General features: G+C 44.3%; 1 protein-coding gene across 1 annotated transcript; it reads left to right on the forward strand.

Moving 5' to 3' along the window:
* Window positions 1–6949: 6949 nt before the first annotated feature.
* On the forward strand, window positions 6950–77928 carry SYNDIG1 (synapse differentiation inducing 1). The gene is made up of 3 exons (XM_026081603.1): window positions 6950–7464; window positions 23165–23302; window positions 77503–77928. Exons 1-3 carry the CDS (start codon window positions 6985–6987, stop codon window positions 77659–77661), a joined length of 777 nt encoding a protein of 258 aa, XP_025937388.1. The 5' UTR covers window positions 6950–6984; the 3' UTR covers window positions 77662–77928.
* Window positions 77929–144179: the final 66251 nt, after the last annotated feature.

The raw sequence follows: 144179 nt of genomic DNA on the forward strand, positions 1-144179 counted from the left end.
CCTTGGCCACTTCACTGCACTGTGAGTCTGTCCTCCCTTTAGACTATAATCTCTTTTCAGGGCAGGACAAGCCCATATCTCACACTGGATTTGATGCTTATTGGTAACGCTAAAATACCATGGAGGTCTTTTTAGTTCCACCCTTTGCAATTAAACATTTAACTACCACTAATGCATGCATTCCTGACTTTCCCAGTGTGAATTAGTTGCACTGCCTTATGAAACTCCCTGTAGTTTACTTAATAGGTCAAAAGGAATTTCAGCTGCTGAAATAGCAGCGTTCCCTTAAAACAGAACCTATTTTAATGAGCACAGCTAAATCAAAGGAGAAAAATACAAGTGGGAAAGGTTTCTTCCTTCCTTTCCTTAAATATTTTACTTTCTAATGAGCTCTCCAGATCCATACATTGCCTGTGATTTCTCTCAAGCAAAAGGTCTGTCTGTGATGATGCAATTTCTAGATGTTTGAAAGACCTTAAACCACATTGAAGCCTATTGTGTTATCCATTAAAAAAACCCTCACACCTGAGAGATTGCAGCAGGAAACCTGCAGCCTCCAAAGCTCAGTCTAGAGCTCTCACACTGTGTTTTTTATCAGGCTGCAGCCATCATCATTTGGCTTGCCCACTTTTTAAGAAAGCTTTCTCCTTTCTGCTTTCTGTGTTCTGGCATTGAACCCAGCAGCAGTTTGCTGAATCTGGTGCTCATGAGGCCTCATTGGTTTCTGCTGGTGGAGCAGCCCTGCAAAGGGTAGTGCTTGTCCCTTCCTGCCTTGCTGGTGTTAGGTTTGGAGTCACTGTGGGGTTGGCAGGAGGGTGGGGGGGCAGTGAATGTCTTGTTGCGAGCATGGGAGGCAGCGGAGAGTCTGCTAGGAATAGAGAGGTTTGGATCGTAGGATAATTCAAACTGAAGGGACCTTAGGAGGTCTCTAGCGCAACCTCCTGCTCAAAGCAGAGTCATCTATGGGGTCCCACCAGGTTTCTCAGAGCTTTATCCAGCTGGATCTTGAAAAACTCAAAGATGGAGACTGCACAGCTTCCTTGGGTAACCTCTCCTAGTGCTGAACTGTCCTCATGGGGAAGAAGTTTCTCCCTGTATCCAGGATAGATCTCCACATAGAGGAATACCAGCTCTTTGAGCCTTTTCTCCCAGCTGACACTCTGCATGATTTGCAGGGAATGGCAAGGGATACAGCCCTAAGTCTTGGAAGCACATGGGGGCTCTGCCTTTGGCCTCACCATGGCTTGCCTTCCTCTCCAAGCTTCCCTACAAATAAACCGTGTCTTTGGACCAGTGATGTCTGATGTGGCCAGGTGAGAGCCTTGAGGTTGTAACTCTGCCTGAATTAATGTTTTTCTGATTTGTTATAGGGAAAGGTATTTCAGAGGCAACTGAACTGCTCATTCACACAGACCTTTTGGTCCCTGACATGGGCACCCCGAAGGCTGAAACACCCTGGGGCTGTGCTAGAGCTGTGGGAAGGGGAGAGCCCCATGGAGGCAGGAGGACAACAGCATCCTGCCTGGTTGCAGAAGAGCAAAGGAGTTGCAAAATGATGGGCAGTAGCAGAGCTGGCTTCTGCTCCTTGTCTCCCAGAGCCTGGGGCACAGCATTTAGCTCTTCTCTCCTTGCCCTCTCTACAGCTTGCATGTCTCTCTCTCACACCCTTTGCTTAATTAATTTGTCAGCTGCTGTCACTGTAGCAGGAGTCTGCAGAACACCCAGCAGAGCACAACCCTGATTTCAGCTACCATATCTGAGCTTTGCTGTAACACAAACGATAGCTTAATAAACCTCAGCAGTGCAGACTAGATATCTTGGCACTGGTTGCAGCTTTTTATTAAAAAAGAGAGAGAATAAGAGAGAGAGAGAAAAGAAAGAAATTGGGGGATAATGAATATTCTAATAATGAATAACTCCACTTTTAATGACGGAGACCTGGGTCTTATCCCCAAAGAAAAATATAGGTCGAACTGCATCTAGTATTTGTCAATAGTTTGAACTTAGGCTTCCCTTCTTGTTCCAGCCTCAAGTCTGAAAGAGCAGAATTATTTCAGGTTACCCTGTGTACCAGTGAGCAATTTGTTGGGAGAAATTCAAGCTGCATCAAGACAAATAAAACCTGAATCAAACCAGTTAAATTAGCTCCCCATCTTGGAACAGACTGAACAGTTCTCTTATTTAAAGGGCTGAACCTCTGATGAGTTTAATTTTCCTGTCAGCATCATTTTGAAACCTTATGAGTCCTAGGGAATGAGAGTGACTCTCTTTTTGCTTTGAATGCCGGCTTCCTGCTGGGAAGGCATCCTGTGATTGCCTCAGGTTGTCTATCAAAGGTTATCTGCTCAGTCCTGTGGCCACCCAGGATCTTCCAGGCTGCTTTTTGGCCTCGAAATTGGGGCAATATTCATTTTAGAACCTGCCTGTGAGTCTCAAACATGTGACCCTGACCTGGTTCATGTCAGGGAAAGCCCTTAAGGACAGGAGGATAGTGACTGGATCAACCTCCACCTCCAAGGAGTCCTTCCAGGCAGGATTCAGGCTCTGAGGCATAGTATAAAATTTTGCAGCTTTTTGCCCCCTAAGCATCACACACCACCACATGTCTGTGTCCATTGTTCCTCCAGCTGAACCTGAGGGGATTCATTTCACCTGCTTTATTCATCTGAAAGTTAATATCAAGCTGAGCTGGTCACCTCTGTAGTTTACAGGGACAATGTTACTCTGCAAGGAGACTGAGCCCAGCCATCCTACACACCTGGTTTAACTACAGTTACTTACTTCTAAGAAACATCCTCAGGTGTCTGTGGTCTTATTGATGAAGAATCTCTGGGTACCTCAAAGATTTCTGTTTCTCCAGACAGCAATTGACCTTGTTTCAGCTATGCATCAAAATGCACTGGCAATCAAGGTGCTATTGATTTAAGCCTAATGGCCAAGCCGCTTGGGAATTTCACCTGGAAAAGAAAAATCAATGCTACTTTGTTGTTATTATTATTATTATTATTTTCTGCTGTTAAGTTATTATAATGAAAAGGCATCAGAGTCTCACCAGCTCCTTACCATTAAGCAACACACTTGTGGGGCTGAGAACACTGGATCAGGCTGCGGTGAGGTAGCCAGCCAGCCAGCTACAGATTGAAATGACACTAGGGTTAAACAAATTTCCTCGATTGCATGCTGCCACTCGCTTCTTTCTCTGCTGACCTTCCCCAAGGCATGTGAGCTGCACTGCTACACAGGACTCTGGAGAGGATGTCTTGAACAATACATTAGCCCTATTACTGAAGGAGCTCTGTTTGGGAAGATGTTACCTGTCTTGTCCTTACCTCATTTTGGATGTTTTTTTTCCTCTCTCCCCCATCCTGAGGGGACAGTGTCACTCAGAATCTGCTAAAAGGCCCTGGTTTACAAGATTGTTTTAAATGTACAGCAGGTAGGCACTAGCCAGATAGATGCTTAGATCTATGGCAGGGCTAAGCAAACACCTCAGGCTCTGTCCTCTCTAGGAAATAAATCAAACAAGGGTCCATCCCATTGCCCACAGGCTGAATAGTAAAATATGGACCATGTCCATGCAGCTAAACTCTCTTACCCACCAAAACAAGGTGGCTTTGCCCATCGTGCCTCTCAGGAACATTCATGGCACTTATTTACTCCAAACTATGCCTAGATATTGCTGGGAGAGAGCACAGATTGAAGCCAGATTGTGGAGTGTTTTAACACCTTAGCGGTGTGGGTGATAAGAGAGGATGCTTGAGCCTGCAACCTAGTTGTCCTTAATTCCTTGGGATGGTAGAGATATCAGTCCTAGAGTCCCAAAGCCATCATGAGCAGTCTAGGTTCAGGATTTTGCAGGATCTTATCTGTCAGTGCTTCAAAGACTTTGGAGCCAAATCACCTTTTCAAATGTCATTGAATCTCAGGCTTCCTTTCAATCAGTCTTTTGCAGAAGGGTGTTGGCTCCTGTGTCACTTAGGCTGGTGAACATCTGGGAGCAAGCGATTGCTTGATGCAGTCCTCCTAACCACACCGACATCTCAGTGACTTTCTAAAGTCCTAGGTCACTTAGACATACTAACGCATTTTTCCCTCTGACTTCTGCTTACTTTCCCCCTCTTGTTCCTGAGGAGTGTGAGAAGGACTGAAGGACAGCTTTTATTTCCCATAATTTTGAATTGTCCCGTTGCAAGACAACTTTAAAGGGGACCAGGAGATTGGAGTTACCTTTTCTCATAATCCAGCCCTTACAAAATCAATCAAGATGGCCACCCAAAACTACGTGAAGAACAAGTACGAGCCTACATACTCTGAGGAGGTAGTTTGGGTGTCACCATGTCTGTAGAGCCTCATTTGCACCCATTCAAACTGAGCATTTTCCATGAAGGCAGCACAGCTGTCAATGAAATGCCTGGGGTGAGACCTGCAGTTTCAGAGGCAAACGTTATCTGAATGATAGCAATAGGAGAGTATAGAGACAATGTGAAGAGAATCTGACAGCGCAGCTTGAAGGCATGAGATAAAACTGCCTTAAAATTGCATTTTCCTGAGTGCCATTCAAACCAGACAATATTTCATTGTCAGGATGATATGACCACATTGAGGTGGAAGGCCTGACCCATGCTTTGCTGGAGCCATTGATGCAATGACTGAATCTTGACATCTTCAGTTGTTTTTTCTGGGAAGGGACTTGTTTGGTTTGCACATCTCCTTCCAATTCCTACCGCATCTGCAGCAGTCCCATAGGGTATTTCTACTGAGCACCTCAGTTTGCTTGGACAAATGCCAGGGCCAAGAATGCTTTTGAGGCACCTTACAGTTTTGGGTGATGTCTCTCTGACTTCAGAGGGGTCAACAGATTGTCTTACATGCCAGGGGGACTTGTGCCCTTGCACATTTTTCAAGCCAGCTTGGGGGGAACTGAGCAAAGTCTGGAGACAGCTTACTCTGGTTGCTGGGTCCACATTAGTTTTCCTCAGCTTCTGCCTTTCTCATCTTGGTGGTGTACTTTTATTGTTTCTTTCAGAGGGGAGGGAGGAAGGACATGGTTCTCTGTTTATTTAGCACAGGCATAGTTGCATACGTAAATGAGTTTTCATTGGAAAGATAAGGCATCTGCTCTCAGTCTTTTACCTACTGCAAAGGGATTTAAAGCATCAGGACTAATCCTTTAGTGAAACTGAGTCCAGGCTTTCTAGTGAATCTGCAGATTAGTTTAATTTTGTCAGCAGGTTCCCCAGGTTGGAGGCTGAGACCAGTGTAGTGTAAATTCCCTGGGATCCCACCATGGTGATTTTTACTTGTGCAGCTTTCCTGCCAGTTCACTTAGGACATGCTCTGAACTATTTCCCAACAGCATAAAATGAATTTTCTTCATGTTAAAGCAAGTGCTGTGAATACAAACATTGGAACATACTTAGATAAGCTTTCTTGTACAGTAGACAAGCTTCTTACTTCATTCCCAGTGTAAGGACAGAAGGCCAGATCTTAGCAATGGTTTAAATATCTCCTGCAGGACAAAAGGAAAAAACGCAGATGTTTAAAGTCTAGAATTATTTAGAGGAAATGAAGTTAGGCTTTTGCCAGCCATTGCAGAGGATCTCTGATATAAAGGGGAATTAGAGAGCAAGCACCAAGTCAAAATTATAAACGTACATACATATATGTATATCAAAATATATATGTGTATATATTATATACATATGTGTTTACATACACATACATAAAATTATACAAATATGTACATAATTCTGGTTTTCCTCCAGGCAGTACTTTGGGGAGATTTAATCTCATGCTAAGGATTTGACCTTAGAGGATCAAATATGAAATTCTTTGAAGCCAGGAGCATTTCTGTGATTTGGATTAGGCATAGAAACAAAATCCTGAGCTCACTGTTGATATGACAGATACATTCATACTTCAAAAAGCAGTTTCCTTTGGCTTCACAAGAGCAAAACTGTTGTCCTGGTGAGAAGTTATTTTGGCCAGAAATAAGTACTTTTAGCCTACTGAACTATGCCTTTGATTTCTCATGCCTCAGTGCAACTCACACAAAACAGAGCCTGGTGGGACAGAAAACAGCTGTTGTTCCTATGCACAAGGATAGGAAGAGGTCCCAGGGCTCAAGCAAGACCTGTTCATGCATTCATTTCTTCCAGGTGGATCTATCTGGGGGTGATCACGCCAACAAGCCCCATCACAGCCCTTTAATCTGTTGCCGTACGGCAGCCTCAGAGGCTTCGGTGGAAGTAGCACACCCAGAACAACACTGGGGATTTGAAGCCACATTCAGAAGAGTTTTAATTCCTCTGGGTCAGATCTGATCTTGCCCTCAGGCAGTGTTTTTTCAGTCAATTTAGAGAGCTGGTTCCTTGTTTTTCCTTTGGCTGGGTTTTCAAAGGGTAGTGAAGTACTTGCCAAGGGTGAACGTTAGACACAGAAACTGATGGGTAAAGACATCAGCTGCCTGGCCTTTGTAATTGCAGCTCTCAGAGACCTGAAAATGGTCCTTTTATCGTTTTATCTTTTTTTTTTTTTAACTTCTCTCTTTAGATTGTTTAGAAGAAGGGGAGATTGTCCCCAAAATGACAGTGTTGTATGTGTGGGAGGATGGAGGAGGCATCAGAACTGTTCTCTAACAGGGCCCCCCCATTAGCAATACATTTCAGGAAGTCCTCTGTCACCACACGTTGTAATTTGCTCCCGTCCAGCTCATGGGTGGTTTTTTTTTCATCTCTGTAAGTGGGGATATATTTGGAGAGTAGGGCTGTGCGTGTGTATACATGGGGATGTATTTCCTCATGAGATGATACCAAAGACAAGCTGATTTGGGTGCCCTGATATGTTATTCAGTACTCATGTTCTCACCTTGGTATGTATTTCCTTTCTTCTTCAGGAAAATGGGAGCCACTGCTCCAGTGTGACCTGTTTCTAAGGTACAACAAATAAAGACAGCCCGTCCCATTCCCTCAGACACTTCCCAGTATGGATGGTTTGATTGAACAGAACAGTGTGCTAATGCACAATAAGATAGCTGAAGCCGGGAAAAGGAACGGTTTAATTAATACGAGGAACTTAGTGGCAGAGAGTCGAGATGGTCTGGTCTCTGTGTACCCGACCCCCCAGTACCAAGGCCACCGAGTGGGGAGCCTTTCCTCGCAGAGCTGCCTGGAGAATGGCAGGAATGACCCTGTGCAACAGCTTCTGGATCCCAATATGCTGCAGCAGACCGTGGAGTCTCACTACCGGCCCAACATCATTCTCTACTCGGAGAACGTGCTGCGCTCCTGGGGGGAGAGCATCAGCTCCGAGTGCTGTGAAACCACCTTCATTGAAGACCGTTCCCCCACCAAAGACAGCTTGGAGTACCCAGACGGCAAATTCATTGACCTCTCAGCAGATGACATCAAGATTCACACCCTCTCCTACGATGTGGAGGAAGAAGAGGATTTCCAGGAGCTAGAGGTCAGATGTTATTTGGAATCTGTGGGGAAGGCTGGTGGGGAGGAAAAATCTGGGGTTAAATGTGCTGCTTCCAAACGCTGGTCTGCACGGGATCAGCTATATCACTCTCTCCTCTGGCCAAGACAGTGTATGAGCGCTGATCATTACTTGTTAGCAAAGTCCTGACTCTGCCAGTACTAAGGACAAAATTCCCACTGACCCTAATGGGGATGATCATTTCCCTCCTGCCTCTGAAAGGGCTGGTCACAATCAGAAAAAGACCCATGTGCTTAAATGTTTTCTAAGGTCAGGGCCAGGAGGCGCTGTCCACATACGTGGAGCTTGTCTTACACAGCAGGCCAACATCATCCGTTGCTTTCTCTTGAATTGGGTTGGGCATAAAGCTGGTTTTTCTGCTTACTGGCTCAACCATGACACATTTCTGTCTTTGAATGAATACACAACCAAAAGTCTTTGGGTTTCTTGATACAATGAATCCCTTCCCTCTGAAATCAAAAAATCAGTTCTTATGAAGTGAAACACTTCATTAGACCCAAAATGCAATGTTTCTTTTTAGGTTCCTATGCTTCATTGATTGTTCACACTAAAGTAAGACGCATTTTGTTTTCCAAATGGCACAGACTATGGAAATCAACTTCATTCTTTCTTAAATGATACATTCTTAACTTAAAAAAAGCTTTTTCTTTTTGGTTGAAACCAGCTGCCCAACTATTGTACAGATTTGTGTTTGGCATTGTATGTAGGGATGGAGGGTGTGCATAATACTGCTGATCCCAAAACTTTGTCCAGCACTAGTCACAGGCTCCTAACTTAGCAAAGACCCAATCACCTGTCTGAAGGGAAGGCATAGCTCCTATTTGAAGGTCCGAGATGAGATCAAGAGGCTATTTTCTTGTGTTTCGTTCCTGCAGGAGTTTTCTCCGATGAGACATAACAAGTTCCAAAGTTTCTATTTTCATCTCCTATTATACTGGTATCTCACCCTGTGATCAGCAGAAGGACAGCACAAAAGCCTGACTTTTCTTTTATTCTCTTTTCTCTTTGTATTGATAAGGTAGGGAGAGAGAAGTGTTTTTCCCGGTTTGTGCCAGTAATGCAGTACTCAATATTTTCACAGAGACAAAAAGTTTTTCTCTGAGGCCTGTGATGGTGTTGGCTCAAATCACACCCTTCTACAACATTTCAGAACTGGCTGTGAGAAGTCTCATTTTTTTAAGCAAAACAAAATGCCTAGATGCTGCCTTTTTACCCTAGCTTCTCTCACACAGTAGTTTTGATGAGAGTGACCACAGCGAGCATATAATTGCCTAATGGTGTTGTTGACACATCTGGCCTGACATTTTGGCAGCTAAAAAAATTCCTCCCTCTAGTCAATCCAAATCGAGCAAGACATTCTGTAGCTAACTGCCAGAGGATGAGCTAAAAAGGCCCGAAAAATAGGCGGGACAAGGGAAAAGAAAATTTCCTACAAAAAATTGTTTCCCTTTTCTCGGTGGGATTTTTCAAGTAGTCTTTACAATGTAGGGCCCTAAATCAGGGTACCTCTTTGAAAGGGTACCACAGGAGATTTGGGTCTGCTTTCTACAGAGAACACGTGCTCCTAGAAAACTACCTGTAAAACTGGAGGTGTGAGGAAATTGACTTCATCCTTCCCCTCTCCAGTTCTCGAGGAGAGAAGGGAGACAGTCTCTTTACCCATGTCTTTTCAAACAGCAAGGTGTCTTGCTGTGATGGTGCGTGCATCACTGTCCCGTCTTCTCCTTCTTCCTATCCTATATGTCCAACTATACCCTCCTAAGGTCACACATGTCCCTTCTTAAATGTGTGTACTGCATCTAGCAGCACAGATGCCCAACCTTACTTAAGTCAGCTGGGTGTTACTTTATTAATAAACAAAATATGATAGCTGTCCTGACCTACATGTACAAAGTGCTCAGAGGAGGCAGAAATGCACAAAGTATGCACCAACAAGTCTTCCTCTGTTCTGAACTGGTGTTTCTCCTCCACCAGGAGAATGGAAAAAGTAGGAGATGAGGCAAGATGTGGGGAAGGAACTGTCTGATCAGAAATGTGTGCAAAATCTCTGCTTCCAGCCTGGTATCAGGCTCTGTTGCTGTGGTACTCAGCGCAATGCAGTGTTGTGGTTTTTACACTCCTCCATGAACCAGACCTAAATGTCTAACCTGCAGAGCAGCTGCAATGAGCATAAGGGGTCTCAGCTCTGGGAATAACTGGTGGCCTCCCAAGAGGGCCCAAGTCTGCAGATGCAGTTGGTACTGCAGAAAGATGGGAAGGAGAGGAGAGAAACATTTAACTGCACAAGACCAGCAAAAGAGGTGACAGCATCTGGACAGATGCTGTATCTATGCGGCCAGATGCGTGAGGGCCTCCTGGGCTTGGCTAATGCAGAGGTTTGCTAGAGACATGGCTGAACGTGCTGAGACTCCAGGGATGGAAGAAATGAAGCCTTTGAGGACAGCGGTCACTGAGCAGGGGACTGAACCATGCTGGATTGTTAATTGCATAAAAATGCCTCTATGTGTCCAAATGAGAAAAACAGCATCTGAATCACACAGAATGAGGCTGGCTCATTACACTGCTTTTTTCACCAGTTATTGACAGGAGGCAAATGTTTCTTTACATTATTAATAGGCTCAAAATGAGGCTGAAGGGGTTAGTATCAAGGCTGGAAGCATTTTGAAGGAGAACAGCAAGAGAAGGTAATAGAAGGTTTTACATCCACACTGCAAGAGACTTGAAGAATTTGATCCTGCCATCCAGAATACACGGCACATTGCTGAGTATCTTGTTTTATTGCCTGCCACACCACAGCTCATAGAAGGATGGGAGCTGCATAGTATAACAGCAGATCAAGGCTCAATTCCTGTAAGGCTTTTCTGCCTTTACGCATCCACTTTGGCACTTCTTTCTGGGAGAAAATTCTAAAGAGAGCCCCCTTTTGGAAGGGTCTGAACAACAGTCTGTTGTGCCGGAAGGGGGCTAGGGTGCAGTACCTCATCCAGGTCTGCTGGCCTCATGTTTGAGAGAAGGCCAGCAATGAGTGACCAGCTGGAGAAGAGTAGCTCCCTCAGCCAGTGTGGCTCTTTGCCGTGTGAGCTTTTGCTGTGGGCAGTGGTAGCTCAAGGCCACTGTGAAACCAGAGGATTCAGATAACACTGGGAAGAGTTTGGAGTGCCTTGGAGTGCCCCGTGTTGGTCTGGGAGCTGTTTGCTGTGTGATGACACTGATTTAATGTTGGCTGGGAAAAGCAAGAAGTAAGAGGAGTATCTTTGCAAACCTTAGCAAAAGTGGGGAGCTTTGTGCAGAAAAACTACTGTCTCTCAAAAGCCCAGGGCCACCTCCTATTCTGTGTGCATCAAGGCAAGGCAAGTGGATTACCAACTCAGCCATCTCAATAAAATGCCCTGGGGTTGTGAGTTGTATCCATTCTTGCCTTTCCCATGTCTCCCTGGCACTGCCCTTGTTAGTGCCAACCACCTGCCCAGGGGTTTTCAGGACTGGATCTTTAATTTCTTAAGATGTGGAGAAAAATATAACTCATCCCTTTGTAAGACTTCCACCATGTAATACTTACTGGAACCCATGGCCACATGCAGGGAACAGCTTTTATGGACGCTGCTCGTCTGTGTGTTTCTGCCAAGGTTTTTTTTTTGAAGAGAGACGGGCTGTTGATAACCAGAAAATTTGTTGTTTTCCTGTAGAAAACTGCTGCAGAGAAAGTTTCTGGAAAACAGCAGCTATTCTGACTGACAGCGATTTGGTTTGGGTTTGAACAGCCCCCCAGCCAGGTTGCAGGGGTTGCTGCTCTGTTACCTCTCATCGCCTTCAGGATGGATCCACCCAGCTCAGCAATGCCTCCAGTGAGTCACCACAGCCTGCAAGGAAGCATCTTCTTCCCTTTCCAAGCCTGGGGACTCTGAAAAATCCTGGGAGATGTGGCAGAGGAGCAGGAGACATCCAAACTAGGTGTCCTTCCCATTGCTACAACAGTTTAGCCATGTTTAACTTCTTGGGTTTTTTTTTTATGAGCAGTGTTTCTCAGGTCCTGGCGTAATGTTATTCAGGTTGCCTAGGAAAAACATAATTGTCTGGAGGGAAAAACATTTCTGAAACAGCTCTCATTAGCATATACTGCCCCACTTTGCTCCAGCAATTATCAGGGATGAAAGCAGAAGGCTGCACATTCTGTCAAAGCTTTAAACTTATCCTTTCTGTGCCCATCCCTGAAATCAAATGATTCCCTATTTAGGTACTGCTGGAATGCTTATAAATATCTTATGAGTTCTTTATGCCACTACTAATGGACAGACAACTTGTCAAATGTGGTGGCAGTGAAATATTATGTGAGTTCCTAGCTGAAATACCATCTTGTTAGAGTTCATGTGTAAATGCACTGCCATCTTTTATCCAGAAACATCATTTGTCAGACTACACTCTGGCTAGTCTTCCTCCTAACCCCTAGAGAGCTGGCTTATTTAAAGAAACCCAAGCTACTGATGGCATGCAGGACTGCAACAAGGTGAATTATTCATATGTGTGGCATAAAATAATACATCAGGGTTCTCTCTTAAAAACCTCTTTCTTTTCTTGAGCAATGTCTGAAACAGCCTCTGCAAAATGAAATAAATAGAATGTTCTGGGGAGTAAAAGAAGAAAAGAAATGTAGCGCTTTCAAGCTAAACTTTCCTTCTTTTTTTCCCCTGCAAAGAGCTTCATGCTGCTGTGAAACTCATCCCTCCAACCTGAGCCTAAAAATATAAAGAGACAGAAGGTGGATCCTAAGCCTTGTTCTCTTCCATCTAACCTCTCCTCTCAGCATTCCCAAGGACCTCCTGGCTGTGTCTCTTCTGCAATGTGAAAAAAAGGCCCTGGAGGGGGTTTGTGCACATCGAGCCCCATGACAGGCATGTTTTATTTCAATGCTGCCAGCTGTTAGCCTCGCACAGACTTGCAATATCCTGCTTTGTGTTGAGAAGAGCAGAGCTGTTGTGTCCCAAGCCTCCCCCCAGGACCAGTCATCCAGAAAGACTTCTTGGTCATCCCCTGGGGCACTGAATGTGGTGAGGTTCCCCTTCTGCACAGCTCTGCAGCATGGACAAAGAGCAGGCTGGGGTGAACATGCTACATTACTGGAGGAGCCAATGGTCTGTGCAGTGCGTGCCCAGAACAAACCAGCGACAACTTTCCTCTGGAAGCAGTTACAGTGAAGTACCCACTGGTCTGAGGTAGGGATGTCACCTTTTTTCTCTGACACTGGAAAATGGACTTTAACCAATAAAGCATGGAACACTGTATAGATCTGCCTTTATGTTCCTGGAATGCTTATACAGAAATAAAATTCAGACATGGAGATCCCATTTTGGAAGGAACTTTCTTAACAACCACATCTGAGTGGAATTCTGGACAGCTGAAATTGCAATATTGCAAGTGCCTGCTGGAAGCAAGAGTCTGCAGTCTCTTGGATGTTTTATTTCCTGGAAAGTAATGTAAAACAGGAGTGCACAAAACACACAGGCTTGATCCAGCAAAAATGTACAAGGCATAGCATCACTCCCCAGCAATATATAATGGTTTCTAAGCCTGGCTTCAGTGCAGAACAACAAATTGTGCAGTATTTCATTCTTCTCAGTCCTCCTTCAGAATCCTTATATTCTTCTGAGTTGCAAGTTGGTTGTCATGGCTCCTTCTTGTCATTAGTTCTCTCAGGTGAGAAATGAAGTTTTCTTTTCTAGATGTTTGGCATTCCATCAATTTGTCCTTTATTTAGAGGTATTTTTTTCTTTTTTGATTCCAGAGGCAGCGTTGGGCTCCTCTTATGCCTCCGACTAGCTTTGCTTTAAAATGCAGTTTTGCAAGTTAATGATGAGTTGTAGACTTTTGCAGTCAAATTTATCTTAGAAGGTCGAAATTGATGAGGCTAGTAATTAAACCTTGGATGCAATGGTTCTGATCCCTTCATACAACTTTCAGCATCCCAAGCCAAGGTTGAGCGATCTCTTCTTTCCCAGTTGCTCTCCACAGTGACATGAAAGTACACGAACAGGATGGAGCCAAGGGCAAAGCTTTGCTGCAATGGTTCTTTCAGCAGCAGCTGCTCAGACATCTTGCTGTGGGGATCTGGTCACAACAGTGTTCCATGGGAGGTGTGGCTTGATGGAGGCATGTGGCTTATGGGAGGCCATGAAATTTGCACATGAAGAGGTGATCTACTAGTACCTGCAGGTTTCTGAACTGAATAATTTCTGCTTTTAAAGAGTTCAGTTCAGGACATAAACCCCCAAATGCCTTCCAGAGGAGGATAGGGTTTGATGGTCATTTTTGAGAATGGAGAAGAGGCAGCAGAGGGGACTGTAGCTAGGGCTAATTTTATTCAACAGTTTCATCAATAACCTGGTAAGGGAGTGGTCAGAAAAAATCTCCAGGTTTGTGGATTGTATTAAGTTCTTTTGGGTACTCAGATGCCATCACAGTGGAGAACAACTCTCAAAGGACCACACAAAACTGAGTAGGCAAAGTGGTGGCATTTGATTCCCAGTGTAAATAAATGGAAAGTAATACATTTATGGAAAAATAATCCATGTGGACATGATGCTGAGCTTGTAACTGGGAGCTACAACTCAGGAAAGAGACTGTAGAGAAATCATTGACAGTTCTGTGAAGTCTCAGAGAACAGTGTTCAGAGCTAGCTAACAATCCAGCAAAATGAGGAGTATCATAAAGAATAATACTAAGAACAAGACAGAGGGCAAGCATCATTTTGCCACTATATAAAAGCTTGGCGTACCCATATTCTGAGTGGTGTGTGCAATTGTGGTCCCCACTTCTTAAGGACATAGTGGAGTTATAAAAGGGCAACTAAAATGATCAAGGGGATGTAGCAGCCTGCTTACAAAAAGAGTGGTGAAAAAGGTTAGGACTCTCCATTTTGGAAGGCCAAGGGATGTATGAGCCAGTTTTACAAAATACAAAAGGTGAAGGTTAGAATGAATTCAGAGCTGTTGTTCACCAAACCTGTAATAATAGAACCAGGGAACATTCAAGGAAACTAGTAAGAGATTGTCTTAACACAAATAACAGAAAATCATTCTTTACACAGCAGGTAGTGAAATATGGTGAACTTGCTGCCACAGGAGGTAGTGGAGGATCAGCAGGTTCAAAGGGGATTAAATTCATGGACAAGGAGTCCACAAGCAGATATCAAAAGGAATTGGCAAGGCTGTTCTGGCTGTTCTTTCTAACATCTCTCACACAAGAGCTGTGGATGTTTGGGGAACACAGCAGATGTGCTGCAGACAAAGTGACCAGCTTCATGTGCACTTCTTACACACCATGTCCTGCTGCTGCTGTCAGAGGCAGAACACTGGGTTCGGTGGACCACTAGTCTGACCCCATCGGACATGCTTTATGTCCCTATATTCCTCCACAGGCACAATATTAATGCGTTGCAAGAGTGATTATGCTTCATTAGCATTTGATTTATTTTTCTCCCTTAAAGGAGAAGCCACTGGAGGCTAGAGATACTGAGCCATGCCAAGGGATATTAACCTTTATTATCCAGACCTTGGTGAAGGGAGCATGGCTGGGAAGTCACCTTCAGTAGTCTCCAAATGCCTTTCAATGAATCTTGTTAATTACAGCCAGGGCCCAGAACAATTCTCTTTCTCCATTGTGACTTCTCTGAGTTGTCACTCTGACATGACACAGTGAGTTCCCCAGGCTCCAGCATGTAAGTGGTAGGGACTGTGGATAAACTGTGTGGTGCCATTTGCAAAAGGTGGGGATGGGGGCACGCTGCTTTGAAGCCTGAAGGCACAAAGAAAGGCAAGTAAGCTGTAAAATGAAGAGAGAACAATCTTTCAGCTACGTTGAGAGACCTTCTGCTTTATTGTTGTTACTCAGAGCCCAAGTGGGCTTGAAGGGTCACCTCTCCTAGCTTGAGCTGTGTACTGTTACTCTTCTAGCTAAATTATCTCAGGGAAGAGGTGTATCTCCCTAGTCTTCCTCAACAGACAATGGTGAGACCATCTCCTCCAGAAGGTGGGGTGGAGAACACCTGCTGCGCTTCTGCTGTGAACAGCCCCTTGCATGAATTCGATGTCTGCTGACTGTGAAAATACTCCACTCCTTGACTGGGGGCCATAAAGTGAGGCCCCATGAGTACCCTGCTGACATGATGAATAACGATACCAAAGTACATTGCATTAGCAGCAGCTTCACCCTTCTTAACAGTTCACAGCATAAACTGCTGAGAGCCACTTCTTTGTTGCAGCTGCTGGCCCATCTGCCAAGGCATGAACATGCTGTGACACACATGTGCCTTCCCCATGAATTCAAGAGATTGTTGGGAGCCCCTGTCACTCACACAAAGATGAGGAGTATTTACTCTATGTTGGTGATTACTGCTCTCTGAGAGAAAGAGTGTGATTTAGGAGAACGTGGCAGCTCACCTGGTCTAGTATGGATTTGTTCATTGCTCTCTGCAGTAATCCCCTTCCAGAGGCAACATGCTGATTGCAGGTTACTGACAAGCCATGGATAGGCAGGCTGTGGGTGTCTAGAAAGCATCACAAGGGAGATGATCAAAATCCAAGGGGACAGGAAGAAGAATGGTCTTGGACAGCTGCACTGAAGTTGTGCCACTGATGTGTTTTGGTTTTGCAAGGTTAAAAATTAAAAGCCTTCCTACATGTAGATTGTTGTGTTACACAAAGCAAGGAAAGACCTGTGCAAGCACATCCTGAAAGGCTGGCTGTTTGATTGACAAGATGTTTTAGAATGGGAGCTGGCGAGCAAGACCCCCCCCCCCAAAAAAAAAAAAAAAAAAGCTTAAAACTTCAGAATAAAGAATCCATGATGGCAACAGGTTTTAGGAGCCATCACCACTTAAGTAAGTGTCATCCAGATGGTGCTCAGTAACATGTAAGTATATTGAGGCAGAGTAGTGATAAAATACAGCCCTTCTTGGGAGAGTTACCATCTAGCATGCTACTTTTGTCATTTGATCCATACAGGTGAACTCAGACTGCTTGCAGAAGAGCAAAGGAGTGAGGAGTGCTAGTTAGAATATGGCATCATGTTTAACCACATTACTGAAACAGGCATTATGAGGAGGGAAACAGAACATGTATTATCTTAGAGTTGCATCTTGTGTTGGTCCTTGTCAAAAAAACAGCACTGGACCACTTGTATTTGGAGCAGAACCCACAGGACCATCCCAGAAATTTGTTTTGTATGCAGTGCGTGTTGCTGAATTGGTTGCTCTGAAGGGAAGAAAAGAGTAATACCAAAAGGGTTGTTTCTTGAAAAATCCATCAGAATCCATCAGAATCCATCAGAAGTTCACAACATCCATCAGTAGTTCTCAACATATATTGCTATCTGACTTTGCAAGTGTGACTAGTTTTAATACTGGAAGGGATTATGCAATCATCAAGCCCAGCCTCCAGTACATGACAGGCAGTCCATGGAAGGCTATCTGGAGAGCCTTTGTTCACTCATAATGTCTTGGTTGAGGTAAAACACATACCTTTTAGGGATAGCTAACCTCAATTTAAAAAAGGGCTTTGGATAATAAGAAAATCCATTACAACTGCAGAAAAATATTCATCACCATCTCTATTAAAAATCTGCACCTTTGTGTCTGCTCTTCATCTATTCCACTTTCAGTCACTGGTGTTTCTTATGCTATTCTGCCAAACAAAAGAGTTGTCTCTGATGAGAAATTATCTACTCATGCAGGTACTAACAGACTGTGATAAAATCATGTCTTAAATTAAACTTACAAGGGAAGTTACCTTCTCTACTTCCTGTATAGGTTTTCTGTGGCATCATACATGTACCTGCTTTCTGATTCCTAATTTCTCCAACATATTTGGGATATGGTGGTACCAGAAGCAGACCCAGAAGGCCCTGGGTGATATGTAGGGGATTGTAGCACTATAGTTTTCCTTCCCCATCCACAGATCATGTTTGTTTCTTCTGTGATGCATCACAGTGGAAGCTGAGTTTCAGATTGCTCTTTACCTTGGACACCAGGTTAGCAATCCTTTTCAGAGTCGCCACCTTGTAAAACACAGTCCAAGATCCAATCTCTACATTCAACTCTTTGTACAGAGAGTCTTGCTCCGTGCTGGTTGATTCCTACTCCCAAGCCACAGTCTTTTCAGGACTGGAGCTCTACATGATGCACCACCTCTTCTTATATATCCTCTTCTTTCCCCACTCCCTTCTGTACTCATTTGTTCAGGTAGTATTACTATCAGTTGAAGCAGCTAATTCAATTTTAAAGACTGAAATTCATCAGTGTTTCAGCTTCTCTGTATCAGTCTCCAGGCTGGCCATCACTGGAAAACGTTTGTGATTACGTTCAAGGCTGGCTTCTTACACAGGCCGTTGAGGAAATGTCAGAAGCACCCCCCTTGCATACAGAGCTCAAGGTTTCCTACTGGATTGTCACCTAAATACCAGTTCTGCAAAATCCCATATATTCTGTTTCTAGGAAGTAGACTTCTTCCTTCTCCTAGCAAAGTCCATGTCTCCTCTTCATCCTCTGTCACCTTCTGTAGGAATCCGGTTCATGTTCTGCCCACATCACCTGTGCCTAATGCAGTTTAGGGCTGCAGAGATGTGCACTATTTAAAAACATGCATGCACACCACAACGGTGGAGAGCTTGCTGTGTGGAAGTCTCAATTGGTTCACTCATCAAGAGTCTTCCATCTGGAGGCATTGCCTAATCCACCGGAGAAAGATCCATCATCTCCATCCCAAATAACCAGGGGAAAGGGAGGGAGGAAGGAAAGGAAGGAAGGAAGGAAGGGAGGGAGGGAGGGTGGGAGGAAAAAAGCTGTTTTCCTTCTTTGTCATTGCTGTAATTAACATCCATCTGTGTAGGACACTGTGCTTTCAGCAGGATATTCATGATATGGGGAGACATCCTCTGGGGCATGACCTCCTGATTGGCAAGACAGGAGTTTGTCTTGCCTGTATTTCTGGTCACCTCTTCCTCATAACAACCATGGCACTTCTGCAGCTGAACTGAGACTGGAGACTGGTTTATCTTGTGCTGTCTTCTCAGCTGAGCTCCAAACATGTTGGAGAAGGACATGCACCAGTGGTCAGAGAGGATGAGGAGCGTTTGTGTTATTGTAACTGATCTTGCTATGAAGGATCCATGGGAAGTGGGAGATCTCCACTCTGTGTTCAGCAAATCCAAAGAACATTTTGTCATTTCTGCTACAGTGCTGTTTGTGCAGGTGTCTGTTCCCACTGCAGCACCTTGCATGGGCTGCAGAGAGAGCAACTCATTTGGCAATGGCTGTGGGACTTGCTGAGATTACATCTTTCATGTTGAAGCACACAGATGTGTCTCCCAGGCAGACCTTCACTTGAAGTGCCTTCTGTAAATATTCTGTGTGTTGTGGTTAAAAGTGATTGCATAATTGCAGTATAACTCTTTGGAACCAGATGTCACACCTGCAAAGAACTCGGTCCCTCAACATCCTGAAGAAACTGTCAGCTGCTGCTGCTATTCTTTGACTTCCTATGTCTCTTGTCTCATATTTGGTTACAGCTTCATTAGGATGTGTTTTGCCTACATTGGCCTTGCTTCCATCCTAAGATTTTCTAGCATCACAAAGACAATAATGTTTCCTGACTGATGGGATAAAAGAGCTCTGTTTAGACAGGATAAATTAGTCATGTCTTTACCACCTCAGTAAAAGGTCTGGACTAACTGGGAGTCGCTAGTAAAGTAACTATTAGGGATCTTTGCTCTATTCATGAATAGAAAGTCGCAGCCAAGAAAGGGATGCTCTTTGACAGGTCTTTTTTTTTTCCTGGATGCATGTATTTTGTTTTGATTGCCTATCTTTTAGCCATGGGATGCATTGGTGGTACATCTCTAGCAAGAAAACCATTATAGTTTGATATTTCAGATTGCTTAAACTCCTTTAACCCAACATAAAAAAAGAAAAAGTTGTCTGCATAATTTTTCTCACCACCTGAATCTTGAAAATTATTAGTCTTGATATTCTCTAGCTTATTCTGCAATGGTTAAAAGCTTTCAGTCAGATTAGTAAAATTGTGTTGTAATTATGAAAAGTTCCAGGTAAATTTATACGGAGGCTGTTAAACATCAAAGGAACACTGCTGTGAACAAGAATATTACCAATTATGCCAGATTAGTTGATTAAACCAAGGTGATTGTAACTGGTGACAATAATTCTGTCTCCTCAGCATGCCTAACATCCAATCCCCTGCTAGTGTCATGGTACAGCTCTTGCAGAACCAAGAGCAAGTGAAGACAGCCAACTAGCTAGCCAAATTGTCAAAAGTTTCCCTATATTACAAAGGTTTCTGGATAGGGAAGACCACTAGACAAGCTCAGGCTTGGGCATAGTGGGGGCCATGTTGTAAGGGAGATAACATTAGGGAGGAAGGTTGGACTGAAGGAATGAATGTTTAGCTGGAAGGAGTAAGAGGTACCTTTTGCTGTTTGATTTGCAATTTATGACTTTTTTTTTTTTGGTAGCTCTTCTGATTTCTTTCTGGGCTACAAAGCCCAGAGCTTTCTGACCAAAATTATTCTGTCACTCTTGGTGAATGACAGTCAGGTCATCCGATCCATTATGTACCTTTTCCTCCTGTTTCTATGAGGACTTCAACCATTGAAACTGGATTCACAGTGTGAGTCTACTATTAAATTAGTATATTACCATGGTGACTTAATCTTTCCTGATAAAAGTTTTTATGTTGGCATAATTAGGAAAACTTCTGCTATTATTCTCTTGCAATCTAATAACCACCTCTCAAGTCTACGTGGAAACTCTCAAAAATGTCATGATTCCACCACCTTGGGAGTGTTTAATCCCTTTAGAAAGCAGCATAACTGGTAATTTTCTGGTTCATCACTTGATCAAAGTTATCTAGAAAATCTTTGCTCCATTTTATCTTCATCTAAAAGAAAAGACAGTTTGAAATATCAGACAGGTAGTCTCCACAGATACAATATCAGCACACCACTCAGCCAAGAACTGGATAATCAAAAGCCTTTTCTATTGTCTCTTCCCTGTCATGAAATTCAGTGAAGGGCACTGTTTCAAGAGACAGTTTCAGAAATGCTGTGGGTTTCCCCCCCTCCTTCTCTCTTCTCTTACTCTCGAAAGGAAAGCTTATTAGTTTTAATGATGACTTAAACAGCCAGTTCTGAAAATTAAAGCAGAAAGGTAAGTCACCAAGCTCAAAAATTGTACAACAGCATCAGTAGGTGTCTCTTGAGCAGTAGGATTTTACTGAATTTATGCCAAGTGTAGCTTTGTCACTTCTACCAAGGCATCAAGACTTTAGGCACGGGCTGGGGTGCCCAGAGAGATGGGCAGAGGGGAACCTCAGGAAGTTCAAAAAAGGCAAGTGCAGGGTCCTGCACGCAGGGAGGAATAACCCCATGCACCAGTACAGGTTGGGAGTTGATCTGCTGGAAAGCAGCTCTGTGGAGAAGGACCTGGGACTCCTGGTGGACAACAAGTTGACTATGAGCCACCTTGTGGCTCATATGGCACCTATGCCCTTGGGGTCAAGAAGGCCAGTGGTATCCTGGGCTGCATTAGGCAGAGCATTGCCAGCAGGTGGAGGGGGGGTAATCCTTCACCTCTACTCAGCTCTGGTGAGGCTGCATCTGGAGTACTGTGTCCAGTTCTGGGCTCCCCAGGACAAGAGAGACATAGAACTACTGGAGAGAGTCCAGCAGAGGGCTACTAAGATGATTAGGGGACTGGAGCATCTCTCCTATGAGGAAAGACTGAGAGAGCTGGGACTCTTCAGCCTGGAGAAGAGAAGGCTGAGGGGGGATCTTATTGTTGTGTATAAATACCTGAAGGGAGGATGTAAAGAGGATGGGACCAGGCTGTTCTCAGTGGTGCCCAGTGACAGGACAAGAGGCAACGGGCACAAACTGAAACACAGGAAGCTCCGTCTGAACATGAGGAAAAACCTTCTTTACTGTGAGGGTGACAGAGCACTGGAACAGGTTGCCTAGAGAGGTTGTGGAGTCTCCTTCTCTGGAGATATTCAAAAGCCGTCTGGACAGGGTCCTGGGCAATGTACTCTAGGTGACTCTGCATGAGTGGGGGGGGGGGTTGGACTAGATGATCTCTAGTGGTCCCTTCCAACCTCAACCATTCTGTGATTCTGTGATTCTGTGAACCCATACCCAACAGGACAAGTTTCTACACATGACACAAAAATCTTCCTTTCAGTGAGATTCTGCATAGCATTTCTCCTACCCTCAGCAAAGGACTTGCAAGCCTGGATGTTTTATTCTAGAAAATTGTCAGCCACCTTGTCTAGGCTGGAAGTGTTACCAGGGTGATTTAAAAAGCTTTGCAGGATCCTGCTTGCACTGAGCTGTAACACCAAAGCCTGGAATAACCGTAGCTTCACTACCTGTTACCTCCCTGACTACAAAGAGAAAGCCACCAGAGAGTAGGCTGTCTTCCATCCCCTCTATACTGGAGAATTGTCACTCTCTCAGCAATGGGACAATGGTCCTTTATGGACCATTCCTGGTAATTACCACGAAACAAATTTTTGCCGAATCAAGGTTGCTGCAGCTTGAGTATAGGGCATCCAAGAATCCTGACTAGGCAGGCTATGCTCTCTACACACTATAAACATGGCAACATCCTATTAGCACTGGAGCAATTCATGTTTTTTTTTCCTCTTTAGGTCTTTGCTACCTTGATTCCTTATGCTTAGGCTTGTACTGCATTTGTCACCATGTCCCCAGTGGGTAATGTCTAGCTGACATCCTCCTAGCCACTGGAGTGGTGATCTACCAGAAGGCTAACCTTTGACTGGGAGATGCAGAGCACACAATGTTTACACCTCCTTCTGCATTAGATATGTGCCTTTATGTTTCAGAAGCTCCAGCCTGCCTGCATTCACCCCAGTTCTCACAGAGACTCATTTTCTCTCATTCATGAAGTATAAGGAACTATGAGGAAATATAAGGCCCTTTTCAGGTCCCTGCAGAGTTTTCCAAACACCATGCTGGGGGTGGCTCCCCAAGCACTCATGCTGACAGGGCAGCTATAGTCCCAACCTGCAGTTTCCAGAGATAACACTCTGCCTCTGAGCTGTGCTGTCACGTCACTCCTGTTTGATTTTGGTGCAGACATAGGGGTTTGGGTCTCTCAGCCAGCCCTGGGGGTGCTGTTAAAACAGGCAATTCATTCCCCAGTGCTCTTTTCTGCAGGTCAGGGAGGGGGATGTGCCATGGCCATAGTCCCAAATCTGAAGTCTTCCTGAAGGATGCCACTGGCTGGTGCAGACACTGCAGGAGAACAGGATAACTCCTGTGGTCCTGTCACTCTTCTGTGGGGCCACAGCAGAGCAGAATGGGTGTGCAACCCCTAACCAAAAAGGGTTCAAATGACCAGAGTTGGACCCATCTAAAGAGCCCTGCAAGGTAGAGACCCCATGGTGAGGCTATCATAAATAAGGCACCAGAAGCCTTCCACTGTGAGTACTGGAGGAAGACTGGAATCTTGGCGGAAGAAATGCCATGGAGTGACTGGGGAGAATTTTATGCACAGATGATCACAGCCTTGCCCCATGGCAGAGAAGTAATAATGATGTCATTAACCAGCACCTTTACATTTCTCTCTCCCTTGCTATTCCAGAGTGATTATTCAAGTGACACCGAGAGCGAAGACAATTTCCTGATGATGCCGCCAAGAGACCATCTCGGCCTCACTGTGTTCTCCATGCTCTGCTGCTTCTGGCCACTGGGAATTGCTGCCTTTTACCTGTCTCATGAGGTAACGCAAAAATGTCTCCTGCTAATTCAGAGCTTTACATCCAAGCAGTGGCTATGACTCCACAACAGCAAGGAAAGCTCACCAAGACCCAAACGAAGACCCAAACATGGGGGACACAGTCTCTCAGGGTGGTAGGAGGCAGCTAATCAGGGTGACCTGTGTGTGTTTCTGTCCCCCACTTGATATGTTTCCATGAAAGTGGTGCTTGTCTTGTGAGATATGTTACTGAGAGAGAAAGCTATAAAATATTTTAGGTTTTAATTGGCAATGGTCAGATTCCATGTCACCTAATACAATGTCCAGCCAGGGATTTTCTGTGAGCATGATTTTGTGGTGGAAAACACCTTACTATATTAAGTGCTCAGGCTTCCCATTGGGAAAAATTAATCTGTTAGTTCCCGAGCTGATGATCTGGAAAAGCAAACCAGTTAATAACCTTCCAGGAGCAGAAAAATTATTTCTGTTCTGCAGAAGTGGATTTGTTTTGCAGGAGAACCTTTCTCTGTGAAAAATTGCTCAGTTTGTTCTTCTTGTCCAATTTTAATACGGAAATATTTTTTACCAAAGAAGTGATAGTGCTTTGGTTTGTTTCCTTCCTAAGAAGAACTTGCTGGTTTCCAGCCTCTGCCTAACAACCACCTAATGCCTCATCATTTGTTTCGACAAGTATGTCTTCATAAGTGCCTTCAGAGTAATTATTGAGTTTCTTTCTCAGCATGGCAGATAATGTAACGTGACAGAAAAGGAGTCTCAACTGATAGTCTCATCAGTGACTGCAAGGAAATGTTCACTTATATTTCTATTTACTGATAGTGTCAGGGCTTATTGGAAACTACAGTCTGCACTCCACAGCACCAAAATCATTAACTTTCTAACCTGCCTTTCTAATCTGCCTGCTCTAAACATTTACCAGCATTGGGTATTTGTCAAACCAGACCAGGCACTTCAGATCAGAAGAACGCTAGACTTTGATATCAAAGAAAGAGGTACAGCACTACTATTTTTTACTTTAAATGAAGTGTCTTTCGTTGAACTTCCAAGCCTCTGAGACAATTAAAGTTTGTCCAGTGGAAAATAACAAATTTCCTTGTCTGAGTGCTATTTATTTCTCAAGTTTGGGTCAAGGGATTTGCCTGATAACTATGACAGTAACAAATAAAGAATCGAGTGGAAAACACATGCACTTTGCTATTCTGCAGTTTGGTCCTTCAGGCAGAGCTATTCATCAGCAGCTTTAATGGCCATGCCTTTTTGCACACGTGGGCTAGGCAGGATTTTTTTACTGATGCATCAGCCAAAGAGGAGTTCTGAGCCTGACACTATTAACACAATGCTTGTATTTGCTTTGTGTTGGGGAAAATAGTGCATTCATTGATTTCCTGCAGTAGTGTTCCTTCAGAAGGCCTGGAGATTGCTAGCTAGTTTTATCTAGATGGTAAAAACACAGCACAGTCCACTAAATGGAAAACAAACAACATAATAAAGTACTAAAAAGCATCATGGCTGAGAAGCAAAATGTGCTGAGACCCAGTATGTTGGCTAAGCTAAGGACAGGACATGCACAAAGCTGTGAACTGATCCCAGTGGCTGCATGAATCTGGAAGACCCTACTACCTCGGTAGCAGCATAACGAAGGTGGTAAAGGTCACATGAAGGCCAGGAAAGATCATCATATTGTGCTGAAGGTTTTAGGCATTGAAAAAAATGGAAATTTACAGGGTGGATTGGTTTAACATAATGATGGGGAACTGCTGAATGTGGCTGCTTAAAACTAGAAGCCATCAGCAAGAAAGGTCAGGCAGGTGCTTTGCTTCTATTCATTTGCAAGACAGTAAATAAATCTTTGTTAATTGACCCCTTGGATTCACCAAGGTAAGCTTTGGCTAGATCCAGTGAGGAAAAAGGACTGCGTTTTTGAAGAACCTTGATTTCTACTTCTGTTTTTGCGTTGGAAGTAGAAATCTCTTCCCTTCTCCCCACCAAAAAGATAGTCATCATCATCATCATCCCACCCCTACATGCTCTTTTCCTCCCGTCTCTTTGACATTCTCTTAGCTCTGTACCTGCAATGGGTCAGCAGGCTGAGAAGTCATTTCCCAAGTCCTGTACAGAAAGATGGTCAAATCCCTACTCAGCCTGGTCCAGCGCAGGCATATTAGTCTGTCTACTCCCCAAGTTCCCAGGCAGATATCTTTGCTGTGTGTCTTCTCCTCTGGCAGGTCCATCATGGCCTTGTGAAACCATGAGGCTTCACTGAAACCAGTACTTCTGCAAAGCCCCACATTCAACAAATTGGCATTTTCCAGTGGAAGATCATTTCAGCGGAAGAGGCTAGTCAGCTCAAATTAAGACCAAAACCTTGTATTGTTGAGAAATCCCTAAAGTAAAACAAAATCCTGTACCTAGCTAGGCTAATACTAACAGTCATATTGATTCATACTTTGGACCATAAACCTGACAGTCTACAGGGTTATGAAGAAACAGCCTCCAGGAAATATAATTGCATTATCAACCATTATGGAGGTCAGGTAGACCTGGAAGAGGACAGCTTGCCTTTGTAGTATTTGATATTGGCATCTCACAAATGGAGTGTCAGAACCACTAACTCACTGGTTCAATTCCTGGAATTTCCTATGTCTTGGCAATGACTGCTCTATAGCAAAATTTTAATGGACATTTCTAAAACCGTCAGGCATAATGATGGATTAAGACAGTTCTTTGCATTTAATTTCCTCTTTTAGAAAACAAGGTGAGAGACTTGATGAAACAAGGTAGCATTCAGAATGATCTTTTATATGTGAGGTAGTAAAATCTTATGTCCTATTAGCATGTCATTTCTATTTATATAGATCTTTTAACTTGAATTCCTGAATAATATTTGAGAACCCCTGTTAATACACAAGGGTAGTCTAACATTCCCTGTCCTTTGTCAAAAGCCAGAGCTATAACTAAAGACCAAAGCTTAGCACTTGCATTCAAACCTTTTTTGCTGTTGCTTGAGCTCTGTAAAGTTTTTAGTTTTCAAGAAGTCTCTTGGGTAGTTCTACAAAAAAGTCCAGTTTGGGAAAAATTACAACACATAGGAATTGCAAAGGTAACAGCACTGGCTGGATTCTTTTTGCCAGAACTTAGCATTTGTGGCAAACTCTTTTTAAAAACCCGGTCTTCTTTAGGAGTGCAATGCATTTACAAATCTAGGCCTGATTTGCAGAAGATATATTTGCAGTGCACATCAATCCAAAGGAACAGGTGTTCTCAGTTCAAACCTCGCAGCACCTGGCAATACATTTATGTTGCATATGTCTGTGTCATGGTGCAAAAGAACTGCACAAGGATTGATGTCATAAGGTTCCACAGATGCTCTTTATGAACTAAAAAATTAATTTTCCCTGTGCTCCAAAAAAGTAATGTGCTTCCTGCAGGGGCTATTTCTGCTCTGTGTGGGACTTAGTGTTTCCACCAAGGCTCTCACTGATGTGCTGCTGACTTAAGGCTTTGTGGTCCATCTGTATTGAACAATGCAGCTGTGCAGGGTCTGCCTGTGTGGAATAGACTTTACTTTGTATCTGCTCTCCTGTGGGATGGGGATGGTCCTCTGGAGCCCTCCACCTCTGCTGAGTCCTCACCACAGAGTCTGAGGTGCCAGCTGGGCCAAAACAGAAACAGCAGTATATAACACTTCATCTGTCCAGCTTCCATATAATCTCCCCAGAGATGTGTCAGACTAGCAGGAAGTCCTTCCTAACCTGCAGATAGTGTAACTTTTTTGTCGTCCCCTAAATCCTTCCTCCTTAACCTCACTGCCTGTGGCAATGTAAATTTTCACAGGCTGCTCCCTCTCTGACTTTTTTGCAAGCATCAGAAGCCGGATTTCCACTGGCCTTCTGAGACTGAGAAATGTTAAGACGGATTTAGTGGATTTTTCAAAAGGCATAGACATACACTTGAAAATCCCACTGGACACTTCTCTGCATGCTTAGGTGCTTAAATAGCTTTCAAAATCCAGTCCCGCTTTCCTCTCTGGCAGAATGTGAAATCTTTCAGGCAGCAGACTGCATCCAAATGCACGAGAGCAATCACTTCCCGTCTGCTGCACTTATTCCATGTGGTAATTACTTCCCTCACGCAGTGATTGAGGGGTGCACTGCTCTGTAATTATTTCCACCACCCATGCATTTCTCAAGTGGGCAAAGCTCCAAAAATCATTGCTTGGACTGTCTTTTAGGAAAAGTAAGGATTGTGCAATGGTGATAGGAGTTTCTCCTGCTTTCTTATGGATGCAGAACATATATCATCAGGCAAAACAGTAGCTTGTCTTTCCTCATGATAATTTCTGAACTTCTTCATTACTTTCTACCAAATTTCAGAGATAAAAGCTTTGAAAAAAACCTGTATTTTGACCTGTTTTGGCAATCACCAGGTAGAATAGAGAGATAATCTTTGTGTCCCCACTAGAAGGAGGAAGACAATATGACCTCAACCTTTATTAGAGACCAGAGATTACAAGCTCAGGACACATGAATGTATTTCACTTTCTTTGATTTTCTGCTTCAAATTTTGACATCTAACCACTACTGAAAACAACATGGAAATAACAGCCAAGTGTTATCTGTTGTTTATTCTTTAGAGATCTGACTTATGGACCCCATCTCAAGTGTGAAAACTGAGACAGGTCTATGGTGTGACTTGCCACACTCCACCAAACTAGCTGGTGGTGCTGGTAAGACCTGTGTGGGCTCTACTAGTCCATCCTGGCTTTTTATCCTCTCTGCTCCATGCTTCTGAGTCAGAAAACAGAGAATGGCCAAGAAGCCAACATCCATGGCTGTGAGACTATGTTTGTACACAGTATGGGTATATGGTGTGATGCTTCATCCCCTTGTATCCGAGATAGAAGGGCACATGCAAAGAGTAAAACTAACCTGAAGTATTTTGCTTTACTTCTTATATGTGAGGTAGCAGGCCAAGCTTTACTTGCAAGATGTGCTAGTTAGCACAGCTAAAGCAATGAGAATAGCTAGTGAGCATACACCAGGCTCTTACATTTTCAAAGGGGATTTTCGATTTTTCAGTGTTGTGTCATTTCCTGGACTAAGTAGTGACACTTTTACAAAGGAGCTGACTTTCAAAGAAAGTTGAGCTTTAAGCTCCTTAAACTTTATATGAGAAAGCCCTTTTCTGGTGTCTTGGACTAAGATATCAAATCTCACAATGCCTGATGTAAAGCTGGGCTGTTGCTCTCGGTCACACTGCTTGGATATAGGATGCCCTGTATGTTCTGGGGCTGACCAGCCTCTTCTTTGCCTTCAGTCACACAAACCATTGAGCTGTCTGCCCTGAAAATTCAAAAGTGAATCCCCATGTTGTTTGGTTGGCTCTGTGTGTGCATGTTTGGGCATGCATATGCATGCATCCTGGTAACAAAGAAACAGGTTCAGAAGTTTTGCAACTGTAAAAGGTTATGAGAAAACCTCTGGACAGCTAAGCCCTCTTTTGTTTTGGGAAGGAGTTGAAATCATCATGAGTCAAATTCCTGTGAGAGGAGCTTAGCAATTCTGTGTCAGAAACCTTCCCAGCAGAGCTCTGTGCTGGTCCCTTGCCATAGAGGCCAAGGGCCTTGGTATGCCTGCTGTGCTTGCATGAGAGTCCCTGGCCCTGGGAGGTTTGCTGCTTACAAGTTGTTTCCTAGTCACTAGAGAGATGACAGATACCATGTCTTGTGGGTTTCTCTGAGCCTGCTTTAATCATAATAGCTGATTAATATTGCTTCTATTTATTTAATATTTATTATTTATTGACATTCCAACTCCTAGTTCCTGAGACCCTTTCTTGAAATCCCTAAGAGTACCTCCTCAGCTGGTGTGAACTGCCCCCTCTCTGCTCACTTCTGCATGGTTATATGCATTTAACCAGGTTTGGGTCTGAGAGCAGGCTACAGCCATGACTCGTCCAACATAACACTCTTGGGACCTGGTCCTTGTGGACAGGCCTGTGAAAGCATGTGCCTAGCAGTCACAGAGATACCTGTGTAACTTGAATCCAGTGATGGGTTGTCTGGATGGACTGACAGCCCTGGATGGTTGTCTTCAATTCCCTAGAGGTAGCCTGCTCTCCCCACAGCAACTCCATTGTTTCCTACAGGGCTGCTGGCTCTACCTTTCTGGCCCCTTATTCAAAGGAGACCACTTGATTTACTGAAGGCCATTTGAGCCCTACATCAAGAACAGGATTATGCACGCCCCCTTCATTGTCTCTGCACTCATCTCAGTGCTGTTATTTTCACAACACCCTTCTGAGAAGCACTGGTTTTTCAAACCCTGTCTTACTGAGGAGGGGACTAAGTCCAGAGACTCACACAGAAGCGCAGGTCCCCCAACTGATGCTGGGTCAGTTCACACTTATATAACTTTATTTCCAGGTGCCCATGGCTCTCGGATCCTTGTATCACAGAGGGGTTAGAGATTTTCACTGAGACAAGCCATATGCTCTAGAACTTGCACTTTTCCTCAGTGATCATCTTAAGAAAGAGCTGAGCTATTTCAGCTGCATTCACAACACAAAAATAGTCATGGAGGACTAAAAGAGGTTCCTGGCATGTTAGATTTCAGCCCTGAAGTTTGATGGGGTTTGAAACAATTGAAAACAAGGTTTTATACATTGAAATGTGGGGTAAACATCACTTGCAAAGGTTCATGCAGCTCTGCTTACAAACTGTCTCTCTGTATGAGTGCATATATATGTCCTCCTGTTAAAACATTGCACTTGCAAGGATATGCACTTCAAGGTCTTCAAATCACAGCTACCACAAGACAGCCATCTTGTACTTGCATATGGCTCTTCAGACAGACCTACTTTGTGGTCTGACTTGCATCTACACTTGAGCCTAGTCCTGAGGAGCACAGTCTGCACTGGAGACCAGTTTTAGCTGACTGCTTTTGCCTGCAGTCTACCTTGTTGGCTCAGCAGTTCAGAGCAGGGACTACCTTTGTGTGATGCAGACATCCTGCCCTTGGTAGGTTTCTAGACCCTACTGTGATACTAGCCTGGAGGGCTACTAACCCAAGGAAGGAAACAATGTCATGCCCACTGGTCTCCCTGGCAGGGCAAGCCCATCTATGAGTGACAGGCACAAGACCATGCAGTTTGTCACCACATGTCATCAGATGCAGAGGTAGACTCCAGAAGATCCTGCTGTCTCCCTCACAGACAGCACCCTCTCTCAGCCTTTGTGGCCCTTCAAGAAGGCAGAAAGCTCTCTCTGGAAGCCAGCCTCGTTGGGAGCTGACACTGGAGAGCAAGGGCTGACAGCAAGGAAGTGGCATCATGGTGCTCCCATGTCGCTTCAGTATTAGCCATGGGGCCAGGTCACTCACTTGTGCAGCAGCAAGGTCCAGGCTCTTTCTCATGTGAAGATGTTTCAATCTCACAGTGTTTAGCAGAAGCAAGTATGGGGATCCCACAGGCTTTGAAAGACTAGGAAGGACAAAGGGCATCAAGGAGAAGGAAATTTGTCTCTGCTATGTTAGAGTGGGAAATTGAGAGTGGAGAGGTTGTGATTATCGGAGTTAATTTAGGAGCAGGGTATGGGATGAGATAGCCTGGGTAGGGCCAGCTTACCCTTACAGTTAGGTCTTGCCTGAAGGGAGTCTCTGTGCAGGCTCAGGGTGAAAGGCAGGTGCTCAGAGGATAATGCTCCAGATCTGTGCCTGCAGAGCCCATGCGGGGAGCAGAGGATGTGCATGGCCAGGACATGGACAAGGCTTCGTTCAAAGGGGCAGGTCTGCAGAAGGTCACTGCTGGCCATTTGTCCACACTCCTCCCTTTGCTCCCATAATGCAGATGACAGATTTGTTGGGCACAGGACAGTGGTGAATACTGAACAGTGCAGCCAGTGCCAACATTAAATAATGTGGCTGCTGTTTTCAGCAGGAATATGGACAGAAACTATCTGCTGAGAGTGCCAAGAACATATGTCATTGTGTGAAAGTGCTGGGTCTCTCATTCTTGGAAGAATGGCTCTGCAATGGATGTCCCTGGCCGTGGATTCAGGACATTTGGGTGACATTCCTTGGCTCTGCATAAAGGTTGTCACATGGTCCAGTACATTCAAGGTTTACAACTTCTGCTCCTTTCGGAGAAGGAAAAACTAGCCCAGAATGGAGTGGCAGAGTATGTCTCATGGTCCTTTGACTCTTAAGGGGGCTGCCAGAAGCAGTGCTGCTTCAGACTATTATAACCATGCAGAAGTGGGTATTACTAACTCTCAGCTCATCCAATTCTCTGCTTTCCAGGCCAGAGCTGGCTCCCAGACAGCACTCAGAGTGTGGGTAGACTTTGCTTCTGCTGACTCTTCCCTTTGGGGTAGATATGTCCTGAGAAGCAAGAGGTTTGTGCACACTAAAAATGGTGATTTACAGTGTGTTGCATGTCAGCATCTGCTGATTTCAGTGTGCTGTCAGTGATGTCTTTGGTCATGGGACTTTACAAGTATCTTGTATAATTTCCTCTTCATTCTCTTTGTCCCTTTAATCTTGCGGTCACATTTCCAAGTCATGAATCACAGCTACAAAAGGGGATTAGATTAATGAACAGCCTGATTGCTTTAGCCCTTAAGCTGATTTTAAATAATTGGAAAGGTAGTTCACAAGTAACATTCCCGGGAGGGTTCAATTCATTATGTAGGTGTTTAATTACAAGGAAGTTGTTGGGCCAGAAATGAGACCAACTTGAAGTGCTTAAGGAGTTGAGGGGTCTTTTTTATTAAAAAGAACATCCTGCACAATGGCAAACTTTGTACGTTGAATTGTTCTATATCAGACACTTATGCCTCACACATTATGCTGAGACAGCTGGAGCCACGGGATATATCAGTGCAGTCATGCTCCTACGGTGTAAAACATTACTCCCTCTTGGCATCCTCTTTTTATCCTGATAGTACTTTTTGTTGTTCATCTATTGGCTCATTATTTCACAGACAGTGAGGATTATTTCAGTGCAGAATAATGTAATTTCAAGAGGTTACTTGTGCTCTTACCGTTAAGTCTAGTGTGTCTGTACAATTCACATAATCATTCAGAGGCCTTTTTCCCCTTCTCTGGTGGAGGCATCTAAAGAGTAGAGTAATAAATCCTCCACAGTAATTGATTAGGGGATTCAGGCACCCTCACATTTAGGCACTTACCTCTCACTGAGTTTAAACAACCTTTTAGTCTTGGCCTGCATTTTTTTAATCTTAGGCAGTGAAGACACATTCTGTTAGCAGGGACATCCTGTTAACACAAGCTTTTGTTAGTAAGCCTCAGGTGTCCCAGGTAAATATTTTCTTTTCCCAACTTTAAAGGTAGAGTCTCCAGGTAGAATTATATTCCAGGAGAGGACACAGAGGGAGCATGCTCCCAGTCCAAGGAAAAGAACAGGGCACATGATTTCATACCCTCCAGGAGAGTAGGGTTGTGGAGTGGCAGTCACTGGTTTCCTCCTGGAAAACAAAGCACCTCTTTCCAGCCCTGCAAAGGTCTGAGATACCTAACCTTTAGATCCAGGCAGATTTATGGATGGGATAATCTATTCTGGACACCTCAGGAGTTTTTTTTAAAATGTCCTTGTTTAGCATTTGCCTCTTATTTTTTTGCAACTGCTGGTGCTGCTGGAGTCAAGAAGGCAGATTCCTAGCTGCTGTCAGTGGTCACAGATCAATAAGTTAATGGTGCTGTGACAGACAGCTCCCACATGGATTCAGCCCACTCTGTGCTTTGCCACCCTGCTTTTCTAAGTGGAGGGATATGCAAAATTATTGCCAGAAGGGCTCTCCAGTGTTTTTTGATAACTGGTCCCATCTCAGACACTTCATATGCCAAGGATTCATCACAAAGTGGTAAGACAGACAGTTTTCCTAAAGACTGACTTGAGATGCTCTGAAGAAGTCGCTCCTGGCTTCTCTACTTTCAGGAGCACAGCCTCCCATGCTTGGAGGCTAGGTACATAATGAGATGGCGTCTCAGCCCTAGCTGTGACCACTGTTTCAGTTCGAATCCTACCTACCTGTCATGCTTCTATGGAAAACATCATAATGTATTGATAAATTTTCAATGGACTTAGATTATACAGAAGAGCAATGGGTCCCAAAACAACTGAGGTATTGGGTTTGGACAGTTCTTTTCACCCCAGTAGGTTTCCCCACAAAAACAGGAGTGGGAAAAGAAGAGACCAGTTGCAAATCTGGAAAGGGAACATGCTGTCCCCCTCCCCCCCAATCTGCCCATCCCACTGTCTGTTCAGTTGTTTGGGGAGCCAAAAAATCCCAGCTTTGGCTGCTGCTTAAATGACTGTATCAGAAGGTAAGGCAATGTGAAGAATGTTCTCTCATCCAGGGTGATAGATGATGTTCCTTGAATTCTTCTGTGATAAAGAAATCAGAGTGTATTTCTGGAGTAGTTCTTTGGGTGCTGTGCATATAACAGAGCTTTCTTTCATCTTGCATAGTGACAGGTTCCTTTTCCAAAACAAAACCAAAAGAAAGGAGGCTTACACATTTGATGTTTAATATATGCAGCAGTAAAATTAATGGATGTTTTCAACAGCAAAGATTTTTGAAGTTAACCTTTTGGCAGCCTGCAGAATGCTCAGGTATTTTTTTCCCCTCTCACAGAAATCAGCACTGTGTACCAGAGACCCTGGGCTGTACTCTAATCTTGAATAAACAGCTTGCTATCTCTCAGCTGCTATTTTGGAGAGGGCTACTGCATTACTACTTTGTTGGATGCACAGCAAAGTGAATGGGTCAGTTGTGATTACAATCTATGTATCTGTTTCAAACGGGCTGCAGAAAAGCACTTCTGCTCGAATCTAGTAACCTGCTATTTCCAAAGATGCCTGGTAGACAATTCTAACTCCTCATTGGATTGTCTGACTTCTCATTAGCAGAAAAGAAATGAAATTTTTATATATTTTGAGATTAAATACAAGAAGGAGTCAAAAAGGAAGGGACTAAGATCTTCCTGCAGCTGTGCAATTTGCACCTAAAACTGCACTGCGTTTTAAAGAGCAGTGCCTCTTCAGCCTAAAATAAATACTGGATTACCTGCTGATTCAAAAAAGATGGGTCTAAGGACCTGCCGCAGGGCAGAATCTTAAAGAGGGGCAGGTGGCTGTAATATTAACTGCTACAGTATTTGAAAGAGGAGGAGATTCTTCAGGACTGCCACTTTTCTAGCCATTGTGCCTGAGCAGCATGCATCACCAGAGTGGTTATGCTCTGAGGTTTTACTGCAATGCAAATGCTTGTTATCGCTGTCCCCTCAGTGAGCCTATAGACATTTCCATTGCATGCAAGGGTTTCTTCAAGTGAAAACTGAGATGTAGAAGAAGAGTCATACCATGGACCCCTGAGAGGCAACATGATAGAAGACAGATTTCTGTTGCTAGTGGCACTGTCCAGAGGGACCTCTATAAAGTTAAACTCCGTTAGCCAAAAAGCTTGAGAGCCACAAGACCAACAGGAGATAAACCCATCCTATTAAAGTAGATGGAGAGATTGCATTTTGTTCCCATGATCCTGGACAAAATACTGAGTCAAGAACAGCTTCCCTGATGCTGCCACTAGAAATTCAGGCTGCCTAAAGTGTTCAGACAGACAAACACATTCCTCCTTCAATAACTCTGGACTTGGTCTGAAACAATCTTGGTCCTACCTCTTACCTGTCTCTGGAGTACCCTGTTTCCAGCCCTTGGTTCATTTGTGCCTAAGGTGGTTGAAATTTTTCACTGAGAAGTGAAAGATTAGTTCATTATTTAATGTTATTGCATTGTTCCCAAAGACTGTTTCTTAATCCAAACAGTGGTAGCATTTGTTGGATGCTTTGCCTCTGGGTGTATCCACAGAGGTAGGCAGGGCTTTAAAATGTGCCTATCAAGACACATAGTCTGAATGTACTATTGGTAATATAACTAATTCAATATTTTATATGTTCAGGGGAAAAAAATAACAACTTTTTCATACCATGGAAGTCTTTGTTCTCCCCCCTTCTCCCATACCAGTGTGGTATTAAAATATACTCATTGTGTGGAGTGATCAGCAATGAATTATGGATGACATTTCCACATCAGGTAATTTCTTGTATTATTTCCAAGAAGTATGAAAGAGTCAGGGTTGGTTGAGTGAATGCAAATTCATGTTCATTCTCAGAGGGGCTCAGCTTCCTCCAAAGAGGGTGGGAGAGGGTAGGCATGAAAGAGTAGGGTTCCTGGCATGGGGCAAGAGAGATGCATTTGGGAGTCCCTGCTCCACTGAGTCCCTTATCCTGCCTGCCTTGGATGTAGTGAATGCTTTGCCATCATGAAGTCCAAGAATAAGGATGCAATTCAAATCAGCTGTTACCCAGAATTGCTAGGCCCAAGTGCACTAGATCACCCATGGAGACTAAATGTTGGGGTGATACCATAGGCATACACAGGCATAGGCATATACCTTTAGTTCATCCCATGTCCTCTTTGAGTTCCTTCCCAACTTTAAAATGCTCCAAATGGCAATAGCACTTCTTTATTTGCTCATGAATGAAGGCACTTGAGAGTTACAGGATGGTCGCTGAGTACATGCAGTTCCCTCAGCAGATTTGCTCCTGTTATGTGGCTGCCTCCAAAGTGTTGTGTAGATGCAAAAAGGATTTAATGCCCAGGAGAGTCAGGCTGCAACAATCTCCCTGTCCAGTCACTAACTTCCTTTTCCCTGAGAAGAAGGGAGAGTTTCCATTAGTGCCCAGACCAGCATCAGGACTCCCGTGTGAGGTACATCACCATGAGGACCCTTTCCTTAAGGCTCCAGTCCCTAGCAAGAGGCATAGAAATGATTGGGGGTGATGGTGGGAGCAGGAAAGACCAAATCTTTTCTCCTTTCCAGGGCTCTTCAGGGAACCACCCCAGGCTGGGATCTGGATATTTCCTTGCTCACTGATCCATTGGGGGATCTCTGGTAGGAAGCACACCCACTCCCCACAGTGGGGACCAAAAGTTGGTGGAGAATTCCCTGTTCATAGTTCCAGGGCTTGTAACTGCTCCCATCATTTTCCTTCCCTATGGCAAGGGCATGCTGCAAAAGCTGAGAATGGTCCTTGGCTGATAATGGCAGACAGAGTAATTTCCAAATGCCCCTGGGTGTGATAACCCAGAAAATGGGATTTGGTCTCCAGAGTCACCTGGTACTTTGAACTAACTAAATACTAATCATCCCAGCCTGGGTTTTCTGCATTTCATTCAAGACACCACACTCAATAACTCTTCTGAACATGTCCTCATTCTTTGACCTTGTAGCCCATATGCCATTGTTCTAAGCAGGCTTCTACAGACTACAATTAATGAAGCAATTAATTAGGAGCTTGCACTTACACAGAAGCTCTTGTAAAGCAATAACTTAAGTGACCTTATGGGACCTTGCCACAGCACAGGTCAAAGTACTCTCCAAATTGTCTTTGCTAAAGTTTCAGTGCATCCACTTAGTCTCAGTCTGAGCCGCAGTTGTGGCTCACAACTGTCACAGTTTTGACAGGTTGGCTCAGCTTAAGCTGGACAGACTCTGAGCATCCCCTGCCCCTTTCCTAATACATCTTCAGGACATCTCACCTGCACTGGAATCCTTAGTTGAACTTGGTGAAGACGTTCTTACTGCATGACATGCAGTGGTTATTCCTAAATTGTGGCGGAAATAAATTTCTTGTTTGCCAGAGCTTTCAGTATTTCCATTAAGATGATGAATATTTAAATCATATAGGCATTGGCTCTTATTCTTACTATATCTCACTTTGTTCTGTCAACACTTTAGGAATTTTTCCCCTATCAACCTCTAAAAGTTTGTTTCAGGACTTCAGAAATTCTAATAGGTCAGTAAAAGTGATGCCGTATGACTCCCTCCCCCATTTCTAATAACTTCTGTGTTGTACAATAACAACCAAACCATAATACACACGCCATCTGTCTGCTAATTGGTAAGTGGAATACGTTAGAGGTTTCCAGCACATGTATGCACTCTGTCTGGAACAAGAATGAACAGCATTAGTTCCCCTTCATTTCTTTATTAATGACAAGAAATCCTGAAGTATTTCAGGGCATTGGATTCAGCCTGGGGAATAGATAATATTTTTTGCCTATTTTCTGTTCATGAATTGCAAGCAGAGGTTTATGTTCTCCACACATTTGTTAAAGTTATTCAGTAGAAATATTGAAAACAGAGAAGAATGAAGTGGCATCTAAGCAACAGTCAGGGTCAAGGAGGGACTTTTCACTGTGACATGGGATGAAACACAGGGTATCTCAGTTTGGGGTTCCTTTGTGAACATGAGACCCCACTCAACCATTGTTTCATCCATGCTACATATAGATGAGGCATCACAGTGGCTACTCTTCATTGAGGGAATGGGTGATCTCAGGAGCAGAAGGGCCCTCATCCCTCTGCTGATGGTTCAGCTCTCTGTGGGTGATGCCTCTCTCTAGGAGCTCTCACATCCGTAACAGCAGGACATATATGACACCCTGTGTTTGAGCAGATGACCACTGCCAATATTGAAGAGGAGTAAGTTGAGTAAAGCCAGCAAATTTTACTGGACGTTTCTTCCTTCATCAAGCAGTTTTGCCAATATGTTGAGAGTGTCACTGCTCTTCCTGGTAGCAAGAGCAAACTGTGTTAGGAGTACTGTAAAAACTACACTCACTCACTGTTGGAACAACCTGTACTCTCCTAGATTTATAGGGTGATTTGACCTTTAAAGTATTTCATAGTGGCACAGTGTTCAGTTACATTTCCTCTAATGGTCAGTGCATAAAGCAGCAGTAAGCATGTTTGAAGGCTGCATGTGCCTCTTAGATTTGGCATGGAGGTGATTTTATTCAAAAAGGGCTGAAACAGAGCCTTGCTTCCTGCTGATTTGCAGAGAGCACAAAAGGAGTAGCATCTACAGGGTGGCTGTTGGAAGGGAACCATGATTAAGAAGCTCTGGCCATTTGCAGAGCTTCTCTTTTCCTACTTTGCTAGCCTTGCTGTCAGTCTCTGAATGCTTTGGAGTTGCTCTCTCTGCCTCTTGGGCCCAGTGTTCCTTCAGTTGGAAATTTCCTATTTACCACGGCATTGGATAAATGAATGATCCAATTTTCAAAACCCATCAGGGATAAATTACAAGCAGAAGTTATACTGCTTTAATTAAAACAGCATAGTTCAGACAGGTCACCTCTTTAATGTAGGTTTGATATCAATGTGCTTTATACCAGAAAAGATCTCCCAAATATAAGAGAATGTATAGAAGGGAATAATCTGTCCTGCAGAAAACACAAATGTACTGGCACACTCTGTTGCAATTAGCTTGGAAGAGAAACATGTGCCCTGCTGGGTGCAGTTATACCACTACCAATTTGTAGGTCAAACTTACTTTCCTCTTGTGCTGTCCTGGATGTTGCTGGGGTGATGGGTGAGAATCATATAAATTTCAGTACTTGAAGAACCAAAATGGGGACACCAGAGTGTGACTGGGTTATGAAGGGAAATAAATCTGCCTTTCACGGTGTGTTGCAAACAGGACCTTGTTTTTCTCAGAAGAAATGAATAGACTGGCCCTGTGGAGCTGAGCTGCCCCATGAGTAGCAGTCACTGTAGGGCGTATTAACAAAGCGTGCTTTTGCAGTGCTGAGACCAAAGCTTGTCATTTTATGTCAGGGACCTTCCAGCTTTTCTTTAAACCCCAGAAGAGCACAGGAACACCAATCACATTAAAAGCCAGTGGGATTCAAGTTTCTAAGTTATTTATCAGCCCTGGAAAAGCAACCTTGTATTCATTAGCTGCTTCATAGACAAAAAGTGTCAAAGCCAAACCTGCTGAGAATGAGAGGTTTTGTTTCTCTGCTCCCTTGGCACAGCACAGAGGGACCTTAAGAAAAGAGAGAGGAAAGAATCAGTCAATGGTGTCATGTTGCATATGGATTCAGGAAGGTTTACCCATAGCAAAGGTATTCAAGGCTTCAAACTGTTTCCTTCGTGGGGAATAAGTATGTTTAAGTCATATATATGAGATTTCTTACAAAGGGATGAAGTGGCTATTTTCCTCCATGGAAAGTTTGCAGAATGTGGGAAATCACGTAGACTAAGTGATTTAGCCAGTTTCAAACATACTCCCTGGTTAATTGAGTTGTTGTGTCCAGCCAAATCATCTCAGGACACCTTTACTCTGTGTAACTAGAAACACTTTACTGACAAGGCCTGTGGTGTCATCTCCTCCTCGGCAATCAGGCCACTGGGAGAGGAAAGGTCTGAGTGGGGGCATCGGCAGGAGTACAGTGCTGGTTTTCTGAATGCAAGGCTGGCTCACTGATGCTGTGCCAGAGCATCTTTCCAAGGAGGGAGAACTTTCCTACTTACCCCTACAGCTCTCATGTAGGTTTGTCCATCAGAGGCATATCTGAGGTTTCTCACTCTAAATGCTTAAGATGACAGGGTTTGGCCCCAAGGGCCCCAAGGGTATGAATTCAAGATGTCTTTAGGAAAAAAGGGTCAAGCGGTGGGAATCTGAACTTCTCTCGAGCTTCCATACTGCTTTTCAAATAGCATATAAGTGAAGATTACGTTGACCTGCTGTTTGCCATATCATGTTTTGGGGCAAACAGCTGCTTCTGCTCATTTTGGGAAGTCCACCAGACCTGAACAGTCTCACAGTGAGCAATGTCACAGTGAAACCTGGAGCAGAGATTCCTTTTTTCCTGCATGCACTGTTTTGTTACAGAGTCCTACTATTATCACAAGAACTTTTTTTCCCCTCTGTAACAGCTCCCATGCTGATTTGAGGCTGTAATGTTTTTGTGACCACAAAGGAAACAGCATGTTTGAAAATGATTTGATAAGGCCAAAATAATTTACCTCCTACCAAGTGTGACATATTTTGGCAATCACTAATTAAGCTGAGAGATTGCTGTCATATCTCTGTGCAAAGGAAAATTGCAACCTCTGTGAAATCTCTTTGGCAGAACATGCATCATCTGCTATCTCCAGTATGAGCACAGGGTGGTGACAGTATTATTAGCATAAAATCACCCTTCCAGTATGTTCAGCTTTTCTTCAAATCTATCAGCCTGCTCCTCATCAACCTGCAGTCTTCACCATATGTGACTGCGTTTGTTAGCAAATCGCCATACCTAGCAACTGCTGCATTGAGGATCAAGGGTAAAATGTACAAATGCCACCATTTGTAAATCCTGGGAAACATGTTAGCTGTTTATTGTATGAGGTGCTCAAACTGGGGACATTTGTTGCAAGAGTCAGGAGGATGTGCACTTTCTCTGCCACCAGCAGGGACGCTTGTACCTCTGCGGGGTTGCTGGGAACAACCACTTTCGCATTGCGTCGCTACATGATTAATCAATAATTGGGAGATTGAAGGGAGAGGTGCTACTACAAGTGGTGATGGCCAGCTACCCTGTCTTGTACTTCTTTTGCTGAATAGCAATAAAAATGTTGTCTAGTTCAGGTCTTTCTCAGGCATTCCAGATCAGAGATACCAGAGCTTCCATTTTAGGGTGGCCAGATGGAGCAGGGAATTATACTAATATTTCAGTACCAAAAATAACCTCCAACCGTTGCCATTAGCATGGGTAAATCTCATGAAACTCCAGCAGAACAGATAGCACCCTTTTCCTGCATAAATTTCCATTCATCTTGTGAAAACCATTTCTCGGTGATCTATTTCCCTTGCTCAGAGGTGTCAGGGACAGCAAGATAAGGGCCACTCCCCAAGAGGAGGGGAGCTGGGAGCCAAAGGTAACAGCAGGGCAGGGCAATGTCCTCGCCATCACCAGAAGCAGCCCTTCAGCAATCGAGCAAAGACAGCAGAGCATGTCCAGTGATGGTAATCTGGACCAGCTGCAATCCAGAGATCACCAGACAAGTCTGGAGTGATGAGGCAGGTTCAAGGTAAAGTCAGCAAGGCAAGGTCAGGATCAGCAAATTTCAGGGCCAGGCACAGGCATATCTACAGTACAGCACAAGGAAAGATCAGGCAAGATCCTGAGCTAAAATGCAGTTCCTGAGCCAAGGGGTGGAGGCTCCACAGAAAGCTTCTCACAACTCTTTTAAACATGGCTCTTTCTCACAACTTAGCTGTTTTCCCAGCAATCGGATCCAAGCTGCACCATATCGGAGCTAGCCCTGACCACAAGTAGCCAGACCCTGAGGAGGGAGTGTTTCACACCAGGAAATGCTGCTTCATTATGATCCCAGTAAGCAGGACACTCAGGCTGTGTAAAGTATCCCTTAAAATGCCATTTATTGGAGCTAACACTGAGGATTAGCACAGATAATCTTACATCCCTTCAGAGGCTGGGAACCCCAAGCTGTGCAGCATTGAACAGGCAGATCCCATCTACAGAAAAGTCACCCCATTTTGGTCTTTTGAGCTCTCAGAGGATTTTCTTAATAGAAAATAATTCTATTCATCATGTCTACTGTCAAATGAAAAGGATGTTCCCATGAAAACTGTTGCTGCAATCAGAAGAGTTATTCAGGAGCAGGAGCAAAGGGCCATCCAGTCCTTGTAAACAAGAGACCTACTTGCTATATTGACTCTTTGGCATGTCCTCATACTTGATCCCGCTCACAGGGGTAAATTAAAATGATGCCTTGAAGAGTTTGGTGTCTGGTACCTGCTTTTTCACCCTCAACCTCTGCTTGTGAGCATCTGAAAACAGAATGCACTTTTAGCAGAAGTGAGAGAGTTTGTGTAGAAAATCTGAAGGAGGTGGGGCCAGACAGTGCAGCAACAAAATGACCAGGGACAGAGCTGGAAGTGTGCCTGAAGGGCATTGATGTGAGTGGTGTAAAGCAACAAGGACAAAGAGAGACTTGCCTAAAGAGAAAAAGTAAAATTTGGCCATGTGCGGGGAAAGGATTTCTGTCCATTTTGATGAAGGAGGAAAGGTAGGAAGGAGACAGTGTAGGAAAGAGAATAAACCCAGCTAAAGTATAACGTCTAGGTAAGACATCTCTAGGGTTGTTTTTACGGCCCTGCAGTAACAGAAAGAGATGCTTGGTTATACTTATATATAGTAACTCTTATTAGTTATTCTCTGCACCACATGCATAGCAGAACATTGGAGTCCCAGTCTTGGGGATCAAACAGAGAACAGAAATAAAAGCAGCAGCCTTGACACAATGTGGAAACTCTTTCCTCATTGCCAGCATTTCAACCACTGTAGAAGGGGCAAGTCAACTCATGACAACCTGGGCTATGACTCCTTTCTCCTAATATAGACTCTCGGCGGTCACTGAGCTGTCAGAAGTGAAGAGGTAGGCTTTCTAGAGGCAGTGAATTATACTACAATATCCCTGTACCTTCACAGCAAGCAATGAAATGGCAGTTCATAGCCAGTTCATAGCCCGTTACCATCTTCTGCTGCTGAGTCCTTGTCTTAAACCCTTTTTCATAACTGGGCAGTGCTGCAAGCAGCATCAAAGAGTGGGAGAGGCAAAAGGTGGGTAATGCTCTTCTTCCTTTGCTCTGCAAGTTGTGAGCCTACTTTTCCACAGCAAACACCTGGAGCAGGATTGAGGTTAGGAGGGTTATATTCAAAGAAAGGGGTCTTGTGTTGCAAGATTGGGAAAAGGAGAGGCGTCTGATGGGAGAAGAGTGAAGCCCATATCCATGGAAGGTTCATGAATGATAGGGGTCCTAGAACCATCTCAGGTCTCTTAGCGGGTGAATATCACTCATTTTGTGAAATTATGTGCCACTGAGAGTTTCACTGTGCAGTGAAGTCCATTAAGAAAAGTCCTGACTTCTCGCCTCATCATAAAATAGGCTAGAGAAAGCAGTACTCTGAAAGGCATAAAAATTAGCGTCAAGAGGATTTCACCAAGGCATTTTAGGCAACCCAGCAGTACAGGATGTTCAACTAAGCATCCAGAACAAAAAATGCTGCTAAAGGCTGCAGTTAAATATTTCAACTGCTGTTTAGATGTATGTGTGGCTGAGACATTGCTGATTCATTTGTGATGCCTGAAATTCCATTATTTGTTCAATGGCCAAGTTGTTCTGTTTCATGTATACAACAGAAAGCCACTTGCTTTTCTCTAGTGAATTTATTTAAGAGGGAGGGGAAACATTTTGGAAAAAACAAGTTAAAGATTTTTTGTTAATGATAAGTGGTTCAGCACAATTCAGTTTATTACTAATTCCAAAGAAAGTAAACAGAGCCATGATCTCATGTCTTTTTAGCTCCATTCAAACATTTCATCTCCTCTTCTTCTGACTGAAATGACTCATAAAATCATAGACATTAGGCATGGAAAAGACCTTTAAGTTCATCTCGTCCATCTGTCTGCCAGCGTTGGGTTGTTATTTAGAATGGTAAATAAGAAAACCATGTTAGAGACAGACACAATGTTCTCTGAAAGAATGAGGAGTACTAAGGTATTTGTTAGACATTTATGTCTGTCACCATGGGTCTGAGACCATGGACTGTGAAGTCAGTGAGAATCTCTGTGTGGCATCAAATCAGACTGAAACAGACCTGGCCTTTTTTGGGCTGAAAGAGTGTTTCTAAGAATAAAGAACTTGTTTCCAGCCCTACCCATTTTGCCTGTGCGTTTTCTTGTTTACATCTCTTCCCCCAACTGCTTTGTCATGTGCCTCTTTTGGTCACTTCCTTTCAGATTTAATGGTTTAGTTTTCAGTGCTGTTGGGTTTCCTGAGCCACTGGTTGAACTTACTGCGGAACAAAAGAGTCCTAGAGCTTCCCTAATTAAGGGCATCTGTGACTGGAAACCCTTCAGTCAAAAATACGGCTGCTGGAATGAAAGCTGATCTGCTGGAAATCCACAGTATGAAGGACACCCCTTGAAATAAAAGCTGGCAGAGGAGAAACATCTTGTTATTGCACCGAATCTGACATAACTGGACCTTGCTGCCCTTGCAACAAGTCTGATTGCAAAATTATTACCTTTCTCTGGGGAAGAGTATGTGCAATAGGGTTGTGGCATACCAGCTCATGTCTGGGGCTACTAAATTCAATATAAGCAAATGATATATTTACTCAGCACATATATTGCCCCAGTACCTCCCAGTTAGGAGCTGAAATCACACCCAAGCCAGTCACACTCCCTGCCTCTTCTGCCTTTCCTCCTTACTCACACATTACTGCTGTTCCACCATCTCTGCTATTGCTACTGATTACAAGCCTAGGTCCTCTGGCTGCTGTTCGGAGTGTGTTTTTGCAGGAGTGTTAGACTTGGCAATACAGCTTTGCATCAGCATGACCATTCCGACAGTAACCTTTTCAGCTTAGTAGTTTTCTGGCCCCATGTGATACCTAATGTCATGAGAATCCACTGAGGATCATTATCCGCAGGAGACCATGTGAAGGCCTAAGAGATCTCTGACAGCTATTCTGCTTCTGCATCTGGCATCTATTCTGCTTTCAGCACACTTGACAACTCCTCAGCTCTTAGGGTCACTTTTCCTATGGCTTCAGCAGCACTTGAACATGGGTGAAGCCTTCTTTCTGTAGCAAAGAGAGCCACAGCTAGTGAAACTGAGAGCTGCTCTCCCCCTGAGTGAGCCAGCAACTTGAAGAACTGAAAGGGCAAGCTATTAGGTCTGCAGCTGCAGCCACAGTCCTGCAGTTATCTAAATTTACTCATGTCTCTTATGGTTTGGCAGAGTGGCCTGGTGAGGCATGGTCCCCCACAGGGATGCACTGACTTTTCTGATTAGCTGTCTGTCACGGTGATCTTTGTGAGAGCTCGCCGCATTCGAGTCCCTGCAAGGAAGGATCATTAATATGCAGCCTGCCTTCCTGTGGTATAGCTGTATAGCTGTATACCTAGTGGCTAAGGACAACCAACTCAAAGCCCAGTCAGACTCCATTAACATGGCCCTCAGGAGGCAAATGCCTCTTAATGTGAAATTATGCGCTACTGAATGTTTCACCAGTGAGGACTCCTGATTGGTTCATAAACAAGTTTTCCTCTAGTGGAACTTCTTCAAACAGCATGTTTCACAGCAAGTAAACCCACTTTCTCAGAAGCAAGCATAAAAGAAAGTTGTCTTGAGCAGATTCCCCAGAGTGATGAAAGAAGCACAAAGATTCCCAAGGCCAGAAAATACCATCTACATCCTGGACTGTGAGCATTCCCATGCAATGGTATGTGTAGCAGAGTTTTGCCTCCAGCACACCTTCTTGGAAACTTCTGAAGGGACAATGGGCAAGAAATGGGCTGAAGGACAATTTAGGGTCCTCTTCCACCACTCAAGGCCGGATTACGGTAACCAGCCACCTCAGAGGAGAAACCAAAGCTGCAATGATGAACTTCAACAGCTGCTCCAACAGTCCCATGGTGGTTTTGACACAGCTGCACTGGGCAGTTTGGGTACAGGTTAGAAGCAGGGAGCTCATTTTTGGTGCAAAACCCCACCTAGGAAGAAGTGCAAGTCCTCTGGGACCATTAAACCTATTTTGTTACAGCTTGATTCTCCATGGAATATGAGTGCAGAGTATGTCTGCTTTATGGCTAACACTTGTCTTGACACTTCTTGTGTTCGTCTTCTAAAATTTATTGAGTAAGTCTCCTAAGGTTGGAAAGGGCTGTACCGAGAGATTCACCTGGTCCTTTCCACCAGCTATGCCCCATTCTCAGAAAATCCCTTTCACTAAATCCCTTTCAGTTTCCCCTGACTGCAAAGCCATTTCTGAGCAGAAACCATTGTATATATCCTGCTCCCTAGGGCTTAGCTCAGCCTCACTGCTCCAAGGTACCTCCAGCATGAGAAAGCAGAGGAAACTTTTGGGGATGATTTCACAGGGTCTTTGCTTAGAAAGCCCCAGTGGGCCAGCTTTCATGCCAGCATCTCTGTGACAAAATGAGCTGCTAGCCGTTTAGCAAGCAGTGGCTCTCCAGGGTGGCTGAGTTGGGGGGGGTGCAACCCAAGCAAAGCAAAAGTCCTTCCTATTATCTCTTCTAGCAAAACCATGCCAGCAAAGGCAATAATGTGCCCCCCCCCCCGGCTTTGATAATGCTGATGATGCTGGTGTTGGACCACCGTGAGAGAGAATTACATGGCCTTATATTTGTGATTTACATAGATTGCATTGTAGAGGTTTACAGTCTAATATATGCATTTGCTGCTCTGCTGGGAGCAGTAAAGAAGAAAATCATGTAATAAAGAGCCTTCTGGCCCTGACATAAAATTCAGCATAATATATATGATTATCTCTGCCTGTGCCAGCCCGCCCTTCTCGCTGTTGCCTGCATTTTCGGTGTGTGGCAGTGTTATAAGCTCCTGAACGCCTTATACTTTCTGCCAACTCCTCACTATTTTAGAGCAGAGCAGAGAAGAATTCTGGAGAAGAGATGAACAGGGAGAAATGCAGAAAGAATTTCCAAGTAAGTAAAAGGCAAATGTAAACAAGGCAGGAAAAAACTCTTTTCCACATCCACTGCAGGATGGTTAAAAAACCTTGGCCCTAGATTGCAGTGAGGTGGCTTTGGGTGAGACTTTAGGAAAAGCCTTCCAGAGGTAAAGAGGGTGAAATGTTGTATTACTTTACCAGGGTAGGAGATGGTGAACAGTTTAGATGAACAGTGAGAAATGGCTTTGTAGCATTCATATAGAAAGCTGCAAGGACCTTGAGATTTCTACAGCCTTACCATCTGTTTTGCTAACATTGTCTCTGATGCAAGTTTGATATACATTGAACTGATCTGTTATTGTGCCTCTGCTCTGTGCTCTGTAACTAATTTCAGTTTGGAAAAAAACATAACAATATGTAATTTCCCACAGTAGCAATCTGTCTTGATCTTGAATTAGTTCACTGACTACCTGATGCTGGTATGTTTGCAGCCTTTTCTGAGCTAGTCCAGTCACAAATCTTGGAGAGTGTTACTACTTGCTCTCCTGTCAGGGTTGCTAGACAGCTTTGTTAGAAAGCAGAATGCTAACACTCTTTCCACCTACACAGGCAGGTGAATGGGACTGAAAAGTAGTTCATTTCTTCAAGGACCAGGGTAGAGTTTGCAGTACACACCTGGTGCCTGCTGCTTTCCACCAGCAGGTTCTCCATCAACTTGAGCAAAAAATGATTTCGCAACTGGAGAGATTTTTCAAAACTTCAAAAACCTGCCTTAGGATGAAATTCCAGTTCTGAAATTTCAATGCTTTTGAGGAGATGAGAAAGAGATGGGTCTGATGGTTAAAAAAGTTGATTTTCAAGTCAGGAGACCTAGTCTTACCAGAAAATGATACTTGACAGTTCTCCCTTTGCCAAAAAAAAAAAAAAAAAGTGCATTAAAAACTTCTAAAGGCTTTCATTTTCACTGTATACTATGATACAAAACGTAAAAGGGTTGAACTGATAGAATATTTGGATTTTGCCTAATTTTCAACCTAAATATAGAGCTTTTTCCTAGCATTCTGCTTGGAGAATCATGAAACTTTACATGTTTGCCTCACTATAGCAGAGTCTGCCTTCGCACAGTCCCCTGGAAATGAAACTTCTGGCCTCTGCATTGCTTCCAGAAGCCCAGGTACATTCTGCTCGTAGCTGGAACTTCATAAGAAACAGTAGGAATAAACTATGCTGTAATACAGAGAGCTGGCAAAATTACTTTCCTTCACTCTTCAAAGACTGAGTTTTGTTTACAGAGGAGAGCATTTCTTAAAAAACTGGTGGCCCACAAAATAAGGAATGATACGAGGGAAAGTGGGAATGATTGCAACCTGATGAAAGTGTAAAGACTGCCATTATAATATGAGATGATTTCTGGTTATTTCCTGTATACACTATTTCTAAATAGTGGGATGAAACAGGCTGCTGGGCTGGTTTCTTCTGAATTGTTCTTGTTATCTGCAATTGGTTTTTGGTGCTGTCTACACAGCCAGATATTGTTTGATTTCCTTGCTTTCAGGTATAGTGCTAGTATTGCAGGATACTCTATGTTTCTTTTGTTCTTTCTGCTCTTTGTATACTTTGATCAGTGGAGGTAATCTCACCAAACTGATAAAACCGCTCAATCACATATGTAACTGGCTCAGGTTTGCTCGGTCTGGTATCACATAAGATTTGTATATAACATACTATGTTCATGTCCTTCCTAGATGGCAAGCTAACTGGTTTTGCAGGATTACTGAGTTCAAGGCTGTGATCTTTAGAAGTAACATTTACTTATTTGGTGTTTTATTGCATTAACCCCCTATACTCAGAAAATAAAAAGTTGTTTTTAACACAGCAGGAGCAAAACTGTTTGGTCGCATGGGTTTTCTTAATGCTGAGTAAATCCATACTAAATGACTAAGAATAATTATCAGTTCGTACCAGCAGGCTGTGTTGATATGTTTACTGTCATCAAAAAGGGTTTGACAGCTAGTCCAAAAGCAGAGTGTTTGGTTTTTTGTTTTTTCCCTCCCTGTGAGAAAGAGTTCAAGAACAAGAAAAAAATGCTTTGGTGAGAAGGCACTAGGCAAAGCAAAACAATTGAAAACCCAAGTTTGCAGCCAAAAGGGCTACATGTCTCCATACAGAAATACTATCCTGCATTATGGCACTGTTTCTGAGTGTTGATGACGCTCCCTGCAGGTGCATCCAGGGAGTTCCTGATCACAGTGCATCATGGTGGAGAGACAGTTTAGGTGGGAACACTGGCCCTTTGATAAGAGGGAGACATATGGCAGACAAACTGCAGCTCCCTTGGAGCACTGCAGTAGAGTATTGTAATTGGAGCACTTCCATTTCTCAGCACTTTTTTATACATCCCCAGCAAAATCTTCACAGAGAGAAATCATGTTCTGTCAAACTGCATAAACAAGCAAACAAACACAAAACCCATTGAGAGGAAATTTCCAGCCAGGTTCTGCTGTTTGCTTCTGTCAGTCTAGGCTTCTGCCTTGCAAGTTTGCTGGTGAAGAATGCGCTATGGAGAAATCTGCCTTCAGGTCCATGTTCTTGGGCTATTGGGGCTATATCTGTGCAGCTGACAACTATATCTTCCATTGTGACTTACCCACGCAAAACAGAAGCAGTTTTGCTGCATGCTCCACTAACAGTCACAGCTATTTTCGTCACCCTCTTTTGCAAGTTCTGCATACTGCACGCACACCTCCTTTGAAGTGCACATCCTCTTCAACCAGATCTTGCAAGCAAGCAGCTGCTTTCACAGCACCCTTATCTGAAACGTTAGTTAAAATTACAGAAGGCAGATATGTTTATTAATATTTAAGATCTGTCAGTAACTGTTAGCTAGGCTGATGATCTTCAGAGTCAAAAAGAAATGAAGGAAGGAACAAAATAAACAAAGGGATCAGAGATCCCTACATCGTTTCTGTTCCATAGCAACCTTCCAAGCAACCTTCTTTGAAGACTAGGAGACTATTTAGAGGAATTAGCATGTTATCCTTGCCCTGTCCTTTTATGCTTCCCAAGGCATCTGTTGTTGTCTACTGCTTGAAACAGGATATGGGACTAGGTGAGCCTTACCTCACTTGGTGTGTCTATTCTTTCATATTATGTAAGCTCTTAGTTTTTCCTGGTTTCAGATCTGTTGAGGGGAAAGCAGCACTGCTAACGGAGCAAGCAGCGATCTCCATATTTTTCATATCTTAAAAATCAAAGGGTGGTCTCTCCTCCAAACCTGGCAACATTAGAGAAGATATTTCCATGGATTCAAACCAACACATATGAAATAAGACCACTAAATTCAATCCTCACTTAGGTACTAAAGAAGCAGCCTGAACACAATTTGTGATTTGTTTCATTTGTGCTGTTTTTTTCAAACTTTAGGGCTCCCCTTTTCAATCTTTTTCCCACCAAGAGGTGTCTAAATAAGGACCTTTCGAAAGGGCAAAGTAGGATGCTTTCATTTTGTCAAATGACTCCAGGCTCTGAGACTAAGAAAAATACAACATACCCAGTCTCCTGGCAGAGTTAGCAGAACAAGCAGCCTTTTAGGCTTCTGACTCTGTCTTCCCACCATCTCTAAGGTCTTTCCCTGCCTCTTGTAACCTTTCAGATATTTGCCTGAGCAAAACAAACAAACAAACAAGCAAAAACTTGTACCAAGATGGAACCACAGAAACAAACTTGCCTGGAGGTGACCTGTCGTTAGACCATTTCCTGTCTGCCCTGCAGATGACACGTTTCTGTTATGCCACCAGGGAAGGTGGGGACCTCTGGCAAAGGTCTAAGGGCAGTTGCCTTCTGGAAGGGGCAGGCACCCTCTTGACCAGCTATGAAAACTGGGTGAGGGAATGGCAAAGGAGAGCCGGTGGCACAGCCTGGGCAAAGAGAGAGGTTTGCTCTGGCTAGTGCATCCATAAAGTCTGCCTGCCTATCTTAATTCCTTCTGCCCCAAACACTTTATAGGTTTTCTGTTATCCCACAAGGATTCATCTAATCACAGAATCACAGAATCACAGAATCGCTGAGGTTGGAAGGGACCTCTGGAGATCATCTAGTCCAACCTCCCTGCTCAAGCAGGGTCACCTAGAGCACATTGCACAGGATTGCGTCCAGGTGGGTTTTGAATATCTCCAGAGAAGGAGACTCCACTACCTTTCTGAGCAACCTGGTCCAGTGCTCAGTCACCCTCACAGTAAAGAAGTTTTTCCTCATGTTCAGATGGAATTGTCTGTGTTTCACTTTGTGCCTGTTGCCTCGCGTCCTGTCACTCAGCACCACTGAAAAGAGTCTGGTCCCATCCTCTTGACACCCTCCCTTCAGATACTTGTACACATTGATAAGATCTCCTCTCAGCCTTCTCTTCTCCAGGCTAAACAGGCCCAGCTCTCTCAGTCTTTCCTCATAAGAGAGATGCTCCAGTCCCCTAATCATCTTTGCAGCCCTTCGCTGGACTTGCTCCAGTAGTGCCACATCCCTCTTGTCCTGGGGAGCCCAGAACTGGATGCAGTACTCCAGATGTGGCCTCACCAGGGCTGAGTAGAGGGGGAGGATCACCTCCCTCCACCTGCTGGCAACACTCTTCCTCATGCACCCCAGCATACCATTGGCCTTCTTGGCCACAAGGACACATTGCTGCCTCATGCTTAACTTGGTGTCCACCAGCACTCCCAGGTCCTTCTCCGCAGAGCTGCTTTCCAGCAGGTCAACCCCCAACCTGTCCTGGTGCATGGGGTTATTCCTCCCCAGGTGCAGGACCCTGCACTTCCCTTTGTTGAACTTCAKGAGGTTCCTCTCYGCCCACCTCTCCAGCCTGTCCAGGTCTCTCTGAATGGCAGCACAGCCCTCTGGTGTATCGGCCACTCCTCCCAGTTTTGTGTCATCGGCAAACTTGCTGAGGGTGCACTCTGTCCCTTCATCCAGGTCCTTGATGAAGAAGCTGAACAAGACTGGACCCAGTACTGACCCCTGGGGGACACCGCTAGCTACAGGCCTCCAACTAGACTCCGCGCCGCTGATCACAGCTCTCTGAGCTCTGCCATTCAGCCAGTTCTCAATCCACCTCACTGTCCCCTCATCTAAACCATACTTCCTGAGCTTGTCTATGAGGATGTCATGGGAGACAGTGTCAAAAGCCTTGCTGAAGTCAAGGTAGACAACATCCACTGCTCTCCCCTCATCTACCTAATACTTTCCCTTAGCAGGAACCATGATAGAGATCTGTTCTGTATGTGTCTGCCAACGTCACTTAAACTCATAGGGGATCCTAGCTCTCTCTGAGTCTTGCTTTACCAAACCTGTTGAAAGACTTGAGGCACATCAGCCCTCTGCCTCCCTTCCCCACCTGCAGAAGCCTGTCCTGACCTCTGCACATGGGAAACCCTCCACATGCCTCTGTGGCAAGGGGAAGTAGCACTATACACCAAAGATTCTAGTACCGTTTAAGCTGATGCTCTACCACATTTGTGTCTTCTCCTGGCTGCAGTGGTGTCTCATCAGTAAGTGTCCTTGCTCTGAGAAGCCTCCAGCTTCAGCTGTTTATGTCCAAGAGCAGGCTAGCCCCAGCACAGGGCGGGTGCTAAGGGACCAAGGCTGTTCTTGGTTCTCCTGTGTGACCTTAGATTGCTTTCCACTCCCTCTGTGCACTGGACTCTAAGATTACTGATGTGAAGGCTAGATACTGTTGTTTGAGGGAAGTCCTATAACGAGGTATGTTAGTGCCCTCGCGGTTGTCTAATGGAAAATTGGGGGAAGAGTTGGTGCAGATACCAAGAGATGTCTCAGATCATGCTGCTAATGCTTCCTGGCAGAAGTGTGTTGCTAAGTTCCCCAAACAGCCCTGGGAGTGTGTCATTCTCTGTGTGGGCAGGTGTTAAAAAACTGTTTCGGAAAGTTTCAAAGGAAGCTTAACAACAGCAGGAAGAGCTGCAGTTCCATGCAAATAACCCAGGCCCATTTTCAAAACACGAATGCCACCCCCGCTCGGCATAGAGATCAGCTGACACTGGCAGGCAAGCTGTAATTTTTTCTCTAAAAACAAGAATGATCCTCACTCAAAACTTGATCCAAAGGGTTTTGAACTTTTTTCAGGGCTGACATCTGATTTACAGTCATTTTTTAAATATCAGATATTATACATATGTGTCCAAGTATGCATAGATTTGTGTGCATCCAAGATGTGCCCTTTATGCTTCAGTTAATGTAAATAAGGGTTGGAAGTACCCCATGCCCCAGCCTCAACAGTCAAGTACAGGAAAAGCAGAAGGGAATTTCCCACAGTTTAAACTGTGAAGTGGTTGCTGAACCTGGCATGCATGCCCTGTGTCTCCCAGACCACTCTGCCCACAACACTAGTCATGACCATTGTGTCTGGCATGGTGCTTTCCCAGAAAGTCTGAGGATGGGTGGTGGTCCATGGTCCAGTGAAGTGGAAACCAGTGCATTAAACCATACTGGCTACAGTATGCTAATAAATTAAGTATACCCAGGGCTGCTCTCTGGCCCTAAAGCCTGTGGACAGGAATGGCCTGAGTCCATAGTCTCTTTTCTTCCATCAGGGTCATTTCATCAAAGATGAATATTGAGAGTCTTCCTGCTCTGTTCTAACTCCTTCACCATGCCCAGGCAGCATCTGTCACACTGATGGCTGGCACAGCCAAAACCATGCCAAGGACTTTTCTGCCAATCTAACAGTGTCAACAGTCAAGTTCCAGTGCCAGGAACATTAGCAAGAACAATTTAAGGCAACAAATGTATATCACTGGGTTTCTGGCTGCTGTTGCCCTTATTTGATGGTGCCCTTGTCCCTTGCTGGTCAGTGGGCAGCTCTTAGAGCAGTTCATCATCACTGTGTGATACCTCAATTTATCTGTGTGCTCTTACCCAGGTGCCACTCTGCTTTTCTTTCCTCTATGCCTTCAGATGAATCAATGAAGCAGAAATGAGGCAAGCGGGGATAACACCCCTGCTGCTGGCTCTGGTGAGACAGACATAGCGGTGGCATAACCACCACTTGGGAAGGATGCTGTAGGGCAGGACAGAAGTCAGAGCTGACCAAGTGCTTAGTGCTTGTGTGGATCAAAGCACACTTGCCAGTCTACTAAACAATGTGGAGACCTTCCCAACAAGAATGTTGAATTTGCTGGTAGAAGATTTTTTAATATAGCATACAAATGGTGATAAATTTCAAATTCCAGAGAAGTAAGGGGGCACCAAAGAGAGCCACCTGCATTCATCTGCCTAGGTGCTTAATTGCAGGCAGGCTTTTTAATTTTTTCAGTCTCTTGTCGTTACAGAACTTCCCCAGTGCTATGTTCATAAACTGATCTCTCCCTCTCTCTCTCTCTCTCTCTCTCTCTCTCACACACACACACACACACTTTCTCTCTCCTTCACTAAAATCTTGACTGATATAAGCAATTAGACACCTCTGGCCTCTCTGCATTTGACACAGTTCAACTCCCAGATGAACAGCTACAACTAAAATGAAAATATCAATGCTATCCTAACCACCTGCATGTGAAAGTGAGGTGTAATTGACCTCCTGAATGATTCATATAAATACATGCCTGGTCTTCAGGGAACATCCTTGACTTCTTTTGCTCAGAAGCTCTGCTCCTTCTACAGACTCAGTTCCAGTCACCATTTGTCCCAGAAGAGTGGAATCAACAGCGCAAGCCCACCAATAAATTAGTGGGACGTCTGTCAGCAAGATTTCCAACCTTGCCTTTCCACCCTTTACTTACAAGAAGCATAGGTGATATCCGGGCTTGGTATATGGGGACAGATAAACCCAGATCCACTCAAGGACTGGCAATGCAGAGATCTCAGTTTGAGAGATGTTTCACACTGTCGCAAGGAGGCTGCTCTTCAGTCACCCACCTCACTAACTTAGATAGGCAGGTAGCCCTGTGCAGCAGAAAAAGTTTCACATGCCTGTAGGCAACAGGTTTTAAGCACCTTAGGGTTCAAGCCCATGATCCAATGCAATAACTACTATCCATCCACCATATTAACTGGCCCATCTAATTTAGAAGCAGAACTTCTGTGAATAGGAAAAGGCGCTGCTTTTCCACATCTGGATATCAGCCTTGATTTCTAGCCAATACATCTCTGAACTTCTTTGGAGGACCTTCACATAATTTGGGTTTGCAGGCCTCTGTTCCACATGAGCAGGCTTTGTTGCTGAAGCATGACTTTGTAGCCCTGCTCTCAGAAGCTGACTAAAAGCCTGACTTGTTGAAAGAGGAGGAGGGCATGAGTCTTCCAAAAACGTCACTTTATATTCTTCAGCAACCTTGTGGCACCTGGCATGCAAAATAAGTTATTACTGAGGTGATTTACCATTATTTTTAATAGCAGAAGCTTTGAAAGCTGGCAGATTGTGTACCTTTAGACCCTCGGGAACCTCTCCAACAGGTTGCTCACTTGCTTACCTGTGTTCCAGCAGCATGTAAAGAAAAGTACATCTCATGCTCTGGCCCTTTACAAGCTACAAGAGAGCTTCTCTGAAATTAATAAAGCAGTTAGAACAATTAAAAATTTTAGCAGCAGTTGTAATCTAAATAACTATATCCTTTTCAAGAAGGAAACCAACTGTACTCAAGTCATAGCAGCAATGCACCAATTATTATTAAAGCTACTGCCCAATATTTACAATGACTGGTTTTACACTGGCAATAAATCTGTTACTCACCTACTTGTTGAAAGACAAGCATTGCCTTTAGAGGGATCTACACTGTTCCTTCTTTCCATAGGTACATCATTCATTTCAATGTAAGGCAAGTGAGTATCAAAACTGTGATCCTTAATTAAGATACAGATCAAGGAATATTCCTAAATTTAATCTTGTGTGTAGCTGGCCTGAATTCAATACTCTATGACATGCAATTATTCCATCACTCAAAACCAAGCACTGATTAAAAATGTCTTCTACCCTCGAAAGCCACAAGTCTAAAAATGCATATTTGAAAAAATTGGAAAAAAAAGATAAAATAAATTCTTGAAATTACAGCCACTTGCCACAATTTGAATCATGAGCTCTCTTCTCTTCCTAAAAAATACTGCTTTTAGAACTGATGTTTTTATGCAGTGGTTAGTCTGTATACCACCCCCTATGACTGCACAGGGGTCTAGGGAAGCGGAATGTATCTGGCCTATAGCCACCTTCTCTTCACTGCACAGGTCCTTAACAGAACAAAGGCTCAAGTGTCTTTTCTCCATTTTTGTGTTTAAATTTCATCTATCTTCACATAGTTAATACACAAAGAATGGGTGTTCTCACTGTACCTTGGCCATCATTTTCTTGCCAGACATAAAAGGCACAGGTCAGCTAAGTGATGACCAAAAGTGTTTGACCTAGAAAAATCTTTACCATTTCCAGTCCAATGGAGGAGTTCATGAAAATGCGTCAGGCCCTGACTCCCTGACTCCCCCCACATCCCCTCAAACATCAAGGCATTGAATATGTCAGAATTTTAACTGGAAGTTGCAAAACAAAGCAAATTGCAGGAAAATGTTAGCAGAAGTAATGAAAAAAGTTGGACATGAGAACTGCTATCTCTAGATGAATATCCATATGACATGCAGGTATCAACATCCTTCCTGAATAGCCTTTCTAGCAAGACTTAGTTGTGACTAACCTTCACATTGCCCTTGCTACCTTGAAAGGAAAGCATGTAGAAAATAGCTTCAGTAGAAAGGGGAAAACTGGAAGAGTGAGCTCTATCTCTTCTGTAATTGAATTAGTCTGTTTGCTTCTGTGTTTGCTGAAGTAGGAAATCCAGTGTTAGAAAGGAGCAGCTGCACTGAAGAAGGAAGAAATTAGCATTAGAGATGAAGGCCAAAGTATTCTCATTGGCATATAATTGACATATAATTGACATTGACATATAATCCCAGACTGTAGGAAGTGATGCATGGAGGGTGAGTGCTTCAAGAGGATTATCATTTCCTGTGTATACTCAGCCAGCTCCTCTCTGCCCCCCAGCCAGATTAAACAGTAATGTTTCAGACTGAAGCTAGGAAAAGTCAGCAGAGTTGGCCCCAAAATGGGTGCAAAAGAAATCACATCTAAAGGGCCTCCCTAGGTAGTCAGTTCAAAGTCTCTCAAACCAGTGGGAAGTGTCCCATCTACTTCAGTTGGCTTCAGATCAGACCCCAGAAAAGTCAGAACTGAAAAGGATATCTGGGGGAGAGTTCCTGAGCTCAGGACCCTGCTTGGATGCAGTCAGTAGACGTCACAAGCCCTGTTGCTAATAAGTGTCAAAGAGCAACTTATTATTAGAGTTGCTAATAAGTGTCAAAGAGCAACCCACCCTCCAAGTGTCAAAGAGCAACCATCCTCATGAGAGTGGTGGTGTAAATTCACTGCCCTCCATTCAACTCACAGGGCCACAATATCATAGGGATGTCAGGTGATGCTACATCTAAGGTGGTGAGACAACGCCGTGGTGGATGTAAATCAGTCTTGTTCCACTCAGATAAGCACAGCTCCCTTGCTTTATCTTCTCAATATTGTTTTTGCAAGGTCAAAACCTTTAGGGTCCAGACAGAGAGGGAGAAACAGCAAAAACCTGTCTGAAAAAATATGCTCCTGAACTGGCATGCTAATGTTTCAGAAAATCAATGTTTTCCTCTGGAGATAATTTAGGGCTACCCAAAAGCACTGGGAATCTGAAAGCCAAGAATAAGGTAGCTTCAAATTGCTGAAGCCATCCTTTTCATTACTTGCTTACCTATGGGCAAGGACCAGAACCTTTGCTCTCTCCTGCATGAGGTTAAAGAGAGGGCAAGATGATTTTTAAATAGCAGTGAGATGACTCAGCCTATGTTCTCCAACAGCAGTGATGGCAACTGAAACACGCTCGAAGATTCCTGTCATGATCTGGTGCTTTGCTCCAAGCGACATCCTGTAAATAATAAAACCCCTCCTTCTCCCTGGAGAAGGGCACCTTTGAAACCGAACTCTTTCCATATTGGGGACACAGCTTCTTCTGTTTGTAGCCCTGACGTTTTTCTGACTGTGAAGCCATGCCACTGCCTCTATCTCAGCTGATTCACACTTCACACAGCAGATTCCTGTCCAGCCAAAAAGTGGTGGAAGCCAGAAGAGTGCCTACCTAGGCGTGCCAAAAAGTGGCTGCCCTTCCTTTGGTACTTGTGTGGGGTTCAAGGTGTACCGTTCATCGTGCATCACTCAGCGGACAACCTAGAATTGTCTTTTCACTGCCTGGCTGATCCACAAAACCATGCTCATGTGCTCTCTTGTTCCCCATGAAAATCCCACATGCCCAGTAGTGTGTCCATTTTTTCATTCAACAGATGTTATCTATGAACCTTAATCATGCATGCCCATTGCTACATCCCTGGCCTTCTCTGGGGCTGAATCTCCTGTCTGCATGCCCATAAGCTTGAGGAGAACTTCCTCTGGTCCCTTGTGCTCTGCTAAGATGAACCTCCAGATGCATCTTTCCCAGTAGGGGAACATGTTGCCCCCTGCCAGCCCTCTCAGAAGGAAAAGCAATAGAAATTATGTTAGCAACCTCACATGAATAGTTTGGCAGCTCCAGCAGCTAGCCTGAGTTAAAAGCAACACAGAACTTGAGTGAGGAGGTTTGCTGGATCTGAGATAGGACCCAGTGCTGGGAAAAAGGCAAAGTTCCCTTCCTTGTGAAGATGTGCCCCAAGCTCCTCCCACATTGTGCAGTGAAACCGCAATCAGAGAGATTCACTGAGGAGGGCAGCCCCTGCTTGACTTTGATTGTTAATTTCCTAGCAAATGGACTGGTGGCCCCGCATCATCTGCACATCCCTGTGTACCTGGGCCAAGTATAGGCAGAAGAAGGTCATCTGTTGGCAGTAAGGAGCTGACTTCACTGTTATTTCCCTGCTGGGCTTAGGACTCCCTTGTACTAGGCATCGGAGAGAGAGAGATACAGAATGACATTTTTTTCTGCATGTTGCTGTCACCAGCCTTTACAACATCCTCTGCCTTTACCAAGTTAGGTAACACTGAACTGCAAAAGGGAAATTCCAATCTGGGGTCCTGCCCAAAAGGGGAAACAGCACTGTGAAGAGGTAGGGGCTGCATCCAGCCCACTTTGGTGTCCAGCACAGACCAAGTCATCTCTAGTGATGTGTAAATCTTGGAGAGCAGTGAGCAATCTGTCCCGCTGTCCAAGGCTGCCAAAATCGTGGACAGCTGTGGCTGTTTCACACCACCTTCCAGAGCTGTCAGGAGGCATTTTGGCTTCAAAATCTCCCATTGCCTGGCACTCCGCTTCCTCCCCATCATCCTAGATGCCTCTGGATACTTAAAGTCCCTCCTTCTGCCAGGTACCAGCCTGGGGTTATATTTGATCCCACTCCCTGAAAGGACTGCTTCAAGTGGGTGCTTCTCGCAACTGCTTTTCACCCTCCAGAGTGTACACAGCAGAGCATGTCTAAATCTGTCTAAGCTGGAGGTCTGAACATGTCACAGGGACACTTGCTGGGGGAGTCAGGAACAAAGTCATGTAGTATCCACTCACACCAGAAGTGGTGGAGTTGTGCCCTGTTGCAATAATTTCCCAATCTCAAAATTTTGCATATGGTGCTGCTGTTTGGATGAGGAACCATCAGGTAATGCCACTGAGCAGGAATAGCTCTACCTACCATTATACGAAAAAGAAATATTTCCTGCATCAGCAGATGGCTTTTCTGTAGTGGGAGATAGAAAGGTAAGCAAAAGTGTAACATAAATTGCCTTATACTCAGTGCTTTTTTTCCTGTTAGCATCCTCGCTACTCTGAGAACCTCATCTCTGAATTGAAAGGGCAAAAAGGCTCTGATAGTACCCTGTAATAATATTTATCCTGCTCCAAAAGGGGTTAGATCCTGGTCTTATGCTGTTTTCTAATGGAGAAGAGTGTGGGCAATTAACTTAGCATCACTAGGATGCTCTTGGTATTGTCTGTACCTTTATTACTGCCATCAGCCCTTGTCCAGGACAAGGATCCCCATTGAGCTAGGTACTGTACAAATCAAAGTCAACACCTTGAAACTTCTAAGAAAAATGAGGGAGCCTGTCCCCAAGGGTTTACAGCTTAGGAAAATGAGGGAAATACAGAGAGGGAGCAGAAGGAGACAGCATGGGAGTATTGGTCACTGCAGCAGGCAGTTGTTTTAGACTTCTGGCTGCATAACTATTGTGAAGTCATTTAGCAGTGAGCAAATAATGAAAACAGTTGTTCATGAATATTTTATTGGAATGTTTTCACAAAGGATGTACTTGAATCATGAACCATGTTTTTTGCCCAGTGGGGTAAAGAGACAAAAGAAAGAAAGAAAGAGAGAGACAGCACTCTGAAATAATTTATTATCTAGTCCTTCTTCATCTGAATGACTTGCTGCTGAAATCTTCTAACAGATAAATGCAACAGGGATATCAGACCAGGAGAGGTTTTGTGCCTCGGTAGTACAGCCATCTTGTCATGGCTCCACCATTGCACCAGATGTTTCAGCATCCACCCAATTTATATCTCTGTATCCAGTCCTTCACCCTGCTCACTTGCTGCCACTTGTATATTGTCAGCAGCTCAGCTGATGGATGGTAACTCATGTCATAGAAGAGCGCGCTGACTCCTACTACGAAAAGTGACATCCTGTATTTAACAGGCATGAAGGGTTTTCTACTGGGTTTTGCTGAAAAAGCAAAGGCAGACTTATAGCTTTCCTCTGCCTGCCTGCACATTACAGAATAATCTCTTGGACATGAGCTGGCCAAGTTCAAGGTACTTACATGTGAAAGGAATTTTTCTCTGTAATGGCTGTCATGCTGCCAGAAACTGAGGGTAGCATACCCTGTTCCCAGCCCCTTACAGAGAAAGGACTGGAGAGCAAGCAGCAAAGTCCTTTCAAATCAAAGGGAATCTGCTCTGACTTCTGAGGCTTGTATTTCACAGAGCGAGTCCTTTGTTCAGCCAGGGCATCCTGCTGAGGCTTTTATCCCTCACCACTGAAAGACTGTGACATACGGGTCACGTCCTCCCGCAGTGAACATGTGCATCCCCTGCCTCTCCACAGCATCTCCGCTGAGCACAGGAAATGTAGACAGTGCCATGCATGCAAATACACTGCCCTCCCGCTGCCTGGGACCTGGCTTATGCAGCAACCATTGCTCAAGCTTGATCTGCCTGTTGCCAGACAAGCCAAATGGCTGGAGGGGGGAGTGTCTGATTTTCATTTTTCATTATTTTTGGCAGACACAGCAATGCCAGCTAAATTGCTGGTAGCAAGGTATTTGCTATATGTATGCACTAGACAGAAGCAGTGGGTCCGCTTCATGTTCATGTTTGTATGCTGTGCAATAATTTGGTATTAAAAAACTTTGCCAGGTTGCTGATGACCCCTCAGAGCCACTAAGAAACATCCTTATTAGTAATTTGCACTGCCCCAGTTAGACAATCCAAACTTATGTTTGTATGCTAATGGATCTCTGCTGAGGAAGAGCCTTATGCCTGCGGAGCAATTTGTTAAAGAGAGCTTTGGGATAGCCTCTTCGTTCCACCACTTATCAAAGCAGCAAATCTTCTGACTGGGGCCCCATGAATCAAAAACAAAATGGTTCCTGCACACCAGTGTAAGAATTGCTGCAGTTCTGCTCCTCTCAGCAAGCCAGAAGCTGCTGCCTCTTAGTATGGCACTAGGAGATTCAGGGAACAAACCTGCAGCTAAGGAGGCAATTTTATAAGGTAGTTATACCAGGTGTTAATAAGATGCTGGGGGAGAAGAGAGTACCAAACCTGGAGAATCCTTGGGAATAGACATCTCAAGCCAGTTTCCTTTCTCCCTTAGGGCAGGAAAAAAAGCTGACTCAGACATAATGAAGATGCTCTCACCTTTATGGAAGTGAAAACCAGCAGCACTGCGCTGTGCTGCAAGGCCCATAGGGGTCCAGCAGCTACTGTCAATCTTTTGCTTAAAGCACTGCAGGTGTGGGACCTTGCTGGTCTTCCTGGGATGCCAGCAACCAGGTGCTCATGAAACTGTGTTGAGAGAGCCTGTTATTAGTATTCAGGCAGGTGACTCACTCCTTAGCAGCAGCTTTTCTGGAAAACCTCCCTGATATCTCACTGAATTTCTGCCCTGCTCACCATGTGGCAAAAGGATGAGCCAGCTGTCTACAGCTTTCTTTGGCTGCTGTTGGGCTCCTTTTAGCTGCCCACCCCTGGGAAGATACAGCTGCTTCCTGGCCGCCTCTTAGACACCCACACCCCAGCTTTTCAGCCAGCTCTCTTTTTCCTGCTGAAACACATGGTATATGTAAAAATGCAATGTATCACATCCTCCACCCTTCAGACAGCTTGCACCCATTTAAAAGGGTGCAGATAACGCCCCCAAAAGGTGAAGGCAGGGCCACTGTTTGAAAAGAGGAAGCAAGAGGGAGGGAACCAGGAGCAAAAGGGCAATAAGAGGGGCAGAAATGAGCTACAGGAAATAAAAGGGGAAAAAGTCTACAGGGGAAGAGCAGGGGCTGAACTACAGCCATTTTGTAGACCACACACACGTAAGCCACTGCACCATGAAGCAGAGGATTGTCTGCCTGGGAACACAGTAGTTGTAGGAGAGAGGACTTGTGTTTGTAAGAGAGTAAGGGCTGGTATGACAATGCTCTGATATGTCATTGCTGGAGAACATGGAGTCTTTGTCTTGCAGACGCTCAGTCAGGAAAGACAGAGCAGTCGTGTCAGGGTGTTGACAGCTTAATACAAGGTTAAGCCTCCTATTTCCATGCTGACAGCACCGGTGACAAATACAAATGAATTGTTCCAGGTCACCTGATGAGCTTTCCCTGTATTAAAAAATGAGAACTTATTGAGTTGTCCTCTACTGAGTATGGAGTTGAGTCAAGAGATGAGCATGCCCTCCAGTTTCTTCAGCCTGTGGAGAGGTGTGTCTTGCCTGTATTAGGAGATACTGGTGGGTGTCTGGGTAGGGTGACTGTCTTACAGCACTTTTTTTTCTCTTTACTCATTCTTTCTCCATCACAGGATGTTTTGGGGGGCTAGGGAGAGCGCACGAGGGATGGAGAGTGTCTTCTCTGAGTTGCAGTGACCACATCACCTGATGCAGTTCTCAAGTCTCCACCACAATATGAGCTGCCTAGCCAGGAAAATTTTCCTTAGTATCCCCCTTCTAGGTGTTTTCCAAGGTGGTAGAAACAGCTTCAGGTTTGTACCTGGCAACAGGCACAAAATATCCTATAGGCCCTGACTATCCCTTCTCAAGAGCAGTCACTACCCCCCAGGAATTTGTTCATTTGAGGAATGGGCTATTCCAGCTGTAATGAGGGGAACAGCTTCCTCAGAAAGACCTACATTTCTGAAGAAGCAACGCGTGTTAAATACTGAAAGGCAGTTCAAGGTTAGATGCACAATGACTGATGCTAGAGCCAAATGAGAATTTGTCCACCAAAGTTTTGTTGATTTGTTAAGACTATATATATTTATATAGGTATGTATTTCAGAAAAGAGTTGATTTTGAGAAATTTCTTGTCTCAGAAGGTTTTCAAAAAACATTTTGAAAAGGTTGAAGCATCCCATGTCAATATTTTTCCAAACAAAACAAAACAAATACTATTTTTCATTTGGAAGCAAATTTTTTCATCCGAAAGGTTTCATTAATGTATATATATAGAAACAAAAAAAGCAAAGGAAAGCTCAAAAGCAAAGTGAAATATTTCAAAACTATCTCTGTAAAGTGTTTCAATTACCTTTCCTGATTTTTAAAAAATTCTGGTGGTGCATTAGTTCACCACATTTTTTGAGACTGTTTTCTGTCCTTGCTCAGAAGGAAATGTCACATTTCCTGCTCAGTCCCTTGCCTGTATCTCTGGTTAATCTTAATGCAGTTTGAGTTATTCTAATATCCCCAAAAAATTAAAAGATCGTCCCTTCCTTCTTTTCTTCACTTCTAAAGCTTTTAAAATCTTCCTTTTAAGTTTCTATCTTTTGGAATGTCACAGCTGTATCTTTTGGTCATCATGGGGTTTTGGTCAATATCTTTTTGCCATCTAATTGTAGAACATATTATAAAAACAGTGATAACAGGGAAAAAATGGAGGAGAGAAGGAAAGATTCATTAAATTTTGGTAGAAAAAAAAAAGTGTATCTATTAGAAGGGCAGAAACCCACTGCTTTACTCCCATACTTGGAACCAGCTCAAAAATTCCTGGTAGAAATGGGAACAGAAATCTGAACAGAAAACTTAAGGAAGCCAGTAGTTCACAGTGCCTTTTGCATACTTTAATCAAGAATAAACAAAATTTTGATCACTATGTGGTGACTTTAGCTCTGACCCTAAATAGGCTCCATTTTTATGTCAGCCAACTCAAAGACACAAAATCAATGGTCTTTTGTTAAAGAAATATATGAATACCACATTAGCATGATGGATTAACTCAGCATATCAACCTTTATTATAAACCCATAATGCTGAACACTCATAAGCGCAGATGCATGTTCTGGGTCAGACCAAGGATCCATCCTACCCAATATCCTGTCTCCAGTAGTTCCATAAGCAGACACATACGGAGGGTTTTAAGACCAGGGCAAACATATACTTCTATATTACTTTCATAATGTTGTTCTCCAATAATATCCACAGTAATTGAATTACTAAAAATTCAAGAATGAATTCAGAAATACAACTTCTTATAAAATTTTCTCTTTGAAAATGTCCCTTGGAGGAAAACACTTTGCTACTGAGATCAAAAGGAAAAATAAACACAGTTTCACAACATCTCTTGTATCAGAGTTAGTGGTATAAGGAGATGGCACTCCTTTACGCTCAATAAAATTAATATTTCAGTTCATTTTGTTCACTATTTTATGCAAAAGGTCATAATTTTTAATATCAAATGCAGCTCAAAATCCAATGATCTGATCTGGTCCCCTCTGTTTATTTATTAAGCAAACAGAAGGGGAGATATGCTGTCCTTGACTCCTTGTTTCCATATTGTTAAATGAAGCACTTTGCTGAATGACTAGGTTAAAGGTGACTGCAGAGCTCCCCCTGAGCACCCTGGTGTGCCTTGTTACTCAGTCTTCAAAGTCTCTGGCATAATGTGCTTTACATCCTATGAATGAGACCATTCTGCACCAGGCATTGTACAGATGTGAGTCAGGAAGCAGGGTTTAGTCTGAGGATCTCGTAATGAAGCTCTGTGAATAACCACTCCTTCCATTTCTGGAGAGTTTCAAAAGATTATTATGAAAAAAAAAAGAGTCTGGGGTTAATTTGAAGTGGTCTTCAACATTTTTGAGAATCGAGTATCAAGTCTTTGTAATTAAATTAAACGTTTTACTTGACCAAACCAAAATATTTTGTGCCGGGGCGGGGGAGAGATTCAATTAATTAAAAAAAAGGATAAACATTAGATTTTGAAATCAAATTTTGAAAACCAAAGCAAGACACTTAAAAACTACCAGAAATAACTCATTTTGTCTAGGGCTACTTATACCTCTGCTGCTGCTCGCAAGGGATCCCAGATCCTGGATCTTTGAGAGACCTGAAACAAGCACCCAGGTATAGTGACTTTCACAACACCCCGCAGGGTTCGCTGCTGCCTTTTGGGCCTGGAGCCACAGTCAGAAGACAGAAAAGTGCTGACAATTGCAGTAGAGAGTTGCCACCAGTGTCAGTGAGTGGTGGTCGGTAGAAAGAGAAGAGGTTAAAGTTTGGGTTCTTTTTTTTTCACCTACCACAGGCAGCTGGCTCTGTAGGCCTTGCTTGGCAAATCATACTTTTCCTCGGGAAAGCTAGCTATCAGCATTTCGCAGGAATTGAGTTTATGGCTCACTGCTGTTTAGCTATCTTACTGCTCTATTGTGTGTGAGGGCCTTCCCTGTGCAATCAATAGCAAACCAAGGCTGGGCATTTCCTTGCTGTTACAATACACACATTTCTCAATCCATACACTAGTCACATTTACAGGTTGTATTAATTTTGGGGGGGCCTTTGTAATTGTCTGTCTTCTTGTCCAACAGCTCTCACTGAAAAGCTTTGAACCAGTTGGCCCATTTTGCTTGTAAAGGAGTATAGCTCTCACAGATGGTCAAGTCCATCCAGTGTCCAGATAAATAGGGGAGAAAAATCCCAGTTAGCCCCCACCACCGAGGGGAAGGAAAACATTGCTCAGCCGATCTTCATGCTGGGCAGCTCTCCCCCGCGGATCAAACCACGTGGACACACAAGCTGATGGTCACTTCCAGCTCTCCAGATGAACTGGCACATCAAAACACATATGGGCAAGCATGGGGAGGGAAGGGACCAAGGATTATTGCCTTGGGTAGGGAGACCATAGAAAGAGGAAAAGCTCTAGCAGTGTGAACTGATTTACCTCTTAAAACAATGCATAAAGTGTGAACCCTTTTCAGTTTAGTTAGATCTCTTTCTGATTGATGTCAAAATAAAAGAAGTTTGGTGGCATCAGGATATATTTCAGGAGCCTGGGTTTGCTGCTGCCTCTGCCTCTACCACCGCAGGGTGACCCCACTCCCTATGTCAGTTTCCCTATTTTTAAATAAAGGTAGTGTGGCTGATTTGAATAAAAAATGGGCATTAGACTTCAATTTAAACCAAGCCAAAGGACCAGAGTGAAGAATGGAGGGGTTGGAGAGATATTAGTTAATGCCAGTGAGTGGTTCAGGCTCCATGCAGGAGTATGCTCTGTCTCTGCTCACCTGGAGCACTTCCCAGCATAAGCAAAGCCAGATTTCCAGGCCTCCTTGACATCAAGCCTCACTGTTTGCTAATTGAGAAGCAAGTCCTCAGCCACCACAGGTCACAGTAGTGCTATTGAGCTGACCTTGGTGGTCATTTGGTCCTAGGAATAAGGTAGTACTCTCCAATAAGAAGTATATAAAGAACACGTATTTCTCCAGTAGCATCTTGCAATCTCAGAAGTGCTGTAATTTTGAGCCTCTTCTGTAGCCACATCGAATCAACATGAATCCTTCCAGTGCCTCCAAAGGACTGTGAATCTGGCCTGTTGGCACTGAGTTTTCTTTCAGTTTGGCCTCATTCCTACCCACATGGAAATTAAAGGCAACCCCCCGATGCTTTATTCAGATTGGGCTCAAAGAGGGGTTTATACTCACTGAAGTTATTCTCCTTGCAAGAGTGCTGCAGGATTAGATTCTTAATTACTTGCTGTCTGTTTCCAGTTATAAAGCAAATTCACCAAGCTTCTTGATCAAGCTGCTTTGAGAAGAGATGATATATTAAAACACCTTTAGCCTATGACCCTGCTTGCCCCCAAGATTTGTTCTGTTGGAATGAAAGTACTGGAAATCCAAGAACTTTTTCCCAGCATGTGCTTGTCAGACACTTTCCTCATATCCCACTCAATACAACCCATGCAGCATGTCAGAACAGCAGGATTCTTGTTCCATGTTAACTAGCCATACGGTCCCCTGTGTCTGTCTGCTAAAGCCAGTTAAATTACTTACATTGTCTTTCTGGGAGAGGGGCAGAAAGGAGCATTAAGATTGAAAGAGAACAAAGAACTGGTGCAAGAATAAATACAGTTGTGGGGTATTATTCCCACCACTGTGTTTCTTTTGGGTTTCAAGAAAAGAGAAGGAAAGCAGTAGAAAAAAGGTCTTGTCACATGAAAAACATGGTCTTCATCTGTTCTGTGGTGATTTTCTGAATATGGCCAAAGTACTCCATAGCAAAGCTGAGTTCATTCAAGGTAAACTTGCTACTTTAAGGAAGAGGATTAAGCTGCCTCACATCCCCTGTCGAATGCTGTGAAGTACACAATGTCTGATATTGTCTTACCCCACTGGTTAACACATCAAACGACAAAATGTTTCTCAGATATAGCTAGAGTTGAGTCTCCTGTCTAGAAAGATAATCAGATAGCAAAGGCTGATCAGAGGAATTACAGAGTTTTCAGGATGGTCTGGTATCCCAAGAAACAGTCCTGGGGGGACACTTCCACACTGCCGATGTGGTACCCCCACCCCATGAGCTGGGAAACCAACCTAGGAGAAAAAATGTTCCAGGGAAACTAGGCTCTGCCGGCAATGGTCAGAAAGTCCTCAACACATGAAACAGGGAGTAGGTAAAGAACAGTATAATACAGATAACGCATAGAGAAATTATGGATGATTGTGATACAAAACTGAGAAAACTACTCATATCAACTAAAAGAGAAAGGGTGAACGTTAAAAGTTTTTAATCTTACCTCTAAAAATCTTTAACAGCCTGTTAGATAGGAAATTTTATAATTTACCTAAAAAGCAGAGATTTTGTTGTGCCCAAGGCAGAAGCCCCCATTGTCTCCCTGTCCTACCACCCCCTTTCTTATCTCTTCCCAGGGTGGAATGTGCGGGTCAGGGGTTAGGATCTTCCCTGGCTGTGCTGCGCAACATCTTCTATCCCTTCTTCCACTGTGTGGCCCGTGTTGGCTGGGAGAGAGACCAGGGCCATTGCAGTGAATGTAAAGTACTCACCAGCATGCGCTTCCACCTGTCACAAATCAGGAAGGGGGTCAGAAGCAGACAGAAGTGACCAGTGCAAAACCAAGACAGATCACACCAAATGGCACAGAGATCATTCCTCATAATGTCCCTCTCACTTGGTAGTATGGACATTTTGAATTGCAATGATCCCACGTAATGACCTCTTCATCTTCCCCAAGGGATGACGAATTGGGCTGAAATGAGGAGCCCTCAGCTGGGCCAAGGCAGCATAAGGAAGCTTCTGCTGCCACTTCTCAGAGCCAGCTTGGGGCTGGGGATTGCTGCCACCACTCAACACAAGAGGCATGCCCACACAGGCTGGCACAGGATCATGTGCAGAGAAGGTCCCAGTGATGAGGTCTGGGATCCACAGCTACCCAGGCTGGGACCACGCACTTCACCACGACACAAATGTTCAGTGGACTTGAAAGGTCATGGGACAACAGGGTTGGATGTGGGCAGAGGGAATCTAGCTGCAATTCTCTCTGCCAACCCTATAGGTGAATTTACAGGTACAAAGGCATAAGTGCAACTCTTCCCGGAATTAGGAATCCATCTTCAGCAGGTCCTTCAGCCTTGAAGTCTTGGTGACTGCCATTGCTGACCACACACCAGATGCAACATCAGGAGACTGACAGTCCTGAAATGCTGGCACATCTGTGGCATTGCCCAGTCAGTCCCAATCTGGAAGCTGTGGCAGAGGTAGGGTGACCAGGGGCAAAAAGTCTCATGATGTCTTCTGAACTGAGGCCAACCTGTTAACATTCACAAAACGGAACCTGAAATCTAGAAATAACTTCCAAATTTTCTTTCCTGTACAGTGCTCACATTTTAAACCCTGTTTCTTCAACCATGCATGCGCTTGTTCAAGTAAAGAACAAAACAACAGCCAGCTACAGAGAAAAGGTAAAAGAGTCCAAATTGGTAAAGGGACCAAACTGGTCATTAATAATTGTTCAGTAGACTTGGCACCTGAGTAGCTGCATTCAGCCTCTGGGCAGATTGTGTACATGTCTATGTGTCCAAGCACAAGCCTGTGAAAAGTAGGATCCACCACATGTCATTTCTCCCAGATTTTCTTCTCCTCTTTCATCACTAAACAGTGAATTCTACTTAGGGCTAGAGGCAAAGTGGAGGAGGGAAAACATCTTCACCATAAGCATCCAAGAATTTAAATTCTTTTATCTGACAAAAAAACAGAATTGTCCTCACATCACAGGCTGAGGTCTCATTCTCTCAAGTGCAATCAAATGAACTGCTGTTGCTGTGGAGCTTGTCTAAAAACATCTCTCTGCATTCTGCTCATTCAGGCATTTTACGCCTGCCGTTCTCATTATTATTCTCTTGTTTTTTCCAAGTGTCGAAATCTCACTCGGACATTTATAGTTTTATCTGCACTCGAATACACAATTGAACACCACAAGAAGCACCAGCCGGAGGCTGAGTCACGTCCTAGCCTACGTCATATTTTCAGATTCCAGCAGAAAACATTAATACCAAAATGATCTGACAGCTCAAACCCAGATGTTATGAAAGTTGGTCATGCAGAAGAAGCAGGCTCACACTGGTCTCCAGTAACACCCTCTTCTCTTGAGCCTTTCCTGGGCTTCCAGGAATAAATGTTGTTCCCAGTACACCCCCTCCCACCAACAGAGCCTCAGCTAATTTGTCAGTAGTACAAATCCCTTTACACAAGCCACTCATTTCGACCTGCCTCGTTGCTGTTCAGGAACTTGGTGATATTTTGCTGAAAGTTCCTACCTGTTGCAGGGCAAGGAAGGTGATACTTGCTCAAAGAGGAATATAACTTGAAGGTCTGGCTGGAGAAATGTTTGGTTAAATGCACATGGATTTGAAGTGCAAGAAAAGAGACCACTCCAAAACACAGGATGGTTACCAGCCTGCCCTCTTTCACTGCCTGCACACAGGTAGCTGCTCCGCCTTCACCATGATGAGCCTGCTCTTTCATTGCATTCCCTTGCTGTGCAGTCACAGTAAGGAAAGGCATGAGGCAGGTTAGAGGGGCTGTTAATGGGAAGGAGCAAATGCCCACTGAGATGCACTCACATTGCACACTGCTACGCTCTGGCCACTGAAGGCACAAATCTATATACTAGAATGAGGATTCACTGTAGAAAGAAATCTCCGAGGGGTAAGTTTTCCTGCCAGACTGTGTTTTGTCTCTCTGAGGTGCAGCAGAACACTTAGGACATCTGACAGAGCCTTGAACAAAGCAGCAGCAGCAGCTGCACATACTAGTTTATCCCTGTTCCAGGAGCCAAGGAAACTCTGGTGACATCCCTGTATCACCCTTTTGTCATCACCCCCCAAAGCACTCATGGTATCTCAGCATCACCCTGGAGGAAAATCTACTGTAACACAGACCTTAGCAACATGCTAAGCCATCTAACTGGATCTCAGGGCTCACCAGACAGTGATAGAGCAGGTTATGGTCAAGATCTTACGGTTTTTGTCTTCTAAATGCTCAGAACAGGATTGATCCCTCTCTAAAGGAAAGATACCAATTCCAAGTTAGTCTCTGCCTAGCAGCATTGGAGTGTGGATGGGAATTTCCTGAAGATGATCCCGCAATTGGTTTTGAACACTACATTCAGAAGGCCAGACTACACTAGACCAGGTGTCTTCTCTTGAGGAGGAAAAGAAAGTTAAGCATCAGCAGAGATTAAGTCCAGGACTGAGTCTAGGAGGTTTATGTATCTTGGTCTATTTAAGAGTGTCTGCATTTCAGGTGATACCTACTTCCCACCATTTCCACAGTAAATTCCAGACAGGGAATGGTCACATGAGAGTCATGTCCATCTCCTGGGCCAACTTCCCAGCAGAAATGGTGAAAACCTGCAAAAGAGCTCTTCAGTACCTGAAAGACAAGTCACAACAGGCTAAAGTTTTTATTATACTACAGACATAATGGAATTTGCAAATGCCCAATAGATAGAAGGACTATTTGCAATTTGTTTGGACCAATATTTCTGCCTGCAGAGCTGTCTAATGGGACTGGAATAGCCCTTCTTCAGATGCCACAGAGCTCTCCTCAGGGCTGAAAACACTTCTGCCACATCCCAGTCTGTTCCCCTGTGCCTGGTGTCGGCCAGCCCCATGACTTTCCCCGCTGACTGGCACCTCCCTTCTGTCTTTCAGGACCCAGAGGCAAATCCCGACTTCACCCTTCTCCCACCTGCATCTTTAGCAAAGGCTCTGGAGTCCTTTTCCTCAGTGAAAGTAAGCGGCTCAGGCCAGAAGGGGGAAGATCTCATTGCCCAGAAATTTGAGGCCAGCAGAAGCACAGGTTGGACAAATCAAAAGCAATGGCTGATTTCTTGCCTGGCAGAAAGACAGGAGAAAAGATGGGAGCAGAAGCAGTTTCTGCATGAGTTACACCTCATCCTGTGGCATTCATTGCCTGCCACTTGAAGAAGTAAGATTCGGGGTCGTAGCTGCATGGAGCCTGTGCATCCCTGTCCCCTGCTAGCCATTTTTTCCCATGGAGTGAAAATAAACTCTTCTGTCACCTGACCAAATGGAGCAGGATTTTGTCTTCCCACCACATGGGGCCATTCCTGCTCTCTAGTCTCAGGGAGATGAGGTAGGATTAGTAATTGTGACCAATGTGTTTCTTGTTTCCAGAGACAGCCTACCAGAAGGTATTTTGTGAGTATGATATATGAGTCACTGTGGGATGCAGCAGGGTTTTTTTAATCCTTGCAGCTATGGAGGTACAGTATTTATCTTTCCCTAGCCCATAAAATATGCAGCCCAGAGACGTGATGAATATGTTTTGCAGAAGCTCAAGTGGAAATTCCAGGGGAGTTCCTTGAAAGTGTTTCCAAACAAGAAGACATTCATTTTGTTAGTTAAACCAAGTAAGAAAGTCTTTTCAGGTCTCCTTCCGCTTCCCCCTGCTTCCCTGGCTTGACAGCAAATAGAACAGGCTTTCAACTTCCAAAGCCTCTAGAAGACAGGATTGATTGAAGGCTGGTCTTTGCTCTAGCCCCCGCTTTCAGTCTTGGAGTCCCTTCGTCACAGCCTGTGCCTGTAGTTAGCAAGTTGATGGCTGTATCTGGGCATCCAGGGAACATGGACCAAAGGACTACCAAGAGGCAGTGGTGGCTGAGGGAGACGAATCCTTTGCAGAAAAAGTGTCATCGATGACTGCACAGTTGTGGAACTTGCCGTGTGCTGACGTGATGAATTATTCCCCACTTGTAATTCATCCAATGTTTTGCACTTGTCACCTGCTCTGTTTATGAAGCCTGTTTGTCCTGCTGCCCAAAGATGGTATTAAATTGGTTCATCAATCATCTGGCTGCCAGCCACAATCTTGCCAAGGAAGGGAAGAAGTAAATGGATGGAAGTACCATAAAAAGCCACAGATATAATTCTGATTAGGTAGAGCACTTTTACTTCTGTGCCCACTTTTAAGCCCATCAGTATGGCTTCTTGGATTCCTTACTTTCTTAAATTAAAGCACTCAGCTTGGAGATGCCTTAGTGAAATCAAGGCCTTTATTAGTAGAACATTTGCATCTTTATTCTTGCACAAGTCCTTGCTGCACTACCCTCCAGAGTCAACTGTGCTAGGCCAGTTAATACCTGCAAAGGATTCAGCCCAGGAATTTTCACAGGTGGGGCTTTTCTTTTCAGGGGAAAGGAAAAACAAAAGCATATATTGGCTCGTTCACTTAGTGAGGCCAGAGCTGAGTTTGCAATGAGGAGTTCACGCAAATACACTTCCAGAGTGGGTATGAATGACTGGACAAACACTGCCTTTTACCATTGGTCAAATCGTCCCCAGGGGCTTAGCAAGGGCCCTATTGGTGCACTTTACCCAATCGCCACCTTTAATTAAGCAGGAACTCCTGGATAGATTTACAGACTCGTCATCTCAGACGAGGCTTCTGAATAGATCAAGGTGCCTTTGGCACTCAGGGATGTCCATCACAAGTGCTGTGAGTGTCCACGATGAGGCTGTTTAATGAAAGTGGAGACAGCATCAGGCTTTTTTTTCTGGGGTAATTTTTACCAGAAGTGTAAAGTTACAAGAAGTGGCATTGTGAAAAGAAAATCATGCATTTGATGCAAAAACATGTTTCAGAAGGGGAGGCTGAATTTGTTTTTGTGCATGAAGTCCCAATATTTTGGCTGGCAGCAAAAACCTACAAGTGTTTGCAGCAGATATCTCTCTCTGCACTTCCATCTTTTTTAGGTGTCAGAGACTTGAATGACTGCATCTTCCTGTCCTTCTATGGTGTTTGACTTTGGGCTTAAGTGGAAAATCCTTTTAAGTAGAGAAGCTTTAACTTTCAGCTACAAGTACCTGAGGTACAAACTCTATGAAGACAAGTGAACAGCCTGACCACTGTCTGCATGTAGGTGTCTTTGTTTCTTTTCAGGTTTAATGGGCATTGCTTTCACCTTCTCTACCATGCCAAAATCTGCTCCTTACAGAAAAAAGAAGTGGTAGTGGTTTTCACTCAGTTCTCTGACCTACACAAGACATTTTTTTTCCTCATTTCCTGCATGGAGTTTGCTAGAGCACAGGCATCCACAGTGTGGAAGTCCCCAAAACTCGGTGTCACTTCTCAGTGCCAGACATCAGAAGGGCTGGGACAGAAGCTGTTGGATGGATATCAAAATCAAGGGACTCTCTCAAAGTGCACAGAGATACTGAAGATCTCATCCCTGTTTTGTTAAAAAACTTGAGCTAACTGTTCACACTGAGACACAGAGAAGCCAGTTTCCCTCCACTGAAACCATCTGCTAAAAGTGTGTGGACAGGTGATATTGTCTGTCAAAGCATCTTCTAGGCAAAGACATGTACCTAGTCATCAGAAACTGAGGGGAAGGTATAAAGCAATTCATATCTATTTCCATTATGGCTTGAATAGGTCTTCTTGAATAGTTGCCAAATGCTAATCCATTATAACTGGCCACAGTTACATTTTGTGTTCTAACTATTTTCCAGATCTGTCTAGCTTAAACCTGCAGAAAAGGCCATAATTTGCATATGCTGTCATCTGAGAGTAATGGGATTGTTTTACTAATGAGGAAATAACAACAAAGAATTTTCTGAATCATAAGTGAACCCTTTCAGACTAGGGTTACACTGATGGAGGATGGTTTCTGTGTTGGTCATTTCTCCATCTCAGTGGAAGTCCTTTTGAATGGATTAAAGGAGGAATATCAAATTGTCTTTCCTATGTGCCCTCACTAATGGTCTCTGCCTCCTGAATTAGATCCTCTGGGAATTTGATTTTTCTAGATAATGAAGTGTGCATTAGGTCAAAAGAAAAAATCTTGGATTCAGTAATTTGTTGTAAAAGAGAAATTCTGTGAAAGGTCTGACCAAATTCAAATTGTATGATAATGACAGGAGCTGCAAAATTCAGCAACTCTATGGCAACACATGGTTAATACATGAAATCTGTCTTTCGCTGGGCTGAACATTTTAATGAGAAGCTGGATTTTCACCATAGCTACAATCTTTTCACAAAGGTCAGGACCATCCTCAAAGAGCTCATCAAGAAAAAAGCTGTTTTTGTGAGATTTCACATTTCAGGCTAGGCTGAAGATCCTATGAGAAAGAAGCCATTAGTGCTCAACAATCAGCCTTCTGAATCCCTTTGGGTTGCTCAACACATCATTTTGGATAGATCCAACCTGTTTTATTAAATCCAATCAAGACATACTGTCAAGTTTTCATATTATTTGACATTTTGGCTAATGGTTTGTTTTCCCTTTGAATTTAGGTCAGTTTTTAAGGGGAAAAAATGCTGGTTTGCGACTGTACAAAGCTTCATTTAAAAGAGGTCAGCTCAAAATGTTGCAGAATTTTCCATAATATAACCTGACATTTCAGAAATGACAAACTGAAATATTACAATATTTTCAAACTTTCCTTCCATTTTGGGAGTTGAAACTGTTTACCTCTCTTTATCCAAAGGCACAAATAGCTTCAGTCCTGTGAATTTACCCTTTGTCTAATAAATCCAACCTAACATCAGTGAATAGGAGCCTCTCTGTTTGAGCCTTTTATTAACACTCTGACGGATAGCAGATGCTTGCAGAAAATCTTTGAGGAAGGCTGAAAGACTAACTCTTTCTAAAGCTTTCTCTGCTTTCCTTGCCAAGACTTTTAACCCCCCCCCCCCAACAAATGAGTCCATAAGCCCAAAGCCCCTGGATTTTTTCCAGAAAGTGCTCTGCTTTTTGTTTGGTTGTTTGTTTGTTTGGAGGTCCTAGACAAGAAGCTCATGAAATCACTGGTCACCATTGATAAAAAGCCTAGCCTGACATCCTTTGCAAAGTAGGTAGGATGTCTTCCCCATCTAAACCAAGGGACATGACACTAAGTGTAAACCTGAGAGCTTTTTGTATGTTACTGTTTAGAAATGATCCTTTTCCTCCCTCCTGCAGCCTGGTCCCTCTCTCCTAACATGTCTTGTTTGACATTGTTTCTTCCTGAAACATTTATAAGGCATTATGCTTAAAAAATAAGGTTGATGAATGAGAAGAGACAGTTTTCCTAATAAAGTCATTGACAGAAAGGCCAGAAGCCTTTTTGTCAGCTCGGAAGCTTGTCATTTGGCTGCTGTAAATTGCTCTGAGTAGCAAGATAGTAAAAAAAAAGAGCAGAAACTGTCTAGAAACTTAGATGACAGAGAAGCAGAGAACTGTCCCAGCAAACTGAGCGTTTGCAGAGAAATGTAATTAAAGCATTAAGAATTCCTCATTCACAGTAATTAGGGAAGAAAGCCTGTTTTAGGCCTTATGGGGATCATATGCTTCTAAAAGCATATTTTGCAGGTGACATCTGCTACTGCCTCCTGCATGACCCTGCTCATATTACACTACTATAAAAATGACATCTTCCTTATTTCACATCGCAAGACTCGGACCCACTGAAAAGGCATTAGGTGGTCTTGTCAACAGGTAGATCAGTCCTGTCCAGTACTAGCCTTCCTTTGTCTGTTTTGAGCAGGAACTTTGTCTTGCGTCTTGGGCTTGAAGGCATCTGGAAAGGGATGTTAGAAGAACCATTATTTGAATACTTCTCAAATTCCAGATCCTGCAGCTTTCTGTAGTCACCATCCAGTTAATGTCAATGTTGCTGTGGGGTCATCACAAAAGACAGTCCCAATTTGGATGCAATTCTGCTTTCTGTGTTTATTATTGGCAGCTAAACTAACAAGCTGTAACTTGGTGAGGTATACTGTGCCCAAACCTAAATGCCTGGCATGTGACTTTGGGAACTCCAGCTGATTAGACTGAATTTGAGGCACCTGCTTGGGTACTCAAAGCTACATGCAAGATGTGACACAATTCCCAGAGCCTTGGATCAGTCTTGTAAGCTACTGAGTACCAGAGCAAGAGACACCAAATCCTCTTTGACACCATCAAAATAGAACCTCCTCCTCCAGCTGACATATCCAGCCAAATGCACCACCTCCCAGGGAGAAGACCATGGCTCCAAAACCAGCAGCCCCACTTCAGAGTAGCACTTAAGCATGCGCATCATCACTCTGGCAATCAAGGAGAGTGCCCTGCTCGTATGCGTAAGTGTTTCAGCTGAGTAAAGGCTGAAACAGCGTCTCCTAGCTCTGGCTTCCTAAGTGTTTGTGTCCTGTACTGAAGTTCAGATCTAAGGTGGATGCAAGGCAATTGGTGTTGTCTATCTATCTTCTCTGTGGTGGTTATCCTGGGCCAGTTGTTCCACTTGGGCAATATGTTCAGGAACAGCGCACTGCAAGGGAAAGTTCAGCCCCTCTTGCCCTTGTCCAGGTAAGAACAGATCCAACATTTCAGCTGACTTGGAGGAGTATTTGGGTCCCAGTGACATTTTAAAGGGCTTTTCCCTTGTTATCTTTTCCAGCCAGGCTGGAACATGGATTTCATCTCTCACAGAAGCAGGACTGTAGTTGTGTCTGAAGGGAACATGGCAGAGCTAGCAGAAGACTCACTTGTCTTATGACCCATCTGTCCACATTCTCAGGAATCATCACGAGGCATAGTATTAAATCCTAGGATATGTTTAAGTTTAAAGGCAATTTAAAGCCACTTGAGATGCTTGCCATTGGGTCTGTCATCATCCTAATGATGCATGCAACCAAATTCAACCAAAGAAGTTTTTGACCAAAAAGATGTCCAACTAGTTTGCTGTCATATCCCAGGGGCATGTTTCAGCCAAGAAATGTGTGTCTCATCTTCATTTCCAGATGAAACAAATAAATGTATTGCATTGTTGTTGTTGTGTGTCTTGCAGACAAACAAAGCAGTAGCCAAGGGGGACTTCCACCATGCAAGCTCCAGCTCCCGGCGAGCACTCTTCCTGGCTGTGCTATCCATCACAATCGGAACTGGCATCTACGTTGGGGTGGCCGTGGCTCTTATTGCCTATCTATCCAAAAACAACCATTTATGAGCCTCAGGAAAGGGGAGAACCAGCCACCTGGTGCCCACACTACAGAATTCCCCAGCAGATCAGACTGCATGGTTTTCCAAAACAATCAAGAGACAAACAAACACCTTCTGGGGGCAGGTACTGGATAAGATGGTCTCGTGCGTTATTGTAGGGTGGGAAGGTAGGCTGGGGTGAGGATAGTTCCACTGTTTCTAATGCACAAGTCTTGCTTCTCTTCATGAACACCCTACAAGAAGAAAGAAAGAGAAGGAAAAAAAAAGAAAGAAAGAAAGAGAAAGAAAAAGAAAGAGAGAGAGAAAGAGAGAAAGAAAGAGAGAGAGAAAGAAAGAGAAAGAAAGAAAGAAAAAGAGAGAAAGAGAGAAAGAAAGAAAAAAAGAAAGAAATTTGGGGGTGTGAGGTATGGGGTGTTTGGCTTTGCTTTCTTTGCAATATGGTGTTTACAAGAAGCTGGCATCCTAGCTGATCTGTGAATACCTTGTCAGTGACCTGAACTTTACAGCCAGCATGAGCTTGTGCTTAGTTTGCTTCTTAAGCACGGCACCGAGGTCTGGAAAAGCATGGACAGTGGCTGGTTCTCTGAAAGACCAATATAGCAACAGGAGAAAGCATATATTTTCTTTTTTTTTTTGAATGCAGGACTCATTTGCCTAAGGGTGAAGCAGAGGCCTCAGCGTAGAATGGTATTGCCTACTCTTCTTGTGTTGGTAGGTTTCCATGGAAGAAGAAAAGGAAATGAAAAATGTTTTTCTTTCCTTTTCTTGTTTTTGGATTAAGCTGTGACCCACAGGCCCACCCAGTGCAGAACAGCTGGGGTAACTGCTTAACTTGGCTCTGCAGTCTGAGTGTGAGGTCAAAGTAGCATGGGATCTGTCGTGAAATGAATTCCTCCATCCAGTCACACCATGATAATGGCACATCCTGTGGCACATTGCTCATTTAGGTTGCTCTACCTTACCATGGAGACCTGCGCAGAAGTATATTCAAGAAATCTAGGAGAAAAAAATGCAAACTGAAATACTAATCAACTTAAAATTTAAAATCATGGAAAAGCATGGGAATTAACCAGGGGAAGGAATGCCTCCTACATTTTGAAGTACTGCTCGGACATGGAGCAGTGAATGAGACCACTCAGATTACAAGCTCACAACTCATCCAGGGACTCTTAGCATAGCCATGGAGGGATAACATGTGACATTATCTTGCTGTGCTGCCCCATAATGGTATATTGTAAGGGAGCTGAACGCTGTTCTTATTTCATTGACTGCAATGACGTGTTTATTTTCTTCTTTACTCCTTCCCCACAGCCACCCCTTTTATTTTGCTCTCTTCCAGATCTACCATTTCATCCCACCAAGGGTTTATCAGAAGATAAATATGTATGTATATACATATAGAAAGAGGAAAAAAAACTGATCAAAACAATAAGGATTTTATTGTTCACTACCTTGTGTTTTATCAGTGTAATTTCTTTAGCCAAGAATGTCATCAAAGACCTTTTGTTCCAACTTTGTATTTTGTGTCTGTTTCGCTCTGGGACAAATTTTTCCTTCCGTTTTGGGGTTGGCATTGTTTTGATTTTCGTTTTGAATTTTTTTTAGGGGGGAGGAGGACTAACACATCCAAAACTATTTTTCTGCTAGTTATACAGTTTATTAAAACACATGGTATACAGCTGCTGATGCTCCGTGTGATACTTTATTTGGATGGGTGAGTGACATTAGACTGAAACTTGCCCCAGTATACTGATTGACCTAACTGGAAAAGAAGCATGGACCATCCCATATTGTATCTGGGCCCAAAAGCATTTGCAGGTGCTGGAGTTCTTCTTTTGTAGTAATTTCTTTGGCTTCAAACTAAGTCTGGAGACCAACAGTTTACTCCCTATTCATCTTTGTCAGTTCTCAGCCACTGCTAAAGCTTAGTGCCCAGTAAATGCATTTTTTTTTAGCCAGGTTGCCCCATTAAGGTAAGGTGGTTCTTCACTCTTTTTTCTTTAGCAACTGCCATGAAGGCCCTTTCCTTTGAAGCAAGGCAGCAGGCGAGTGTGTTCCCACCCAGTATTTGCCACAATATTCAGTATCTGGGTTTGGGTAGGTAGTGGACGAGGGCGTGATTTGCTGCCTTCTTATTCTTCCAGCAGGATGCGCAAGGTTGCCACTTAAGGTGCTTTGAGCCAGCTCTCCAAAGCAGTGTGTCATGGCTTCAAAAACCATGCTGGGACATGTGTTGCAGTCCTCACCTCATCCGCCCTTGTGTTCAGGCTGCCTGCAGACTCAGGTGGCTGTGACCACTTTGGTTCACATTTGTCCCATTGCAGACTGTTCTTTCCACTGAGGAGGAATGGGCACTTTCTTCCTCAGCTCTTTTTAAGGGTAGAGTGAAGGGCTGCTAGACTTGCACAGGTACAAGGCCATTTGGGCTAGGTCTGGGCCTACATGAAATGTCCATATCTTGTTTTGCCTGAGTTCATAATGGAATAAAGTCTGAGAGAAAAACCTTGGCTGAGACAAGAAAGCCCTTATCTAACAAGCAAATACAGAGACTGGAAATACTGTTTATTTATTTAATTTAAATGAACATATTTACAACTGGGCCTTTTCCTGTTTGTTTTTCATCTGAAATAAGCAGGAGGGCCAGGGGGAAGAACAGCAGTATGGAGCATACCATGCTTGGTATTCGAGCTAGCACTCCCAGAACTCATTATCTCCATGTGAAGGTCCTTCAGGCCACAGAGTGCAAGATGCACATTGAGATCTGCGAGTACACACATATGGCTCCTTGAAACCCAGTCATGTAGCAGACTTATCCCCTTGCCAACCAGAAGGGCCTTTTTTCTTTTTTACTTTCATCTCCCCCCCCCTTTTTTTTTTAACTTTTGTAATACACATGTGCCAAATGCCTCCAAATTGCCAGCAAGCTGGAAGTTGGGCAAGGTAACTTGGCTTTCATCAGGTGCTCCCATGCTCTGTCCTGGCACACAGATCAGCTGAAAGAATCACACAACCAAGAAAATGGATTGTTACGTGCTACCTGCCCTTCCCTGATGTCAGCATGTGTCCTGAGGAATTAGCTCTTTCTCTGAGAGCCTGAACGTTGGGACACATTACTGAAGAAGAAACTCAGATTTTTCTTTAAAAAGAAAGTAATTTTTCCTAACCCTGATACGAGTTTCACTTAGAACTTAAAAAATTAGAAAGCAAATACAGAGACTCCAGGATCATTACATATTGCTAAAAATAATAAGAATGTCATTATTTTTAAGTCAATCTTGCAGATGAAGGGTCTGCCTTTTAAGATTTTTGATGATGGCTGTGCAGGCTGAATGTTGACCTCACAGGAGAAAACCTGTTCTGGAGCCAGAAGAAACCTTCCCAGAGGGGGACCCTTAAAAATCTCATAGAGGCCTTCACACCTAGCCTTAAAAACAGCATCCCCAGTTGGGGAACGCGGGTTTTGACCTCTCCAGAAACCCCCAGGGGGCAGTGAACAAGGGCAGTACTGTAGGTAAGACCTGCTCAGCAGAAGCAGCCCTGAGAGCATTGCCTGGCTCAAAGGTGAGGATATGTCTCTGTGCTGAGCATGCTGGAGCAGCCCATGATGCAACATGGGGCTGGGACGCAGCATGGCAATCCAGGCTCCGCACAGGGAGGGCAAGCAGGGAAGCTAAAGGGGGGCTTGCATCCCAGGGAGGGTGAACTGAGCCTCGCTGCAGCCTGAAGATGGGGATCAAGCTCCTGTTGATAGCTTAAATGTGTTAGTTTTGGTTCACTTTGCTGAGTATCTGCAGCACAGGTGTTTACCCAAGGCTGCAGGCTGGCCAAATGGACCCACGCAGGGGCCTGTCTCCTGGCTCAGGTAAGTGATGTCAGCATGGCCTGCAGCAGCAACTCCAGCCCACAGAATGGATATAATCCTCTAAAGAAAAACCTGAAGAATGAAAACTATAAAGTGCCACTGACACAAATGCTTGTGTCAAGCAAGTCTGAGCTTCTGCTGAGAAAGGACCTCTGAAACTGCAGAGGGCAGGTTGGTTCCTCAATGACAGGAAAGCTTTGATAAAGGAAGGAGAAATCTGAGGGGAACTGCTGTGAAAGTAGTAGCTGACTCGGGGTTTCCTTGGCTCAGGCTTCAGTGTAGCCACACACTGTGATGTGGTTGAGACAGAGGAAAAGTTTGAGAAGAGCTCCCTGGAGTATTGGCAGCTGGTGGAAGAGCAAGAAGGACTGCACAAGGTGCTCTGGGGCTGCCTCATGGCTTATATCTACCTTGGAAGCAGGATTCTCTTCCTGCGAGGATATCTTCCTCTGTTCAGTCTCCAGTGGGCTGTGAAAAGCTGGTACAGCATTTAAGCTGCTGCTGTCCCCTTTCTGGACAGACACAACTCCACACTGCTTCTCAAAACACTGTCCAAGTCACCTCACCAAACCAGACTGAGCTGGCAGCTATAAACTACCACCCATCCAAGAAACTGAAGCAACCTGTTGCAGAAACAAATCTTAGGGTCTACCTTTGCTTGACTTATACACCTCAGACAACTTTCTTCTACATTGGTGGTTTATCCTGGGCCAGCAGCTCCAGGCAAGCATGCCTGCAGGGCCATCCCAGCTGAAAGGGGCATGATCCTCCTTGCACAGTTGGATGAGGAGACATGGTGACTGGGGTGCACTTAGAAAGTTATATGGCTTCGCAAGAGGTCAGTGCACTTTCACACACAAGGAACATCAAGCCCACGCATCAAGAACAACAGAAAACAGGTTTGCCTGCTTGCGCGGCCTCTCTGGGAGGAGAAAGAGGGGCTCACCTTGATTTTTGGTGTGCTATGAATATATATCACCATCTGCAGTGATGTTCCTGAAAGATGCCGGATGTGGAAACAATTTTTGCCAGGCCTCTACTGCCTACCAGTACCTCTTTCCCCCATCAGTTTGGGAGATGTATAAAGTCCTGCTGTCCTGACAAGCCCAGCTAGAAAGAGCTGAGAGGAGGATGATTTGCCAAATGCTCTGCTGGTTCAGATGTATTCGAAAATACGCCAACATGTTATCTTTCCACCTACAAGTTCTGTGTCAGACCAGGTACCAGCTGTCCTCCACAAGCCAGAATACTGCTGGCATAAACTTCCTATCGTGTGCTCAGGCTAATTTGACAGAAATCCTATTATATGTTTCTGCCTTACCAAGATGAAGTTGGTATTTCTAGGTGATACTGCAGTGTACAAACTTGTATGAACTGTGAAATCATAGTCAGAGAAATATCTTCATAAATTGCTGTTGCCATGATTCTCGCTGTTTAGAGCCATACCATTCAAGACTGGTTATGAAATGTTCTCAGCTCTACATATTTCAGCCCAAACAATTGTTGAACTACAAAAGCACCCTGTGCAAGTTCATTGTTAATTGTCAGCTGATTATTATTCTCTGTGTCTAATCCCTCCTTTGGGAAAGGAATGATTGTGAGAGCAGGGAGAAGAAGTAGGGATTATAAATCTGCTGTGAATGATGGATCGGAAGAAGTACTGACAGGGAGCTCCTCAGCAAAGATAGATTCTTGGAAGTTTACTTATCTATAGAAGGACACTGGGAAAATGACTACAGGTGTTTTTCTTTTTTAAAGCAGCTTTTTGAAACTGTGTTAACTTTCCTGTCATTCAGTTCAGCATGAACGTACCTGTTATTCAGAAGCCATTGGTCCCTTTATGTTCTCTCCAGGTTTAAAAGAGACTTCATTTCTAATAAGCTTCACTTTTGGGGTACCAGGATGCTCCATCCTCCTGCATTTTGGCCACATGTTCAGTTTGTGAAAAGGTTCTGCCATCCCAGAGAGGAAGGAGAGAAGCCCTTCTCACAAAGACTGCAGCTACCTTACTGCTTCCCTCCCTCTCTGAAGTGAAACCTTCAACTCATATTGGCTCAATCAGGAGGTGTCAAAGTGACACTGGTATCCTTAGCAGATGACAGGCTATAGTGACAGGTAAGATTTACTACTAGGAAAATATCAACCTGTAAAGTCCAGGGTCTGAAGGCTCCAACTTAATCCTGTAAGGTAGGGTGTCACTGTGGATTAGCCTCAAAAGATGCATGGAGAGCCCTGGAGAGACTCACAGAGAGGGAAGGGAAAAAAAAGAAAACTCTTTGTGAAAGTCTCAAAGCGCAAGGGAACAGAGAGACTGTCAGCAAATAATAGGCTAGGTCAGAGACTAATTACATATTACATCTGCCATCTGATGGGATTTCATAACCCCCTGATGCCTCCACTGATTCTCAGTGCCTTTATTTGGGAATATAGCTAGCCTTGAGCATTTTTTATTGCTCTGTCAGTCTAAGATTAATTTCTCCCATCACTCGTGCATGTGGACCGACATGTGGCCAGCTTGCAGGAGCTCCCCACTGAGGCACACAGAGGGCACGCAGAATGCTTGGAAGCATTGGTGTACACTGAAGCTGGGACAGATGGGGGCAGGCACCAGCCTGCCTGCCCATAGCAGAGACAACTACCTTTCCTGGGCATGTGGCCACACACCACTCTGGAAATGCCAACTAATGAGCTTCAAAGGAAAATTGCAGGCAGCCAACAACTCCTCTATAATCTCCCCTCACTTCTTCCTGCATCAGCACTTAGAGTGATGGCTGGCTGGAGGATGTTCCTAACCAGAGAGACCTGTGTGCTTGGTGGCTTTTTAATGCAGTAACTAATTTCAACCAAATTTGACAGAGGATGTAGACTAATACAGTGCAGTGCCTACAAGCTTCATAAAAATAAGCAGTGAGTTAGAAGAGAGACACCCAGTCACTGCCCACAAAGAGAGGGCACAGAGTGAGCCCAGTTTGTGTTACAGAGTCCATGCCCATGCTGCCAAAAGTCCCAACTGGTGGGAAAGTTTCAGAGTGCACAACCAGCCGTGATACACACACCGTCTGTAGGAAACCAGGCTTCTTTAGTCTCAGGATTTGTTACAGTTGCTTGTTAGCAGCACTAAGGGCTACTAAGATGATCAAGGGACTGGAGCATCTCTCATATAAGGAAAGGCTGACAGAGCTGGGACTGTTCAGCCTGGAAACGAGAAGACTAAAGGGGGATCCTATCAATGTGTATAAGTATCTGAAGTGATGGGCGAGGATGGGGCAAGATTATTTTCAGTGGTGCCCAGCGATAGGATGAGAGGCAACGGGTGCAAACTGAACACAGGAAGTTCCGTCTGAATCTAAGGAAAAGCTTTTTCACTGTGAGTGTGGCTGAGCACTGGAACAGGCTGTCCAGAGAGGTTGTGGAGTCTTCTTTCTGTGGGTATATTTAAAACCCACCTGGATGTGATCCTGTGCAACGTGCTCTAGGTGACCCTGCTTGAGCAGGGGGGTTGGACTAGATGATCTCCAGAGGTCCCTTCCAACCTCAACCATTCTGTGATTCTGTAATATTTGCACTAGGGTAGCACTTAGGAGACCTCACTATGTGCCTGGCTTCTTCAGGGCAAGATGCTGTCTGAACAGGTAGTCCTGAGCTCAGAGAGCTTCAAATCCAAGACAAGAGGCATCAGGCGAAGATGGAGAGGGGAACAAGAACAGTGTCAGTTCTCTTGACTAAACCAACCCAACATTGTGCACAGGCTATGCTTCCTACATTGGTTCAATTTTTTTTTTTTTTTTGAAGATATCTTTTAAAATTTTCATCCTGAGCTAAAACAAGGTTGGACAAATGAATGATTTTATTAAAAACAGGAACTTCTTTCCTTCTAGAACTAAATTCAAGCTGCTGTTCTGCCATTTTTCTCCCCATGAGGCCTACAGCCCTGTGCTTTCCTTACATGTCCATTAAAAAAATGCTCTTTGCCTGCTGTGTGGTTTTGCTAACAGCTGCTACCTTGTCAATGTGGTGCTGTTCCAGTGGCTGGTTATTGCAGCCAACACTCCTATTTCTCCTGCTCAACCCAGAACATTGTGTTTTGCTTCAGACCTCACAGGCAGGAATCAGTGTTGCAGCCACCAGGATCACAGCCATGTCAAGGGAATGTGGACAAGAGTTGCCAGCACTACTGAAGTTTATGGTGATATGGTGAGGACAACACCTCTCTCATACTGAATGATTATGAGTAGCTCTGTTGCTCCTGCTTCATGCAATGGTCAGAAGGTAGGTGACATTCCTTCTATATGATCACATCTTCTTCTTTGGCCATGTCCAAGTACAACAGGCTGCTTTATCAGTTTTAGGGTAGAGCGGTCAGTGGAAGGCAGAAGGTGTGAGAAAGGAGAGGTGAGTAAGGACTCTGGGAGACAGATTTTACAAGATGGTAGATAGGAGAGCATCTGTAATTTACCACATCAGCATTACAAGCACACATGACTGCCAAGTCATATGCGGAGAGAGAAGTCCACCTTCCTTCTGCTGAGGACTCTATGGTGGGCTATTTTTCTGTGGCTGAAACCCTCCCTCTACAGGACATTTCTGACAAGCAACATGCTGTGCTTGTAGGAAGGTAAAGCATCTGAAGTGATGCACTGGGGGGGTTATTGTAACCCAAGGTTGGGTATTTGTATACCTCTCAGATTCAAATAGTCCTCAGTGATGCTCCCTCTTTTCTAGACTCATGTCATTTCTTAGTTGGTGTGATTTATGTATATATATGTATATACACACACATACACATATATGCAAAATACATATATACACATATACATACATATACACACACACACACACACACACACACACACACAGAGGGAGAAATCCGTTGACTTGTCCTCCATTAAAGAAAATGCTGCAATGAATTTCACCAAAAAAAAAAAAAGCTTAAGGCCCAATAATCATCTCCAACATGGGCAACAGATCATGAGAGCTGGGTTTTGCTGCCTCCCTGCTGTGTGCCTTTGAGTCAGCTGTCCACTGCCTTTTTCTCCCTGCCAGCTTTGCCCAATTCATCTTTTGCCAGCCTGAAAACAGTGTTCAGTGGTGGTGGTGGGGAGGGGCGGGGAGGGAGATAATGATCATTCCTGGAAATGGTACCGACATGTCCTTAGGTGGCATGCATCCCACCGGGTTGCATCAGAAAGGCCCTGGCCCCTAGGAAGGCAGCTTTTTATCCATCTTGGCCACGGATCTATGAGTCTAGATAAGTCTGAATATCCCTACTGCCCTCCAGAGATTGGCAGCTCACCTGACCAGTCTATGAACTTTCTGAAATAACTCTCTCATCTGAAGTGTCTAAGAGATAGATATTATGGTGGTCTGCATGTAGGACCACAGAGTAACTCAGGTTGGCAGGGACTTCTGGAGGTCTCTAGTCCAGCCTCCTCCTCAAAGCAGGGTGAAATAGGTCAGGTTGCTCCCAGCTTTGCCTAGTTGAGTTTTGAATATTTCCAAGGGTGGAGACTCCACAGCTCCTCTGGGTCCCTTTGACCACCCTCATGGTAAAAAGTGTTTTCCTTATATCTAATCAGAATTTACTTGGAGTACTTGGATATACACATACTGGTATACAGTACAAGAATACTTGGAGTAACTTGTGTCTGTTGCATCTTGTCCATCCCTCCATGCACTTCCAAGAAGAGTCCACAGAATCACAGAATGGCTGAGGTTGGAAGGGACCTCTGGAGATCATCTAGTCTGACACCCCTGCTCAAGCAGTGTCACCTAGAGCACGTTGCACAGGATCACATCCAGGTGGGTTTTAAATATACCCGCAGAAAGAAGACTCCACAACCTCTCTGAGCAACCTGTTCCAGTGCTCAGTCACCCTCACAGTAAAGAAGTTTTTCCTTCTGTTCAGACAGAACTTCCTGTGTTTCCGTTTGTGCCCATTGCCTCTCATCCTGTCAATGGGCACCACTCAAAAGAGTCTGGCCCCATCCTCTTGACACCCTCCCTCCAGATACTTGTACACATTGATAAGATCCCCTCTCAGTCTTCTCTTCTCCAGGCTGAACAGGCCCAGCTCTCTCAGCCTTTCCTCATAGGGGAGATGCTCCAGTCCCCTAATCATCTTAGTAGCCCTCCACTGGACTCTCTCCAGTTTGTCCATGTCTCTCTTGTCCTGGGGAGCCCAGAACTGGACACAGTACTCTAGATATGGCTTCACCAGGACTGAGGAGAGGGGGAGGATTACCTCCCTCAACCTGCTGGCACTTCCCTCATCCAGCTCCATATTCTCTGCACCCTCACATTTAGGTAGCTGTAGGCAACAACATCTACCTTTCAGCTTCTCTTCTTCCAGTTGAACTGATCCAGTTTCCTCAGCCTCTCCTCACACATCCTTTGCTTCAGCCCCCAGTCAGCTTGGTGGCCTTCATTGAACTCACTCCAGTTTCTTGCTCTCTCTCTTGTACTGGGGAGTCCCAGACTGGACACAGCACTCCAGATGGGCTCTCACCAGATTCATTTAAAGAGGAATAATCATTCTCCTCCTGCTGCTGGCTGCAGTCTTTCTAATACCTCCCCGGATGCAGATGGCCTTCTATGTTGCAGGAGCACACTGCAGACTCCCCATTAACTCGCCCCACAGGGACTCCCTTTCAGTATAGCTGCTCCTTAGTGAGTTAGCCATCAGCTTGTCTTGGTTTATGGGGTCATTTTGTCCCAGACACGGGACTTAGCATTTGATTTTTTTGAGCTTAATGAGGTTCCTGTCAGCCCTTTTCTCCAGCCTGTCCAGGTCCCTTTGAAAGGCAGCTCTGCCCTCCAGCCTGCTCTGGGGAGTTTGCCTGAAATTTAGAACCGGAGCCACCCCTCTTTGTATTGTCTTAGAATTGGTTTATTCATTATATTTTGAGGGCACCTACAATAGTCCTGGTGCATTCACTACTTTCTGTTCATTTGAGACATACTCAAGATGCAAGACTGTCCACACACAAAAAAGAAATGCTCAAATGAGCCAATATGCAGGCTAAGTAATATGGATTTTTCTTTCAAAAACAGATTCATGAAGCAACAGCTTGTGTTAGTACTAAAATGCTTTGATTATGAGTAACTTACAGCTGTGAGAGAATAATAGCCTAATCAAGGAAGTGAGCCACCATGGCGACTAGAAGGGACATAGATACAACTGCTACATTGACATAAAGGAAGCTGTATGTATCCCCATGCAAACAAAAATGCTGCTGGACAGTCACAACAAGCAGCAGGGGCTCTGCAAGATCTGGCCAAGGTCAGTAAAACATGCATTTAGCCACACAGTGGTGTGCTCAGTGACTCCTTGGTCTGCAACAAGCACTTCGGGAGTGTCCCCAGCCAGGACTGGCTGAGGTGGGCCAGTCAAACATGGAAACCTCATATCAGAAGCTAAAATAAAATGGTCTGTAGAAACATCTCCTCCATCCTGTGTGTCTAGGTGTCACTGAAGGTGCAAACTCCTTGGCTCATGGCATGGGAAAAAGAACATTTCCCTCCTGCTCCCAAGCCCTTTTGAGGGACAGCAACTGTCATCAGCTACAGATGCTAAACAGCTAATTTGGGTGAGATGAGAAGCAACCTAGAGCCAGTGCCCTGCCAGCTGAGTCACTGGTAGCCAAATCCCATAGCATGTCCGTGGGGCACAGCCAGCTGCTGTGTGTCCCAGTCAGCCTCCTTGGTGACAGACACCAGCCCTGGAGAGTGGGTGCTCAGATGGAGGATACAATCTCAGTGTAGATTAGGTCTGAAATCAGAGTCTATCCATCAAAACTTGTCCTCACCTTGCTTTACTATTTCATTTGACCATTTGGTTCATTTGACCATTTCTAGGACTTTGCCAGTGATTCATACCAGTAACTCTTGAGCAGCTTGTTGAATCACAAAATAAAAAAAAGGAAGCCCAGGCAATCTCCCTTTTCCTGCCCCCTTGGAAAAAAAGGATCTGTCAGCATACTCTTGGTACACAGCAGCAATTCGAGCTGGTCACATTTTTAAAATCTGTTTTATGTTTGCTTAGAACATTTTCCATCAGAAAATGCCATTCCAACAAAAGCAAAACTTGGCTGCAGGAAGATGTCAGTTTCAAGGACATTTTATAATTGAGAAAATAAAAAGCAAAACCCTTTCACAGCAGCATTATATTTCACACTGACCTTTTTGAGATGTAACATAGACTATTTTATTTTGAAATGATTTGTCTCCAGAATATCTGATACTGATCAGACTGAAGTTCAGCTGGCGAGAGCACATCTTGAATTTTCTTTTATTTGAAATCTTGTTTTGACAGGCCCAAACTGAAATTATTAAAAACGTTTTGTTCTGTTTTTGAGGGAAGTGCCAAAATGCGATATTTTGAGCCAGAAACAGATGTTCAGACTGTGGTATTACCTATCACACAACAATTCCCATCCCCACATCTTTTACCTCTCCTTGGTCTAGAGAGAAATTCTCCCTAGTACATGAAGAATAGCTGTCCTAAGCCCTGTGCATTGAGTAATCTATCCCTGGAAGCACATACTTCACTTGGGGCCAAGCCACATTGCCCAGGCTCAGCCTGTGCCCAGTGGAGACACAGGCAGGGTCTCAGGGGAAAGAAATTGCAATAGGGTAACCTTTTTGGTCAGTAGATGTGAAAGGGGAGTCAGGCTATTTCCACCTCAAGCACATTTTTAGGCAGCATCAGCTGACCGCATTCAGCAGCAGTGTGAGGGAGGCACTGGGAAGGCTCCTTGTGCTAGGATTTTGCCTCTGCTACCTGTGCCTCAAGGAGTATTTACTTCTGTTGGGAAAGACTCTCTGGTACATGCAATGGCAGAACCTCTTTGTCTGCTTTCATACTCCCTGCATAAACTTCCCCTGCTCTAAAGGCTATTAAAGATTGAAGGGCAGGATCTAGCCCTGGGAGCGGGGGCCTGAGGGCTATCTGCATGTCTCTGTTCATGCATCTGGGGGAAAGGCTTCTGTCTGAACCAAGTCCTTTTGATTATATCCCTGTCTTCATTTACAACCCCCTCATTTACTGGTCTCCCCCCACAGAGGCTGCTCCCACACATCAGGAGTGAAAACACAAGCTCAGAGAAACAAGACCTCAGTGTTGGTCAAAAGAGCCTGCACTGGACAAGGCCCAAATGAGGGACCTCACAGCACCGAGGACAGCAGCAGCCCCTCTCCGGCACAGCAAAGCAGCTCCACATCCATGCTCTCAGAGGGGAGGCTATAGGCACCAAGACATACCCTCCCTCTCTGCAGCCCATGCTGCCCAAGCCCTTGGTTCCCATCCAGTCCTGAAATCAATCTTACCTTGAAGGCTAGACATGACAGCCTCAGTTGATCCAGCTCTCCTAGGTCGACAGGCAGCAACCTTTTCCTTGCCTTTGGAATCTCTCCAGCCCCTGAAATCTAAACATTTGCAATTGTTTGCCAAGCTCTGATGTTACTCAGGGGCCAGTTCAGCGTCCTCAGAATAAATATGAAGCTTGTGCCTGTATCCCTGGGGCCTGTACCACCACAGTACAGTGGAGTCCCACTGGACTCGTTCAAGGAAAGAGATTCCTGACAGCCTGTTTCAACTGAGGAGGACTAGTCTCTCTTGACTTCTGCAGTAGTTAATGGAGAGAAATCAGTGCCTCCTGAGGGCAGTTCAGAGCAAGAGATTAATTTTCTGAATTACCTGCTGGAGGGCTGTATGTCTCTGCCAGCTAGAGAGGAAGCCTCGAGAGAGATATTCTAGTAGGCTTGAGTTAGGCTCTGTGTGCCTGTAGCAATGTTAAGATACTTACTGTCATTTCCTGTGACGTGTGCTGTAGTCCCCCTGAACCCCACGCTCAGGTGCATTTTCAGGCCACTCTTCCCCCTACGCATGCATGGACCTTCCTATTACAGCCATTCCTACAACCCAAAGTTGCCTCTACAGCACTGCAGTTACTTGGAGTTTAGTGGGAGTACCAGTTTAGGAACCCATTTCCAAATTACCAAGCCAACATGCTACTGGCACACTGAGGAACACACTGAAGTGTCTGTGTCATCAACAAGGGATTGTCAGCTGGGAGGCAGCTAAGGGAGGTCCCTTTGGCTGAAGTTATATCTCTATATATGCTGTGGTACTAGCCTTTCATTTACTGCAGCACCCACTCATGAAAAGAAGAGGGATGAGTCTTTGCGATGGACTCAGGACAGGTTGTGACAGGTCAAAGTGGAGTATCTTGCAAGAACTGAGCTGCAGAGTGATGAATATTGCATAGAGGATCTTTTATTAAGATAACATTCTTGTTTTCTTTGTGGGGGGGGAGTCCCTTGAAAATGAATTTCCCATAATTTCCACTTCTTCCCTCTCCATCCACATAGATTAGCTTTTTTTCATTCTTCCTTGGATTTCCCCACCACACACACCCTTGGCCAGCTTCTTCATGTGGAATCTGCCATGTGCTAACTGATCTGATTAGATTTAATTGCTAATTATTTGTATTACTACAACCCTGATGTTAAATGCACCGTGGGAATATAATTTAATTACAGCATAATATCAATCAGATGCATAAATTAAAATGCTCACATTTTAATGTGAGCCCCTTTTCCATTTTCAGTAATCTAAGCTGTCAAGCTTGGAGGAGAATAAAGTTGTTGATCCAGGCCATTCCACAGAGAGAGATGTGCAGTTCTCCCAAATCAGGTGGAGAAAAGAGGTTCACAGTTCCCAAGTGTGGGTACCTTTAAGAAGAAATCTTTCTGTAAAGGTTTTTTTTGTTTGCTTGTTTACAAGAAAAGCTGTGATTGTACACCATTTAAGCTCTACAATATCTTGCAGCACATAGTTAAACTACCTGATCTGTGAATAACTACCTCCTTATGTTCACTCTGACCCACACAACAGCTGGATCTTTTGTTAGAAGTAAAAACACAAGCCTTTCCCTATACACCCTCTCCTTGACATTCATCATTCTTCATACCTCTGGGATGGTGTTCTCTCAGTTGTTTTTTTCCAAGCTGAAGAGATCTATCCAATTTAGCTTTTTGTTTGTGCAGTAGCTGTTCTGTAGCTTCATCTCCCTTTCTGAGCCTTTGCAAGAGAGGAGCAGAACTGTGGGCACTGCTTAAGATGGTGGGCTCACCACTGACACATGCATTGCGCAGAAGACCATAAGCCTCGTGGAAGCTCAGATTGCCCTGGTGCTTTTAAAATCCCCACATTTTCACTGTCTGCATGAAGCACGTGTGACTTGGGAAGCCATGCATGTTGGTCCCTCCATGGAGTCCATTACACAATTTATGCCAACTCTTCACAGACTAAGCACATATGTGGGCTTACAAGGTGCAATTTGATGGACTCTGACCTTTTTTTAGGCTTATCACAGATAACAGGAGAGGTTTTCTCTCCAGAGCCCCCAAAATGAAAAAATAATGCTTGTTTTCTTGTGTTCTGGTTTGCTACAAGGACAGGCAAACACCTGTTCCTAAACTACCCAGTGGGTCATCTCTTTCAGTCTCCCACCTCTCCTGCTGCTACTCAGAAGGACTCATTATCATCACCAGAAAGTGGATTGATACATGTCAGCCAGGGTCTTGGTTGTTTATATGCTCTCTTCTGCATGGTTTAAAGAAGAATTGTGCCTCTCTACCAGTGAAGGTCTTACCTCTGTCACCCTAAGGGCATAGCTGGCCAGAAGCAATGCAAGCCCCAAACTCCAGCCACTGTCTGAGGCCACCATCCTCTGTTAGCCACAAGAAGGATCTCAAACTCCTTTTCAGGTCCAGAAGAAGGCCTGTTAATATTAATGGATGTGCATGGCACAATGTATTTCAGAATAGCCGTAGTTGCTGAAAGCTTTCCATGTCTTGGATTGATGGTTTACAGGACCAGCTCCTGGGTCCACTTGCACTGAGGATAGCAATATTTCAGCATACCCTTATGCAGGCCTAGCAGACAGGGCTTAACTGTAGGCAATTCAGGTTTAATATTGTTGTCCTCCAAACATCCCTATAGCCCCAGCAGCATACAAAGTCATAGCAGCCTGCATTTGAGCAATCTGTTCCATTGGAATTGCAGCATACATTTTGTCTGCAGCCCACATCAGCCGCCCTGTTAAATTCTTAACCCACTTACTCGCACAGTCTTGACATCGTTCGGGGCCAAGGGACATTAGACATAGTCACTTTCTTTGGAGGGAGTTAGAGAGTATGAAGATGACCCATGTCATAGAAGTTGGTCTGATGGTCTGGCCCATTTTATTTATTGGTCCAGAAGTAGCCTCAATAGTTTCTGTTGCAGATCAGGTCAAGCTAAACTAAACCCCTCTTCACCTTTATTAGTCCATTCCTTTCCTCCAGAACTCCATAGAGGATGGAGCCAGGAACAGGCTTACCATTTTGAGAGGGGTGCAAATATGAATCTCCATTCACATGTCCATGCTCATGCATCTGAGGTCCAAGAAGACAGCCTTCCCCCAGGCTCTGCTCTTCTCCCCATAGGGTTCTAGTCAGTAAAGCAAGTTGTTTTCTCTGGAAATTATCATCTTGGCTAGAGACAGCCACTGCTTGGAGGACATAAGCCAAGCTGTAAGGATGGCTCTGGCTCATGCTTTGCCAACTTTCAGTCCCCAAGAAACTGGAACTAAGGCAGGTCCCATAGGAGGAAACCTTTTCAGTTATCACTGAAAGAGGAGGAAACACACGAGCACTAAAGAGTCATTCATATCTTGCTGACAGCCATTTGGAAATCAAATGTGTGGTGAGAAGTTCAGGCAGTAATACTCACCATGGAGCAGCCCACTTGATTTTAAGGCTTCATCCTTAGCATATGTAGCTGAGAAGATTCAAAGCTAGGAAACTGAGAGCTGCAGTACAAAACCTACACCAGTGGTTTGTTTATAATCAACCATGACCCCTCATGATGGTCTCAACAGACTCAGGAAACTGAACCCCTGCAGTCATCTCTTTCAATCAAATCAGGAACCACCTCCAGAGCTAATGCTCTTCCTTATATCCTTCTCAAGAGTGATTCTGGATTCATGATATAGCACCAAGGGAAGCAAGAGAAGAAACAAACACACTCCCCAGCCTTGGCGAACGAGCACCAGCAAGAAGTCCTGCCCTTTCACCCATGATCTTCATCCATGGTGTGTTGAACATGGCCAGGGTCAAGTTTGTATGCAAGGCGCTCCTGAAGGCAAAAAAAAAGGGATCTGAAGTTAACTTTTGACGTCATGTTTCTAGTTTAATTCTTGACTCTGATAAATGACTTGATTAAAATAGAAGCTATTAGGAGATTAAAAAACCTGCCATTTTCAGGAAAAATGCAAGAAATTAGAGTCATTTGGAAAAGTACCTAGAAAAAAGAGAGAGAATAATTGTGTAGACATGTCAGAAAAGTATTTATTATTTGTGATTTGGCTAAACACCTAGTTTGACTATTCATGTAATACATTTACTATTAACCTGAACCAAGCAACACCATGTTCTCAGGAGTTGGGGGAGGGGGTGTCACCTTGTCACTGGGCTGTGCAGAGCAAATGCTGAGCACTTCACAGTACCATGGTGCTTGTGTGAGACACATGCAAGGTCAGTGGGTTGCTAAGAAGGAACCAATTATCTTGATCACGTTTACCAATGGCTGTCGCAGATTTAGAGGTACGTGGCAATAGTGGGAGCAAGAGCCACCCTACTGCAATAAGCTCAGAAAAAAAATGCAACAGGGCAGAGCACATCAATAGGATTTGGACATTTTACACATCAACAAGAGGAAGTGTGGTTCCGGTGGTTAAAGTTTTAAAAGAAATTTAACACTTTGGCAGGAAGGGATATAAGATGCTGCTGTTCTGGGGGAGTAAATCATGTGCACGGGATTAGGCTAGAATCAGAGAGACTGGGAGTCCCTCTTGTGTCACAGCTTTCTTGCAATACTAACTATTGAACCCCAGCTCTTAAAAAGCCAGTGGAGAGAGTCAGTCCAGCACCAAGTTTAGGTAGCATGGTGAATATTTATCTACACCTATAGGCAAAGATAATCTCCCTGATATTGATGAGGTGAGGTATTCCTGCAGCAAGAGAGAAGGAAATGAAGGTGGAGGATAAACACTGGCACCTTCACTGGAGATGCATCTGGCACCTTTCAAAATTAGAGAGATCTTTTTCATCCTCCCAGGGATAGACAAAAGTTGCAGGGACCCATGCCAGAAGCTAAGACTGCAGCTGTCAATAGAGTAGGTTGTATTGCAAGGTCCTGAAATTGATTCCTCTCTAATTGAGAGATTAGGGGAAAACTTGCCTTAGCTGCTCCCTTTGTATGTAGCTGCACATGCAGAGCAGTGGATGCTGGTGAGAGGATGCCAGAAAAGCTGAATCTGATTCAGAGCAGGCACACTGTGGGAGAAAATTAAACAGAAACACAAGTGTAGCATGGTGATGACATGGAAGGAAGGGTGCCCCATGATCTAGCTGTTGGACGCATCAGGAAGAAGTGAGAAAATTTGGGAAAGCAACACAGTTTGCGGCTTGGGTAGGAAGGACACCAGATATGAGACAGAACCTGGGAAAGGTGGGAGAGACAAGCTCTTCTCTGTAGATTTGCCGGAAACTGGCAAAGCCACCACAACATCAGCAAATTCAGCCAGAAGTATGATTTCAGCAATGGAAGAAAAGAAAAATACAGGACCTGGTGTCAAAACTACCAAGAAAAGGCCTGAGCAAGTAGTCTGGCTAAAAGGTATTTCCCTGGAAATATCTATGCACAATGTCATAATAGTCCAGCTGGTCCATGATGGATTTACTCCTGCTGGAGCAGAAAGCAGAGGTATCCATTACCGGCTATAATTATGACAATGCACCGAAATACCCATGCAGCAGAATGGGTTCTTGCTCCAGCATTAGTGACTCAGGTTTCCCTGTGCTGGCAGTTAGAGCCTCATTAGGCAGCCCTCACCAGCCTTGCTTGTTTATAGTAATAACTGTGTCCCTTCCTCCCTGAAAAGGTCAGCTTGGAAAACCCTCACAACCGGAGTTCTCTTGCCGCACTTCCAGGGACACCATACCAGGGTTCACGTTATGTGGAGCTGAGCCAACAGACAGGGGAGCAGCAAGTGCTTGCAGGACATGCTTCCTTCCAGCCGGCAAAAGCTGAATTTCAGCAGAATGCCCTGAGGCAATCTGGAGTATGTAAACATTTTTCTACAGGTTGGTTTGCTTTGGAGTCCGTGGGTGTGATTCATCTGTTGCATGAGAGCTGAGGGCATGAGCTGATCTAGTTTGGAAATTGGTCCCTCGCTCTCTAGGCAACTCTAATTCCCTCCCTTTTCCTTTGGCTTCTCCATGATGATTTTCTCCATGGCTGTCTTCTGCCTGTCCTGTTGTAGGTGTCTATCACACCTATTACTACAGTGATACAGCACCAAAAAAAAAAAAAAAAAATCAGTTCACTACTGGTAAATTAGAAGTATTGAGGAAAATAAATGTTCTGTTCTGAAAGCAATCTTTTTTTTCCTCTCTCATTGTTTCCAGTGGATGAAAAAAAATGGAGAAAAAAAATCCAGGCTGGCTGAAATAGTTTGTTTAAATTCTGAGCTTGTAATTTTGTGGTTGTTCTGGAATGCCTTACTGTGAAAGATTTTGAAATTAGAAGTAGCTTCCAACTCCCCCCTTTTTTTGTTTGTTTGTTTTGATGCTGTCAAACCTAGCACAGTTTTGGAGGCCTCTTATTTGGTTTATTTTCCTCAAAATTAAAAATACCCCTTCCCCCTTCAAAAAAATCACAGACATAAAAGCCCTTGGTGTTGCTGAAAATATATGCTCCACAAGAGCAAACAGAAAGAAAGGTTTTGCCCAGTTTTCACTGGTTATGTCGCCCCTTAAAGAACTTGGTAGCACTGCACCGAAAAGCAGCCACTGCTTTTCTTTCTGGTTTATACATGTAGGGAACAGGAGCAGCACAGGAGAAAAATCAAGGGACCTGCAGTCCACTTGACAATTGAACAGAGGCTTTTTAAATGCAAGCCTGGCAGGGGACCCAGGGACACTGACCTTTCTCTTCTGGCTGTCAACTTTTAGGAGCCATAAAGTCTTGCCATAAGGGTTTCCACAGCTCAACACTGTGTGGAGTTAGTGTCACAAATAGCTGTCCGTGAGTTATTTATGGAAGAGACGGCGAGCAGCTGTTCCCTATCCATGTTCTCCCCAGCAGGCACAGTTCTACAGGACTCTACCACATTACCCAGACTTGGATGTTGGCAGAGCACTTAGACATCTGTCTCCCAAGGACCATCCCATCCTGGCACTGCAGCGATTCAGGACAGCACTCTGCCCCCACAGTTGCCCTGGTTTACCCAAATCCTTCAAGGATAAGCCCCATTGGGGTTGGACAAAATGCCCCCAAGGCTGAGGGCAGCCCTGATTTGCGATCAAAGTCACTCTCTCCACCCATCAGCTTTGACTGGCTCCTCTTTCCTCACAGGCAGAGGACTGAAGGTGGCCAGTAGATGGGCAAATTACACATCACAGCAAAGATAAGAGTCCTCAACCATTCCACTACTGTCTCTTAGCTGGATGCATGATGGATTAAAAACTTATTCTGATGACAAAGATTATAATGAGAGCAGAAAATGGCACTGATGAATCCATTTCCCTGACAAGGTTTGTAATGAGAAAGGCAAGAGCTTTCACTGTTGCTGTGTTAGCACTGCTGATCTGTCCACCTTGTTCTTGTCACAGTTTATGAAGTGAAAGAAAATAAGTTGCATCTTCTTTGGAGCAAAACAGATTTCTGGTTTGTTTTGCCATGAAGGAAATGTAAATATCTACAGACTTCTTCCCACATAACTGTGGAAATGCTCCTGCAGAACAGCTGAAAGCCACTGATATACTGGCAAGCCAAAGAAAAAGCAAACAAACTCCAAAGTGAGGATACCCAGCATGCATTGAGGCTACCAAAGAAGCACTGTTTGCTAAAGACTCACCTCTTTGATTGCCATGTGATGTCATAAAATTATATGACTCAGTGAGTAACATAATCTTTCCCCATCACTGCTTGGACTGTGGAGCTGGTGTCTTGCTTTTTGTAGCTCTTATCTCACCATCATAGCTCATTACAGAACATGAATTAGTACTACAGCTGAGTGCTCAGCCAAGTTCTCTCCTTATCCATACTCCCTTCCACCACCCAAGTCGAAGGCAGACTCCTGCTTATGGTTTTCTCCAAGTTGTAGCAGACCTAATTCATGGCAAGCAGGACCATAACACTTTTATTGCAACAGTTGCAGGAGCTGAGACTGGGAATAGCACCCTGGGGTGTACTGAAAAGACTAGATATAGGAGAAAATAAAGTCAGAATGTGCAATGACAAAATGTGAATCCAAAATGAGAAGAATAAAAGCTAACAGGCAATTATCCCTTCCCCCCTCCCCTTCTCCATGTTTTCTGTGAAACATACCCAGTTTTAGATGGGATCCAAGACACACAACATAGCAAATTATAGAAGCACTATCACAGTGTTTATGATACAGGCTTTTACTCTTTATTACCAGTTTTCAAAAAGGGCAGCTAGTTTTGCTAGCTATCAGATTATTTGAAAGCCTTGTAAATATCTGTGTGGGCCTGTCTGAACACAACCAGAAGCCTTGTTTCTTTCATTTTAGGAAAAAAAGAAAGAAGAGGAGATTTTTCCTGGAACTTACAGTCAAAGTCAGTACTACCTTTCCTGAAGCATAGACAAGTTTCAGAGAACACAGAACCTACTGCTGTACAAACCTACCTCCTCCGCACTGAAGAGCGATCGAGCAGCAACAGCACACAGGAAGTGGAGCAATACTGATACAAACCTCAGTTCTACTTCAGATTTAGACTTATTTATGATTCTGGGACAGCAGCTTTCTTTTGTTTTTCTGTCCTGCATGGTGGTCTGTTTACTTGTTCCATTTCATTAAGCTCCATAAGGCATTTGATCCTTTCAACATCCTGGATAGTATCTGAAGCTCCTAATAATATCAGAGAACCTTGATTTCTTCTATTCCCTAACACATCCTACTTCAACATTGCAGACTGAAACACACAATGCTGAAGTTGCAAAACACTGGAGCTTGAAACTACACAACCAGGGTTTTCAATAATTTGACAAGTGCCCCTAACACTACCCAAACTCAGGGTCAAGAGGCATGCCCAGGGCAGACACACCTGTAGCATAGCTCAGGCAGGGATTAGGGAGCCGGGCCTGAGCTTAAACGGGCTGCTGGCCCTTGAGCAGAGGGTGTGGGTGGGAGTCCCAGGTGAGGCTGTTCAGGACCATTAAGGTCTATTAGTGCACTCAGAGCTCTGGCAATAAGAAACCAAAGAAACATTTCTGCAGACAGAGGCTCAAAATTTCAGTTATACAGGGAGGAGAGCAAATGCTGTAGTGCTGGTAAGAGTGACACATGGCAGACTTCCCGCTGGAGAATGGACAACCCCAAACCCATAAAATCCCTTAGTTTAAGTTCCTAAAGCAGAGCCATCAGAAATGAGAGGTTCACCAGCATCTTGTGGATATAAACAAGAGCTGTCAGGCAGGCAGGCTATGCATAAGCAATGCCAACATATCCAGGGATATGATTCTGATCATTGGTTGCTTAGCAGAAATGGCCCAAATTTGCCTCAGTCCTCAGCCAGCTGGTCTCTGTGGGAGCCCTTTGAAGTTCTCGGCACCAGTCCTTCAAAATGAGCAAAAGTAGCAATCCCCACTGGTGCCCAGAGTCCAGGCTGCTTGCTCACCTGCTGTAGCTTACAGAGGACCTGCAATGGGTCAATAACAACCACGAGGCTAAGCCAACACTAGGATTAGGCACCAGAGTTACATCCACTTTCTGACACCACGCAGGTACCCAGCACAAGGCTGCCAGTCCATTCGGTGGAGCATTGGGCAGAGGTAGGGCCCAGAGGCTGAGACAATTGTAATGAGTTTTTTTCTGACAGTAAACCCCGACCCTAGCCCTGAGAGGAGGAGTACATCAGGCTGGGCCCTTCCCACAGGTCCCAGGTGGCAGGCTGAGTTTGCTGATCCAGCAGGAGACAATTGCTTCTTCTGCATTGCTAATGTAGCAGGGTGCTCCTATTCCCCTGCCTCCCCACTGTCAGCAAAGGGCCTTTGGAGCTGTCCTGCAAGCCTGAAATCCAGTTTTGTTATCTTTTGACCTTGACAAAATGCTCTGAGGGAGCAGCTGGAAGAAGCGGAGTGGGGAAGGAGCTGAAGAAAGAGTTGCCCCTTCTCAGAACGCTGCTCCCATCCGTCAGTGCTCGTGCTCATGCTCCCCTCCCCCTGGCCTGGGCCTACCTCTCTAAACGCTGATCAGTAGATTTATTTGGCTGGAGCTGTTTCCTTAATGAATAAAGGCCAGTGGGTAATCTAAACATTTTGGCTGACTGCCCAAAGTCCAGCTGGGTTTTCACCTGCTTTCCCCTCAATCTCTCAAAGCCCTCTCAAGTTGCCTTTTTGGTTTGGTTACTTTTTCCCCATTTAAAAATATAAAAATCAAACATTTTATTACAAGGGACAGCTCCATCAAGGACCAATGCAGGCTCTCCCCACCTGGAGTGGAAGAAGTTTAAATGCCAGACCTTGCCTGGGAGGTGACTTCATTGCTTTTTCTGGTGTGAGCCCTGCATGTACTTTTTCATTCAGAAACATCTGCGATAAAACAGCCAGGCTAATGCCTAAGCTGGAGGGACAGCAGGACAGATCAGGTTGGATCCATCTTTCTAGCCACTTGCAAGGCCTGTTATGAGAGCTGTGTGTGTGTAAGTCAGGGTGTGCTGGTGCCAAAGGTCTCTGGTGTGGCTGGAGAAGGGCTAGAGCTGATGAGAGGATATGTCAGAATGCCCCTCCTCTCACACTGCAAGGCAACATCCCTACTTTTTGGTACTTCTCAGGCCCCATCTGGAGTGCTGTTTTCAGTTTGGGGCTCCCCAGTACAAGACAGATAACAACAAGCTGAAGCAAGTCCAGTAGAGGCCATTGTGGTGGTTGAGGGCTGGAGCCTACTGAGCGTGAAGAGAGGCTGAGGGAACTGGCTTTGCTCAGCTTGGAGAGGAGAAGGTGAAGGGGAGATGTTATTGTTGTCTACAGCTACCTAGTGGGGGTTGTAGCAAAGACAGAGCTGCAGGCAATGGACTCATGGTACACCTATTTAGATACAGGAAAAAACTCTCTAGAAGAGACTTCCCAGTAGTGTGGCCAGCAGCGAGGTTTGCTTGGGGGAAATAGTCAGGCTGGCCTACAGGAATGAATGACACTTGAATGCTGAACATGAGGGTGTAGGTGGGAGTCTCTTTTTCGCCTGTTTGCAGGTAGCCAGCAATGCCTCCTAGGGTGAGGCTCCTCTTCTCTGATCTACATTGCAACCGTTATGTGGGACCAGCTGACTGAGCAGCTATCTTCCACCATTCAAACTGGGGCAGTTTGGTGGTTCCCCTTCTAACTGCACTTTTTGGACCCAAGCCCATGAGCCAGAGGAATAGCTAAAGCAGGCTCCCAGTTAGTCCCAGTGCTGGGGTCAGGCTTTGCAACACACTGACCCCATCTGCACCCTGCCTGCTGAGAAGCATGGAAACTTGGCCCTTCCAGATGCAGACGCTGATGTTTTACTTAGGGAGTTATCAAATCCGCATAACAATATGAACACAAATTTACCTTTATTGTATATTGGGCTGTTCATGTATACTGATGAAAGTGCCATGGAACAATACCAGTTAATGAATATATTGAACTGAGTAGTAGATATATCTGGAATGTATAACTAGATTCTGCTTGACTGTTCAATTTTTCTGCACAAGCGTGGGAGTGCTATATGCATTCACCATGTACAATAGAACTAATAACAAGAACTGTCTGTTTGCAACATTTTTTACCTCTGGAGAATTTAAAAATTAAGTGAAGGGAAATGTACATTTGTTTGTAGAGTGTCAGCCCAAGTCCTTATGAATTTCAAAAAGCTCAAACACAGGCAGGACTTGAAATAGCAGCATCTCCTACCTCTTTCTGTACCTTGTTCCTTTCTTCAAAATTAAATTTTTTCTTTCTTCCTTTGTGGCTGTTGGTTTCCGCCACTGTTGCCGATATGAGTCACATCATCAAGAAAGCTTTGAATATACCAGCATGGAGCTCTGAGAGCCAAACACTCAAACCAAGGTATCCGTGGGATACACGTGCCTTGCAAGAAGTATTTTACTGTGTGTGTGTGTATCAACCACGATACTTTGTTTTCTTTGGTTTGGGGAGACTTTTTTTATAATAACGTTTTTCTCTGTGGTTTATTTTCCTTTGGGCAAAAAATAACGTTCTTTTGTTATGAAAACAGTATTTCTTGAGCAGTTCCCACTTAGCTGGAAAGCCATTAGCTTGCATCAGTTTCACACTCCCACCACCAACCTGAAGTACTAGAGGCTCTTTTACATTTGTTTCAGTTTGGATGAGATGCTAACACATGATAGGCAGTCCTGAGCATGGCCAAAGTAAGCTAAGGCTTGCTGCCAAAAACACCATGTAGCCAGTCTCTGCACTTTGATCTCTTCCCTGCTTTTTTCTCTCACCTTCAGGACTGCCAACCCCAAACCCATAGGACGGGTGCTCTGCTGCACATCAACCCGCAAATTACACGTCTGTCTAATAGAAATAACAAACATCACTTTGCATCTAGGTTTCGAACCTTGGGCATATAATCTGGTTGCCTAAACATGGACTTTACAGAACCCCAAAGTATCATTAGGAAAAAAAAAAAGAGGGGAAGCTAAAAGACTGTCATGTAATAGCAGGGCTCTGAGAGTTTTGAGTAAACCATCTAATGCCAGGCATAGGGAGAGCTGTCATACTCTTCTGAGCATCCTTACTCATGACCATCCTTAAAAGCAGAGGCCTGGGCAGGAAAGCACATATGTATATTCACAGGAGGAAAGTGCCACACATAAGGGAGTGGGAAAGGGAGAAGGGTTAGGAAAGCTACAGAAAAAAGCACAGTTTTCGATAAGATGCCTTTTAGCACCATTTGAAAGAGGAAGAGCATTCCTCCACATGCTGACTTCTTACTGCAACACGGGGTCCTGGGCCAGGCACACATGGTGCATGTTTCAAGGCACCCCCCAAAATATCCAGAGATTGCAGCCAACAACTCAAGCTCTTCACGCTGCTGTGTCACTTGCAGCACTTTGAGGTCACATTCAACGGTCAGCTCGCTGTTGTGCTAGGTGCACAGCAAAAGAAGGCCCTATGCACATACATTTGGGAGCTGAGTATTTACATACATCTGCAGTTTGTGGGTTTAGTCTCTCCACGCCCCAAAGCCCACGAGGGCACTGGATAATTCTCTCCTACCTCCCAGAGCTGTTCAAGGACAAGTGCACCAAAGACTATGAAGGAGCTGGATGCTGCAAATTCCAAATCTAAAATAGCCCACGCTTGCAGAGGACTTTGAAATGCTCATTTTTATTTCCATGCACTTGTGCTGAGTGTTTTTTCTCTTTAAGATAATGGCTATTCATCCCAACACTTTTGTAAAAATTCTCTCATATGAAGCAATCTTCTTATCTCCTAGGATACATAGGTTTGCTTGACAGTGATAAAGCCATAGAGAAATTAATTTATTCTCTTGAAAGCATCTCTCGCTCTCTCTCTGTGTATACACACACACACGTATATATATGTATGTTTATATTTTCTTTAACTAATGAAACAGAAATGACAAAGTTAGTTAAAAAATTCAGTGTAACTGCATTAAAAATCAATGATCAGTTCCAGGCAAGGTTTAAACACAGAGACAGAGCTTTTCATCTCCTGCTAATTAGCATAGCTCTGACTGTGATGGAGTATTTTAAACTGGCTGAAAAACTAGCCCAAAAAAGCGACAATTACTTTTCTAACGCCATTTCAAGCTACAAGTGGGATTCTCATGTTTTGTTTTTTAATTTTATTTTAAAATGGCAAAGGAGTGTTAAGGAGTTTTCCAAAATTCAGAACTTCAAAAGTTCCTGAAACTAGGAAGGTCTGTTTTTTTATCTCAATTCTTTTGTGTTTTGCTTCTTGAAAGAAAGAAAACAGGGAAATGAAGGTACTGAGGATAAAACTTGAAGTGAGGCTGAATGAACAGAAAATGCAGAACAGAACAAGCAGAGTCCAGCAAAGGGCCTGCCAAGCTGCCTTCTGTGCTTCCTTTAAATAAAAAAAGATGTTTCACATCCTTATCTATTTCTTCTCTGTCATCTTTGCAGTGTTCCATATTGCCCCAAAGTTATGTTTCTCAAAAGCCTGCCAAAAATAATAATGTATTTCCCAAACTTCAACAGTGCTATATCTGACCTTGGGGCTGCCGAAGTAACACTGTTCTCAGTGTTACATAACTGTTCAGAGTTTAGATACTTGGAACACTACAGTTTACCACGGTTTTGCTGCCAAACTTCAAACTACATGAAAATCTTCAAAACCCCCTGGTTACTTAGACCAGTAGAGGAGAGGTAGGAGTGTGGATAGAAGCGCTCAAGATCTGAGTGCTTGGTGCTGTATATGTGTGAAGTAGAGACCATCTCCTCCTCTAAATAGACAAGCAAAGCAAAAGAGTGATGAATCCAAGGATTTAGTGTCCATACTTTGTAGACAGAGCATGGAGGCACCAGTCACAGATATATTTTTCAGAAATATGTAAGTTAGAAACCAAAGTCTTTTTTTTTCCCAACAGGAGATAGTTTCAAAGAACACCCAAGTGATACCTCTGTCTCCATTTCTGCAGCGAGTAGCAGCTAACTCTTTGATTGCTGTGGGGACTGTGGGGACTTACAGATGCAGCTCAATTCCCACTGGTATTTTCAGCAGTTTCTAAGCGCTTTAGGGTCATAATAAGTCCTTCAAGAGCTGAAAGTCTACCTGGATGAGGTGTCCAGCTGGGCTTGAGAACTTCTTGTAGGCACTTTCAAAAGTCTCCTGTGTGTCTAGTTACATCTTTTGATACTTGGACACCCCTGAGGCACTCTCAGACTCAGGAGCCTGGAAAATAGAGGCTCCAAAGTCAGTTATACTCTGCTGGAAAATGTTACCCCCAGGTTTTCCTTCTTTGCTTTACACAGGCTACACATTAACAAACATTTTTGTGAAAACTCCTGGTCAAACCAATTCTGCTTTTAAAAACAAGAAAATACATTTTGAACACACACCCGCATGCACTGATATATTCCCCCACCTTTCCTTGACTCTGCTGAAAGGTCACAAAGGTCTGATCATGCAAATTCAATCAAGGACTTGCTCCAGTAACCAGGTTCTGGGTATTGCTGCCAGGGGAACAAGCAGAACTGCTGTTGTTTTGGTTAAACCATGCCTTGTCGATGCCAAGAGACACTGCAAATTAGCTAAGCCTCATTCAGAGGAAATTTATATCAATTTTCCAACTCCAGTGAGATCTGTATGAGCAATTCCAGCTACATGAGAAAGATGTTTGGCTGATAAATATTGTGAGAAGACAAGTGCCAAATGGAGCTGCCTCAGGCACCAGGTGAGGTGCTGGGAATACTTTAGATAATACAGACTAGTTGGAGTCCTTCCAGGTTTTCACAGTGGTTGTACAGCTGCTGTACATAAACACAGCAAGGAACAGACCCTGTGCCAGAGTTGCTAAAAAAGACAAAACACTTCAGAAAATAGAAGTTAGCTAAAGTGCATCAGCAGTAGCTGAAAGGGCTGTGGCAAATCAGTGCAGATGAAGGAAGCCCATCGCTACAGAGGGACTTACCCAAACAAGGACATTCACCAGATTTGTCCAAAGGTGGTGATAGATATCATATAATTATTATAGATATCTAGATACCTATATAGCTGTAAATATCAACACAAAACACATCTTGGCTGGTACAGGCTGACTGCCAACTGCCTGAGTGTTAAGGAGAAAACCTGTGTCCTCTGTGGTGGTGACACCCATCTCTGACATGCACCAAGGCTGGCTGAAGACAAGCATGAAGCATTTACTGTTAGAAAAAGACAGGAGATTTGGAGGGAGTTGAGAAAAAGAGGTCATCCAAGGAGTTTTATTCACCTCCAGCCCCATTTCCTAAATTAGTGTAGGTGGGTAGGTGGCTAAACTTACAGTTAATGTGTTCAAAAATAGGCCTTTTAAGGTTGAAGGCAGGTGGTTTCAGAGGTCTCACCTACAAATATCAGCCTGTTCTCCTCCCTTCAGCTCAGTTCTTCCTGCAAGATAGATTTCTGCTGGGCAAGAGGTCACCAGCCCTCCACAAGCCCAAGGAAGAAACCTGGATGTGAATGGGTGTGTTACTGGGTTAACTAGCTGGAATCACTGCTGACCTGTGATTTTTCAGTAATATCAACAAATAAGAATGAATATGAATTTTTAAACCGTGGGCTGAGGCTGAGGTAGAAGTGTTGAACTATCATGCTGCTGGGAGGGAGGACACCACAGCTTCTGCAGGTGGAGGCGAGCGCAGCTGGCCAGGGAAGTCAAACGTCCCGTGGTTCAGGGGCTGCCATCCCAGTCCCAGATGTTCTTGTCAGTGTGTTTTCCTCTCACATGTCCTCTAACTGAAGAACAGCTCTGATGTTTGCAGCTGCTGCCTGCCCAAGTTATTAAGAGCAAGTCATTGAAACTGAGCTCAGTGTCATCAATATAAACTGTCCAACAGTAATTTAGGCCATGTTCATCAGTGATGGAGAGTAATCAGTCATAGCCAAGTTATGTATCATGCTACAGAGAGGGTGTCCTCTGCACCAGTCAAGCACCTTTCTTCTCCCTTAGTCTCTCCCTAGGCCCTGTGGGAAGCTTTGCTGCTTCCTAGCTCCTTGTTGCACAGGCTTTGAGATCCTCACCTCCCTGCTCAGAGTTAGACACAGCCAAGACCCCACAGTGAGCTGCCCAACTCTGGAGTAACCGAACCCCACACGATCGAGCCATGCATGGTGTTAAACAGCCAAAGCATTTGACTCCAGCACCAACAAGTATGCAGCCGGTGGCTGCTGTGCCCCAGCATTCAGTGCAGCATTGCTGCAACGTGTTGCACTCCAATATCTGCTCCACCATGATCCTTATTCCTTCCCTAAGCTGTCTGACTGGCAGCCCACTAGGAATGCAAAAAGGTTTTAACATATAACATCATTCCATTAAATAAGATGGGCAGAACCTAACCTTCTTCTGGAAAAAAAACAAACAAAAAACAGAGTATGAGGTTCCTCCATGGGAGAGAGCCCTACCCAGTCTCCTGAGTATACTTCCACGTTCCCCCATAGCACCTTTTGCCATCCCCTGCCTGCAAGATGGACACACCTCTCTGCCTGCTTTTTATGTAGATTTCCAAGAAGAAAATGTCACAAGTGGACAAGATAGCACCTTGAAATAGGTTGGGTTAACAAGGGATTTCCAGGGAAAGCTGGAAAAAAGAGGTCTTGGTTACAGCTAAACTTAAAGTCGGCACAAAAACTCAGGGGTATGCACTCTCACCAAGCCTCCCTATACTGTCTGTCAATGCTGTCTTGCATCAGACAGCTGAGAAGTCTGCATTGACTGGGGTATTTATTAACGTCTCATATGCTGTGCTCTTCCATATGCTGCCATATTGTCCCGCAGGCAGGCAGGGAGCAGATTATCTGTGAAGCCTTACAAAAGGTAATCGTTATTGACAGCTCTTAGAAGAGTGGGGCTCTTTAAGACTGGCTTCTCAATGTCCCTGTTAATGTGTTTGGTTTTGCTTTACTCTGTGCAGATAACAAAGGCAAGGATGGCAAGAAGCCGTATACTACGCCTTGGGTCCAGGTCCAAAGTGTGGGAGCACCTTCATCTAGCTTTTCTGTTTCACCCATTCTAGGAGACCACAGGACAGCTATAAACTAGACCAATCAAATGAACTGTCTATACTGCACTAACAACCTAACATCCCCATCAAAGCCCAAAACCCAGGAGTGCTAGGTCCTATAGAAACATAGCTGTGAATTGCACTTCCCATCAAACAACTGCTTTCAGTTTGGTTCCATCCCATTTTTGGTAAAAATGAAACAGGTATTCATGCTGACCCTGAGTTCCTTGCTTAGCTAAGCCAATTTCCTGATATATCTGTTTGTCTTCATGGGTATCAGGTGTTAGGTTACATGACAAAAAGCTCATCTCCAGGTACAGAGGAACAGCAGCATTTGGGGCAACCCAAACGTGACCCTGTCCCAGCTCCTTCCAGACCCATGACAGGAGAGGGATCAGCCTATCAAAGGCTCATCCCTCCCCACACACGAGGAGCACAGAGGCACAGCAGCAAGCAAGGTAGCTCCAATAACACAGTCAGAGACTGGAATCCCTGCTCTGGCCACCCTAGGGTTGTCCCAGGGAAGCCATCACCCCAAGGATGCTGTCCTTGAAGACCTTTCCTGAGCTCCTTTGCCCTTCAGACTGCCCCCTTGCTTCCCTGGTCTGAGGCACTGTTAGGAGCCTGATTTCTGAGAACTCCTTCTTTTGTCATCGCAGAGCAGTATAGCCCACCCAAAGGCCTCAGAGAGTAGTAATATCTTGCAGGTATTCCAGAACAGCAGGCGGGATGACATCAATCCAAGACAAATTTGTAGAAATCTCCATACAGGACTCATTCTCTAAAAAATTAAAGATGGGTATACCATAAAGATAATCAATCTGTTTTTATGGAAAATAGGGCTTGTCAAACAAATCTTATTTCAGTCAGTGATGAGATTACAAGTTTGGTTGATAAAGGAAACTGTCCAGATGTAATAGGCTTAGATGTTTGGAAGGCTTTTGACTCAGTATCGAATGTCATTTGGTTTTTAAAAATTGGTACTGTATGACCTCAATAAAGCTTGCACTAAACAGATGAAGCACTGCCTACCTGACAGATATCAAGCAGCAACCACTCATGGCAAACCAGCATTAAACAGGACTGACTCTACTGAGGTGGCACAAGAAGTGGGACCGTGCCCAGAATGGTTTGCTATTTTCAGCTGTGATCTGCAAGTCGACACAGATAAAATTGGCAGGTGATATACGCACTGGCAGCTCAGCAGAGTGATGAGGATGAAGCTGCCGTATGAAGCAGTCTGGATCACTGAGGGAGCTGGGTCTGCTCGTACAAAGTCTACTTGAACATGCAAAGTCGTGTGTCTAGCAAGAGGAAACACATAGGACAGGGACTGTACCCTGAAAAGAGTACTGACTTGGTAAACGGGCATCACAAAGGCCAAAGGACTGAATGTGACCTCCTAGAATGAGGGTTTGGCAAAGAAGTACAATACTAGCATGACAGGCACGTGACTGTGACTTTTTATGCTGTGACAAGATTAGTCCTGGGATATTATGCAGCTTTCTGGCATCTGGAGATGGAAGGAAGCACAGAAAATTCAAAGACAATGTAGAAAAGAGCTACCAAAATGATCTAAGCATTTGGGGGGGGGGCAGGGGGAGTGCATTAGAGAAGGCACTCAGAAAGATTGAGCTTTCACTTGTCAGAAAGGAGGAGAAAAGGAGAATTGAGTAGACTGCATGAATACCTTCATAGGGAGAAAATATTCTATGGTAAAAAGACATCTTAATCTCACACACAAAGGAACAACAAGAAACAGCAGCTTCAAGCAGATGCTAGACAAGCTTAAATAAGGAATTAGGCTTAAACTCTTAATAGGGGAGGAGATTTAACATGAGAAGAGATCGGCACTAGCCAAAAGCAAGTCTGTGGATTCTGCTTGGGATCACTGTGTGCAACAGGCATCTAAAAGTCTCCCTTCTGCTGCCAAGTATTTTGTGCCCAGTGTGACTACAGCTCTTAGCCCAATGCCATTGAGTCTGCTCGTGCCCTGGTGGGGCCACTGTGAGCATTAAAGGTCATGGAAGTGTCCCGTGGGAGACTGGGGAACTTTTGGCTCCATGGACCCAACTTGTTACTACTGCGGAGACTCCAGTCCCTGAGGAATCAGTCCATTGAGAGTCATCCAGCAAGCCACTCAGGGCTTTGTGGCAGCCTGCTCCAGAGCCCCCTCAAACTAGGTATCCTCATTTCTTCTGAGCCTTGTTCTTTAGCTTCAAGCACTCATCTTTCTTCTTGCTGGACAGCCAAGATGGTGAGCAAAGGCTGCATCCATGAACTGCACCTCACTTTCCCCTGTGAAGCTAAAACAGTCCGGCTCCTCTGGGCTGACGCAGCACTGTGACTGTATGGAGCCTATAGATCAGACCAAGCCTCTCACACAGCTTCTAGCTGCAGAGGGGGGGAGACCTGAAGAAGTTACTCGCAGTGTCTCAGTGATATTCATGCCTCAGCAGTGCCCGATGTCACACAAGCAGGACCAGGAATAATGGGCTATGTCACATCCCTTTAATTTGCAGCATCATAACTATTGTAATTTGCAATTTCTCCCAAATGAGACACTTGCATGTCTATTGTCTACTACCAATTACACCATGGGCAGTATATGCCTTGGAAAACTAGCATCACCTCCAATGGGATCATTAAAAGAAAGTGTTGTAATCTCATCCAATCATTTTAGGCGCTTAACAAACCGAAAAGGACAGATTTTGCTTAAGAAAAGCAGCAAAAAGCTGCCAAACGTGTCTTTTTAACCCAGCAGAGCTTGTCAAGGTGAGTTTAGGAGTGTTATCTTGGGGATGCCAGACTGAATTGCTTTGAAGATTTTGTTGTTGTTTCTTTGTTTCTGTTGGTTTTTTTAAGGAAAATAGAAAAGACTAAGAGAAAATCAGAAATGGAGTAAGGAAAGAGAAGGAAAATAGCAATCTGTAGGCCTTCACTAAGAGAGATGCAGCTCCTTGCAAAAATGCAAGCAGTAGGCTTTCTGTAGGTTGCACAGCCACAACACAAGCTTAGCCCCAGTCAATCATCAAATGCCTCTTACACCACTCCATCCTGCAGCTCAGCTTTTCGGCTTCACTTCTCCAAAACACTCTTCATGCCATGTGCCCATCAGGAAGTGTTTCTCTGCCTCAGGGTCATAAGGGGCTTTGGGAAAGGACCTGTTGCTGCAGGTGGCAGAACAGGCTGCAGGGCAGACAGGATAATGTGTGTTTGGGTCATCTCCCAACACAGAGCCAGCCTGCTTTGGTTGTTTGGGATGGTTTCTTCCCTTTCTGCTGGGCCCAAACTCAGCTGTGAGGAGACATCCATCCTCCTGTGTACACAGCCCTACTCGGGGAGGATGGCCCCCTCTCCTTTTCCAGCTGCTGTAGAGAACAAGCCTTTAATGTGTAAGGCGGACCTTCCCCTCCGCTGCATAGACGTCATGGATGCAATACACTTGCCTTGCCAGGGAACATGACAGCGGTGGAATTAGGACCTTCCTACTCCCCTCTACAGAAATGGGACATTTTAGGGATAGGTAAACTATCAGCCCACTTAAAAGGACAGCATGACCTTTCAGAGCCTCAGCCAGAGCATGGCTGGAGCTCATATCGTGGGCTGAGCGTCCTTCACACTGGATCAGCCGCTCCCCCAAGGACCTGCAGGTCCATGTGGCAATAACACTACAGCCCCTCTCCTTCTACATGCAACAGCTGCAACCAAAGGCACATAGGATCTCCAACAGCACAAGCGATCTCTGCTGCAAGCTGCCCTGACAATCAAAATTACATGGAGCAGTCCTAAGGAGCCCTACTGAAATAAAACCAGGGCAAGTGAAAGGTAAAATGGGCACTGTGTAGTCAGTGACTTTTGTTTTTAGAATATTTGAGCATTAACCTCCTTCTCATATAATTGGGCAAGGGGACAGGTGAAAGGGCAGATGAACTTCACTACTAAGAAGACTATGCCCAAATTTTGGAAGCTCTTCTCAGCAGCACAGCCAGGGTCAAGGCTGTTCAGGAAGCTTTCCTCCTTGGCCTTTCCTCATCAGCTTCCTGCAAATTGTCTCTCATGCATATCCTTGTCTCACTTCCCCCTTCCGCACCCCCACTGCAATCAGCATTACTCATGCAGGCCACATTTTCCAGCAGACACCAAATAGTAACTGCCTCAAGCAAGGCTAAATTGCAATAGGATGTGCGGAAACAAACGCACTCACTGCCCTGCAATAAGTATCAGGCGCTACATCTTCATTTTAATCAGTCCTTCATTGTCAGTGAACAACGAACTCATCATATTGGGGCATGTGTGGAAAGTCTCTCTTGGCTATGTGGGAGATAAGTAACGGGCCTTATTAAAAGACACTAGAGAGCTGACAGTTGCATAATCCCTGCCTACATGTCTTACATACTAGGGTGCAATGGGGCCTTCTTTGGTCCTGCCAACATGGGTGAAGTTTGCCCCAGCATCCAAGGATGAAGGTTGTGATCGGCAGGTCACCCAGCTCTGCCCACCCAAACGTGTCTCAGGCCCAGAGCTGGTCTCTCACCCTTTCCCTTAGGACTGCACCCCATGTGCAACCAAAAGACCCAGCAAGGTTTCCAGCTTTCCCAAAGATTCAGGTGGGAAGTTCATGGTGACAGGGCAGGCAGGTGATGGGGCTGTCTTTCAGGAGGGGTCTAGGTGGGAGTTACCAGAAAGAAATCAAATCCAAAATGACATGGTGTGGAAAAGCTGCCCATGGTGAAAGCTAGGGTTTCTCCGTCCACACACAGAGCTATACCTAAATGTTCTTCCTGAGGATGGATCAGAAGGGTTGAAATGACAGCCATACAGTAAGAAGTAGCAAGCTATGCCTGCATGTTTGTAACCTGAAACATCACTTTGATAAAACCCCCTTTTTTTTTAATACTTCTCATGAGAACAAACAAACAGCTCTCCTATAGTTAATCTTTGCACTTGTACAATATGCAGCATGGATCTTTCCCCAGAAACATAAAACACAGCACTCACACCACTGAGACTAAACGTTCTCCCTTAATTTCAAAATTCTGACAAAAAATTCATCAAAATGTTTATGGTGAAAATTTTGAACATATCTATCGCTGTGACCCAGGTCTCTTTTTATTTTACTCTTTTGTTGCTCAGTTTTAAATTTGGCCAAAAATATTCATATTAAAAACAACTTTAAAAACATACTGGAAGTAGAACTATTTCATTTTAATAGGGAAAAATGAAGAGGAAAATGATTTTTCTTTAACTGATTCAACCAGATATCTACTCCTGTGAAATCTAACATGTATTAGCAGTGTATTGAGTCTTAAATCACTACATGATTCAGTGTACTTAATAGGCAGCAGCAGCAGAATCACCTGCAGGCTGGGATATTCTTTTAACATCTCAAAGAAAAGGAACCTGAAGCCATGATAAATATCTCTGAGTTATAACAGCTTTTTAATGTACACTTCTCTTGCAAAGCAGACCATATTTATGAGACATGAATAAATGCCCATATTAAAAAACCTCCATACCTCAGTTGTTGAGACTGAGCATGATTATACATGAAAAGTCCCTGCAAATCTCCCTCGGATGTTTGTCGGTCGACTGGCCTGAGAATCAACCCAAATTTCCAGTTTGGAAGTGATTTATAGGATGCTCAAGGAATCTAAAGGGAGGAGAGTGCTAATTAAGTGTCTTTAACTCTTTGAACATCAGGTACAACTCAAAGCAACTGCACTGCAGACTTTTTCCCCTGCAATGGCTCACTAACACCTCCTGAAGGCTCCAGATTCAGCCAAGCTGAAAACCACATTTCTGCCTTTTGTGTTGCTCTTGCCTGGCTGAGGTGGCGTGGGCTGTGTAAAACCTGCATGTGTAAAACTGACTGATGCTCATCTATATGCACGAAGAGCTGCAGTTGTTCCTGAGCCATCACAGCTAGATTCCCCCTGCCAGAAACTAACAGGACCTCGCTAGGTCTGAATTGCTATTAGCAATGCAGAGAAGGCTCATTGTACACCACAGCAGCTCATTTGATCATGATGCAGATAGCAATGAAAAGGAGCATAGCAGCTTCTGAGCTCAGTGTGAACGCTGCACTTTAAATCACTAGAGAGAAACAGGGGGGGCATGGTTGTGTGCATGCATGTGGACCCTGCAGAAAAAGCAGAACAAACTAAATTCTACGAGAAAAATGCTAGAAGGTGCTTGGCTAGGTTGCTCAAGCTGGAGAGGTTATTTAAACAATTTCTTTCTTTTAATTAATCAGTTGTCTGAGTGAGGCTAAGGCAAATATTCCCTGGAGAAACCATAGTAGATCTTGAAGACTGAAAAAAGGAAGCAGCAGAGATCAGACTTGCCAGAAAGAGGCAGTTTCATCCATGTTTAAATTATTGAACCAGTTTCTTCTGAAAAAGCTCTCAAGAAAAATGCACAAAAGTGCAAATCAGGAAATCCAGACATGCAAGATGCATGCCCCTCATGCAGCACTCAATGCACAACCAAAATAACTGCATTAATGTAAAGGATGAGAAATCCTGATAGATGCAAGCAACAGCAAGGATGAGGTTTTTGAAAGCCGTTTTCACTCACTTCCAGTCATCAAGCAGCTCACCTGCCCCTCTGATTCTGAATATGGTTCCAAAGAAGATTAAAACCTTAACTGGTCAAAACCAGCATCTGGCATAACCCTGTTAAAGTTTGAGGTAAGTTCAAAAAACTTTGGATTTGACCATCAAAGCAAAATGGAGTCAAAATGTTTTTTTAAATGGCATAAACCACTCCCTGCAAACAGGGCTGCCATCTCATGACCAAATCCATATTCTCTGCATTTTTTTTAAGTCCCAGCTGTTGGAGTCCACGGACTCCAGGATAATCAGTGTCTGTTCTTTTAGATAAGTACCTGACTGACATGGAGAATAAACAGCTTGAAAGTATGACCTGAAAGACTCAAAAAAAAAGGCAATGTAAACCTCCAGATCTGAGGACTTGTTAAGTTGATTTCATTTCTTGAAGGTACGTCTGATAATTTTCAGACATGTTGAGCTGGGAACACTGTTTCTTCCTCGGGAAGAGCAAGACCTTCCTTCTGGAAATTTTGAGCCTGGCAGCTGCTTTTGGCCAGCACTTGTCCATCCTATTGCCCAAAAGGTTCATTCTGCCTGGGTCTCCCATGACTGCACTTCTCCTGGTACCAGTCCTTGTGTGATCAAGGTGAGGAACAACACCTTTCTCCTCACACCATCACACAGACACAACTGTTGGCATACAGGTGGAGTGAGAATAGACTGAATTAAATGAGTCATGCCAAATGATAGCACCTTCACATTATCATGGCCTTGACAGTAGAAAAACCATGAAATTCACTTAACGTAATGCAACTTGCTCAGACATTCAAAACTGGCCACAGTTTTGAGTGAATGGTCAGCTTTTGTAAAGGTGGATAAACTTGGTCTAGTTTCAAGGATCACAAACTTCTGTAACCTGGAGGTCTCATTCTAGGCATTTCCAAGAGCACCAGCTTTCCTCAGTTCAGAATGAATCAACTTTACCCGTCCTGTCCGGACATTATGGAAATGCAACCCTTGCAGGTGGCCTTTGAGGAACAAACTAGCAGCAGCGGATGAATAGTTTGCAGTTCTCTCTTCTCAGAAGAGGGAAGAAGAGAGACCAAGGGCTGGGGCCTGGGCTGGTAGACATGCATAAAGCAGAGTGGCTCCAGATTTAAGTGAGCCAGGTTCAAGGAAATGGAGCCCAACCTGGATCTCAAAGGTCCCCTCTGTTTCAATGTTTGAGACAGCATTAGGTCAGGTCACTCTGCATGGGGCACTGTGGTGATTTCATCAGTCTGCTTGGGGGCAGAGCTCTACTATCTATCTGTTTGATTTTTAAATTGTTTCTTTATTGATTTGCTAAAGCACATTCAAAAAAAATAATATCAAGAGCCAGTTGCTTAAATGAATCCAGCAATTACAACAGCCAGCCTCAGAATAAAATTATGCAACCACGTTAAAATATCAGCACAGCTTCAAATGGCTCATATTCATTGAACTGTAGAACAATTTAGGTTGGAAGGGACCTCCAGAGATCATCTAGTCCAAACCCCTGCTCAAAGCAGGTCTAATTAGATCAAGTGGTGCTTATCAACTCTCAGCCTATATGTATTAGAATTTGTGTTTTCTGCAGCCTTTTCCACCCTCCAATCTCTAACTTCATTGCTAAGGAGAAGTAAGACACTCTCTATTATTAACAAGAGGAAACTGAGGAAATTTAAAGGGAACATAATTTGGCTGTGGTCACCCAGCAGAGCAGAGCTGGAAACCAAACAGTTTTATGTATCATCTCAATATCAGAAGTGCATGTTCCAGACCAGTCTTCCAAGACAACTGATGAAACTGGATGGTGGTCAGCTGTAAAAGCAGAGGGCTTCATACAGTGATGCTGGAAATGCTTTCCAGTCCTACACTTTTCATGTGCCTATGATCGGACCACAATATGCCACCCAATAAGGGATTGAGCATTCCTCATGACCAGATAAGATAAGGGTGAAGAAAATCCAGATGTGAGCTTTGTACTTGATGACAGCATCCCTCCTGAGTGTTGCTAGCCACTCTATGAAGTCCCAGAGCATAAAGGAATTGGACAATATCAACGAGTGTTGTGATCATACGCAGCAATTAAACGTCCATCTGTTACAATAGAACCCAAGGTCACTAGCTAGTGTTGTCAAGGTTGCTAATGAGCTATTTACTTTGGTTGGGAATATGCCAGCCAATCTCAAAGACAAAGGGCAAAGTGAATGGATCAGGAGAGGAAAAAACAATGACCCAGCTCTTTCACTTTTCCAGGAGACAGTGTCTTGCAAACCATGACAGAAAAAGAAAGGAGATAAAGGAGAATAGAGAGCTCACCAAAACATATTTCTGTCTTCACAGAATTACAGTTTCTGATAAAAACTTTGACTTCTCCTCAATGAATTTTTGACTACAGAGAAGTTCAAATAAAAAACAATTCCCACTACAGAAACTTCAGGCAAAATGTTTTTTGTACAGTCCTAGGGAATACCAGGTAGGAGCAAAGCAATGCTTTTAGATTGCGAGCACTCCTGAATCTGTTTCCAGATGGAGGCTAAAGAAGAAAGAAGAGTTCACAAAAGAGCAACAAAAGAGTTCTCAGTTGTGGAAAAGATGCTTTATGGAGAAAAATATACACCAAGCTTCTAATAAAGGCAAGAGCTAAGGAATTATTTAAATATGGGATATAAAATTTACTGAGAAGTAGTAAATTCTTCAATCTCCAAAAAAAATCAAAATACCATTTAACACTGAAAGCTGAAGCTAGACAAATTCAGACAAGAAATAAAGTGCACATATTTAACAGCCAGGTATGTTAATCATTGGACAACTTCCCTTGGGACATGGTAGATCATCACTTGAGGCCTACAGCCAGCTTGCTGAAGGATGCATCCTCACTTAAACAGAGGCTATAGGCTCAATGCAGAAATTGCTGGGTGACATTTCAAGTCTTAGATTATTGTTAGAGGGCAGGGTACAGATTCATAATAACCCCTTCCAGCCTTAAAATCTATAAATAATGCAGTTACTTCTGGTTTCATTTTGACAGGAGTCATTGTCTTGGATGCAAGTCCCCAGAACTCTGTTGTGTTCATTGGCTGTAAGTTAAGTTATACCAGTTGAGGCTACAGCTTACAGGATGGAAATTTATGAAAATGAAACAAATTAACAGCTTCCCAAAATCAGCAGTATTCGTCTGACTCTCCTGCTCTGAAAACACTTGCACTTTTATAGCTGTAATTATGCAGTCCTGCCCATTGCTTCACTGCCTAGTCCAAGGTTTATAGAGCAACATGAAATTTTAGGTTGTTAATCCTGCCTGTTATTTATTGTTTTCATTTCATCTGATTACAATCACAACTGATGTTTATATTTACTATATGCTTTATGAGGGTTTCACAGTATTTTGGGGGCAGTGTCAGTCTGGCAGCATTATCAGCAAACCATTGTCCTTCTTGCTTGGAAGGATACCCAAAAGCATCATCTCAAAGCCAGATTTTGAGCTGCAAGTTGGAGAAATCAACTCAGATTCCCCATCACTCAGGCCAGCCTTGCCAGAAAAGCAAAGGTAGTTCGTGTTTCCCATCTCACAGTTTCTGACACTTCCTCTGGGTCCAACACAGGGACCTTTTCCTTTCACTTAGTAGTGTTGTGAGGTGACTTTCAAGGCATCCAGAACTGCTTCATCATTGCTTTATAAATGGACACTTATCATATAGTGATTGTATTGCAAACATGCATTAGTGTTGCATTATCAGCTGCCTCTGATTTATCGCCACATTTATTGCAGATCCATAATGCGGTCACATTTACGCTTTCATCTATTTTTATGGCTTAAAGAAATCTGTGCAGGCTTCATTTGGATCCTTTTCTGCTCTGCAACTGAAAGGTACCATCTACCTCACTTCTTTGCCAACTTCCAACCAGAGCCTTCTTCCAAACAATCAAAATTTACCTTGTCACACAGGCTGCAGCAGCAGAAACCCAGCAACAAACACTCTCTCAAACAGCAATTTGGCTTTACTGACTAGAGCATCTGCCATAGAAAATAGTGCCTTTCTATACTTAGCAAATACTTTTGCCAAGAGTTAAAAAAAGGAAAACTCCCCACCACCACCCCCGTATAGCCTAATACTCCTACAACCAGATTTGGGAGCCTTCATATGAGGCAGCCAGGAGTGTGAACTGCACCAGGAGCCTCTGCTTGATCTGATATGCCCACAGTCTCAGCTGAAACCTTATCCGAGAAGGCCCTGATGGATGGGTAAGATTTCAGGTGGGGGGAGTGGGAAGACTGGTGGTTAAAGCCAGTTCTTCTTCACAGTATACTTTGAATATCCTCAGGCATGTGGTCGTTTCATTTTTGTCTGAATATCTCTATATCCCCCTTTTGTACTGCCACCAACTTTCTCCTCCTCTGCTGACTATGACACTGGACTTTGCAGAACGATCAGCAGCCCAGCTAGCAAAGTGTCAGAAAAATGGCGTTTTTTGGAGGGGGCGAGGGGGAAATGATCTATCCTTGAACTCTGCATTCATTAGAGAACAGCTAAGAATACAAAAGAAAAAATAAAGCAACAGAAACACAAGCCCTTTCCTTGTTGAAGCAGAGCACTGCCAGGAAAGGAATATCTTTCTGCTGCAGCTCTCTAACACCACTGTGCAATATCAGTTCAGGGAAAGACTGCAAGTTATCCATCTCACACTGCTACAGCACAACTGACTGCCCTTGGTAAGCATAGACTACGGTTAATAGACTCCTCTTTATTACAGTATTGGATATTTGTCTTCATTCCACTTCCAAAACGGAGAATGCCTTGATCTCAGTTTCTCCTCTGGCTTTAAACACTTCAGTATCTATTTTCAAGCACAGTTTGCTTCCTTTTTCCCTAGTGATTCCTCACTTGAGAGACACTAAATGCCTCCCCACTCTGCTCCCTTCATCAGCTAGATCTTTCTTATGTTAGCATCCATCATTTCTCCCATTTTCTAGGTGGTTCAAAGTCAAAAGGCTCACTGCCTTCTGGAGAATGGGACACATTTGTTTTTTGGGAAGCACTAGAACAGCAGCAGTGGGGCCCTGATTCAGCTCAGTGATAATGACACCCAGACCTGACAGGTAGTTTGGAAGATGCACTGACACTGGGTAAGCAGGAGAATCCTTCTGATTCAGTTGGCAGTGGCCCAGGCCATGCACAACACCATGTCCACAGGTCTTTCGCCTGTTCCCCATTACTGAGCAGCTGGCCTACTTTCTGGAGCATGGGGTATTTATAAGTCTGAGTAGGGAAGACTTCAGTGGCCTATCATTTTACACATCTGGGGCTTTGTAAAATTCCAGGCAGAAAGCTGATTGCCTCCAGTCACCCTAGACATCTATTATTGGTCCATAAAAACACACAGTGCACCGCCCCGGAGTTGCTAATCGCAGCTCAATTATGAAGGAATTTGCATGGAAAGCAGAGAATCAGCCTCATTCTCATGTGTTTCTCCACTCCAAAATTAAAGCACTTACTTACTTGTGGAGCCCAGAATACATTTTCTGAGCCAGTCTATTCATTGGCACCTTATGGAAAGACAGAGAAGTGGCCTCTGTTGGATCTTTCATTTGAAAAAAACCATTCCCTTGCCCTTGCTTAAAGCAAGCTGGGGTTTGGAGTGCTGTCACTTGGTATGATAGGTTTTAAGTATATCAGCTGACAGAGGGCACTTTGTGCATTTGCTCAGCCGTAGTCACCCAGCTGTAATTCACCAAGCGGAGGAAACACGTAAGCAAGCTGATAAGCTCTGCGGCTGCTGTGAAAGGCCAGCCTAAGACACAGTAAGTTGCACCCAGCTCAGCTTCTGCTCTTCCTCACCACTGCTGGGGCTGGTGATCGCAAGCAGAAGAGGAGAGGAGGCAAGTGCAGAGCATGGGAAAGAAAAATCCAACAGAAATACCAGCATGGGAAAGAGTAGCAGTAGCAAGGAAAAATAATAATAATGAAAAAAAAACAGTGGCAGTGGAGGGCAGGATAAAGAGGTTTTTCCTGGGGGTACAGCACTGTTATCCACTTCTTAAGTGGGCACCCCTAAGGTGCCAAAGCAACGAGAGACAGCCCAGAAATTATTTTCTAACTCTCCCCTCCACCAAAAAAAGAATGTTTTTCACACACCAAAAATATTATTAAGGAAAGAGGCAGTTTTGATAAAGTTTCCAGCTACCATGTGTCATCCCTACCCCCCCTCCTTCCATCCTTTGCTTTCTGATTTGGGAAGACTTTTTTGTTTTGAAATCCAAATGGATTGAAGTCTCTTTTTTAATTAAGGAAAAAAAGATCAATAGGCATTTCCATAACTAATTGGTTTGGGGTGATTCAGACGACAGCCGCAAAAAATCCCCCACATTTCACATTCTCATCAGCATGGAAATACTTCAGAAAACCCTTGTCTACCATTTTACTGCCTACATGTAAACAGAACCTGGATTACTTAAAAGCAATTGCTCAGAACAAATATTAAACTTTTTCACCTTTCTTCAGCTGGACTGGGCATTCCCTTGCCCCATTTCAAGGTGACGGAGAGTCCCCAAACAGCCCAGAGGAAATATCGGGAGTTCGGGTATACAACCAAAGGGAAGCACTGTGCTCTCACCACTAAGGGAGAGGAACTGAAAGCACTTCACCTTCTGCAGTGTTTTTTTGGTTTGGTTTAGTTTGGTTTTCTTTCAACGTGTTTTGCATATTGCTCAGTCAAACTCAGATGAGTGTCATGACAAGCCACTGCAAAGCTAGAAAAGAATTGCCCATTGCCCAGGAATGCTCTCATAAGCACGTATTTTACAGTGGCTCTTATTTCTGATGGGCGCATTACATCCTGGGGGACCATAAGGCTTCTCTTGCTTCATGAGAAATTTAGAAGTACTGAGTTTATTCACAGGTTAATAGGAAGCTGGGTTTCGATGAGGCTACATCCCTCCTTGAAACAAAAACAGGGGTTTATACAGTAAAACCATCTTTACAGAAACCAGATAAAACCCAAGTCAGAAGCCAAGAAAGAGAGGATGACCTTGCAGACAAGAACAACCCCCTGTACTGCTGTTCACAGAATGCATAGCAAATTGATAAAACATATCTGTTTCCCAGAGTTTCCACCAAGCAAGGCTCCTTCTCAGAACCAGTCTAACTATAGGAGCAAGCGAGGCTCAGTTACCACCATATCATGTGGCATTGCATAGCGCCTTCACCTTTGTAATGCTCAGGGCCTCCCATTTGCAAAGCTGAAGCCTGCCTTTTGCTCCCAGCTCTGCAGCCTCTCACCAAAACTGCCATACAGTGTTTTCCAGAACCTCTGGGGCAAGATTTTCCGCCTGTTTTTCCCATGCTGTTGTTCCTATGCCGTTATTTTTATGGTCTTGCACTTGCACACCCAGACAGTGCTGTTATGGCAGGTTCTCCTTGGAAGCAGTTGCCACTGACATGAGAACCACACCTTCTTGCCCTTCTCCATACTCCTCATTTCCAGTGCATCCCTTTGCAGTCATTGCCAAAAAATGACAACATTTGTTTTAGCATTTGGCTAGCAGGAAAGTGTCAGTGTCGACTGCCTTTCACAGGCTAATTTCCTGCCACCCGCTAACAACAGAATTAAAATTCAACAGAGGATCTGAGCGTTGGCTTTCAATTTTATTGTTTGAACAGCCTTTTGACAGCCTGTTAAGGGAGAGGCTGGGAAACCCTCACTGTGGTCCAAGGGACAGCAAGAGGGAGCAGAGAAAACTGAAAAAAAGCCAGTAATGACCCAGGAACATGGGGACTGAGAAACTAGAGGTGGTCCTGCACAGAGTCTGACCTGACATCTGGGCCTTGCTGTGCCAAACCCAGACAAGACAGACTAAATGAGCTAATAGAAGATGAAGCCCAGTTTAGGGGTTTAATGAACAGAGGCAGAACATCAATCCCCTGTTCACCCCAGGACCCTGTTGTGCTGAGACCATGACTTTCTGGACTGCCGCTACAATGCATTGGGAAGACTGATCCAGAGCTTCTTTACAGTTCAGGAGGGTTAGAAAGGAAGGGCCCAGTTCAGCAGGTTTCCTCAGGTCAGGTGCAAGGCCTTGGACACCCACATTGCCACTCCAACCCTGGAAGAGCTGGATCCTTGCCTCAGCAGTGGCAGATCCCAAGGGAAGGAGTGAGGAGGGAGCCGAGAGCACCCTTGCCTATCTCAAGGGGTGCCACCAGTAGCACCCTGGCTGGGCTGCGCCTGGTAAGGCACCATCCTCATCTCAAAATAGGGAATAATACTACTAGGGAAGATGCAGATTCAGATCCTCCTTGGACAACCATGGATCCAAAGATAATGCCTGAGTGCTGCAGGACTATGGGTGAATTCCAGGAGTTGGGAATGGGCAGGAGAGACCACCAGGCAAAACAGAAATACCTCTGGGTTCATGCAGAGGTCTGGAAGTGTATGTGACACCTATCTGCTGGGTTTCATTGCTTGAAGAAGATGAAGGGAATCCATATTCTCCTTCTCTTCCCTTTCCTCCTTGTGAAATCTTGCCGTGGGCAATAGCTGATTAAATACTGCAGACTGCATGATTTAGGATACTATTGCTGTGATAAAAAGCTAACTTCTTTCAGATGCAATACCTGACAAAAGCAAGCACACAAAGATACTTAGATCTCCTGGAGAAGGAATTTCAATTGGTCAAGAAGAGCCTCTGAAAAATAAAAATCAATGACAAAGTCCATCTTTAAAAGCAACCCCATGGAGAACTATACTTTTCTCCCCATGATCCTGGCTACTAGCCTAAAGTACACTCAAATACAGGGTTTTTTTCCTGCTGATAAGAACAGCCACACAACAAAGCACCTTTTCTTATGACCTTCAGGATTTTGTGCAGCTACCTAGGAATATGAGGAAGGGGGGAAAAAAGGACATATACCACTCTGTTTACTACGCCAGCTTCATAATGCCAGTACTTTGGAAAAATCTAACATAATAATCCTTTATGTATTATATACTTCAGAGTGAATCAGCTGAAGAAGCTGCAAGGATTGCAGCAGGATTTATGATTCAAAATCCTTCAGAAAGGGGAGGGAGGGAATGCAGGGTTTCTGTGATGGGTTTTTCCCTGCTGTTTGGATAAGTATAATTGCTTTAGTGTGACCCACAGACAAAAGGCAAATGAAAGCTTAGAAGGGAAAGGTTCTCTTCAGAGCAGGATGAAGGTGAGAAACCTCTATGGAGGAGAGAAGAGTAGGAGGGAAGATGGTCTCTCATTGTGGTTGTGGATATCTTCAGAAAATCAAAGGTTCACTACCAACCAGAAATACCACGTGTAGCTCCAGCGAATTTCAGCTGTGCTTTCTTACAATTTCTCATTGCATTGGCTAGCAATTCTGTTGAGGAGTAATAGGCATGAGACCAACTCTTCAGGCACAGAAATATCAGTTCTGAAACAGTGGGAAGTTCCAGCTATCAGCCAGCTAGTCCTCCACTGCATGACACAAGTTAGGAAAATACTTTAGACTAGTTCTTTAAATCATGGTAATGACTATCCCATCCTATGAGTATGCACAGCACTTAACACCCAGCCAGTCCTAATTTTGGTCCAACAGAGATGATTTGGGGGGGAAAAAAAAAATTGAGGAAGACAGTCACATTAAATTAGTTAGGTCAGCCCTGTTCCACCACTTCTACGAAGGGGCTGTTGTTCTCTCTGCCTGGATAATTCTGCCTGATCCCTTCCCCCTCTGTCTTCTCCCTTTACCAATTTTATTTTGTGGCGCTACAAGACTTTTCTTCTCCTGCTGAATGCTGGCTTAACAAATTCAGGAGGCATATATTAACAGTATTCTTTGGGGACCACCTACAGCGGTGGGATGAACAATAGGCCTTGAACCATTACTAATTTATAGCCCAGAAATATGGTGTATGAATATTTTTTAAATGTAAAACCATTAGTCACACTTAATAGTTTATTTGAACTAAAACCATATTATTATCCCCTCATTATTTTACCTGGTATATTTTAGACCATTTATCTCAAGGGTTGCCATAGCTACCTGCTGAGTGCCTTTGACTGGAGTGTTTGCAGTAATCAAAGTTAAAGACTTCTTATAAAAAGAAGTATGTGCTGACTAAAGAGGAACCTGGGCAAAATTGCCTGCAATTGTATTCTTTTACTCAGTGTTACAGCTGTGGGGTGAGCAGTAGCTTGGTCCCCTCATTGGTCTCTGAGGAGACATCCTCAAGATACAGTCCTTGGGCTCTATCATAAAATCACAGGAAAATAAAGGTTTGGAAGGACCTCTGGAGGTCTTTGGTCCAACCTCCTGCTCAAAGTGGGTCCAGTCAGACTCATGGCCTTCCAGCTGGGTGTTGGAGATCTACAAGGATGAGATTTCTTGGAACCCAACAAGTCTACCTGAAGCCCCCCCTCTGCTTCCTGAGCTGGCACAAATGTGCCATCCCCTTTTCCATTTCCATTGCTTCAGCTACTCCTGCCCTGAGCATTCCCTGTGCAACATCAGCAGAGCCCCTTTTCGTAGATAACTCTCCATAAGCAGCACATTACCAATGCCAAGAAGTGCTGGGGTCCGGTATCACAGCTCAGAGACCTAGCGATAGCAGCAATTCATCCAAGTCCCCCAAGGCAGTAAGAAATGAGGTATCTCAGCTGTTAAACTCATTCTATCCCATAGGGATGTTGTAGGACACTTCAGCATGCAGCTAAATGTTTTATTTATGCAGAGACAGGAGGAAACTTTTAATACTTTTGGAAATAAACCAGTTTTAATCAGAGCTAGCAAGCACGACTGGAGTAATCGAAATGGCTTGCAAGCAATTAAACAATTAAATTGAAGGTCACCAGAAGTAGACACTAAGCAGCCATCACAACAGAGCATTTAAGTGCAGGAGAACTAGATACTGCGATTAAAACACTTCACACAAACACAGCTCTGTTGGATTAGGGACTGACTTCTCAAAACCCAACAGGAGCAAATCAACAAGGCAACAGGATTCACATCAGTCATACTCAGAATACAGATTCCTTCCCCACTGTGGCTAACATCAGGTCTAGGATTCAGTGGATTTGAGTGCCATCAGATTCCCTGCCTTTTCCAAAGTCCTGCACAGCTGGAAGATCAGTTCCTTATATAGAGTCAGCTGAGAAACCTGCCAGAGCAAAACCAAATTGTCTCTGGCACTGTTAACTGCTCCTATTCTATCACACTGAGGAGCAGGGCAGCCTTTTAAAGCAGATTGGAGGGGTGTGGGAGAAGTGTTAAAGAGCTCTCTTTTATCCCAACTTTCACAGCAGACAGCACTCGCCTGTTTGAGCCGGGCATTTTCTCCCTTGTGGCATAAAGAGTTGGTGAGTACTTGGAATGGCATGTAGAAAGATGTGGAATAAGGTCTACAAAATTACAGTGTCTGTGTTGGGACTGCTCTGATGTGGGATTGCTGATCCCCAGACCTGAGCATCCAAGTCACAACTGAGACCACCATCCTCTATTTTCTCAGTTGTCAAATTCTCTTCATCCTGTCCTACAAAGACCTTACTAAATACCCTCCTTCACCCAATCATTGTGACAAAAGGCAGTCAAAAGACACCCCAGTTCCTAGCTTCACTCAGCCACAGCGTCTGTGATGTTCTCTACTCAGACATCATAGCTCCCAAGGACCAGGCAGGTCCTTGACAAAGAGGAAATAATGTCAACACTTTTATCATTTTCTTTTGCAGAATGGCCACTTTATGCTGTAAAGTTCCAGTTTTCACCATTATAAGTCATCAGAGAAAGCATTAGTCGTGAAGCAGGATGCTCTTGTACTAGATACCACATGAATGCAACCCAAAACAAGACTCACATGACTTGCTATGATCCCCTTTGGACAAATGCAGCTGGCATTCTCAGGAAGACTGCCACTGAAAATGCATGGATGCATTCATCCAGCAAGATGTGGGGCCAGATTCTGCCCTTTCTCATGCTAAACAGCTTGCACTTATCAGAACAGATGCATTCCTACAGGACACCTCCCCAGCTGACAGATTTCCATTGCAAGGAAGTTTCTTTGGTAGCTGTCCCTTTCCCATTCCCCGCTATAAGGATTTGGAGCAGTCTATAATACTGGGTTGGACTTGGGTATACAGGTGAGACTGTGCCTGATAGCTATGACTATAGGCCTGCTCACTAGTGGCAGCTGATGTCCTGACACAGGCAGGGGAAGGCAATCTGGCCTTTTCCCAAGAATCACAAGAGTCTTTTGGAGCTGAGACTGAGCAAGAACCCCCAAGGGCTCAGCTGTCATCACTGGAAGGATGTCTGTTATCAGTCAGAAGCAAAGTCCAATCCCAGTTAATTTTGCCCATTCAGAAGCTCTATTCGTTGCAGAGCCTGGAGAGTCCAGGCAAAACTCCCGCTAATCAATGTGATCCATTCAAGGAACCTCTTCTGTTGCCTGAAGTCCTGCTTGTTCATGCATAGGTGAGGTGACCTATGGATTTTAGCACATCTGAATGCAATAAAGACAACACACTCCAGGAAAAGTGCAAGAATCCTTCTGTATGTCTCTCACATACCAGGCAACACGGTGAAGCATAGCCTGCGAGGAGAACTAAAACCGATAAATGTCCCTGCATGGGGTTCGTCTTGGGAAGTCCTGGTTGCTGCAACAGAGAAAGCAGTATCCAAAAACAGTCATATCCTCATCCAGAGCAGGAGACATAAAAGTTTCCTTTATTTTACTAGATAAGAAGTTTCACGCAAGCCATGACAAAACAACCGGGCTACCAATGCAGGCAAGTAGGAAACAGTGACTCCCTCAGGGAAGAGCACTCCTGGCCTGAAGTACTCAACAGATCCCTTGGCACAGAGCTGGACCCAGAGTTATGCAGAGCTGTTTCTTTCTCTCTGACTCTTTCTGGGAGATGTATAGAAAGGAGCTATTAGTTCCTTACCTCAAACCAGTCTTTTGGAAATTAAAAAAAAAAAAAAAAAAACCTCTACAGATTGTGTGTTTATGGGACCTGACACATTAGCAAGGCAGAAAAACCTTTTCTGCTCTAAAAATCTGGAGCTCACATTTGTCTTCCACCCACATAACTTCTCCAATGTACTAGAAGCAAACCAACTCCTGAGAATCATCCCCTCTGCAGAGTTTAGCAGCCCCAGCTGCCTCTGCAGTTCTGAAATCCCCTAGCTTTCTGGTCCCTAGACTGCCTGAAATTCCACTTTCCTCAGACTTCTTAGATTACTTGCTTTAAAATTTATCTGAAGAACAGTACAGTAGTCCTTGAAATGAGTTTTTTTGCAAAGTTAAATGTCAGCCTTTCCCAATGCCCACTTCAGCACAGACTTTAGAAGAGCTATCACTTCTCCATACAAATGTAAAAAGTTAATAATCCTCCCATACTCATTATGTGAACCCCTTCAATATTGTCAGAGAGCCCTTCTGAGTGATTGTCCCAGTGAGAAAACCCTGGCAAGTACCCCAGGTCTTGTAGAGATCTATGTCCAAGACACAGTTCCGTCTTATCAGCTGGACACAAGCCACCACACTGACTCCCATACAGGTGTAAGTCAGACATGCAGCCCAGACAGAAGCCCCAGTGCAGTCCCATGTCCACTTGCTCTGGATGATCAAGGCACAATTATTCAAAGGCCTAACTCTGCACACTTCCAGATATACCAAAAGGCCCCTCTTATCTGGTTCTTTATTTTGCAACCCATTTGAAGAAAGCTTGTTTAGCCCTTGTAAAGAGGATAAGAGGAGGAATTTGGGGGTCTTTCTGCTCCAGGTTTGCCCAGGGAGACCAGGGACAGACTACCATGAACTTGGCCTCTGCAGAAGCAGGGCTAGACATGCAAACCAGCTGTGCTGCTGCAGTGACCTACTGAGTTCAACGGTGCCCAGCCCATTGGAAAGCATGACCTGTTTGGTTCACAGTGGCCAGAAAAGAGCAAGTCCTTCAAGACAAAAGAACTTGCACTTCTAACCTCTGGTATCATGACAGATCCAATTGAACAGGTGCCGTATGGAAATGTCTACCGAGACTCCCAACATGCACCACTGCACGGTCAGAAATCATCCCACTTTGCACCATAATGCCACACCCATGTCTGGCAAAGAAAAGTGGGGTGCAGCATGCTACAGAGCATTTGAGCAACAGAAGCAAGGCACAGGAATAAATCACAGCCAGCTGCCTGGGATCCCCAAATGCCCCAGACCCATTTCTGCATGGTTGTGCTAAACCACTCCTCTTTACACAACACAAACAGCAAGTAAGACTTTGGCACAGTGCTGCCTGCTGTTTTCGGGCAGTATTCCAGCTTGCAAATCCAGCCCAGGAAGCAGTGATGCTTCAGATGTCTTCTCATTTCACTTTCTCCCAAAAGCAAGGCGGTGTCTCAAGCACAAAACCAACCCAGAAAGGTCTCTCTTCTTGTCTTGCTCCAAAGCATGTTGCTGTCCTCATTCACTGGGAAGAGCACTTCCCGCACACCTCCCTTAAAGTGATTATATGGAAAGACTGACCTATTACAGGAGACGGACTTCCAGCACATGCTGAGACTTAGAGGAAAGACTGACCTGTTTGCCTTGTCACAATCAGAAGCTGTACTACCGCATCTCTCAGCCCCATGGTTGAAATGCTGCTGCACACCATGCAAAATCCAATTATCCATGGCAGAAAGTTAACTGAAACAGACACTGAAAGGGCTTTATCTTTGAAAGGGGGATGAGCAAAAAAGACTCCTGTTAAGGATAAGCAGACCTGAGAACAACACCTCTGCCAGCAGAAAGGTGCCTAATTAGCGGGCAATACTGAAGCAGCAAAGGGAGCTTGGACTGCATTTTCTAGCCACATTTACAATAACTGAATCATAATTCTGACAGCCAATCTAGCTGCTGGCCAAAACCCACCCCATGCTAGAGCTGGTGGGTCAGTACATTCTGCTCTCTGCTCTAAATGACTAGGGGGCATTTAACATTACTTGAAGGGCAGAAAACACCCCATTGCTATCCCATGCATTTTCCTCCCCAGACTACTGAGGGAGCAAGAAAGCAACAACTAGAAGACCCAGCTGCCACTGATAGGTAGGAAGAAGAGCATATTTTCACAGCTCCTCCCAACTTCTGGGCCCTGTGGTGTCCGCTCTGGACTTACGCTAGGCCTTGCCCAAATTACTAGAAATTCACCTCCTCCCCTGTAGAAAAATGCTGCTCCTCCATACTTCCAATTCAATTGGTGCCAGCCAGCTCCTGAATTACTGCAGGGAATTTCTGCACGGAAAGGGCACAAGCTTGGGGCTGTGTGCAGAAGGTCCAGCCCTTGTCACACCAGCAGACTCTTCTATTCTTATATTGGGAGCTTCCTGGGTCCAAAAGGAAAAGCAATGATGCTAGAAGAAAGGACATCAGGAAGATAAGGGACGTTTTCCTTCCAACGTGATCCCAGTATCTAAACCAAAGAGGCAGCGAGAAAGGTCCCCAGAAGCCCTGGCCTGAATTTTCCAGCCTCCACATCCTGGAGAAACTCTTCATGACCACAAGACAGGCTCAAAGGACATCCACACACCACTGGAGTGACTACAGAACTGATTGCCATCACCTGGAGTGCATGGCCATGCTAAAAGTAAGGCCAACAGCTTCAAGAAAGTCAAAATACCTGCTGCAGGCTAAGTATTGATTCTCTTTCTTTCTCTCAAGTTCTCTTCCCCCTTCACTCCAAGCAATCAGGGCTTGCAGACTGCATTTTATTAAGGCAAAAAGTCTGCAAGGTTGATCTATTCTTAGTTTATTCATCCAGAGGGTTTTTGGAGGGAAATATAAAAACCACTTAACCACCCCTCATCCCAGTCCACTTTCACCAGTGTGGTGGAAACTAGCAGCATAGACATCTGCAATGTGAAATCCACTGGGGAGTGTGCTTGCTCCTTCTGCTGAGCAGATGGACTCAGATGCTCATGGTTTTGCTAGCAGAGGAATCTCCAACAGAAACAAATTCAGCTATCCCCCTTCAGCTTAGCACAGGAGTGCTACGGAAGGAATTTCCTAAGGAAGGTCCCAGGCCCTACAGCACATAAACAAAAAATAAAAACAAAAACAAAAATGACAACAAAAAAAGTCTCAGTGTCTGACTTTCCACCAGAATTTAAGGAAAGGGAGATACCCAGGCCCCACAATAGAAATGGCCAGAACAAGCAGTCCTGAGCAATGCAGGAGGATTGCTGGAGGAACAAGTGGCAGGATCAGCACAGCGTTGAATGCACAGCTCTGTAAGCAAGAGGCTTGAAAGTCACAGGAGTTTAGCAACTCTACAAGCCACATTAGGCAACAACAGGCTAGCAGAAAGTCATTTTAAGAGTTTACGTCCATGGCTTTTCTGGAACTAGTCTACCTTATGTTCCCTAATCTTTGGTGAAAGAGCTTCAGTTCTGCCCTTATACACACGTGTATACCCCACATCTAGCTAAGGTATAGGCAGACTCTAGCAGATGGGCTGTTTGGCTTTGCTTGTGATAGCTCAGATCTCACAGCCTCTGTTCTTTCAAGCATCTCTTCCTACACCAAATCTTCCCCTTCTACTCCAGTGCCAGAAATGGTGTTTAAGCTGACAAATTCAGCACTGGCAGACAGTTCTCAAGTACCCCTACACTGCCCTGCACCACTCTGGAAAAAAACTCTTTTACGGTAGGTCTGAAGTATTAATCCATCATCAACAACAACAAAAAGGAGCTCTTCAGACATATTGCAACCAGAATCTTTTCATCCAAGCTTTCTTGGTGAAATGCCTTTAAAACATGCCAGTCCGTGACAGATTAAGTCACAGTTCTTGCATTCTTCACAGGAAAAAGATGTGATGATGGTGTTTATTTAAATGGAGGCAATTCACTTGAAACAGACTATCAACTTGGAAGCCTCTGAAGTAGCACTTTTGGTGGCTAGACCAGATGTTTTTTTCTGAATGACATGCTAAAGTTTAAATAGAAATTAGTTCAGCACTGTTTTTCAGCCTGTTATACTGAAGTCCAGCTAGCAGATTTCACCTGTTTCTTCTCCCTCTTTCCTTTTCTTTATCAAAAATCCTGTTTCAGCGTGCTCTAAAATTATCAAAAAAAAAAAAAACAAAACACTTTTCTTCCCTGAATTCCTTTAACACCCTGGAAGGACAGGCTCCACTTGTGTAGTTCACAAATGCATAGCTCATGCTACTGTGCCTGGATCTGACAACAGAACTGAGTTAGGTTTCAAGCCTTTTCACCGAAGCAGTTATCTCAGCATAGCTGTATCATGAATGTTAGTATAAAAGCTGGTCTGAGAAAGAGTTGTCTTCAAAACCCATGTGTCATGAAAGTACCTGTAATTTTTCTCCTTCCCTACTGTGTTGCACTTTTAGGCATCTTCCAAATTTGCTGTGCATTGCGTAGTCTTCTTCGCAGACCTGTGGTAACTAGAAGAGAGGACAGTGTAAGAGGCTTTCTGAATAATTTCTGAATAATAAGCTTTGATAACACACTCTATTTAACCAACTACTGAAGTTTGGAAGAAAATAGCAAAATAACAATTAAGTTCGTAGGAATCTCTCTCACACTCTCCCAGAGACTTTATCATTAGGATTCAGTAATGAACTTAGGTAAAACTCAGTAGTTCAGTAATCCATGTACATAACAAGAGTACCTTACAAAAATAAATGAAACGATTTGATGGGAAAACTATAAATGTGTATATCACCCTGGATTCCCAATGAAAAGTTCTCTTCACCATTCTGAAATGTCCCAGGCTAGTCTGAGGCACAGAGAGCATAAATCAAGTTTTCTCCATTTCTACAGCTTCCGCTTTTAAACCGGTTGGATCTAACAGTTAATCCTTAGACTGTCCTTATGAATTTCTCCTAGGACACATCATCATGAGCATTGCAAAAGGGACATTGTAGTGAAACAGAGACCAACTAAAATAAGCAAAAACTGTCTTCAGTAAACTGCCAAGTGACCTTGCCATTACACTGATCTAGAGGCCATTAACTTCCAGCAGCACCACCACTGTAACCTCATCTTCATTTGTTTATTTTGTTCTACCTCTTGACTTTCAAGGACAGCCACATATCAAAGAAGTTCACAAAAATGGCAGTGAAGGAAGAAATACTGAGCTACAAATAGATGGTAGACAAGCATGTATTTCTGGGATGCTTTCCCGGGAGGTAAGGTTGTTCAAGTCAGTGGGCGTGGGATCTGACCCCAGCAAGCCTGTCATCTGCAGTCCATGTATTAGGCAGCTGAGTTTCAGCCTTGCTCGTTCACTCCCACACTTTTAAAACTTCTCCTTACGCTACGCTGGCTACCAGTCTCTCCTCAGACCTTTTAACCCCACCCCATACGCAGCTGTTTGTTATCCACCATTGAAATGAGACCATTCTTACCCCAGTGCACCAAGGCAGCCATTCCTCCACGTTTCTTGCAGGGCCATGACTTCAAACACATGCTTATCCCAAGCCCTCAGCTTTGAGACCTCTGTAAGATCCTTTTACACTTGACTCCTAATGAACATGGGGTGTAAATAGCCCCTGCAGGATTCACCAAGGAGCAGGTGCAAATGAGGAAGGAGCAGTCCAGGACTGGCATCTGCCTGTCTCTTTGCTCTCACTTCCTGGTGCCACAAGGTAGAAAATGCATCTGAGGAATTTATGGAGCTGGTCTCCAACCCTGGAGAAGATCACAGGAGAGGAACAGTGTGATCCTATGCTCGCAGAAGCATTGGTGTGAAGGAGGAGGTCTCTGTTCCTACATCCCTCTCAAAGCAGGACTACTGCCAAAACTAGACTGTGTCATTTGCAGCTTTGTCTAGATGAGTCTTGAAAACATCCAAGAATGGATATCCCACCCCACCCCCAACCCCACGGTGACCTGCCCCAGGGCTGCGCTTTCCTCACAGGGAAGCAGTTTTGCTCCTGATGTCCAGTTTGAACCTCCCAAGCCTCAGCTTATGGCCTTTGCTTGTTATGTTGACCAGCACAGCTCCATCTTCCTTGTAACTGCCCTTCAAGTAGTTGGTGGTGGGAATAAGCCAGCAATCAGAAACTGAGGTGTATTAATAATCCTTATTGTCATGAATATTACATTCATTACCTATCACAAGTGAAGATAGGACACAGGCACAGGAAAAAAATAGTCTTTAGTAAGCAATCATTTAAAGAAGTAAAACATTGTGACAGACAATCTGCATACACACAAAGTATTTTGTATGTATTCAAGCATCAGTTGTTGGAAATCAGTGAACTTTTATTTTCTATACAGAAGGAAGAAAAGATAAACTTGTTCAGTCTGTGTTAAGCATCTCCATTAAAGCATGAAAGCATCACCACTAGAGAGATTGTTTATTTTAAACACCTTAGCTACCAATTGTAACATATCTCTCAAATCTTATTAGCTGATAATGGAAATGGTGCTGGGGATGAATATCCATTTTAAACATGCTTATATCACACTTCACAGAAAGGTCAAAATTAATGTTATATCAAAAGCATTTTTCAAAGTACAATTATCTTGAATCTTGGAGCAAAGAAGATTCCTATATATGTTTACAGTCTAGGGTTTAAATCTCACAATTTCTTTTCTTTTCTTCTTTTTCCCTTTCTTTTTAATCTGGGTATCTCACAGATGACACTGGGAATTGCATTAAAGAATCATTATAGCTAGTAGCTCTAGTAGTATAGTAGCTATAATGCCCACTAGCTACTTCTCTCTTTCCCCTCTAATCCACCAACCCTAATTAGTGATATCTTCAAAACCCACGTGAAAATTATCTTTTATCCAATTCATTTTATAACCATATTTCTCTCAGATTAACTCAAGGATTCATATGCCTATCCTCTTGCAGACATTTCCCCAAAGGCAGTGGGAAGGGAGTAGCTTAAAAAAACCCCACAGACTAACCAAGCTCATGAACACAAAATCACACAGAAAAGTCATCATTTTCCTACAGCCTGGAGTTTGCTATTTCCCTCCTCATTTTCACAAGCTTCTCAAACCTATTTGTTGACATCTTTCCAGCAATCCAATGGTCTCTGTGAGCAGATGGCATCAAACTCTGAAATCTTACACATGCCATGTTACATTAAGCCCTGGCTGACTGGTTGCTATTCCCAGCATGATATTATTGACTTTCTTAGAGTAAGCAGTTAACCCATCTTCACTGTTTTTCAGGCTGTTGCTATTAGCAAGAGCAAGCAAATGCATATGCCAGATTTTCTTGGATGTTGATCTATTTACAAAGAGTGCTTCTCAAAGTCTTATCTCTTAGAAGTGTGGTTCAGAGACAAAGCATTTTCCTTGTTGCTAATTCCAAGCCTGCTTTTCCATCCAGTCCTCTGCCCCAAGAGTACTCTTGGCTTTCTCCCCTGGTTATTGCCAGAAGGACTCTTCCTTCCCTCTCCTCCATCGCCGTCTCCAGCCAAACTCTTGCTGCCTTTGCTGGTTATTTTTCTGCCTCTGTCCTCACCCCAACAGATGCACAGATCATTGCAACCTCCACATGACATGCACACACACACTTCTTTTACACAGCTGTGGATAAGACTGCTCCTTTCTCTGTTAAGCTTCAGCTCAGATTTAGCAATCAGTCACCTCCGTTTTTTTCATGAGTCTGCAAATGTAATGCTCTTAGGAGACAAGCATGCTGGAAGAAGGTAACTATTCCAGTCCCCTGGCCCTATGAGGTCAGTATCTCTCCAGTGACTCTGCTAGAACCATGCAAAGCTGGACCAGCTGAGCCCTGGCCAAGGTCTTGCAGACTGGATAAGCATTTAGTCATAGGCCTTTATCAGCAACGTTGAAATGGCAGTGATGAAAAGGTGGTGAACTTCAATGTAGAGGTCTATGCAGCTTGGAGGAAACTGAAGCAGAACTAATCTGTGCTTTGCAGGTATGTCTTTGGAGTCTTCCTCCTGCCACATGATCTTCTCACTCCTGAAGTTAGGAATAAGAAAGGCTTTTTATTTCCACTATGTGGAGTTTGCACCATGTCACATAGCACCAAAATAGGTCTGTGCTGTGCAGAAGGGCACACAGAAGGGAGCTAGAAATTCTGCTGAGGATAGTGTACACATGCTCAGCAACCATGGTGATGCACCACAGGGCACAGTCTCCAGCACCAACTGCAACAACTACCCCTGGAATATCAGAGGTCTCAGTTCAGGCCAGGCTCCCAAGAGAGGATGCATCCCTGCAGATCCTGGGCTCTCCAAGAGAGACGGGAGCCTGCCAGGCAAGACCTGGTGGGGTGCCCAGGGAATATTCTCCTTGATCTTACTGGGGAGGGGGAAGAGGGAGGAGGAAATGGTTGAAGAAGAGTGGATGGACCCTGCACATCAACAACTGGTTGCACAGTTGGTGTTGACAACAGGGATTTGGCTTTTATGATCACAGGATCCTCTTTGAGGGTTGAGGACTGCTAGAGAGAGAGATGGGATCCACCTGATTAAGTGGGGCAAATGCATCTGCACCAACAGGCTGGCCAGCCTGGTGAGGAGAGCTTTAACTAGGAATGACTTGGGGAGGGAGATGACAACCCCCAGCTGAATAAGGAAGTGGTGGACCAGGTTGGCAAGCAAAGTGTGCAGTGTGATGTGGACAAGAGAGACCTCATAATCAACAATGCAAGGTTGAAGGGGGCTTGGCCTAAGCATATGCACAAGAATAAGGAAGTGCCTACAGGACAGCATTATGGAGAAAGATCTCAAACCTTCTTCTGGGAAATACACATGACTGGATGCCTCTCTGAAGTGCCTGTGCATTACTATGTGCAGCATGGAAACAAACAAGAGGATTTAGAGGTCTGCATGCAGTTAAAGGGCTATGATCTCATTGGGATCTCAGAGACATTGTGGAACAGCTCACAGGACCAGAATACTGCAATGGATAGATACAGGATCTTTAGGCAGGACTGGCTGGGACAGCAAGGAGGGGGAGTTTCCATTTAAGTGGGAGAACAGTGGGAATGCTTGGAGCTCTGCCTTGACGCGGATGATGAGCCAGCTGAGAACTTATGGGTCAGGATTAGTGGGCAGACAGACATGGGTGGTGTTGTGGGTGTCTGCTATAGATTTCCTGATCAGGAAGAAGTAGTAGATGAGGACTCCCTCAGACAATGGGAAGAAGCCTCATGTTCACAGGCCCTGGTCCTGATATCTGCTGGAGGGACAACACAGCAGGGCACAAGCAATACTGGAGGTTTCTCAAGTGCATCAGTGATGACATTCTAACACAGGTGATCAAGGAACCAACAAGAAGAGACACTCTGCTGGACCTCATACTTTCAAACAAGGAAGAACTGGCCAAGGATGTGAAGGTCAGGCGCAGCCTTGGCTGCAGGGACCATGAGATGGTGGAGTTCAGAATCCTAAGAGGAGGGAACAAGGCAAATAGCAAGATCACAACCCTAGAATTCAGGAGTACAGACTTTGGTCTCATCAGAATCTTTCTTGGAAGTATCTCATGGGATATGGTTCTGGAGAGAAGAGGGGTCCAGGAAAGCTGGTTGATTTTCAAGGATCACCTTCTCCAAGCTCAAGAATGGTCTATCCTGACATGGAGAAGGTCAAGCTAAGACAGCAGGAAGCTTGCATGGTTGAAGAAGGAGCTTCTGACAAAACTCAGACACAAAAAGGAAGCGTGCAAGAGGTGGAAGCAGGGACAGGTAACCTGGGAGGAATACAGAGACATTGTCCAAGCATGCAGTAATAGGGTTAGGAAAACCAGAGCCTACCTGGAATTGAATCTGGTGAGAGACATAAAAGGCAACAAGAAAAGCCTTTCTTGCTGTTCTACAGGTACAGCAGCAGCAAAAGGAAGACTAGGGAAAACGTGGGCCTGCTGCTGAATGGGGTAGGAGACCTGGAGACAAAAGACATGGAAAAGGCTAAGGTCCTCAATGCTTTCTTCACCTCAGTCTTTACTGTTAAGACAGGTCTTCAGGAATCCCAGGTTCCTGACACCAGTGGGAAATGCCAGAGCAAGGAATATTTACTCTCAGTGGAGGATGAGGTTAGGAGACATTTAAATAAACTGGCCATACACAAGTCCATGGGTCCTGATGGGATGCACCTGTAAGTGCTTAGAGAGATGGCCAATATGATTGTGAGGCCACTCTTGATAATCTTTGAAAGGTTCCTGGTGATCAGGAGAGGTTCCTGAGGACTGGAAAAGAGCAAATGTCACTCCTATCTTCAGGAAGGGCAAGAAAGAGGATCTGGGGAACTACAGGCCAGTTAGTCTCACCTAAAGCCCTAGGAAGGATATGGAGCAAATCCTCCTGGAAACCTTTTCCAAACTTTTTAGGGATAAGACAGTGCCTGGGAGCAATCAGCATGAATTTATGAAGGGGAAATCATACCTGACCAACCTGATAGCCTTCTACAGTGAGATGACTGGCTTGGTGGATGAGGGGAAAGCAGTGGATGTTGTTTATTGTGACTTAGCAAGGCTTTCTACACTATCTCCCATAATCTCCTCATATACAAACTGAAGAAGTATGGATTAGGTAAGTGGACAGTGAGGTGGACTGAAAACTGGCTTAAGTGCCAGGCTCAAAGGGTTGTGACCAGTAGCAGGAAGTCCTGTCAGAGGCCAGTCATTAGTGGTGTCCCTCAGGGATCTGAACTGGGGCCAATACTGTTTAACATCTTCATTAATGACCTGGATGATGGGACTGAGTGAAACCACAGCAGGTTTGCAGATGATGCAAAACTAGGAGGAGTGACTGATACACCAGATGGTTGTGCTGATAGAGACATCTCAAGAGGCTGGAGAAATGGGCAGAGAGAAACTTCATGAAGTTCAACTAAGGGAAATACAAAGTCCTACCCTTGGTGGGGAATAACCCCATGCAACAGTACATGCTGGGAGCTGACCTGCTGGAAAGCAGCTTGGCAGAAAAGGGCGAAGGAATCTAGGTGGACAGCAAGCTGAACATAAGCCAGCAATGTGCCTTGCAGCAAAGGCCAACAACATCCTCAGCTGCATTAGAAAGATCATTAGCAGGAGGTCAAGAGAGGTGATCCTTCCCCTCAACTCATCACTGTGTCCAGTTCTGGGCTCCTCAGTACAAGACAGACATGGACCTATTGGAGTGAGTCCGGTGAAGGGTCACAATGCTGATTAAGGGACTGGAGCATTTGTCATACTAGGAAGGGCTGAGACAGTTGGGACTGTTCGGCCTGGAGATGAAAAAGCTCAAGGGGGATCTTATCAATGTTTATAAATACCTGATGGAAGGGTATAAAGAAGACAGAGCCAGACACTTCTCAGTGGTATCCACAGAATGGACAAAAGGCAATGGACACAAACTGAAATGCAAGAAATTCCATTTAAACATAAGAAAAAGCTTTTTTATTGTGAAGGTGATTGAACACTGGAACAGGTTGCCCAGGTTGCCCAGGGAGGTTGTGGAGTCTCCATCCSTGGAGATATTCAAACCCCACTGGACCCAGCCCTGGGCAACCTGCTCTAGGTGACCTACTTTGAGCAGAGGGTTGGACTAGATGATCTCCTGAGGTCCCTGCTAACCTCAGCTATTCTGTGATTTTGTGGTTCATCAGTGCAAGTACCTGGGTATTTGTCTAGGAGAAAAGTCATACACAGAAAACAAGTCTCAGCTTCCCCCCAGATACAGGATGTGTGAACCTTAACCTCCTTTTCTCCCCCTGTTCATAGTTTTTTTTCTTTTCTTTGGCTCTTCTCTGCTCAGGAAGGGAGAAAACTAAAGAACATGCTGTACCTACTGAAAGTGAGGACTCAGGGGACTCATTAGTCATTCAAAGCTACACATATCGTATGGAGTTCTGCAAGTGATGAAGGACAGTGCCCATTCAAATAATTTGATCAGAGTCTTCAACAATGTTCCTACGCAATACAAAGCTGAGGGCTGAGCACTTCATTCTTAATGACCATGCCATGTGCAAACAATACTGACCATTAGTTAGACAAATTACAAGCCTACATTTTTACATAGAGTTTTCAGAGGTCATTTTTTTGTGGGGTTTTCTGAGACATCTCTTACAAGGTATCCTTTACCTTGTCATTATCTGGCTAATGGACCATAAGAGTTATTTAAAGGTTGTTCTTTGTTGCTTTGACCATGGCTTTTACATTGTCTGTAACACATACAAAGCTTCACATATTTCCCACCATGCATGAAGCATGTTACAATAAAGCTGACTCTCACGTCAATAACAAAACAGACAACACAGCTGGCAAAGCCTATTTTCCAGAGGCATTCAGGTAAACAGTGTCTTCCCCCTAATTGCTGATGGGCAAAATAGACCATAAAGAACAAAATCATCACTCCTCAGTTCAGAACCAGGATCTTAGCACAGGTGGATATTTTAAGGAAAACTTTGTAAGAGCTGGGCTTCAGTGAAAAAAAGATGATGCAATATTTGCTTTTCAGAATGAGTATTTGAACTGCTAGCCCAACACACACATAAACTGGTAGCAATTTCACCTCATCTAAATAGGCAGGCAATCTGCACCTGACAAAGCAAGATGGACCTTTGAGTGGATGACCTTTGAATTCATGGGAGATGCAGAGAAGGGGAGTTAGGGTTATTCAGCACACGAGGGTCTATGGCACTCACTATGCTGAGAGAAGCTAGGCCTATCATTGAGTACCCCATACAGCTGTAGCTTCGGGCTCAGCAAGTCCCCACCCTAACTGCCTGAAGCTGGGAAGTACCTTTCAAAGAAAAATAACTGTTTGTGTACCCCATTTCTGACATTCTTTACATTAGTATCTCTCACTGGCCACTCAGGAACAAGAGGCCTGGTCCTTCGGTCTGACCCAATAAGGCCATTCTCAGATAACTCATACATATGTCTGAGCTCTTAGAATATATATTTTTTTAACTACAAGAGCTCCCTTTCCTCAACGCCTATTTTTAACGACAGCTTGATTCCTTCCATTCCAAGGCTGCCCTCATCAACCAAGTAAGCTTCCTGCCTAAGCCAGGGCAATATTTGGACCCGGGAGGGCTGTTGCCCTCCCTCCAGCATGCTAACAGCTGAGACTGATTGCTTTACCATCACCACAGCAGCCTGCTGCTGAGAATAGTGCAGTGACTTCTATGCCTTTCAGCAAGAAGCAGTTCCATCAGAGAAATACTAAACTGGCCAGGTTGAGGGGCAACATAAGGACTGCTCAGCAACCCTTCAGCAGAATTTGAAGTTATTCCCAAACTTTACACTCTAAGATTTCCAGTTTTAGGGATATCTGCAATCTCAGGCTTTTGCTGAGCATGTTCCAGTGAGGAAGGCCCATTCCAAGAGATATGTCCTCTGTGGTTTCATTTCTGGGAATGGGAGATTGAGAACCTTAGACTGTCTTCCCAAGTGGAGCCTTCTGAGATTTGCCCAACTTGTTCAGGTGCTGCTTGATCTTCCAGAAGCATCAGAGCTATCAAGGTGACAAATTTATGCCAGTGGGCATGTACAAAATCATTTGACCTGGTATCTCTCAGGACTCATTTGCCTCTGTAGCTTCCCCCCACAAGACTACCAGGTAGCTTTTACAGAACACTCACTTCAGATGCAGATGATGTGGTTTATTGCTCCACTAATGAAGGCACTAGCCACTGGGCTATCAGTTAAAATGGAAGGGAGGTTCTTCTCAGTTTCAACCAAAAGAAATTCCAAGAAAGGGCTTGTGGCAAAGACACCAGGTTGTCAGCAGACAGGCCTGACATTTTTTCCTGTCTCAGCATTTCCTATGGGCTTGTGTGGGTGGATTTCTGCTTGGCCTGTTGGCACAGAGGGGAAGGACACCTTTGTAGCTTAGACCAAAAACCAAGGCTGGAGAGAGTCACTCCCAGGTCATCAGTTCTGGTGTAAGCTTGGGCAAGTCACTAGAGGCTAGAAACCAAAGCATATTTTAACTCTCAGGTCTTCAGAGAGATGAAGCTTGTGAGACCAGGAAGCCTAAGTGTTGTCCCGAAGCCCAAGAGATACCTACACATTCAACTGTTAAACCCCTTAGACCTTCTCCTTCTAAATTGGTTGTAGTAAAGTTTCTTTATGCCTCTTTAGACAAATGCTCATAAGTCATGACCCTGTCTTACTCCATGCATACAGCACAGAGGTATGGTGCGCTTGCTGTCAATAACCATAACTCCTATCAGCCTAGTCTGGTTTAACCTGATTCTGCTGAGCCGTTGGTACCCTGAGGCTACTTTACATTACTTAATGTACCAGAAGCCCTCCTTCCCTCAACCCTCCAAGACATGGCCTGGAAAACGTAATTTTTGCTCTCCTGTGAAAGCAGCAGTCCTCACTGTTGTGAGCCCCACATGGAATTTCTACCTGGCTGTAGAGGGCAACCACTGCCTGAATCAACTACTTCGTAAGAAGCAGCTGTACAGGAACATTTCTGTAGCAAAGGTGCCTTAATGTATGATGCAAACTGTCTCCATAAAGCTCTTTCACAAAGTCTTTCTGAGCAGCTGACACACATAGTAAGACATGTGGCAGACAGCTGGCACCATGTTGATGGAACTAAGATCCAGGTTCAGACAAACAGAAGGTGTTGATAAGTTCAAATTTCCAGTGTTTAAGGCTTTAAGAGACAGGCCATGGATGATGTTTGGAAGGAAAAGAGAAAGGTTGCTCAGCATTAGAGCCAGAGACACACCAATTTTATTTGCTTGCAACTTTTGAAACCATCCATTCCCTTTTGAGGTAAGTCCCGTAATCACTTTAGGGATGACATTTCAGGAAGCTGGCTGGTGAGCACCCCCAGTATCAGAAAATACTACTGGGTGGGACACTGCTGAGAAACATAGGTTTGAACCACTTCAGCCAACAGGGGAGGGAACTGAAGCTAGGTTTCCTACTGCTAAGACACATGCTCAAGCCATTGCCATTATTCTAAAAGGTCAAGGTCATAAGCACCTCCTCCAAGCAAGTTTTAAAGAGGACTGATGGTCACTAACATTTTCTGAAGAGCAGGGACCTCTCACGTCTGAAAACACTTACCAGGCTTGACTCCGGCAGTTCTCACTGGAGTTACCCCACCCAAAGACTGAGCCATTCTCAGTGGTTTTTGACACACAGCTTTCAACAGTGGGCAATCTGAAAATCAAAACTGCAGTGCCAGTGAGATATCAGTCAGCTAACATATGTCTTGTGAACTGGAAGATGCGTGGAATTTAAGCATCTTTATCGGATACAGGCCTCCAACAATAGTATTTATCCCCGTATCCATGTTCATCTTGCTGGCAGATACTGGACTTGCACTCCCTTGCAGGATGAAGTTGGAATTAACCCATTTTGCTCTGTCCTTCCCTCTCCCCTTGTAAAGCCCTACCAACTTTCAGGACTCATTAATGCGCATAAGCAGGTTTTCCCAGGCTGACAACTTAATTGCTCAGCTGATGAGCTGATCCATGAAGATACCCTGTCTGTTTTCTCCTAGTCCACATCAACTGTAGAATAAACACATTTCTCCCTCCAAAAAGAAGCTTGAACTTCTGTTGGAAATCATCAAATTCATCCCTTCTGCTGTTTCTAAGAGAATCATAGACCTGCATCAGGAACAGAAAGCCCTGGACAAGACCAAGACTTCATTGCACTTCTCATGGAATAGCAAGAGTGGGGCTGCTCCATGAGGGACAGGGATCCAGGACCCGGGGGTGACAGTAGAGCAGGGCAGCATCCTCATCAACAAGGAGTCCCACAGTACCTGAACAAGGAGAGCAGAGCACATCCATTTAGGGCAATCAAAGTCAGCCACAATCTAGTGATCACTAAGCCTGTAGTGATGAGACAGGTTCAAGGTCAAGCTAGGAAGTCAAGTGAGCAGGTAAGGCCAGGATCGGCCAAGTATCAGATCAGGCATAGACACACCTACAGCACAGCTCAAGGAGAGGCCAAGATAAAGGGCCTGAGCTTAAATGCAACTCCTAGACCAAGGGATGGCTCTCTCTCACCCAGCTGCTTTCCTAGCAGCATGGTCCCAGGTTACAGCTGCACCATATCAGAGCTGGCCTTGAGCACAAGCAATTCAGCCCTTAGGACAGAGAATAGAGTTTGCAGAGCCTGTTGGTGTGCTCCGGGCCTGACAATACTATGAGCAAGGGAAAGTGATGATATAGGCTACATTATGCGCTCACCAGTAAGAGTCATTTTCCAGAGGTAGCAAAGGTGAGAGCGAATCCAGATCTCCTGAATCCTGACTTCTGTGCTTGCCTAGGGCTTTTGCCACAGGACAATCTCAGCCAAATTGCATAGGTCAGGCAGGAAAAAAATAATGGTTCTT

The sequence above is a fragment of the Apteryx rowi genome, unplaced genomic scaffold, assembly GCF_003343035.1.
Source record: "Apteryx rowi isolate R43461 unplaced genomic scaffold, aptRow1 scaffold_555, whole genome shotgun sequence".
Taxonomy (NCBI): Eukaryota; Metazoa; Chordata; class Aves; order Apterygiformes; family Apterygidae; genus Apteryx; species Apteryx rowi.

What these genes read in the sequence shown, in the direction of transcription:
- SYNDIG1 (XM_026081603.1), top strand. Translation starts at nt 6,985, where the DNA reads ATGGATGGTTTGATTGAACAGAACAGTGTGCTAATGCACAATAAGATA. An exon ending in AGGATTTCCAGGAGCTAGAG is followed by an intron (nt 7,465 to 23,164) that starts GTCAGATGTTAT and finishes TTGCTATTCCAG; the next exon opens with AGTGATTATTCAAGTGACAC. An exon ending in CCTTTTACCTGTCTCATGAG is followed by an intron (nt 23,303 to 77,502) that starts GTAACGCAAAAA and finishes TGTGTCTTGCAG; the next exon opens with ACAAACAAAGCAGTAGCCAA.